This window comes from Macrosteles quadrilineatus, unplaced genomic scaffold, assembly GCF_028750875.1.
Source record: "Macrosteles quadrilineatus isolate MER2022 unplaced genomic scaffold, UCM_ALF_1.0 Scaffold_3__2_contigs__length_128488019, whole genome shotgun sequence".
In the NCBI taxonomy this organism is placed as follows: Eukaryota; Metazoa; Arthropoda; class Insecta; order Hemiptera; family Cicadellidae; genus Macrosteles; species Macrosteles quadrilineatus.
Window position 1 is genome coordinate 119,988,618 of NW_026542596.1, and position 144,179 is coordinate 120,132,796.

Below are 144,179 nucleotides of genomic sequence, written 5' to 3' on the forward strand. Positions count from 1 at the left end.
TTTTGACCTTAGTCAATTTATATATTTATATATTATATATATATTATATATTTAATTCAAGTTTATTTGGTCTGTTGTTTGATAGATAACACCTTGTTAGTATACTAACATAGTTTTAAATAGTTTTAATTTGTATACTCATGGCTAGCTTACGCCATATTTTTATAGGTAGTTTTTATTAATAATACACTCGTAAACAGCAAAATATAGAATGGTCTTTGATTTTTGCTCATTTTGAGGCATTACCAGTATATCTTCCACATATAGTGAACAATTTCTATTTCAGGGTCAGAAATGTTATCTTGTCCTCTGGAGTTGTATTACAATTTTTTTATGATTTTTATAGTTTTCAAAAGGGCCGTAACGAAATTACAGTAGTCCCAGACCTAGGAATTGCCATGCAAAATGGTGCAAACGCTTCTTTCCTTCAGGAAAATACCCTAACTCTCTAATGACATTAAGAGACTTTCTAAATCATAATACAGTAAGAAGCTTTACATAGAATAAATCGCAAAAAAAACCCCTGATAATTACTGCTTCCCCCTTATATTAAAATATTTCCCTCCTGAATTTCAACTGTGTGGCTACAAAGCTACTTATTCAAAGTTCAATTTGTAAATTTATTTGGCTCCAATTGCAACAATTCATACCATGCATATGGAAAGGAAATTGCTTGAAGACTTCAAAAGATAGAGCAGAATTTGCCAGGAGTTTATCAGAGATCAGCGCTTTATCCCAGCTAAGAGGATCGGCTGGCTTTAATATTTTGGCTTTTGAAGCAACAAGAGGATCTCTGTTGCAAGAAACAGATGAAGTGTGGGGTTCCGTGATGGTAAAACTACATTATATCATAGGCACTTTAAAAAAAACAATACTAGGAAAGTAAACCAACTAACCACTACAGACACTTTTCAGGAAAACATTTAACTACAAATATTGAACATTTAGTATGCAATATGTAAAACATTTTTTCGCTAGACTACTGTGAAATCACCCGTTTTCGTTACATGTTTATCACCTGCGAAAATTCATCATTACATTGTTTACTTTGGCAAAAGAATGTTTACTATGCGAAAGTAATTTTACTATCTTTTTGGATTTTGCCGACGTAAACAAACAAAGATTTGTTATTGGTTTGTCAACGGTTTTCTATTTTCATCAACCAAAACTGTACAACCAAAGTATATATTAACTGTTTGCTTAATATTGATGATATGACCTGAAAAATATTGAGTTTTGTAATGTCCTAGTCTTTGTAGTGTAGCGAAAAGTAACGTTCAAAACACGAGTGAAAATGGGTCTGTCCACATGTAATTTATCACTTTCTACTCTTGTTATGAAATATACTATTTAATAACTCTAACACGGTAACATTCTGCAAAGCGCAATTCTCGTAAGGATGTCCTTACAGCTTTTGCTGAAAAATTAGTTGATAATGTAGCCTTACGGAAAGTAAATAAAAGAAACGTCTTATAACACTTAAAACATATATTTACGCTTATACTGTTACTCACAAGTCGGTAAATATACAAAAATATGGTAATAACACGTACAATACTGATCAAAAAGTTATTTAATGTAGCCTTGAAGAACAGTTTAAGAACAATGGAATTTTAAAGATAATGCCAACACTTTATTTCGTAAGAGTGTTGCGGTGTCAGTAAGACCATGTGTTAGGCGAAAACAATACCTCATTGACATATTTTAAGGCACAGTATAAATTCTGTCTATTTATTGTTCATTATGCATTTTGTTATTCGGTAGAAATATAGCAAGTTTAAGAAAACTCTATTTTACAAAGATTCTTAATTATGGAAAAACAAATTTAAAATCTCAGGAAAATCAGAGACTTTCAAAATAATGGTGTTATGGTATAAAATACAATTTGTTATATAAATCTGATGAAAAAAACTAAAATACAACGCTGTTATCATAAATGTAGAAGGGTAAGGAGAGGATGCTTGATGACATTTAGGATATTGGTTTACATTTAGGCATAGGCCTTACCATAATCCCTGTCAGTTCTTGGAAAATGTGGCCTTTGATGTTTTTCCAATACACTGTTTCTTCATTTTTAAACATATTTGGCGTAGAAACAGTCAAAAGCTATACAACTAAACTAAAATATTAGTCATAATTTAACATTTCTTCTCTTCAAATCCAACATTTCAAGACAAAATCCCGAGACATTGCTGAAACTCTTGTCCAAAACCACTAAAAATGGAAATGTAGACTTACAATTCAACCGTTATATCGAAAATTTTATTATTTCATTTATGTTCTACCGACTTTTATCAATTACGGTGAATATTTCAATAGAAATATTATTTTTAAGAAAACTTTCAATACCAACAAAATCTTGTCATGTAAAGATTTAATCTCTGTATGGGTTTAATGAGGGTTTTGGAAATTATCACTTCTATACTTGGGATACTTATAATTACTGTTTTCAAATTGGATATTTTTGTTTTGGAAACAATTTGTATATCTTATTTTGGTAGCCATAATAGTACTTTGACCCGCCACGTGGTGGCTTCACTGTGATAATATATTACTTGGCCCACTCCCATCCTTTGTGTATCCTGCCAAAACAACAAATATAAACACTAAAGAAAACAAAATATATTCTACAACTAGAGAACTAAAAGAAAAAAAATAGTTATAATTATTTGCCTCGGTACTAACTCTTTACTAAAAATAACCAGATATGCATAGTAATTTATAAGTATTTCTGGTTCACGTACTTTTTTAATTTTGGAAGTGTAACAGAATAAATTATTACCATGCTAGAAACAAATTTTGAGGCATTTAACATAAACTGAGACAGGATCCGTAATAGAAACTCGTCAGAAAGATGATCAATTAATTCTTTGAGACAACAACGCACAACTAATTCTGTATTTTAAGCTGAATAAAGTTCTCTAAGTGTAGAATGGAACGAGATAATCTGTGTAGTTTTGTTGTCTAAGATAAGCAGGTGCTTTGGCCAGTATAATGAATTTCATAAATAAATACAAATACCTGTATTTCCGAGCGTCCTTATAGCCTCAGTACAAAATAGCTTTTATCCCTAGTAACTCAGGTATATTAACAAAACATAATATACAACTATTACAATAAAATAACATTCATCTGATAAAGTTAAAGGCCCAATGGTGAAGGAGGGCTGGGCCCTTTTTCGAACCTTCAAAAAGCTACTCACTTTTATTAGGATTGAACCGAAAACCTTTGGGTAACTAGGTGAATACTACCCATATAATTCTAGTAGTTAAGATAAATTCAATCAAACAACAACACAACTACATAGGGTGTCCCGAAAGAAAGTTAAACTTGGGAATGCACAATGGGTAAAAATAAAACAAAAGTCAAGCAGAACATTTTTAACTAAAACATATTTTAAAGATTATTTTGTATGCAAACAGCCTATGACTTTTTAAAATTGTATATAGAGTTTAATAAATATAGGCCAATAACAAGTAGTTTTTAAGTAAACAAAAAACAAAATGATCGATATTTACCTATCGAGACGTGTTTTTGTGTTGTACTTAATTTTCATTTAACTTTTACCAATTTAACATATTTTTTACGCATTCTCATTTGGTGAGTTTGCCAATTTGGCTCCAATTTCGTCACATCCTGTACAGTAGCTTTTTTAATGAGGGTAATCATTTTTAGAACGATTGTATTTACAATAAACTACAATAAATAGTTTATGGCGAAAGTGACCACTGCCAGGACTTCACTACTAAACAACTAATTTATATTCTGACATGTTGAAATACATGAAATACGTGTAATTAAAATGTAAGGGAGGTTCGGCGTGTAATCAGCGTATCTCCTCCCAACCTTTAGGCGTGGTTGAAAACGAAATGAAAACGAGAATCCTGCCCTAATGTACTATTTGTACATGACCCAAATTAAAAATGAGTTTTCCTGCAAGCTTCCAAATGCACAAACCACTGATGAAAACCTCGGTTTCAAATTATGACTGTAGCTTATTGAAACTGCCAGTTTTTATGGCAATATTTTCCTAACTTCGTGATTATATACTGTCATAAATATGTGTGTAGCATTAATTCACTCTTCAAACATAATCATTCATTCATCCTTTTTATCTGATTTTTAATTTTTACTTAGCTAATTAATTTAAACATTACTGTCATTCTTAAGTTTGACACTATTTGAGCCACAAATAACAGGCCCCTGTGAATCATTGAATGCTAACTTTCTAATTGAAAACATAATACATTAAAATACATAATTATACATATAAAATACATTAAAATAATTAAAAATAAATAAAACGCAATTTTATGATAACATCTTTAAGATTTACTAGATAGCATATAATAAGGTTCCAGTGTGAAATTAGTTCTACACATTTAATATTAAATTAGATCGTTTAATGAAGTTACTATCTACTGCTTTGGTCCCATTTTAAGATGTAATCAAAAAGTACAGCAATTAGTTAATAGTGTTAAGATGACAGATAAACTTTTCTTAGAACAAAAGAGAATGACAATCGATCCATTGCTTAATCATATCGATAGAAATTTGGAGGAAAACATAACGTTATTAGGAAGAGTAAAACACGCTTTAACATTTGCTTAAATACATAAACAAATATGGACACTATTCTAATAAAAAAAAAACATGAATCCTTCAGGAAACCCTCATATGGTAAGTCTAACCAACATAGACAGCCAACGCATCACAAACTTATTTTCACAAAGGTTTTCAATAAATTGTTTGGTAGAGTTAGTGAGTTGACCGGCTGCTCTGTAGAGATACGTTAGAGAAACTCTATTATTGCTGATTCGGTTATTACAACTTTGCTGTCCACTGTTCACAACTGCTTGGCTTTGATATTGGTTTCTAGTTTCTGCAGTATTAAAATAACCCAAAGAGACTATTGCTGACGAATAATTGTCACCAGTTTCTGACACTATCACAAATATTATTACATGGCTAATAATATATTTATACAGGGTGTCCCACGAGAGGTGTCTCAAATTAATTACGGAAAAACGGCGTAGCGTACATGGATGAAATAAAATTATTTCCCCCTAAATTGACCCCAAGGAATGATGTAACAATATTTTTAACTTTTTCCCAATACAGGTTGTGCCGCAAACTGAGGGTCACTAGTTCGAATCTCGGAATTTTCAAAAGTAAACATATGTCATGTCATACATCATATTAAAGGTATTTAATAGAGAAACATTTTGGCATAAACAGAAATTAATTATTTTTTTCCGTTTCAAAATGGCGGCCGTTTTTTTGAAAAATCTATATTTTTTTAATACTCTGTGTTTCCTATACCAATGCATTTAGCCCTTCTCCGGTTGAATTTTCTTGCTTGTTATGAAATTAACTTTACTTTGATATATTACAAGTAACAATTTTTTAAAATGATAAAAATTCAAAAAAAATTATTTTTGAAAATTTGCAAATGCTTATTGTTCAAAATTTTCAAATACCAACATATGTCAAGTGGCACAACATTTTATAGGTTTTTTTAATTCCTAACAATTTTGTAATTTACACTTACTTCGTATCTCTATTCGTTTTTTTGTGTAAATAACAAAAAACCTAATATTCATAAATCAAATGCATGTTATTTGGGTTTAACACTAAATGTCCCATTAGGTCCCTAAAGGTTTCATAAAGTTTTAAACCACGTCAAACCCAAATAACATGCATTTGATATAGAAAAATGAGTTTTTTTTTGTTATTTACGTGAAAACTAAAAGAGATATAGTAAGTGTAAATTACAAAGTTGTTATTAATTTCAAAACTTAACAACAAATTTTTACAATTCATGTGTCATTTTTAAGCGAATTATTTAGTAGAGCGATGAATGGTAACAAAAAAAAAATAATTTCCTTCAGGGATTCTCCCCTTGAATTTCATTATTTTCTATAGTTCACATTCAAAGATCCCAATTGTGTTTACTAACTTTTTGTATAAAGGTTTGAATATGATTAAAATTTTACAGCAGATCCTCCAGTTGGTTGACTTTATGACATAAAAAAGGTTGATTCTTCTCTTTTTTACCTACTTTTTCTCCTTTTCTTTAATAATAGTCCTTTCAATTATTGTAATACAAGTTTACAACAAAATCTACTCCTTAACTCTACCAATTTAATTTAACAAAATCGTGACAATAGAGCCCATTTTATGACCCTAAATATTTATTTATTGTTATTGAATAAAATAGGTTTCCGTTTAAGAAAGATTAAAAGATTTTATTAGGCCATTAAGTTTGTACAACAGGCTCCGTCACAGTACAATAAAAATGCAATCTATCTATATAATACGCTAAGCCGATTTTTGTAAACAGAACTCCTCCCTCATTTTTGGACCGATTTTAATGATTAAAATGTCAAAACAACGGCCCTGATCTGTAGTTTTGCAAAGTTTTTTTCGTTTTTTTGATATTTTTATTTGTTTGGGCAGGATCTTCCATCAAAGTTGGGTTCTCTCCCTTAAGATTAACATGGGGGAATCTAAATATTTAATTAGAAACTTTGTCTCCACTAATTTAAGGGAACGACTGGGCGTAGAAACTTGGTAGAGGTGTCCAAAGAAAGTTCTTGGTCTGTAGATGAGTTATCAAAAGAAAAACGAAGTAAATCCCCTTAGGGCTCTGCCCTAGAAGCCTTTAAAAGATACCTCCACAGATTTGTTTACATTTTGGCCATGTGGAAAATACTTTTTAATGAAACAGCAGTTAATTTTTAAATTGTATTTTAAACAACACACATTTATTGAGAGTTACTGAACTGTACAAAGGAAGTATATGCAATGTTATTTTCTTGAACTCTTAGAGAGCCTTTGAATGTTATTAGGCTAACGAAAAAGGGTTGTGCATGTTTACTAGCGCTACTCAGCAAAAAAAAAAAAAAAAAAAAAACAATTTAATTTATCTCTAAAAAATATATTCTTGAAGTGCACTGGAGCAGCAGCCTAAAAAATACTATGTAACTTCCTTTATATAGTTACAAAATCCTCAAACTCGCATTGTGACATTTATGAATCGGCTTATATTTATTTTCTCCAACAGTTATTCACCTGCAGAAGAAGTTCAGTGTGCTCTTATCGTGTCTAATAACATCCAAACACAAAAACCTTGCCTAAAATGGTACCTATTTTGACAAATTATATGCAGTGGCCTATATTACAGACCATGGGTTGGTAAAATTATTGAAAGTAACACGACATTTTGGCTGTAAGAGTAAATACTATTTAAGCAGCTACTGTCATAACAGAAAGGTCATATTCCTAGATTTAACTAGATCACATTATCCTTTATAAGATGTACGTTGATTAACAATGCATGTAAACGTCAACATTTACTTAACAGCCAATTTACAATATGTTTTTCTCTTTGGAAATGCCACGTTGCTTTTTCATTTGCATTATTTGTTGCCAATGATGCCAGGCGACCATATAAACGAGGAGGCCCCTAACCATCGATTTCGACGGGTTTCACCTAGTAAAACTAAATATAAAAAGGAAACAAACCAAACAAAACTACAAGTCCAAACAGCAACCCATGCGAAGGTAAATAAATTAGGCATACCTTTTAAGACCAATTAAGAAAGAGTAATAAAATTAATTGTCAAGGTAGCCGAGTGGTTATAGTGGTCGCCTTCATGTCTGCTGATCACAGATTAGTTTCCAGGGGTAGCGGAATACTACCCTCGGAAATTTACCCACATAAAAAAAATGCCTACGTCAGTTTGACGTCACGAGGGGAGGGCCTATACATGGTCGAGAAACAGCCCGCGACTGGAAATTTACCCCTAATATATTTTTATATGATAAAATTGTAATCGTTTGCTTAGAAAGTGATTTGCCATAAAACGGAATTTCACCCCCGGAAATCAACCCCCAGTGGTAATATTAGAAATTTCCGACCCCGGAATTCTACCCCTGGAAATCTACCCTCAGTGGTAAAATCAGAAATGTCCGACCCCGGAAATCTACCCCCCGTGGTCGGCTACGCTACGTATCGGCCAAGATTCATTGTTTTATATGATTTTATTAAATGGTATATGTATCATCGGCTCTTTGGTCAATCATTACCTTCTAGTATCCAATATTAAATTAGGTTAGGTTACCAAGTAATAAAATCAACTATAACAATGAATTCTGGCCGAAATGTAGCGTAGCCGACCACGGGGGTAGATTTCCAGGGGTAGAATTCCGATGTCAGGTTTATTGGGATTTTGATTAATTACAACTGAACCTCAATGTGCGTTGATTGAAATAAATAATAATTTATCTGTCCCAAAAAGTTCGCGGCCGGAAATGTACCCCCAGACCTGTGAGTAAAAATGACGTAGGTGTTTTTTTTCGTGGGGGTACATTTCCAGTGGTAGAATTCCGGCAACGCTCGTTTGAGATCGATTCTGGATTTATATGTAATTTGTCATTTGGCTATAAACTACTGATGCTATCTAACAAAAGATCAATAGTAACAAGACTAGGGTTTGTACCGAAAAACAAACCGATGACGTGAATTAATACAAATTAAAAACACTATAAAAATACCAATTTACAAGAAACTTATATACACACATATATGGTATTTGTTATATTACATTTATTTATTACAGTAATATGTATAACAATTTTCCTGAACATGCAGTAAGAGAGGTGGAAGACTTAAACGGTTGATTTTGGGTTAGCAACACCGCAATAACTTAATTATTGCTGAACCAACTTGGCTGCTGACTTACTGTCTATAATAGTTAGCAAGTTGAATATAGTACTATAAATAATGTATACGGTGCACGTGCATGGAGAAGTATTATATAAGTAGATCTTGCATGCGGTTTGCCTTAAAGTACATTAGTAAAGTCTTATTAGAGTAGGAATGTATATGTTTTCATAAATTTGAATTCGCCGAGTTATTGAAATATTTGAAAAAGTGTAAACTTTATTTACGAGTATAATAAATGAAGCACAACATCACATCTAGTTAATTATCACCATCATAAACTAGTTAATTAACTGAATTTAAAACATATTTCAATTTGTTTTTATAAATTGCAAATTAAATCAACTAACAACTATCTAAAATGACCGGTTCATTGCAGTAACTGTCGAAATATTTAACCATAATACTGAGATACAAAGGTGTTTTAGAATCGCCTGAAGGAAAATACATCAACAAAAGGGTGGTCTACTCTGTCTTGTGGTGTCTTGTGGCATACTTTTAGTGTGGTTTAGTTTGTTTTAGTTTAAACAAATAATACCTAAACAAATACATATATAGCAACTAAGAATAACCACACACCATCAAACACATGGACACAAAGAAAGGGAAAATAGTCTTTAAAAACAAAACAATGCATAAGCCATTCTCTAAGTCATTTTCGAATAATTGTTATTAAGTTCGTGGTATACCTTAATTATTTTGATAGACAAGACTGTCAAAATGGCGGTTTTTTTACAAAGAATGTGTATAAAACTGTACAGTGTTAGGTACTAAAATACTACAGTAGAGGGAAGAGGCAAATCTTAAATTCTGTTTTATCTGAATATAACTCTCAATGCTTAAACCTTTTTTAAATTAAATATTATAACATCTAAAAACCTAACTAATTTATTTTATTGTAACTTACTTTTATTATATTCTAAACATTAGTTGACCATTATGCACTGTTAACTACATCGGTTCTTTCTTAGAATTGTTTATTTTCTTACTAATTTATTTCCCGTCTTACGATTCAATTTTCATTCGATTACCTAGAAGCAATCATGTACAGCCTTTAATAGAAAATATAAATGCTTACAAAAATACTACTTTTGTTTTTAATATGCTAAAGGCCAAACATTCCCCATAAGAGAATTCAGATATTTAAACCATAGAAACTAAACGTTTTAAGTGTTCAAATAAAATGATCATAACATATTATCTAGTTTCGTCACTTTATTGTGATATATACAAAAACACTCATTTTAAATATTACATTTTCTTTATTCTTAATAAAACAATATTACAAAAATACCAAAAACACAGAACCACTTAGCTGTAAACCCATTTTTAAATACAAGAATAAAAAGTTAGTATGCTCTTAGGACTTATTTAAATTGTTGTCTAACTCTTTGAAGGTTTTGTTAACAAAATTAAGACCCGAGCGACGGAGTCAAGCACTTCGCAAGTTGCGGCGACGTGGGAAGAAATTAAACTCATAACTTTGACCTCTTTAAACATTGTACCTTGGGGTTCCACAAGTTCTCGGTTAGTTGTTTACATGTTAAAGATTTCATATGGGTAACGACTTATATTTGTAGTCTTATACTTTTAAAATGTGTAATCCCACGCCAATTAAATGGAATTCCAACGTGTTGAAAACCAAAGATATTGTAATGGTTTCACAAAAGTCTGGATATCTCCTTTTAACTTTTGAAGGGAAAGATTTAAAATTGCATAAAATTACTCTTTTTTTGTGTGCCAAGATTTTCCCCAGTACCAAAATAAGATATCTTGGGTACAGCCCAAATATTTTATGATATAAACTAAAACAGGTTCTTATAGTTTAATAAATTTTGTACATTCATGATTTACCGGATATTAGAAATTGAATTATTTTTTTTACGGTAGAGATCTACGAGTACTTTAGGTGTTCTCCATCTCACGTAGCTGTACATGAAGATAACACAACTGATGTTCTACAGACGTGACTGTAATACCAACACCAACTGATTCTAACATGGAACCGACGAACGTTGTAATATAGAATTGCATCTTATATTCATTGCATGTGTATGTACTCACTCTCAAATCGGCGACGAAAAAGCGTTTCTTCTGCATAGTTATTTTGTTAAAATTCAAACCATTCTTCTTTTTAACTGCAGAGGAAGAAATGAATACAATATTTTACTTGATCAATTAAATATTTGTCAACACATTGATCTTTAGTTGTTTAAATCTATGAATCTAATTACGTAGTTTGGAAATGCCACAAAAAACATAGAAATCTTTAAAATCATAGACTTAAAATGTTTATTAAATTCCATATCAGAGGCCCCTGCATGCTTGAAAATTTCTCGATTAAATAATATAAAATCTAACAATTGAACTGAATATTGTTAAATTCAACTGACATTTCTTATATTGTAAACATCAGTGAATCAATATGCTCTGTAAACTTTGTATGTACTCTACAATGACTAATATGATGGTAAAGAGTTTATTACATGACAAGATAGATAGATAATTGTTGAATAGTCTGTTAATGTAGCATTGCGGTAAATGAATAGTTTTAATGGTTGGATTGGGCTTTTGGAGTTACACATTGAACTATCGATTTGTTACCCTTTTTTAATGAATAGATCGTGAATAAAAAATATGCTATATCATTATTTATGGATGCTTAACTAAAGCTAGCAGCCAGTACTCTACTATATTACCAATACCAATTGAGATTGGGGTGCCACCTGGGTGTGTATTTTACCCAGATATGAGTAAAGGATGGGTAGGGAATGAAGTGTGATGATCCTTTAGCTTTGTTACTGACTAAGATCAGCTGTTTTAGCCATGACAAATTTTACAATCCCAACGATCAAGTACAGCCGTACCCAGTTTTAAACTCACTTCTTCGGATCGAACCGGCGACCTTTTGATTACTATGTGAACACTATAACATCTCAACCACTCACAAATCAAATACATATTTTACTTTATGTTCATAAGCTAGTACGTTGACATTGTAACACCATTCGCATATGCAAAAATCTATTTAGAAGAAATAGATTGACAGTGTATTTTAGTTTTGAAATATGAATTTATGCTAAACTAAGCTAAAATGATTAACTTTGCGTCAATCTGCAAGATATTTGTTTAATCTTAATATTTCAAACAGTTTCTTCACTATCAATCACTATTCCAGCCAAGCAATTTCCTACAAGCAGCTGCTATTGCCAATATTGCCAACACCTGATTAATTCTTCCAGCGCTGCCAACATTCTAAAGAAATATTACTTGTGGTGACATCCGCTGATTAGTGTTTTCAGTACATGTTTTTTATGTACATTTTATGGCCATTTCATTATTTCCTATAATGAGTAAGCTTAGAAATGTATCAACATGTGAAAATATACCAAATCTCAGTAGAAATTCTCTTCATGTTGCATATTACTATACTCTCCTCAAAATTATATGTAATAACCTAGCAGCCTTTTTTTTAGTTGTTTTTAAGTTTAACTTTACATATTATATCAAAACTTTGTGTTAATTATTGGTTCGTATATTTTCATCGCAGTACATTGTATGTGTAACATTGTAATGTAACAATCTAAATAATGAATGTATAAGTTAGTGCGATGATGCTTATGTTAAATACTGTGGTCGTCGTTGTAGTGTTGAGCAAGAAAACATCTTAGTATGACTACCTACAGCATTATTTACACTGTATTTTGGATATTCCATGATTATTTACACTATTTTGTTAAATATGAATTCATCTTTAAGTGATAAATTTAAATGTGATGTTTAGAATCGTTTATATTATTAAGGAGTTCAAATAAAAGGTACAGAGATTTGAACCCGTAAAATTTAGTTTGGATTAACATTGTTTATGTTATGTAGATTATGTTTTAATAGATTCTCTATACATATCCTATACGAGAACAATGCTGGTCCTTTGCTTTAGCTTGTTTAGTTTACATGCCAGATATAGACACCCAACGTCATCGAGTAAATTAAAAAAAAAAATAAATAACATGCCGTAATAATGTTAAAAACAAGCTAAAGGATTCTAAATATACGGAAAAAACTGTAGGAAATCCCTTGCAGCTAACGGTGTATTGTTTTAAAAGTAACTAAGAAATTGCTCATGTGACTATACGTATATTCGTTATGTATAACAGACAAGTTAATCAATATAGTTTTGTAACATTATATTAATTTCCAGCAATAATGTAAACCTTTTATTTATATAATAAATCAAAATAATTCGTGTTAAAGGACGTATTCAATTTAATAATATTTATTAGCAGTAAGATTTTGTTGAATACTTATTTTCCATTTTTTTGCGGACTAAATAATGGACGAATTATAAATAAATTGATCTTGACGACTATTATATTTTTAAAGGATTTGTTAAATAAAATTGTTATTTGATATTCATTATTATGACAAAAGGACGTTTTAGACAATAATTAGGACTTTTTAAATGAGAATTATTTTAAAGATCATTAAAATAAATTAGGTTTTGAATATCATGTTTATTTTCGTTATTATTAATAACGATTATTTCCTGTAATAAAGTTTTTATATATAAATTATTTCTAGAATAATCTATTATTGATGACGTTTATTTCCGGTAAAGAGATATATAATAAAACCACTAAATATCTCAGGTAAAGAGGTTAATATAATTATTAATTCCGGATAATTATTATTTATGACAATTATTACTTTCGATTATGGGATATCTTAAATGACAATACTTCTTACAGTGAAGAGGTACTAATTGTAATGATTACTTCCGGTTAGGACATACTAATAACATTTCATTCTGTCAACGATGTATTATTGAAAACATTTATTTCCAAAAAAGGGTATTTAATAATTAAATATTCCCAGTCAATAGGTATTTCCGGTAATGAGGTATTATAGATAACAGGCAGATAACGAGCTGCACACCCCCCGCAATAGCCTCTTCTGACGTCATTGATTTTACCCCTCAGTCGTAGTCTGTCCCTCCAGCCTGCAACGTTGCACGCGCACATTTATTGTGGGGCAATAAAGTGTTCAATTCTCTTTATGTGTTAGTTTTTATTATAAATAAACGTAAACTGTATTGGTGTTCTATAAAATATTGGAAACCTACTGCATTTTAATAACGTTTAAATGATAATAAAATGATATGTTATGTATAAAAGAAATTATCAAAATTTACGTTTGAGTATTTTAAAGTTTAATTGGAGAAGAACTGATGGATTTCATTTGTATTTTAGCTTTAATATAATTTGAAAATACAACTAGACTTAGCAATGTAGTATGAAAATACTTCTATCTAATAGCAAATGTACCATCGTTATAAGCTTTGCCAATGGCTTTAGTACATAATTTCTGTTCTACTCATGGTATATCCGTCTGTAGTAAAACATATTTTATCAACATCTATTTAAGTCATTTAATTTTTACCTATTAGATCGTATATATTAATAGGCAAGCAGTTTTCTTAAAACCCTTTTTTCTCAGCTCATTTGCATCGCAGGGACAATCCACGCATTCCGTTAGAAAGATATTTTCCTGTAGATGTGCAGAATCCCATTTTTGTACTAAAATTGGCTCAATAATAAGAACAAAAGATTAATTCAAAATTTAAAAACATTACATGGACCTTATGGGTTCCCATGCTGGTGACGAAATATAAACAGAGAATCAAAACCAATGGAAGGAATTCCAATCACGTGTTTTATTTACATCGTGGGTGAAAGTAGAGAAGTCTGTACACATTACATGTTTTTGGCAAGTTTTCGACCACTGGGTGACCTCTAGTTATCGTAATATACTTCGGTTTTCGATCTAGTATATAACCTATAATTATTATAATGCAATATTTTATAGATTTATTCTTTAATGAACAGTAGTCAAATTTATTCACAAAAGAGCTATATTCATAAGTATTTTTTTTGTTTATTGTAGTGTATATATTGTATGAACAAGAATCATTGGAGAGCTTAAGATTTAATAAAAATGGTGTTATGAACATAATATAAACAATAAACCATAATACACCGTTGTTAGTGGGTTTAAATTTTAAGGGTTTAAGCTATTGATGTACTCGACTCATACTAGATTAAAGTAAGCGAGGGGACCCGTGCAAAATTTGTAATTTTTATAGGGTTCGATTCCGAGGCGATACCAATTTTGCAATTTAATTTTAAAATATTATATTTGTTGAAGTCATTAGGTGAATATAGCTACTAATTTACGATAGGTTTAGTTTTTTTTTCTTTTGGATCTACAACAGTTATTAAAGGCAGCATATTTAAAATCCATTTTCATAAATTGTTTTGTTACTTGAATAGAATCTTATTGTTGAACATTGAACTTGTATATCCAGTTCGAGTAGTGGCGAACTACGGGTTTAACGCCACTTGGGGCACGTTTTCCCATAAGAAATAACATGGGATCATTTTTTGGCCACTAAAACCAAAAATCCTGATCTTTGCCTATACATCCCCTATACTACTGTACAACTCCATTAACATTACAAATCAACATATATTTTCAAATCATGTGAGATTTGCAGTAGAACTCAAGCGCGCTCCCGGCCCACGCTTCTCATCTCCAGCGGTGTGTAGTATAGTAGTATAAAAACGCTATTCACTGGAGCAGGCGGAGCAACCCCCAATTGTACCATAGCACCCCATTATGTGTACACGATATTTTACGTTTCACCTGTTTTGGATTGAATATATATTTCTACGTGTAAAAACACTATTAACTGTATCAGGAGCAACCCCGTGTATTTTTTTAGTAGTATAGTTTGTCGCTGCCGTTTTATTTGAGGTGCGAGGTTTTTGGGCTAACTCCCCCCCCCCCTCCCCCCTCACCACTCCCCTCTGCCCCATGCACAATTGCTAGTACATCTACCATTCCCCTTTCCAGTTGATATATTATATTTCTATTTCAAAATCATGTATGTGCGAACTCGGCTCATGGCGAGGGCGCGCTCCTGGTCGCGGGCATGCTCCCTTTGACATCCTTAGTGGAAATCCATGAGTTCTGGCTACTTGGGAACCCAAGCCATTTGACATACAATAAATCACCTTTTCTCCTAATTACCTTTTCTACTAAATACATGTCTTTATACTTGGTCTTTAACAACTCCTCTGTATAGAATCCTCCTCTGATTATATTACCATTTTCATCTTTCAAGATATAAGTCACAGGCTTTGTATTCTTAACTTCTGCTATTGTAAATAGTTCCCCTGTCCAATTCGGAGTATAACCTTTACTAAAAACATGTTTATACTTGGAAATCCTCACACTATCACCTACCTTATATCTTGGCTTTTTAACTTGCACTACTTTAGAAGTCCTTTCATGCAACCTCTCATGCACATATTTACTATTCTTAATATTCACTTGGTTAGGCTTCATACCTATAGATCTATGTACCTTATTATTATATTTTCGAATTAACTTTGGAAGTAAATCCAACCATTTATAACTCCCCTGAGCACTAAATTCCCTATATAACCAATTCTTTAAAGTTCTCTGAAACCTCTCCACAATTGCAGCCTTAGTTGTAGAAAAAGTGTGATAGTGATTAATATTTAATGTTTTCATAAGTTTGCTAAAATATTGATTAAAAAATTCTTTTCCATTGTCAGATTGAATGTTTTTAACCCCCTTTGGTAGAATGGTTTTAATGGCTTCTGTAACCACCAACCCTGTCTTATTCTTTAGCGGAGCAGCATAAGCTTTTTTAGAAAATGTATCTATTAAAGTTAAAATATATTTATTGCCAGAATTCTCTCTAGCATAGTTTTGCATATCAATTAAATCTATTTGTACAGTTTCATTTATACCCAATACTTTAAAAGACCTTCTAATGAAATTCTTTCTTGCAGGCTTATGAAGTTCGTATGCAATTTCATTCATTTTTTATAACATCATCCTTTCCTGTAACTCTAAATACATCACCATTAGCCCCAATTAATAGATTATCTTCCATTCTTTTAAATACATAGTTTTCTGGTATATATGGTCTATTATCTATATACTTAAATCCACTCAAAGATGTGGGGTCAGCAACTAATAAATCAGGATTATATTCCATCAAATTAAAATTTTTTTCTCCACACACAAATTTCGATCCATCATAATGCATAGCTTGTGACATTAGACAAATGTCATCCGAATGTTCCCCCTCTGGTAGATTTCTTATAAATAGTTTTCTGGCATCAAAACAATATAGTTTTTTATTATAAGTTATAGTCTGTTCTTTTGTAACACAGTCAGTGTCATCAATAGCAGGTTTAACACGTACTAACCTTTTATTATTAAAATTCCAATAGCCTGCTTCCATTTTTGGAACTTGTGAAACATTCACAGCATCTTTACTATCTGTACCTTCCATCAAATTGCTAAGTTTCTGTTTCTTAGCATTCCAAACACCATTCTCTGATTCTAAAAATTCATAATTATTATCGTTTTGTACAAATTTACCATCTTCTTTTCGTATTAAAGTCTGTTGTAAAGTGGGCACATCATCTAAACTTTCACCCTTTTCCACATTAGTAATTTTCCGTTTCTTAGCATTCCAAACACCATTCTCTGATTCTAAAAATTCATAATTTTTATTGTCTTGTACAAATGTACCACCATCTGTTCGTATTAAAGTCTGTTGTAAAGTGGGCACATCATCTAAACTTACACCCTTTTCCACATTAGTAATTTTCTGTTTTTTAGCATTCCAATTTTTATTCTTAGATTCTAAAAACTCATATTTAGTTTTACCTTGTAAAAAGACATCACCTTTTCTAGTTAATGTCTGTCCCAAAGTTGATACATCATCTACAAACTCTCCATCTTTAACATTACCAATTTTACGGTTTAAACCATTCCAACTATCATCTTGTAAATTTAAAGTAGGTTCACTACTAGCCCTGGGTTCTGTAGGCTTATTATATGGATTATATAAACGATAAAATTTATCTATAAACATATTTTTATTTAATAAATAATTCCACTTTCTCTCAATTCCTCAATAATGGAATCTATTTCATTATCCACTCCAGAGTTACCAGCTTGGCGACTTAGCCAAAGAAGTCTTAACCTATCTACAAGCTCATTAGGATCATCCCAATAAATATAGTCTATTTTATTACCAGTCACTTGTCTCATACCTTCACCAACAGATTTAAATAGAGGTTTAATTATATTAAGATATTTAGTATGTCTATTACTTGAAATTGGTGCACCATCTTTGTAACTCTTTAAATGACCGTTTGTAGCTTCCAAAATCTCTTTATAATTTTGCAAATCAACCTGAGTATAGTTCTCAGATTCTTTTAAAGTTAACAATTCCCATAAACCTTTTGTTCCCTTGTAGGTTTTATTTGCAACTGTAACATCATCGTTGGCAATATCAACTTCCTTATTTCCAATAAATAATTTATTTGCTTCTCGTCTAATACCATATGTAGTGTCTGTCATACTACTTTTACTGAGGTAATTTCCTAAATAGTCTGATGCTAAAAGACCGAAATCTAATTTCTGTGGGTTGGGTGGGCGTAATGGTTGTAATCTTGGTATCATTGATATTCTAGATGGTGTCATTGGGAGAATCTCCATTCGAGGCCTCTCTGATGTGATTTTTTTTAATTCTTGTAATGGCTCTAGTAAAGGTTGGAATGTTTGGAACCTCTCTTCAGCCTCTAGAAACTTGCCACGTTTTAAAGCTCTATATTTCTCTCGTATTTGATTTGCAGAGTCAACCAATTCTTGTTGAATGTTTTTCATCTTTTATTTACATTTTATTTATCTCATTTGACAAAGGATTGTACTCAAACACTTTATCATGTATTATCAAACAATATGCAGATGTATTTGCTGGCACATTTTCTGCAGTTTCAATCTCTAATTTAATATCAACAATTCCTTCCTTCACTGTTTCGTTCTGTCTAGAACAGTCTATTACAATTAGTGGATATTTCTTCATAAACTCAGCCCTACTAATCATAGGATCTGGGATAGTATTGTAGTAAGTCTCTCTAAACCTCATAAACATCTCATAAGCTTTAGAGACATCTCCATTTTCAAAGTCGAGATTTAAATCACTATAAGGATAATATTCAGAGTTTAGAAATACTTTGAGATTTTTTAATTTACAGTGATCAAATTCATCAGTTCTTTTTCGTGCACTATTATCCCTAGCTGTTTGGAAACCAAATATAATATACCTAGGCTTCTCCAAACTTGAAGACGTCTTTACTGACCATGTATGTCTTGTAGTATTGGGATATGATGGAAGTTCATGCAGCTCTAAGCTTCTAAATGCAATTTGTAAATTTTTATTTTGCAATAACATCTTTTGTAATTGTAACTTCTCTCCATCTGATGGTATCACATGTGGCATCACCCATTGAATTGAGTTAAGTGTAATTTTGGGAATCGTATCAGCAGTGCCACTGGCTGGAGCACTAGCGGTTGTTAATATACAATTCAAATCATTTTTGGATCTTTTCAACACCAATTCTTGTTTGACATTTACTAATACCTTATTAAAATCCTCAAATACACCCATTAACAGCTCTAATGGCAAACATGTACTAAACTTACCACCTTTATGGAACTCTTTTAAATTTGTATCAGAATCAAATGCCACATTTGACAATTTAGTAGTTTTATTGTAAGAGCTCAATATTTTCATAAGACTAGAAATTCCTGGGTTTCTTACAATGTCTATTTCTTTACCTGCGACTTCATATCTAATTTCATCAAATAAGAACGCAAATGCATTATTTATAAAATGACCTTTATCATGATTTTCAATTTTTCCCTTAATATACAGATAACTCCTACATGGGAGAGTTAGCAAGTCTTGATTATTAATACATATTCGAATTTCATCAGAATTATTTATTGCCAAAGTGTTGTGGGGAACATAGGAGTGATTTGTAATTTTAACCACACTATCGTCGAATTGGGATTTCCCTGTAACGTCTAGAAAATCTTCCATTTTTATTAATAGAAAATTTTAACTTTAGTCCTATTGACTTTAGGAACCTAGCATTTTGTACACTTATAGATAAATTCTTATAAATTCTCATATCTTTTTTATATGACAAGTAATTGTAGTTTCTTCTCCGTTAAAGTCAATTGCCTTGTCGTGCTGATCGGCAAATGTAATACTAACAACATCTAAACTTCTCTTATTTACAGGAAAATATATAATATTTCTTGGAACTTCAATAATTTTGTAGCCAGGAGGAGCTTCTGGATAAAAGCTGTGTATGGTGTGTGATTTGTTGCCATTTAAATAGGATCCGTTTGCAATATTACATTTTACTCTAATCACACTTACATTATTAATGTTTATTTTATTTGTAGATTCAAACTGAACACCAGAAGTAGAAACTCCTTTAAATCCCAATAAAACAGAACCTAAACATGGCTTTGTAAAATCAAACACATGGCTAGAATGTAATGTAGCTTTCATAGTTTTATTATTAGCTGTAAGGAAAAAGTCTGGGATTTGTTTTTGAATTTCCTTTGCAAGCTCAACCACCTCATATGTACCTTCAGAAATTTCTATTGTAATTGGAGCTTTGTGGTCATAATAGAAAACATCATCACCTTCACTAATGGTTAATTTGTTGCCTTTAAGTTGATTTAATTTTGGAATAAGCCCTTTGAATATAAGTTTGACTTTAGTATTAATTAATGCTTCTCCATTTTTATCCATTATAACTTTAAGTTTACCATCTAATAACTGGTTTAAATCATCAACTAAGATCTCTCCTTTTGGTAATGTTTTTTTCTCTACTTTGTAATATGTTAAAGTATTTAGAGGTTTTTTCACATTAAATATAGAATTATAACTTTGAAAATCTACTAATCCAATTACATAATCATCATTTAATTCTATGGGAGGAAAGAACACTGACTTTAGCTCTGGCTCTATACCCGAAAACGTTATAGTAAATGAATCCATTTTTATAAAGAAATATTTTTTATGAATGATAAACATAAAATTCCACAAATGGAACTATTTAAATCTTGTATTTGATCAGTTGTATAGTAGATTTTACATCCCTCAAAATATTTAATTACTTCTTTTGGAGGTTGGATTCCAAATGGGTCAAAATACATTACAATATCTTTATTTTTACGATATGCTGTCCAATGTGTGCCAGATGAGCTATCTAAATTAACTATTCCGCTCTTTTACTCTTGGTGTTAGATTTTTTAACTCGCTTTTTAGGTACACTCCCCGGAAGTGAGGCACGTCTTTTGCAGCCTCTAACAGCTGGTAGTTGTCCATCTTTTTTATTAAATTTTAATCCCATTCCCATTTTTGCTTTTGCCTTCATCAAATTTGTTACGGCATAAGCAGCAGCTTTTTCAGCGAGACTTGCATCATTGGCTGTAACTCTAGTCCAAGCTAAGTCTGCTAATCTCATGTCTGCTTTGTTCCGAGCAGCGGTATCGGGATTATTCATGTAGAATATGTCATGCTCTTTGCAATAAGAGTCTAGTTTATTTTTTGGAGGTACATTTTTGGCTATATTTTCACGTATATTCGTTCCAGGTCCACAGTACCGATATGATGGTATGTGAAGTGGGAATGGAAGGTTATTTATAAGAGTATTCAATAACCCTCGACCCCTGTAAGGCTTTAGGAATAAACCTTTGCCCTTTTTACATGTTTTCTTATTATCATTTTTTACCATTTTTATTATATAAAAAATGTCTTTTATTCAACAAAAACATAAATTTAAAATATCACATACTAAGGAGTATATACCAAAGAAGTTGGGTCTATTTCCTACCAATATTCGATGTGTTATTTGTGGTCCAAGCGGAAGTGGGAAGACTGTTGTAATTTATAACTTAATTGTAAGAAAGGAAGGATTAAAATTTACAAACTTATATTTAATATCTAAATCTTTAGAACAAGAAAAATATAAAAAAATAATTGAAATATTTAGTTTGTGTGATGAAGTGAAATTACACACGTTTACTGACTGTGAAATCACACCAAATGATGTCGAATCACAGTCAGTTGTTGTATTTGATGACATAAATAGTCCAAATATTACACAATTTTTCTCAATGGGTCGACATAAAAATATTAACTGTTTTTACTTGTGTCAATCTTACAGCAAAGTACACAAAAATTTACGTGATAATGTAAATTTCCTAATATTATTCAAACAAGATGATTTAAATTTAAAACATGTATATCACAATCATGTTGGTAATGACTTTTCATTTGACCAATTTAAAAATCTCTGTCATCAATGTTGGGATCAAACTAAATATGGCTTTTTCGTAATAGACAAAGAAAGGTCAAAGAATAATGGCAAATATAGATTTATGTTTGACCAATTCTATCAAGAGGATGGTAAGGGTAAATAAATAAAAGAAGTTTTTTAACATTTACATTTATTTTGCAGCATTGAATAACACATACAAATTTACACATACAATTTATTGGCTATGTTTGATCAATTTTATAATGACCAAGCGCAAGAGTGTTGATGCCATCTTCTAGAATAAACCTCTTGTCGTCGTCAAACGATAGTACTTTCTTGTGCATGGTTAAGGTTTGAAGATGATGGTTTGTAGATTTAATTTTCGTCACATTCTCATAGTAATCTTGCCCAGTTGCAAGACAGTTCAAATAATGTTGATGTCTTAGGAGATGTTTAACTGTGGCACCATCAGCTCCTTTAGCTTTCTTCACCTCTAAAGCTTGCTTGTCTTCTTCATATAACCATTTTAGAGGAATGTAAGAATATAACTTTGGTCTTAAACCACAATATTCATACATAATATGACCATCTAATTCGTCTTTAAACTTGCCTGTGACTTTTTTATTTTTATCAGAGTATAAGAAATGGTCTTTACTATATCCAGACGTATCAAAATAGTGCAAGTCACATTCTATTTCCTTGTAAAAGTCTTCTGTAACTATAGAATACATTAAAGAATCTGTATCTGTCATAAGAAATCTTTTGTTCTTAAATTTTGACATATAATTATAGTGAAAATCGTAAATTATTACTTTACTAATATCCAAAATGGTCATTCCCAAATATATTGGTTTATTAAACTTTACAACTAATTTATTTAAATGTATAGCATGTAAATTGTTATCAAACTTTTTGCTACAATCAAACCTTGGATTAGTGACATATTTTGTTAATAGTGACTCATCCTTGAGATAAATGTCACGAAACTTGCGTTGATTCATAATTGTTCGACCAAAGAGACTATTATTTAGCAATTTATAAAAGTCTTTTTCGAAATCATTTTTAGCACTTTTTCGTTTTTCAATATTAAAATTAATATAGGGTGCAAGCCATTTAGATTGTCTAAATTTTAAAATTCTATGGTATTTTGTAACAGTCAAACCCAATTCCTCATATTTTTGTAATGCTTTATAATGTAAAATATATTTAGTTTTGTCATTTAAATTAGGTATTAATTTGCCATTCATTTTCTCTGGTGCTAATGGATAGTCATTATGTAAATCATGTAAGCTTTTATCATATTTTAAATCAACTTCTAAAATGTATCCAAACTCATCATTTTGATGATATTTGTAGTCTACCTCATTATTTTATTCATTATTTTGCCTCCTGAACTGTTATTCAAAGTATTATCTAGGTTACGTACCTTATACAGTCAAAACAGTTCTGATACAGTCACTAAAGGACGATGCGCATTTCAGAGCTTTTAAGCTCTATCTTCAGGTCCGTGGATACATATTTGTCAATTCATCTTGCAGATTCGTCAAAATATTTAAACATTAAAACACATAACACAAACACATAATTCATTACGTTTATACAGGTACTGTACATGTGCCGGCCGGCTATAGATCCCGACTGAGGAAGGAGTTGACTTGCTACCCTACCCCCACCTGTTGACCTTGAACTGTTGTTATCTTGGGTCTCTTAGACTGGATATCATTGATACGGTTAAATAAAACATTGCAGTTGTATTTTAGTTTTTCATTTAACACTTCATTTGGGTTTGATTTAAAAGCGTTGTAAATATGTAGTTCCTCTATTGTTGACATATGTTGTGATTTTTTGCATTTGTAGAGAACTTCTAAGTTTTCATCAAAACTTTTTATGTCATGATTACTATTTATCAAATGCTCTGCAAATTTAGATTTTTGGTTCTTTAATGTCGGTTTGGGAAGGTGTTCAGAATACCTTTTTTTGAATGAGCGGCCAGTTTGACCTATGTAAAACTTATTACATTGAGAACATTTTAATTTATAAATTCCAGTATTTTCATTTCTTTTAGTGCTGTGGATATTTAGGTGTTTACTTAATTTATTTGTGGTTCTGCATGAGAGTGTGATGTTTTGTTTTTTCATAGATTTAGATAGTGTATTGTGCAATGATTTTCCATATTCTATTGAGATAAACTTTTTCTGTTCAGGGGGATTGGTTTCAATGCGTTTTTCATTCCTGTTCTTTTTCTTGGAAATTATTTTGTTCACCATTTTACTTTCATATCCATTGGCCACTGCTATGTATTTTATTATATTTGTTTCAGTTTCAAAGTCGTCTGGATCTATGGGTATCGATAACAATCGATGAACCATACTATTGTAGGCCGCTAGTTTATGGGAGATGGGATGGTAAGATGTAGAGTGGATCGTGTGATCAGTAGCGGTTGGTTTCCTGTAAATGGAAAATTTTATATTCTGGCTCTCTTTTGTCAATGTTAAATCGAGAAAATTTATTTTACTTTCTTTTTCTGTTTCCAAAGTGAATTTGAGGTTAGGTGAGATTTTATTTAAATAATTGTTCAAGATTTCTAATTGTCTTGTGTTTCCTTTGTAAAAGACAATAGTATCGTCTACATATCTTTTATACAGTAGTATATTTTTGTAATATTTATTCTTATTTGATAGAATGTGGTTGTTCTCAACATTATTAAGGTATAGTTCGGACAGGAAACTAGATAATGGTGAACCCATAGTGAGGCCATCATTCTGAATGAAATATTTATTGTTATGCTGGAAATAATTCTGTGTTAAAATAGTAGTTAACAGGTTAATACATTCATCTATGGTTTCTCTGTTAATTTCTTGGTTTTTTATCAAATGTTCTTGAACTAATTCTATTGTAGGTGATATGGGCACGTTTGTGTACAAATTCACTATGTCAAATGAAGCCATAGTGTATTGGGTTTTCTTATCAGTATTGTTTATTGTTTCCACTAGATCCGTACTATTTTTAATACTGTGGTTGTTGTCTATTGTTATGTTGTCTCTCAAAAACTTATCTAGCTTTTTGGCTACTTTATAAGATGGTGCGGACGTGAAATTCACTAATGGCCTAATGGGCATGTTTTCTTTATGAACCTTGGGAAGTCCTCTCATGGTCGGGGCCCTCGGGTCTATCATTTTTAGTTGTTTGATTTCATTTTTGGAAAAAAGATGTTGTATTTTATTCAAATCATTTAATAAGGTTTTATTAAATTTGTGTTGGATCATGATCTAATTGTTCGATATTGTTATTTTCTAAAAATTCATCTACCTTAATGTTATAGTCATGTATATTCATGATAACAATAGATTGGCCTTTATCAGCTTTTGTGGCAATACAATCGCTTTTAAATCAAACCCAAATGAAGTGTTAAATGAAAAACTAAAATACAACTGCAATGTTTTATTTAACCGTATCAATGATATCCAGTCTAAGAGACCCAAGATAACAACAGTTCAAGGTCAACAGGTGGGGGTAGGGTAGCAAGTCAACTCCTTCCTCAGTCGGGATCTATAGCCGGCCGGCACATGTACAGTACCTGTATAAACGTAATGAATTATGTGTTTGTGTTATGTGTTTTAATGTTTAAATATTTTGACGAATCTGCAAGATGAATTGACAAATATGTATCCACGGACCTGAAGATAGAGCTTAAAAGCTCTGAAATGCGCATCGTCCTTTAGTGACTGTATCAGAACTGTTTTGACTGTATAAGGTACGTAACCTAGATAATACTACCTCATTAGTCCAACGGAATTCATCCACGGGCAGTGGCTCGCACATTGCTGTAGAGTATAGTGAGTTACAGTCTAAATATATTAAATACACACTCTCTTGATTGGGGTCATAGTGTTCGCCCATATATTTATTGTTGGCTTTGGCATAACGTGTGGAAATCATACTGACTCCTCCTCTGATTGCACTTTCTATGAACAAATGCATGTCAATATCTTGAAATAATTGTAATTTTATACCGGTCATTCTAAGACAGGCCTCCCATGTTAGTCCAGGGAGTGAATACATATGTAAAGGATCAAGTTTGTAATCCTTTAAACACAGGTCTCTAAATGTCTCAAACACATCAGCCAGTAGCAATACGTCTGTTTTAAGATATAAATCATGGTATTCTTGTAAGTTATTTATATTAAAATGAGTCCAGACATTTTTAGCATGTTCATATTCGTTGGGAGAGATATGTTCTTTAGTTAGAGTACTATAAAATGCTTCAATTTGTGGGAGACACTCTGCAAACTTATCTGGTCCCGTCATATATTCATAGGGAAATACGCCTTTGCGTTGTAGTAGTGGATTGTCTATGAATCTAAATGTATTTAAATTGGAAGCTAATTTGTATAATGGAAGGAATAGAAAGTTATAGGAATCTAAAAATTTTAAATCATCAACAGAGAATGAAATGTACTTTTCCATATCCTTGGCTATGCAATTTAATTTACGATTATTAAACTTTCCCAAGTGTTGCATTATTAAATGGCCATCATAATTTTTTAAGTTATGGAAGAATACTGGGATTTTCTTTGTTACTTTATAGTTTAAATTACAATCATTATGGGGTAGCTCCACGGTATTGACCCGATGAATGACAATGATCTCTCACCCTATCAAAATATAGGGGCTTTTCACAAATGTGACAATGCGTTGAGTTATGGAAAGATGCCTCTTGCTCTGGAGTCATTACAAGGGGAATATATATTGCCATTTGACTTTTAATATAATCATAAGTCTCAAATAATCTTTTGAAAAACACATCCATAACATTTGTACCACTATATAACTCTTCAGAAATAATTGTAGAATCATTTACTACAACGAATGCAAATCCAGATGGAGTATGGTTGTTAGAGTTTATAAAGCATTCAAAATCTGCATAAATTACAAATGGGGCTTTAAGTTGATATTTATAATTTTTAAATTGTAATGTATCTTGTTTCGACATTTCCACTCGTTGAGCATCAAAGTTTTTACAATATGTTGTGTGACGTTCTAATATATCATTAGTGTAAAAATGTTGCAAACACAACTTGCAAAAATACTTCTTATTGTTATCTTTTGTACAGTGGAACATTAACTTATCAAAATCGCGAATTAAACAATAATGTGATTTACGACCTTCTTGTAATAATAATAAATCTACATGAGTATTACTATTCAGTTTCGTTGTTCTTAATGGATATACACATTTCTGGTCTTCAACTCCAAATACATTAACACTTATATTATTTTGTGTTTCAAATTTATCAATATCAGATATTTTTACGGGATATTTTATATTTGTCATATTTAACTGACTTTCATAGGGTACATAATTAGAGACTCTATTAGCATGTTCATTAGAGTTCCTTGGATATAAAGCTGCTAATATCGACCAAATGAAACATTTATTATCTGTGTTTTTTATATTTAGAACTGCATGTTTTGATTGAATACTTTTTGGTGTGGGGATGTATGACTTTGGAGTTAGGGGCTTATACTTATAAACATGCAGCTGCCAATATTTAGTATGGTCATATATCCATCCACTACCTTGGGCTTGATATTTATGTACCGATGCATCAATCTTTATAAGTGCATTTTTAATTTGAGACTTTAAATCTCTCTTCTCAATAGTTAAGGTAGTAAGGCTTCTAAAATCTGCTATACATTCTTTTTCATCAACTAATTTTCCATTTTGATCCATTGAATATTTTATAAATTTAATTCTCCTTACTAAAGTCCATTTTATTGGCAGAGAACAAGACTTAAGAGTATTTTCAAGGTCAGTTCTAATCAATTCACCAACAAATTTAATCATTGTATATGGACAATTATTGCAAGAATTTATATGCCTTCTAAAATGACCAACAACATTTTTCTTACAAAAATTACATGTCTTGTGACTTTGTAATATATGTGACTTTAGAGTCATGTGGCTATCACAGATTAAATCACAAACCTTGCACAGTTTCACATTCATTTGATGCATTACCTTATAGTGGCGAATCAGGTTGCTTTTTGTGGAGAGCAACACGGAGCAGTGTTGACATGACGGCTTCATGTTTAGGAATGAGGTCTCGGGCTGATGCCACCTCTATATATAGACTTTTGGAAAATTTCAAAATTTTTAAAATTTATAAAATTTTAGAAAAGAAAATTATAATTTTGAAAATTTTAAATTATAAAATTTAACTTTAGAAATTTTAATTTATAAAATTTGACTTTAGAAATTTTAATTTATAAAATTTTACTTTAACAATTTTAATTTTTTTTTCTAAAATTTTATAATTTTTTTTTTAAATTAAGAAATTACTTCAACTAGAGGTTTCCCATCCAGGACTCAATCAAGAGCTACCACTAGAGACAAGGAGCAAGAAGCAGGAGCTTGCCCGTGACCATGGCAGTGCCTATAGGCCGGGAGCGCGCCCGCACCATGAGCCGAGTTCGCATACAAACCTCGCTCGATTTTGAGAATATACATGTGAATGGGTGTTGGAGATGGATTTGAAATTATACAATATAGATATGGAGTTGTACATTTATATAGGCTTGTATAGGCCCAAGAGCAAGTTTAAGAGGTATATCTCAAAAGACAAAGAAATGAAAATATTAAACAACTCATACGACTAATATATATAGATAAGACAGAAATATAGACTACAACATATCAAATCAGTCAATAGAACAACTAGAAAGGGGAATGGTAGATGTACTAGCAATTAGGCGTGAGGCGGGGAGTTGGCCCAAAAACGACGCACCCCAAAAAACAGCGGCGACAAACTATACTACTAAAAAAATACACGGTGTTGCTCCTGATACAGTTAATAGTGTTTTTACCCACAAAAATATATATTCAATCCAAAACAGGTGAAACATCGTGAGTAAAATATCGTGTACACATGATGGGGTGCTATGGTACAATTGGGGTTGCACCGCATCCTGCTCCAGTGAATAGCGTTTTTACACTACTATACTACACACCGCTGGAGATGAGAAGCGTGGGCCGGGAGCGCGCTTGAGTTCTACTGCAAATCTCACATGATTTGAAAATATATGTTGATTTGTAATGTTAATGGAGTTGTACAGTAGTATAGGGGATGTATAGGCAAAGATCAGGATTTTTGGTTTTAGTGGCCAAAAAATGATCCCATGTTATTTCTTATGGGAAAACGTGCCCCAAGTGGCGTTAAACCCGTAGTTCGCCACTACTAGTTCGCATTCACATTAGAACGGTTATAAAGCATCACTGAATCTTTGAGAGCAAACTCTTCCCAAATTAAAGGCTAGTGGGGCGAAGCCTTAAATGATCCTTTATAGTTACGATTCACAGGTGCGCTGAATCATAAGCTTTAAAATGATACCTCAGTCCTAAATGAATTGTAACAATCTGGCGAGTAGGACGGCTGAAAAGGGGATGTTAAAGGGAGCCCCTTACTGTATTAAGTATATAGATAAATACAAAAATAGTAAGATTCATTTCATAAAATTTAAAGTTTGATTTGAAAGCCATTTTTTATCAAACTTACAATTCAACAGGGGGAAAACATGTATAATACCTATATGCGATCTCTCAAGTCATAGGCTTTTATTGACAAGTATAAAATTTGCAAAAATGTTTCTCTTACTTATTTACGTTGATTGCAATCAAATTGGGAATTAGGAACTTCATTGGAAGCAGTTTAAATAATGGAGTTACAAAGAGGTCACTTCAAGTTACGAGTTTAATTTTGCTTCCAGTGTTCACGAGTCCTGTCTAACTGGACGAGCCCCATTGTCGCTTCTGTGAAAAGTTATCACCCCCCCCCCCTCCCCCTGACAACCTCAAACAACCCCCCTTACATTTACTGCGACTAAATACCTCCGGGATTTTGTAAATGTTTACGTTGCGCCCCAAATGTATGAGGTAAAATTTTATGGTTAACTGTTATCCAACATTTAAATAGTTTACGTGTATAAATACTGAGCGAGACAGTGGTTTAATGACGGTAATTAAACTCTAATTACTTTGGGTTTTTAAGTATTGTATCATACACATTGCTATAATTAATAAAATAATACAATTGACTGATAGTCCTTTATAAGTGGGAACAAGCTGTAAACATTCTGCTCCGTGATCTGAATTAACTATTAAACCACACTTAATTAATCTGTTTTGCAGTATTTTCAATACAGTGGAACCTTGATAAGAAGTCACTCTTTTCATCTTCAAATCCCCTAAAATTTATTTGAGCCTTAATTATATGTTATTAAAAACCTCGATATCAAGGTTCTGCTGAATTTGATAACTGAATTGTAAATTTCTGTGAATTGTTATTTCTGTTATTGTTAGATCTGAAAAACTAGTTTCAGACGAAGATGATAGTATATAGTATAGTAGTATAGTCATCTTTTTGCCTAAAGCCTCATTTGTAGAATTTACAATTGTGAAAATTCATAATATGTCATTTGTGTAAAATAGCACATTACACTAAAGAGTTAATAATGTCTATTGAAAATAAAGTTTTAATTTTTGAATTTTTTCATCCAACATTCATTCTTTATTACAATCGATTCTTTGTTTGAAATATCCAGAAACCATCCGTCAAACCTGCGTTGACGTTTTATCAATTTAATCGGGACGGGATCCACCACATCATTCATGTTTCCTTTTGCAGTGCCTTGGAATATGCGTTGATTTAATCACTAGGCCTGTTTAGACTTGTAAACGTTATTCCACTACATATGGTTTTGCATGCAAGCTATCAGCTGATCAGGTGTGCGAGGACAGTAAGATTGAGTGTTCACATTAAACCGTGTAATGTTGTGAGGCATGTCGTCTCATACATACTGTATGAGGCGTATGAGCCATCTCTGTATTTGAATCTGGATAAACTGTTTCTTTTTAGATGGCATAATTTATGATATATAAAGTTTTAAAAGGCAATATTGTGCCAAGACTAAAATGCAATTATTTTCTACGTTATGAAATACGAGTGTTGAAACTAGGTGACATTTATCTGTATAAATAAAATTAGAGTTTTGTCTATACATTGTGAAGAATTATACATTTTTGGTTATTCTTACGTTTTATACATTAAGGAAGACGAAACAAGTCTTATTTAAATTTCAGTCCATCTATCTGTCTGTTTGACTGTCTGTCACGGCCCGGAAGGCATTTTACGCGACCTTCTCCTGAAAAACGACAAAACAGATCCTGATGCCATTGACTATAGAACGGGTGACGTGTAACGTAATATTATGAAATAAGAGTTTCGGCTGTTTGTGATTTTCTATATAAACATTGATGAAACTGCTTTTGTAACTAAAATTCGGGACATGTTAAACTAGTTATAGTTAGTAATATTTTTTATTTATTTTTCTTACTATTGAACGTGCATTATAACAAAACATAAGAAGAGGCCTTATTAACTTTTTAAAGATAAAGGTGAAACATTTGGTTGGTGTTGTAATATAAATTACTAATGTATTTAACCAGTACGTATAACGGGTACACAATTAGTTTCTAATACATGAAGAACCTTTAATTTTGGCAAAAAATATGTAAAAAAAAGGAAAATTGTTTAAATTGATACTGTTGCAATAAGAAAGCTTACTTAACAGCAATAATAATAGTTTATTAAATGCAGGCTTGGTATCTTTTATCATAACATTAGTTTATTTATTATAAATATAGCTAATGGATGCAGCTTCATAAATTATTGTTTAATTTGCTTAACTAATAAACTGTAGGTATGAAATAATTATAAATTAAGTTCAAATATCATACCTTTGTAATAATATATTGTTAAGCAGAACATTGTTTTGATACAAATGATTAAATAAAGCTATCTTTACTCGCTTTTGCAGCTATTTATTTTAGTTAATCAAATTATTGACACTCTTCATGGTCATCAATAAAAGCATGTCTACAATGTTTACGAACTACTTAATAGCATCAGAAAATATATTTGGAGTTTTAAATGTATTCTTATAAATATTTTACGGTCTTCAAATAAGCTATTTAGTTATTTTTTTTCTATTTCTCATCACCTTTAAGTTTACCAACAATCATACATCTAAAAGATTCAACATTTGATTAGTAATAGTTCAAAAAGCACCAGAAAATTACTATTTCATTACTAATAATGTAAATTAAACTTATTCAATAATAATTTATTCCCGCTAAAAAAGCTTACTAAAACTACAATCATATTTTATATATTTTTTACCTATGACAATGTCACAAATGTTCATTGATATCGGATGAAAAAAGCATCATGAAGCATAAGTTCGGAATCGGTGGAGAGGAACAATTGGAGGGAAATAGAGGAACAATTGGAGGGAAATGCGCTCGGAGGAAATGTTGCATGGCGTGTATTAAGGATTAGATCACACCGTGAAATTGTGGCTCCCTTCCCGCAGTCGTTCCGGCGATTATAATGGACTCCATTACTTCATAGAAATGGCGGGTATTGTTTTGTAGATTTAATAGCAAACATGTTTAGTTGTTAAGCTTAAATAATAGATTTTCTTATACAGGGTGTTCATTTGAAAACTCGCCATATCTGTTGTGTACCAAGTAAAGGCTTCTAACACTTGTTCGTTCTCATTTTCCTATAATTTGACTTTGCCAAATCCAATAAAGTTATTTTGATTTTGAAAAATTTAACCCAAAAGGATCCAATTGTATTGTGTAGGGATGCTTTTTGAGACATTTTAAAATGTAAACATGTGTTGTGTGATACATCAATTTAAAGGTCTAATCATCCCGATCATTTTGGTGCAAAAGATATTAATTATCTTTAGCCGGAAATGAGTACCGTATTACCCTAACCACTGAACGGAACAGCACCAAATTCTTTCGAAGCTTATTGTTGAGCTACTCCTTCAAAAAACCTGTAGTAGGGGCATTTTTCATGTTATTTTCCAATTTAAAAAATTCTTAAACTGAAAGAGTAAAAAGCTGAAGAATAAAAAATTCTTAAAAAGCAAGGTAGGCTATAACAAATTTCATATTATGTAATAGGTCCTTTTAAAACAAACATTTTACGTACTTAAGTTTCCATTTAATCTCTAACAGTTTAAAAATCGCAGTGGAAAAACGTAATTTCGTGTGTTAAAATTACGACTAATTTATTTATAACTATAATTTATAATCATAGTTTATTTATTTATTTTATTATAAAATAAATTTCTTTATTTATAATTATAACAAATAATTATATCTGTGTATAAAATTATTATATATTTTAACTGACAAGAATTGTAGAGTTAAGTATTTAGTGCTGATATTGATTATCTTACAAAAAAATCTAAGTATTCAAATATACATTTTGATATTTTTAGATAGTATTTTTTACAAATTGCAAGGATTGTTCCAATTATTGCCTATACAATTCATGTTGGGACTTGGACAAGTTTCCACAGACATGCTTGATAATTATCAATAAAATCACCAATATAGTAAGTTATGTAAGCACAGCTCAAATTAAGTCCAGCGGAGACATACACATTAGTATGTATATTACTTATCACTCTCAGTTCACATTTAAGGGGGTTTCAATATATTTAACATTATTTACAATTTAATTATAAAATCAAAATTGTAAATGACAAACAGTTTTTAAACCGTTCCAACTCAATAATAAATCAAAATCCCTAACGTAGAGGAAACTGTTAATTGCAAAGCAAACTTACAACAAACTCTTCAAATATTTGTATCGACGATCAAATCGATTATAGGGGCAATGTTTGGTACAGCGATATATTTGTTATCTGTCTGAATTGAATTTCCATGTCCACACACCCGAGCGGGATGTCAGAATAGTATTTGGCAACGCTTCCGTACAGTATTGGAAAACCCAACTACCAGTATCAGGCCATTTGTTGGAGTTTGCTTAGCTATTTACATTGAAAACATTATTCAATTTAACCTCTACAATGACTTTTGGAAGAAAACTCCAATGTAATTTAAGTAATATTCATAGCGTGCAGGGTACTTTGTATTTGTTAAATTGTATTATAGAACCTCTATTACACCGTGGTACTTATGGGATATTAATAAAAAAGTTACCTCTCCAAAACTAGCAATATCTGCATATTTTAGATTATTTAATGACTTTAAATTAATGAATAATTTTCGTAAAATAGTTGGAACTTATTTCCTGATATTATTATTGTCTATCTATATTGGTGGTAAGCGTCTTGACGGAATATATATTTAGTTTTGTAGAACTAGATACCAAATATATTTTTTTAGGGAGAGGTGGGGGAGATACCAAATATTGTAGTTTGTTATAGTATAATTAATTATGAATGTTATTCGCTAAACATTATTGTAAAATCTTTCTCCCTGCATTTTACACAACATTAAAATAATATAAAATAAACGGTATCAGCATTCTGACACATACTTTCTCCCATAAGTTTGTCAACAACCTTTATCATGTGTAAGCGGTGAGAGTAAATATATGGAAATGGGATTTGTAAAATTTTCTTCAGAATTTAAAGGACTATAACATACTCGCTAAATTTTTATCAAAATCGTTCGAGCCAATTTTGGGAAAACCGGATTTTCCGTTATTTTATGGGTTTTTTAATGGGAAAATAACATAATTTACAATAACATTTGAACCGTAATTTTGTAATACTACCTAAGTACTGTATAACAGATTTTATGTTCTCATTTGCATACAATTTATCTGCAAAAATTGATTCTCTACCTGTATTTTTTCAATCGTGTTTAATCGTATTATAAAAGCCGGAGTTAAATATGTTAATTTATTTCAACATTTTGAAAAAGGAATAATTTTCTCTAAAAAATGACATGAGGCTGTAAACTATTTGTATTTCTGTATTGGTTTCCTTCCACTAAGGGAGCGATCTGGCCTTGTGGTTAGAGCGCGGGACTTCGGTTCCAGAGGTCCCGGGTTCAAATCCCGCCAAATTGCCACTGGATTTGATCGATGTGATAGTGCCACAACCCCTATATGTTTTTATAAGATAAAATTGCCTTTTCGTCATGCACATCAGTAAAAAAATCAGGTCTAGTCTGAAGTAATGTGAAAAACAATTCCGGGCTCGTGACTAGCGTCATAGAGCAACAAAAAATTGTTTCCGGTATATAGGTTATGAAATTATAAGATTAGTCTTAGCACGAAAAACACAGCTTTTTGATAACCATCCCCAAATCATTGTATAACATTTTTTTTCTTATACATTTTCTACTCAACTCAAGGTATAATTAAATTCAAATATAACTTTTATTGGAACATGTTTTCATCGAGATTTCCCAAAATGTTTTCATTTCCCTGCCTTACACTCTAAAACAGCAATGCGGACTTAATAAATCTAAGGAGTTATATTACGAACTGACAACTTTATTTGGTCGTTATGTTTGGTATTCGGACCAGTAATCCTAGCACAGTCGTGAGAGGTCTCAAACAGAGTCACTGGGTCAAGTATTCCTTGATTGGAACACGCTCCTACACTCGCATAACTATTTCAATCGACCATATGTGTTCTTATACGGGTCGTTTGTATTTTACTTTAACTGGACAAAAATACATCACATACACCCATGGATCTGCATCTGCATATTTAAGATTAACTTACTATATTATTATCAATTGAGATGTGGACCTCACTTAGCTGTATATTTTAACCTAAATATGAGTGGAGGATAGTGTAAAATGAAGTAGGATGCCTAAATTTTTTATTCTAAGTTCATTTGTTTCCTTAGCCAGTACCATCCATTTCTATACATACAAAAAGGGGTTCTATGTTATATAAACTTTCCCCCGACCTACTTATCCAACTTTTACACAATTCAGGTGTAATTTTAAAGCTAAAGGTCTAGTGGAGGGATGAATGGTGACTAAACAGTAAAGTTATACAGGGCTTCGCCCCTTTGTTTGATTTTAAAGTTCACATTCAAAGGTCTAGTGATGCTGACTATATTTCTTTGTAACGTGTTTAAATCTGAATTTGTATTAACGCCGGTTGATTATCAGGGTCTGGTTTTGGGCCATTTATTTCAAAATAGAAAGCTATTATAACATTTCGGAAGCTGTAACCATAAAAAAATAGTTGATCCAAATAAATATGAACTGAATTCATAAGCGGCTCTTCATGCATAACTGACCTTTATTACGTAAAAATTATATAACTATGTAATCAACATAATTGACATAATTGTGTCAACATACTTGAACATACCATAAAGGTTCATTCGACGTAACATTGTAGACGTAGCAAATCAAACCCACGACAAATTATGATACATAACAATGAAAGAACATAACAAATACAAGTACATCGATTCTTTTGAAAATCCAAATTATTGTTCCCGTATCTATGTATCTACATAATTAGTTTTTCGACACCAAGATTAGAAGAACTGACACTTTATACTAGTTACAGCTCAAAGCTATCTCCACATTTTAGATACCACAATGGAGATTTGTATCAAAACATCCTCACTAACTCATCTACTTTGACCTACATAAAGCCAGGGCCTCTGTTAACTGGACAATTTATTGTTTTACTACACTTCCTGCCTACCCACATATTACCAAAAACACCCGACAACACCACTTTAACAACTGTTAGTTTACTGTGCTGAAGTGATACGAATATGATTGGTTTTCATTTAGATGAGTATTAGCTTAACTAATACTATAAAACGTTACCAAATACTGTATCCATGTTTGGTTGGAGTATATACATCTACTGTAAATTTGTTCAAGAGTTGTCGAAGAATTATCCACACAATTCTATTTACTATAATAAGAGCAGAGGGGAAGAAAATACGAAAAAGTCACTCTTATGGGAATTAGGAAAGTATATTATTTCTTGTAAGCACTAAACTCGCAATTTAGCTCTAGAGTATTCCGAGTTAAATGAAACTTATCTCAAGTGTTGGTCACAGCTGAAGCTGAACACTAAGTTTCTGTCGGGATCTCGCATTCGTACAGATGCGGTTTTACAAATAGTTTTGTAATTCCAGAAAACTATGATTTAAATGAGTTAATTTATTTTCGTGATAGTTTTACACAACGTTTTTGTTTGCAACAACTATACAGTGTTACTACACTGTCTTAACTAAAGTGGTAAAGTATTTCTTTTTCATTAAAGTAAATTAGAACATTTGTGTTTGCGATTTATTTTAAATTCTCATATGCATCGTCTGGGGCATACAAAGTCAAGTATGAAATATTTGTTCGCTTTATTGCAACGAATATATTGTTTTGTTTACATGTTTTGAGGGGCTAAAGAAGTTTTTTTACACTCAATGTAAAAAAACAGTAAGCTGGAGTCAATAATAGCTATCTGCCTTAAAATTGTCCGATGATTATGCGGAATGAAAAAGGTTCAATTGATAAACATAGCGATACACCGTTTGCACATACTGTAGTGTGTTCCACTACAATACCATCCACATTTATCCTAGAATAAATTTACAGTATGATATTCTGTCCAGTCTGGTGGATTTGAATAATAATGTTTTGGTGGAGTAATAGTGTTCCTTCCAAATGACGTATTTTTACGTCGTTTTGTTGAAAAGTTGTTCGCCGTTATTCGTCAAGAGGACTTGATTTTTTGGGATGATTACGTAAGGTAATTTATGTAAGAAATTGTAGTTTTGTGATAAATAATGGTGCAGTATAATAAGAAATAATGTTCATCTGGAATGCCTCGGCTTCGCATCGAGGTTCACCTTAGTAGGTTTCATGGTAAGACCCGAGACCGATTTACTTTTTTGTTTTGAGGACAAAATATATATACAGGGTGGCTGAAAAGTAACTTACAACCCCCCCCCTCCTTAACTTTTCAACCATCTGAGATATTTGAAATCTGTTTGTGGCAACCTTCTTAGATATAAGGGGATACAATAATTGTGGTCATTTTTAAAATTTTAACCTTAGGAGTGGTGGTAGGGGGAAGCTCAACATTTTCAAACGACAAGTATAGTCAAGTTTGGTACCATTTTACAGGTCGTGACGAAACATAAATATTTACATAAATAAAACCAAAATCGGCCCACCAATAACAAAATGGCGACCCAAAACGTTTCAAATCCAAATAACCATGGCTGAAAATTATCTTGCACCTATACCTTTAACTTTTTAACTATTTGAGATATTTGAAATCGGTTTGTGGCAGCTAGTTTGGATATGAAGGGCTACAATAATTATGGTCAGTTTTGAAAATTTTGCCCTTAGGGGTATCGGGAGTTGCGGGTAGCTCAAAATTTTCAAACAGCAAGTATAGTCAAGTTTGGTATCATTTTACAGGTCTTGACGAAACATAACAATTAACATAAATAAAATATAAATCAGACCATTACTAACGAAATGGCAGCTAAAAGTTATCAAGACAATGGTTATTAAAAGTAGTTTTGAACTGCCATTTTGTTAATGGTACGATTTCTAATTTCTTTATGTTAATTGTTATGTTTCGTCAAGACCAGCAAAATGATACCAAACTCGACTATACTTGCTATTCGAAAATGTTGAGCTACCCCCATTTATGTATGTGTCCGTTTATCGCGCTAACTCGAGCAAAAATTATCCGGTTTTGATGAAATTTGGTACAAACGTGTAAACCTACTTTTTTTCGAGAGAGTTCGTCAACCATGGTCGGACTATGGGAACGGGGGCTTATGGGGGGTTTTATGGGGTAAAAATTGAGGTTTCCCATTTTTGACACTAAAAACACAAAATTTCCCAATTTCTTCCCAAATAATTTTGTAGAGCTTAAAAAATAAATAATGTTGTATATTGAAGGGTTCTTGTATGCCTAACGGATACGGATATAGTAAAAATATTGTAAATTGAAAATTCGCATGTTAATAAACATTCCCATGGAGAATTAAAAAAATCAAATTTGTCAATTTTGTTTATTTCTTTCTAATCTATCAACATTTCAAGAAAAAACACCTAAATACCTTTCCTGTAGCATCAAACCTAAGTACTCATTAACATTAATGTTATTTGAATAGGAAATAAATCTGATAATTCCATGGGGATATTTTAGTAGAAACCTAGCGTGGTAACTGTAAATTCGCTTAGTCTGCAGGTGTGCTGCGGTGGGGGTATTTTAAAGTGTCCATTAAAACAAATGGAAACTGATTCGGGTTTTCCATTAACATATTAGCAGAAGCAAATGACATTTTACTGATTGAAACCAAATTTACGATAATGATATCGATTTGTGCGGCGATTCATCGAGGGCCCAACCACCCATGAAGTCGCATCTCATTAGTGTAGTGGTAATGATCAATATGGTCCACTTGTTGATAAACCTTGGATGACGGGCAACGCATGACGCATAGCTCTAAAAATTGACGAAGACTTGTCAAATCAAATCAAAACTTCTTCATCGCCATAAACACTAAATTGTCTGGGTAGCCGAGTATTTATTGCTCACCTTTATACTTGTAGGTACAAATCCAAACAAACGAGAACGTTGGCAAGCTCAGATGCCATTTATCAATAGACTACCAAATCAATTACGCTTTCTAACAACATTTCGACTTAAGTAACAAGACAAGGGTTTGGACTGTTAACTAAAAAGAATCGTTAGTAAAATGACACTGGCATGGATAAAAAATACATGCATGCACCACCTTGCGTCAAAATTTCAAAATTAATTACATACATAGTTTGCTCGTAAAGATAATAAGACTTATGTATTACTTATGTACGTAACAGTGTGAAACGAGTTGTCGATAAACATGTTTCTTACTTTTGTTCAAATAAAACAACTTCAAACTTTAAATCACGAGGTGAAACATTGGAAAAAGACGTTGTGTTAGAAAAAAATATTGTATTTGAAAAAGGAGTATTGAGATGGTTTTTATTCTTGCTTTTGTAGTACGATTGTAGACAAGAGTTTGAAAAATACTACATCTATAAGAAAGGAAATGAATGCATGAAAAAATAGATTAATGGTTAAGGGGGGACATTCACTTCTTTGAAAGAAAGTTTATAGGATCTCGAATCAGCCTATGACGCTAGTATTTATGTTTGTCATTGAATAATTCTTAGAGGCAAATAAATGCCCAGTTTTTATTGTTGATTTTTATTGATGCTTATTTAATATTTTTGGGGATTGGTGCTTATTATATCCTGGGTTCAAATCCCGCTAATAACCAATGGGTTTTATCTAAGTAAGAACGCAGCTTTAGGTCTGTAATATGATAACGGTTCCGGGCTAGAGCGTAGCGTACTAGAATTTGAAAATGGAAATATTTACTATTACTATCGAAGTAAAACTGACCTAGATGGTAATAAAATAGCAAGGTATTGGTGTTCAGAAATAGTTACGGGAAAGTGTATTTGGCAACTGGAAGCACAGATGTCTGATCCCATGTCAAATGAGCAAGCTTCCGTGACTTATGAAATGCCTTACAAATAACGTTTGTAGCAACATTGTTCGGCTCACGATATCGGAAAGTCTATTTAGAACTATTGATCCGATATCGTCATATCGTTTTAGTAATTCGGAATAATAATATGATTGTACTTATGATCCGTTTTCATACACTTAATTTATTTTGTTTTCAATTGTAGGAGCATTTTAATGATTTATGTCCTTACAACTTTGTTTTAACATAACTACCCTAAGCCCAATATTTTATATTTTACTTTTTAGTTTATTCTACAATGTTTCACTACTAAATATTTTTGTTTCACTAATTGCTTGTTATTGTTAGTAATCACTATTCATGTTAATAATTACTATTCCTAATTAAAGAAGTCACTTTGAAAAAGACTTTTTCTCGGTTTCAATTAATTGTTCTTTTATTATTTATTTTCTAAATATTATTTTATTTTTATTTTTACCACATTACACAGTAAATAGCTTCTTTCTGTACTCTATTTAGACCAGAAAGTAATGTTTTCATCGATTTTATAAATAAATATATTTTTTTTTATTATTAAATTGTAAGATATATAATATTGCCATATTATATTGTGAGGATAGAGCTAGTATCTTAGACCTCTAAGATAATTATGACAGCACATTGCTTCACCCAAGCTCATTAGGTTGTATGAGTCTAAAAAATATACCATTTGACGAAGAGAATCGAGAAAGAAAATAGAGAATCGAGTTACGTGGGAAAGCAGGTAAATTCAATCATTAAGTATTTGGTTTGCTTGTTTACGGATATATTTTGATAAAACTTGGAATTTTTTTTATTTTATTCTAAGCAATTAATAGTTTACCAAAACACACTTTATTAGCCTCCCTGTAGCAGCAAACCTAGGTACTCGTTAAACCTAATGTTATTCAATTATATTTAATTTAAAATCAATTCAGGCAAATGGAAATTCGCTTAGTCTGCAGGTTTGCTGCGGCGGGGTATTTTATATTTTCGATAGGCTCGTAGTTTATACGAGGCTGTAGTACAGGTGAATATTATAGGCTTAAATATTATTTACGATTACGAAGCTCGTATACGCTATGATCTGTGGAGAAAGTGATCTGTCCTTATTTAATAGTGTGCTATTAGTACTGGTCTAAACTACAATAACGTTTAGGGATGTGGCTGAGCTCTTCCAAGCTCATACAAAACTATTGACGCCATTCTTTAGAATGACAACCATAAATGGTCGAGTGGTTAGTTTAACTTCTTAATTTTCAAGATTATCTCGTTCGCATGGCTCAATCACGTCCTGGTTGAAGTTTGTTCGCTATCCTCACTCATCTTTAGGTTAGAGCTCGTTCGCTACGCTCACTCACCTTTAGGTTGGAGCTCGTTCGCTGCGCTCACTTGCCTTCAGGTTAGCTCGTTCGCTACGCTAACTCACCTCCAGGTTGAAGTTCGTTCGCTACGCTCACTCACCTTTTGGTTGTAAATTAGCTGTTGTCATAAATGTAAAAGAAATAATAGTGCTGCACCCTGTTGGTATTCCTTGTAACTTTAATGGTATTGAACATCATAGAACAGAACCAACTTGTTTAATTGAAACAGCTGTTAAGATTCAATAATTCCATTTCTCATAAGGTTAACATGGGAAACTCCAGAGCCACTGGGGCGGAGCCCGAAAGGATTTTTGAAATAAGAATATGCCTATATGTTAATCGGGAATGTGAGCTATCATCATGCCAAATTTCAGCCCAATCCGACCAGTATTTTTCGCGTTCACTTGTCACAAACATACATCCATACATCCATACATCCAAACTTTCTCATTTATAATATTAGTAGGATATATCATATAAAAGCTACTTGGTAGATTACATTCAAATGTACTATTTTCATCATACTGTCCGTAAAACAGTAGTTTTTACTTACGAAATATTCAATTAATTTTTGTTCGAGATAACAAATCAAACAATCAACCAAAATTCTTTCGTTCTTGAGCGTACATCGAAAGGGGGGAAAATATTTTATTTCCAAATTTGTATTGATATATTACATTCAATGTTGTTTTAGACAACTAACCAAGCAATCAAAATGGCTCTATTTTCAAACGCACTTCTCAGTACAAATTGGTTTACAGAATTAATCGCAAACCCCCTTTAGTCAAATACATTTTACCTTAATAAACGTTGTGTAAAACTTTGAATCATGAAAACCACCGTACTAGGTATCACACATGCTATACCTAATATTCTTTTTTACTCCTTAAACCTAATATCCTTCTTACAAATAACAGCAAGAATTCGATTAAACAAACTAAATATTCCTCTTTGGGCGTGATATTGACGTGTCGAGGTGGACATTGTTGTGGCAACCCTCTAGGACAACATTGATCCTGCATTAGCTTTCAATAACAACTTGAATACAGCGAGTTGTCTAGGTCAAGTCATCCGTCTGACCTCTGTATCCGTCTGATTGCTCTGTATACAACACAGTAATCACTATACTGTACTACTATTAATTATCGACATGTGTTGAATTTTTGTAAGTTTTGTAATGTGTTTGTTTATAGCATATACAAATCTAAGAGATAGTTTGTAATTTCATAAAAGAGTTTATGAACTCGATAGACAAGCGTTAACCAACTTTATCCGAAGGATGGACATAATGAATACAATAGTTAAGTAAAAGTATACATACTAAAGTTTCTTATTGATTGAAAACATCGTAGCACGATATATTCACACTATTGAAATATTATTTCAAGTAAGCCCAAAAATCTTTCGTGTTGGAAATTCAGTTAGTTTCCATAAAGAGATCCGTATAGAAAACAAATGTTCTTGTTAAACCATGTGTGATAAGTGTGGTAATTATTATCTAACTCTGGTGTATGGTCTCCTATAATGTACACTATATATTTAAACCGTCGGAAATATGTAGATTATTGAGTAATATTATTTGGTGTGTATTTTTGACATATAGCGCTCAAGTTACTTGATTGTGGGAAACATGCTTGATGCTTGAGTAAGTACGAATTAAAATGTAATGGGATACAAATATTTTATGTTCATTATTTTCTCTTAGACGGTACATTTTTTCAGTAATGTACTACAATTACATTTTCTGTGGTGAATTTTCACTGAAATGAGCTTGTCTGGTAGACTTGTAGCCGTAGTGTCTGACCTACCCCGTGCGAGGAGTGATTGATCATTGTGCACGCCACGCCACAGGTACGAGGTCCCCTGTAGAGGCGGGTCTAGGTTACTCGCGCCTGCGTGCTGGTCTCCACTGCACGCGCCGGGCCGAGCCAGTGCGCGCTCACCTCTTCTGCTGGCAGGACACACTCCATAGTGCTCCCATAGTGTTATCCAGGCTGTAAATATATCGGTGTGAGACAATTCGCATAAACTTTGAGCTGTATGAAACAGTGATTTTGCGATGAATCCATGGTAGAGATGGCCGCCTTGAGACTTCCCGAGGCGGACGAGTACGTAGAGACGAGAAGACGACTGGAGCAGCCTCCCACAGCTGCGGACCCCGTCACTCCGGAGCCCAGACCCACCAACACGACGCGGAAAGTGTTGATAGACATGCTGGGGAACTCCCTGATAGACCTGGTGCCCCAGAACGACACCGGGCCTCCGGACGGATACGGGGACTCCAGCTCCAACGTCAGCCAGAACGCCACCGCCATCGTCCTGCCTGACCTGATGTACCGCCACTCCACCCCTGTTATCCTCATCTATTGCATCGCCTACCTGATCGTTTTCGTGGTCGGGTTAATCGGGAACTGTTTCGTGATAGCCGTTGTCTACCGCTCCCCTCGCATGAGGACCGTCACCAACTTCTTCATCGTCAACCTCGCTGTCGCTGACATCCTCGTCATCGTCTTCTGTCTCCCCGCCACCCTCATGTCCAACATATTTGTCCGTAAGTAGTTCCGAACATGTTAATTATTGTAGATAGATCGATGTAATTGCTTAACCAAGAGGAGAAAATGGAATAATTTATATTGCGACAATACTAGATACATAGAAGGTTTATTTGTTTTAAGGAAAAGCTTTAGTAATAAGAATTAAATTAAGTCGGAGTTAATTAGTCGGTAAGTTGAGTAGAGAAATAAATGAACTAATTTTATAAATTAATAAAACTTTAAATAATACTTCATTTAAGAAAATATAATGTAATCTTTTTTCACAGGAAACCTGATGGCTCACCGCAAATTTACACAAAGTGTACGTTTACCAAGCATAAGTTGAATGATTAATTAACTTACGTTGGCTTCCTTCCATTTTATAACCTTGAATTAGTCGTCACTTCACACAGTGTTTGTACTATTCCAACGTTTACTTACAGTAACGATGAGATATTGAAAAGTTAGTGAACGAACGATCCATTTAATATGTAATTTTTTGCTCTATTCCAATTATAAATAGTGATTGTTTTATTGTATGGATTTTCACATTACTTAAGACTATGGTTGAGACATTATCACTTCAAGTCCATTGGTGATTTGGTGGGACATGAACCCAGGACCTTAGGGACCGAAGTCGCGCTTTAGCACTAGACCAGCTCGCTCCCTAGGATAAATAGTTTAATTCACACAGTGTAATCTAACTTAATTCTCTGTTTTTGCTAAATAAAATGAATGTAACACTTAATCCACTCAGAAAGTTTCTTACATAATTGCCTTGGAAAAAAATATAAATCTAAAAGTTTAATAGGCAGCATAATCGGATGAGAATGAAATACTAAACTATTTAAAATTTCTAAGTCTAGAAACAATATCTGTAAAACATTTTTATTTCTTAATATTCTCCGATTCAAAAGTTTTTAGAACATAAATATTTGATTGGTAAGAGCCCATTTTCGTGACTATTACTATAATAGATATTTACTTGTTAATAAAAAAAATGCAATTTGAGGATATTATTCCATCTATATCGCATCCATTTTATGACAGTTCATAGGTTTACTGAGCGTTAACTTAAAACACAATCATGAAAAGGTTATTTTACTTAATCATAATCGTTTTATTTGCAATTTAATCAAAATGTCTTAGAATAACAAAAGTTTACAGTCTTTCAATTGTTTAAATAATTATGTTAGTATTAAGATTTTTAGTTATACAATTGTATAGTGTATTGAAAAAACTTATTAATTTGTTTACGCAATTAAAGAAACATTTTTACGTTTTAATTTGGATTGAAAGATGTATAATTACATTGCGAAGTACAATCCTTCAATGCCTAATTATGGACTTATTTGCCAAACAAGGGCGAATAGTTTTATCAAGCTTTTAGCCATCGTAGAGGATTAAACACTATTTGTAATTGTTTTAAGCTAGCAGGTTATAACTTAGGTTTTGTAGATGGTTTCATAACATCAATTATCGATCAATTCCTTGTAATATACAGTACATTACTATCACAAGAAGTTTTTGGTATTTTCCAAGAAGCTTTAGTAAGATACCGGGTACCGGGTTCAATTCCAGCCAAATCACCAATGGATTTGATCTAAGTGATAATGCCGCAACCCCTAGGTCTAGCCTGAAGTAATGTGAAAACCAATCCCTGGATCGTGCCTAGCGTCCTTGGACAAAACATATTCTTAGTGACTGGTAATACACATGCCTGTCCATTGTCCAACAATGCACGTCTTAAGTGGTACAATATTTCAATATCCTCGCACAAATTGAATAAGTGGTTAGTGCAATGCGACAATTTACACTTTAACACACACAATAGCGTCCTGTTTGACCTATCCACCGAATACAACAATAGGAAATGCGCCTATATTACAAATCTTCAACACTATGAAAGCACATTTTTTTACAGTTAGGGTCTCCATAGTTTTCGAACACCCATTTCTTACAAGCCAAGTTTGTATGGAGTCACTGCATCATTTTTCAACAAGTTTTGTTAGCGTATGCCGGGAAGAAATGGTGTGAAGATGGATGATCGGCCACACATTACCCTGGCAAAACTTTATGTCGAGTCTTTATGGAAATCTGAGCTTACACTATCCAGTGTTTCGACTTTAATGTTTTTTGATTGTATATTAAGAGTTTTTTGTAAAATACATAATTAAATACTGCCACTGCAAAAACTATTGCAGTTTCTCAATTTATGGATACGCTTTTATAAAATTGGGTAAATTTATTTGTTTCTTATCATATTATTATTATTTTATACAAAAATATACTTTATTACTCTCCCTATAGCAGCAAACCTAGGTACTAGTTAAACCTAATGTAATTTAAATAAGTTTGTGAAAATCAAATCAAGCAAATAGAAATTCACGTAGTCTGCAGGTTTGCTGTGGCGGGTGTATATTTATTCTTACTTTCATTTATTTGTATTAATAGCAAATAAACTGGCATACTCTCTAAATCCATACGGCGTTTGCTTCAAACAACTATATTGTGAAAATATTGAAAAAACACCATTTTTATACATATTTGGAAAATTTGTTTATTTTGAAGGTCTGTATTTTGACCGTTATTTACGCTACTTACTTGGTTTTGGTTTTAAACTGTCACAAATTTATCCTCTTTTAATTTAATAAATTAATACTATCAGTAAAACCAACTGTTCGCGAGATTGATGGAAAATCCACAGGAATGGTAAGATTTTTGCTATTTCGTTAACAATTGACGCGCCGTGGTACCTCGAGGAGGATAACTTGGATTTTTTGTTATGGGCCCAACACTAACAACATATCCAAAAATCAAAACCACCCGACCTTTTGCACAGCAACCCCAATTTTTTTTGACATATTTACTGGACTTACTTATTCCCCTTAAGAGCAACATGGGAATTTTATATTTACAGTTTTTTGGGGGAATTTTCTCTGTAACAGTGTACGTATATAGTTAAATTATTGTTTTTAGCTGAACAAAATAGTTAGGAAAGAAAATAAAAATGTTATGTCCAAAAGGCCAAAACGAAAAAAACTGCTTTTTACCTAGTGAAATCCTTTAGAAAACGCTTTTCCGATAGTTCGATCATGCTAGTTTGCAAAATCGATCGAAGGTAGGTATACACGCTTGTGCCAAATTTAATCGAGTTTTTTACTCGAGTTGTCGTGCTAACAGACAAACACACATATATACAACGGACGGTTTTTTTGGTTTCTGAGGATATCAACACGAAAACCTGTCCCGGGTCTAGATCTTGCCATTAGACCTACGGTAGCTAATAATAGCTTATTCTCTATATGAGAAATTTGATAAAAATGTTTCCTCTTCAATCGATTGGTTTTATTGTACACTATTACTATGAGATAGATTATTTGTTTGAATGCTATACCACGAGATCCGATGGTATTTTTATATCTTTGATATTCACTACACCTTTATTGCTCCCTAATTTCTAAAACTTGGCATAACTCATTTGGAATTGAAACCAAGAAAACTAAGGAATGAGAAATCAAAGATCTATGAAATGCTTGGCAGAGGTTACGAACTTAAGGGCCTTAAGGGTAGAATTATATTCCAAAATCACGCTACCCTCTCATGGTTTGAATCACAATCTTTGTTTTAACGCGTATAATATGAAATTTATTATGAATCTATATTTTGAGGTCTGATGTTAATAATTATAGATATTATTAGTGCCATCATTATTTAAATTACCAATTTTTTATTGAGATGGGGACGCTACATAGGTACATATTTCAACCCAAAGATGAGTGAAGGATGAGTGTAGAAAGGAGTGAGATGATCTGTGTAGCTTTTTACTGACTAAGATCGGTTGTTTCATGAGCCAGGATAATTTGTTAAAGCCCAATGATCAGAAACAGCTGGGTCCAGTTTCGAACCATCAAAAAGCTACTGACTTTTCTCAGGATTGATCTGGCAGCAATACTATAACTACATGCATCGATGAACCAATATTTTCGAAGCTAATAATAATTCCACAGTTTCGGCAAGTAGTTATAGTCGAAGAACATTTACAAACTGATAACCGTAAAACTACCGGATATAGAGCTAGTATTAGGAACTTTTATATCTTATAGAACGGTTGAAAGTTAAATTATACGCAATAGAAGTTTAAGGTTAAACGGTTCCCTCTAGCAATTATACGACGAGATAGGTTAAATGGCGAAGGTCTTGGCTGCTATTATACAAATTAATGACACTTTCTTGTAACCCCAAAGTTTGATATTGCTCCAATAACTTACACATGCGAGTTTCGAATAACTAACCGTTCCACCTTCCTTTCGCCATCTTAATATAATCTGAAATAACTATATTGCTAACATTACTAAAGTATTGTGGATATATTAACGTAACACACTGTCTACATGCTCATACAATACATATAATTTGTATAATTATTGTATACCTGTGATTTTTTATGTATACCCATAATTTCTTATAGGCCTATATAATGATCTATATACCAAGAAAACATTTGTAATGCAATTAAGTACGTCTACATGATGGATCATCATTATTTAGTTACTAGCTGTGTACCCGTTCTACGCACGGGGATCTTATAATATTCAGTTGAAACCTTCTTATATAACGAACAGCAGTTGGTTTGCATATTTTAAGATATGCTGGCCAAACTATTATACATAGCTTCATTTTATGTTGTTTTTTGTTGTTCCGGATCGGTATGACAATCAATAAAAGGTTAAATTACCTCTGTGTCTGCCGGTCGATCCTATAACGGTAGGCTTACTTTTATTTTTACTATCTGATCTCGTTTGCATGGCTCAATCACGTCCTGGTTGAAGTTCGTTCGCTACGCTCACTCACCTGTATGTTGGAGCTCGTTCGCTGCGCTCACTTTCCTTCAGGTTAGCTCGTTCGCTACGCTCACTTGCCTTCAGGTTAGCTCGTTCGCTACGCTCACTCGCCTCCAGGTTGCAAATTAGCTGTTGTCATAAATGTAAAAGAAATAATAGTGCTAGTGCTGCACCCTGTTGGTAATCCTTGTAACTTTAATGCTATTGAACATCACAGAACAGAACCAACTTGTTTAATTGAAACAGCTGTTAAGATTCAATAATTTCATTTCTCATAAGGTTAACATGGGCTTCCAGAAATTCCACGTCAAAAATCGACAAAAACTTGATTTTCAAGGGTTTACTGTTAAATATCTAACTGTCTCATATTCGATGAAATACGTCTAAAACCATCTCATATATGTATAGTATTTGGAAAATAAGTTTCAGGCGGGACAGTGCTATAGTTATTGAGGAGTAGTTGTAATAAAGTGCGTATTTTAGCGTTACCAAGAGAATGACAGATAGACAGACAGACAGACAGACAGACAGACAGACAGAAATTGAGATAAGGTTTGATTCGGTTTCTCTGACCTATGAAATGTAAAAATAACCAAAAAGTTCATTATTCTAAGCAATGTACAGACAAAACTCTAATTTTATTTATATAGATTTATAAATGGTTAAGAATTACTTTTATTTAAATCATAAAAAGGGATAATTGTATGCACACTTGTTTTTGTTTGTTTGCATAATTGAGTAGTAAAGCGAATTGAGAAACCAATTATAAGATTTGTTGTCAAAAAACATTTTTAAGGTAGGGCCTATATTTAAACATTTGAAAACCAACTGTCACTCGTGTTTTCCGAATACATGCATCATTTAAACCACTTGTGTTGAATTGTTTGGAAAAAATGTTAATACAAAAATGTATAAAATATAATGTACTGTCATTTTGTAGTATCGCCCATTTAATTATTAAGCCACATCTACTGTATGGTTGAGTGAAAATTTAGAATTTTTGTTTTGTTTACATTACCTGCATTCTAAAAGCAAGGTTTTTACAGTAAAAGAAAATTATTCAAAATTATTTTGTAGAAAAAATCCTACGTTCAACCTGGTAGTTAGGTTTAGAGCGTAAATGCAGGATTTCTCGTCGATATTACACAATGCAAACAGATTAGATTCACTGTAAGAATCGCAGAAACGTGAAACTATCTGTAATATTCTTCGAATCCTCACCTCATATGGGTTCCAGTCTACTGAGATGGAAATGTATTTACTCAAGTGTGTAAAGTACAAGACACATTGTAAAGTTCAAATGAATGTTTCAAAAGTAATGGTGCAGAACTAAAGGGGTGTATTATATTATTGACTTTATAAAAACAGCTGTTTATACCAACAATGGAAATAACATTTAAATAATTTTTTTGACATGTTTACATTTTGTCTTCACTATTTGGTTGACCGTGATAGGTTTTATTATTGAACTGTTACCAGACAGATTAAAGGAGTTCAATAAGTAACCCCATTGGGTGCCGTTCTTGCTTTTCAGCCAAACTTAAAAAAACAACGCATAGAGGAACCTTCTCGTCCTTACTGGATATATTGGGTGAAGGTTCGTCGAACAGTCTCAATGTATTCGGTTCAAGCGAACTCCAACTTAAAATCTTGTTTGACTTGTACTGCTTTGCACTATCCATTTAAGTCTATCACGGTTAATACCCAAGTAAATACCCAAGACAAAACATAACCATAAAAACCAACTTTCTCTTGTCGACCTTATTGCTGTAAACCAAGTCAAACAAAAAATACATCTGTTTAGTTATGCACTTTTAAAAACTCATAAAAATAGTAAAAATATACATCTTGTAACTTTAAGTGACTGCCAAGAATTAAAACAAAGAACTTAGGTATGCTAAACAAACTATCGTTGATATATTTATTTTTTATAATACGTAAATTTGCAATTCAATATAATTGATTATTTATCTTGAAAACTGTAACTTATAAACAGTTGTAATATAATATCTTAATCTTAAATTGTGATTAACCCTAAACAACTATGTCTTTATAGTGTGTGATCTAGTAAAATCAAACTGAAAACTACCACCATTTAATTATCTTTATTACATTTAAATAATTAGTTTCAAATAAACCATACACTAAAACATAATTCAAATAATTTCCCCATAAAAACTCCTTTAACAAAGTGCTCTTAACACAAATAAAACACAATAAATGGTATTGAAGTCGGCATGCGGGCTGCATGACAAATGAAAAACACAATTCATTGTAAGCATTGATCAAAAAGGCCAATCCAGCTGTTATGCGATCCAATGCTACCAACCCATTTGTTGCGCAGAGTGTAAAGAATGTGAGGGTTGTGATTTATACAGGGTGTGTCAATAATAACGGCATAACTCTCCTCCCCTTTACCACCCTCCTTCCACAAATCCGCGGCCAGATGTGTTAGGAAATCTCCGGTTTTACGGCTGTTTTTACTTTTCATCCAATCCTTACTTCCTCAAATATTTTACACTCTCGCTGAGCCAGTTAGTTTGGTTACAAAGGAAATACAATTATTGATGTTAAAAAGATAAGTGGTTATCAAGTTTTTATTTTTATGAAAACACATATAAATATGTTCGTTTGACTAATGTTTTATGAAAATACCCAATTGTGATGAAATTATCCAGCAGATATGGCTAGTTAAAACCTCCAAGCAATTTAAAAATAATATGATCATTGAATATTGAAACTTGGAAAAATGAGATCGAGTATCAACCTCCATTGTCTTCCCGCTTTAGTGTAAAGAAAAAAATATGTAATATTCAATAGCATTTCCACGTTGTGTTCTTGGATAGGTTATGTTGGATGTTGAACCATGGTGTTTATTAATGTTAATTACTTCGTACGTTTACAGAAATATACTTACACTTTAAACTCTCAAAGCGTACTAAACGGACCATCACTAAACAAAAAAATACTTAAATAATAAAAATAAATAAAAAAATTTAAAATTTTTTATTTTAATAATTAAATAAAATTACTTAAATAATTGGTCATAATTTATTTGACTAAGTATGGTGATATAACTTGTAAGCTATTTTACCGTTTCTATTACTACTTTCTTATTTTTCAAAGTAAAAATATTTCAGTTAGGTTATGTGTGTAGGTTAACCTTTCCATTATTAAATATCTAGCAATAAATACGTTTGCTGGCTTCTACTTTAATATTTTTGAAAATACCTGTTTTCATAACCAAGCAAATTCAAGCAAGAAAACTCCTTAAAGCTTACAAAGAGTTAATGAAAGATATGTTTAATTATAACGGAAGCCCCCAAGACGGCTTGCAGTACGGAAGTTTTATTATTTCGGTCCGCTGCCGCTGCCGAGGCAAGATTTAAGCAGCTCAGGAGCTCGGCCAAGCTTCAATAATGCTAACCATTCCCGTTATATTGTTTTGTACGATATTATACATTCGTTACATATTTTCATAATATTGTTTACTTTTTCAATGTTCCATTGGTTGTGTAGTGACGATATGTATCTTGTTTTGTAAGCTTCATCGTCGCAGGCCGCTAGGTTCTGATCCAGAACTTTTTTGCAAACTTCTTCAGGCTAGAAATAAAGGATGATGAAACTATTACATTTAAAAAATTACATTTGGTGAGTCGGTGGCTCAGTTGGTAACGTCGCGGACTTCGGGCCTGGCAGCGATGTCGTGGGTTCGGATCCTCGCCACTGCCACTAAAATTTAACAGTACAGTTCACCTTCGTACTGTGCCGGCTCACCCCTTGCTTTGCTGGATACGCTCCACGCACAGATCTGTAGTCTATGTGGACGGGCAAATGCAAGATTAAAAGAAGTAGCCAACCTCTTAAAAAAAACCGTCGGTGATTTGCAGGATTCTAACCCGGAAACTTCTAGAGAAAAACAGCCCATTAGTACAATAGCAGTCGCTCCAAATTATACATTCAATACGCAAATGTATCATATTATTGTGTATTAATTGGCAACAAGTTGTTTGTACTCTTTATTAAAGCTTTTATAAAGGGGTGAAAGATAATCTGTATAAATGTTCAAATACAGTTCGCACCTAACAGACAACAGCAGAGACCTTACCAGAAAATTAAATATTAACGTTTCATTCAATTTTTCTAACGCAATTTCTTAACACGAAGTCCCTCATCAATTGTGCTTAGGATATTAAATTTAAACAGTTGATATTGTTTCTTAAGAAGGATTAACTAGTTTATTTACAACTTAAATCTATTTCGTATCGACATCCATTTATTTTTACTCTTAATTAATTTAGTGTGAGTAGTCACACACAACAGCTTTTAGTTTGCGAATAAAATCACTATTGTTACTATAATAGTTTAAAAACATTTTACTGCCGTAGTGATTTTTGTAGTCTGTAGTTGTGTGTGATTTTTGTAGTTGTTCACTTCTCATTAGAGTCTTAATCAGGTTACAATTTGTCAATTTTTGTTCATTCAGAACACGTCAATTTTGTTGTAAACAATAAAACACGAAAACAGTTGTTACTTATGGTCAGTTGATTTGGTCTAACTGTAAATACATACCTTTCGCCATATTTTACCCTAATTAATACCCATTCTGCGTTAATTGTGTAATTAACATAAATATGTTTATGTTCGGAGTGTCATAACTCTTTGTTTCTTAAATAGTATAAGCTTTCAGGTATTAGATGTTTACTAACAGTTATAATGTGGGCCAACATTAAGTTACCCACGCAATGAGCAGATGCAAAATGTTATTCAGCTAAGACACAAAAAGAAGAAATAACATTTCTTACAATGAGTATTAAATGATTTAGACCATTCGCGAAGTAGAGTTTTATAACGTATTCAAGAACTGTTTTATCACTTTCCTTACCAGCGCTTTTCAGATCTGACCTACATCATGTTTATGTTGTATAAAGTTTTATTTGGAAAGAAAAGCTGTCATTTTATGGGAAACTCCTACAGAATCTAAACGATGACTTCCAAATAAAATAAAAACTCTAATTTACCAACTCTTTTACAAGCGAACCTCTTATTTGTCTATTTCTTCTTCCAAAAATGACTTGTTTTCGTTATTTTATTCTGGTAGTAACAATTTGGTTGATTTTTGTTTTATTGGATCTAAATAGGTGCAGCATTTTTGGAGCAAACTTTACTGGATAATAAGAGTTTTATAAGTTTGTGTACGATTCTAACTAGTTATAGAGTTCCAGTTCGGTAAATACATAACACCTAACACTGTACTGATGTTTAATGTCATGGGTTAAGAAATGAAAAATATGAATTTGAATTTTTTGTGGAATTTGTAATAGAGTACAGTAACTCGACTTTAACATATACTAACTGATAACAATTCTGGTTTGTTAAAACTTAGTCAATGGATACTTTGAAGCAAGGCCTGCAATAGTGGCTAGGAACCCCCTTCTAGATACTATCGTTTAATGTAGTCGAAATAAACCTTATGAATACTTAAGACAAAAAGGGGTTTCTCTGTAAATCTACTTTTTTAACTGTCCTACTAAACCGATTTTTACGATTGAGGTGAAAATTTAAAAATAATTACCAAGCGGAGAGATAAATTGTAATTAAAAGGTTACTTCTTAAAGGGTTTAGTTCCCCAAGCCTTCTATGTATTTCTAGATGGTGGTTTCAAGGGTCCGGTGCTGCTAACCAACTTGCTTTATAACTATTTTAGGCATGAACTATAAAGAAACAGTTGATAACCAACCGCTGATAATTCTATACCTTTACGAACTACGCAATTTGCGTGTTACATTAAAGGCTCTACAATTAAAACTCTTTCTAATCCAACCCACTTTTAGTGCAACTTTATCATACAACTAATTTTAAAATATTTGTTCCCAACCCGCCCAATACAAACATTCCGCTGTTCGTATCTCAAGATATTTCTTCGGCATTTTACCTTGCGATTGAGATTAGATTTGCGTGGCTCTACAGTTTTGCCGCTTCGGAAACTCAATTCAAGGTGTTCTGTTGCGATTGGCTTTCATCTCGACATGAAATCCCGGATCTGGAATACATTTCTAAAAGTTGCAAACAATAACTCAAAAATATGTATCTGACTTTTTTTACTTTATGTAATGTAATATCTCTTTAAAAGTTTAACAATAAGCAAATAAAATAAAATACAACAATACAACATTAAAAGTTAACTTGAAGAACATGAGGTAGTATTGACCACTGCCAACACTAGCTAACAAAGAGAATATTGATAAAAATTAGCCAAATCTGAATGGGAGGTGAAATATCGTATGTCTTTGACTTTAAAATTTTCTTGTATGAACCATGTATTCCTGATAGCATTGAGTATAAACCTAACTGATAGTAAGTTAGTTAATTGAAGTTGGTGATTAATACATATAGTTGAAAGAAAAAAATATATTATTCTATATTTACCTAAACTTATGATTGTATGCTGAAAAGCGTAAATAACATTGTTTAGACAACCTTCTGATTTTAATCAATATCAATTTGTTCATACAGGGTTAGGCAAAAATCTGGAACGTTAACACTTACGCACATGTATATAAAGTTATATAAAGTTTTTTTATGTACAGTACACACAAGAAACAAGAACCACCTATGCGGTGGATTTAATACAATTGCTTAAGTTCTTATCTATCGAAGTGGTAGTTTGTCCGGTCCAGATGTTTAATTAAGTTTAGTATAAAATTAACAAAGGCATTTAAGTTGGTTCTACGAGTAGATAAAGAATAGAAGAAACAACCCTCAAGGCTGATAGACAGATTAATGCACTCTCCAGTGAGGGAAAGTACGATGTTTACAAAAAAAGGTATAACCCTTGAACTGGTAAAGTGTAGCTAACGCGTTTCTTGTGAAATAGCTTTGTCCGAACCACTGATGCATCAGATGAAATTGAACTTCCAAACAATAAAGTGTTTACATCAACAGAAGCTTTGACGCTCTCGGCCGTATAAAGGCTCCAACCACATTTCAAATTAATGAGATAAACACATTCCCATTCCAGGGCAAAAGACAACGACCCTGCAGGCTGACTTTGATCTTTCATTCGTTTTGAATTTAGCACTGCTTTGGATTAATTTGACTAAATTAAATTTTGCTATGAATTTTCAAGAACAATACACTTTATAAAAGTCTAAGTGTATTTCACTTTAAAAAAATACCATTATAAATAAATCTGTTTTTGTATAAATTAATAAGTATGATCCCCAACATCGCAGCTTTTAGATTTAAACGTAATGATTTTATTCTGCTTACAAAATAATGAAGTCTCATATTCGGTTGCATTATCGTGTTCGTAATTAATTTTAAGTAGTAGATCCTTTAAACTAGTTAAAATGAGTAATCTAACATTAACATTGAGTGATCGATATTAAGTAAAAAAAACTTCAATGTGTACTACAATAAATGACATCAATGATCCTTCTCATGAAATAATACATGTATTTTAGTTCAAGGAAGTGTTGGTTTGTAGCTGATGAGATAATCTTAGTTCAAATCCCAAATTAATTTTGCTCTTGGGAGGGATTAACTTCGTCGTTTTAATCGGCCTTGAATTAACACACTTAGTTAAGGATTTTCTCTCGTTTTATTTACTATGAAGATTTACATAAACTGTTGTAAAAAATGTATAAATTGTGTAAAGTTTTGATTCATTTCCTAATTGTTGGATGACTACACCTATAGGCATCCTGATATTAGGAAATTAATTCTTATATATTACAGGGGATGTCACATAACAAATAAACTGAATTTGTAATTGTGGTCTCTTGGTAAATATCAATTAGTCAAGAAGTCCGAATGTTTGATTTAAATGTATTTACATATTGTAACTATTTAAAGCCAAATATTAAAGACCATAAATATAAGATAAGCAAATAACATACATGTCTATGAAATTTACCTGCATTACTGATTTAAACGTTAGATAACTATAAGGATTCTCTATTTAGTACTAAACGAGTGTTTCATTGTTTATTTTTTAAACATGCACTGAATGCAATTGCTCAAAATATAAAAATTTTGATCGTCTATACTGTATATATATATATATATATATATATATCTTCGTATTTGCTTAATTTGAACATGTATACAATTGCATTTCAGAGCTTATAGTATAGTATTTTAAAATAAAATATAGTCTCGAGTACCATAAGATAAAAAATGCCATGAGACAAATCGTTCAAAAAGATTATGCAGGTAAAGTAAACAAAGTTAACTATGTTGTTTTACAAATCTTATTGTTTTTGCTGTTATTTACAAAATAAACATGAAGTATTGAGTTTTAAAAATTTAATCACGAAATATTCCGTAAGAGCTAGGTGTTGGTGTTAGCTGAAAATCACCTCTGAAACTTGCATTCCCGAACTCAGTTGACTATTCTGTTTGTATTGAATTGCGACTGAATTTGATCTCGTCTGAGCGCAACCATTTCATGTACAAGTTATGATTTTGCTTCCACTGCCAAAATTAGGGATCACGAGTTTCAGCGTTAACTTTGGTAAAAAATACCCAATTATTTAGAATGGAGTGATTTTTGCTAAATACAAATTGAAAATGTTGTAAAAAGTTTGTAAACCTAAAAATGTAAAAATGTTTTTTGTATAACTATTGATATAACTAATTGATATTTAGGCCGTAAATACGTAATGTTAGACACGTGGGTACCTACTATCTAGTTCAGGATAGTTAACTCTTACATAAAGTGTTTTTTATCTCTTAATCTCTATCGAACAATAAGTGCGAGGTGTGGTTTATTTATTTCATATAGGCTGTATAACTTCAATCCTCCACTAATTGAAATAAACACAGCAACATTAGGTCAACTGAGAATTATTTACAGACTGCTAAAAGCGTTTTAATCCAGCTTATAAAATCATAAATGCAGCTAGTAATGGAACATACTGCATAAATTTATCGTATGCATTTTTATATCATGATTATTGTATATTTTACGTTAGTCTAAATTGACCTGAGTTATGATTTTGTACCGAAAAAAATCGAAAATAAAGTAATTTACGTTTATGTATTTATTTATTTAAACCTTTTAAATAAATGTATTTTGATACGTATATGAAACATTATATCTCCATTTTAAAATGTGTAATCTTAAATGAATCTTTGTTAGTAAGGCAAATTCAAAACCTATACCGAAGGTTACGAACAATCTACAACCAATTGTAACAAAAATTTATGTTTCATGAGCCAAAGCGTAATAACTACACAAATATGAATGTATTTAAATTTTAAATCACAAGCCACTATACCTGGAGGGTAGCGGGTAGAAACAGATGTTTGCAGAAAGATCCGCCAGGTGCGCTGCTTTACATTTAACATCTACACTCGAGCTAGCAACGGCTCTTTGTTTATTACTCTTTCGCCTTAATTACTGCAACCCCGGATTTAGAAGAAAAATGTTTATACTGAAAACTTTTTACTTTAAAATACTGGTTTTAATAGTGGCTAAATAGTAGTGGAACAGTATAAAAGTAGTGGGGAGACCGTAATTAAAATATACCTAGCTTCGTGTAAAGAAAACGCAACAACCAGCCTTCTATTGCTAAATAATCTCACTGTTACTGACATTTGGATAATTAACATTATTTGGAAAAGTCTTTTATGGAGTCCGCGATTTTTATTAATCACATATTACTTAATTACCAAGATCAATATACACAAGTCAATACAGCAACGTATGAATGAAAAGTTCAAAAATATACAGTAGTCGTTTTATTGAAAATTACAACACCTTGCGTAAATAGGTTTATTTTAATTTCGGTTTATGGACTTTTTCTACGCTAAGTGTGTACTAATATACGTTTTTAAAAGTAGTGAAAGTCCTCACGTTTTCAAGTAACTATTAATTAACATTTACGCAACTACCCTATCCAACCTAACCTATCTAATGGTTTTTAGTAGTGTAGTCAAACTACTTAGCATAGTATAATTCCATAAACTAAAATGATGAAAATAGTTATCCTTCGCAAATAATAACTTTTAAAAAGAATAGCTTATATTACAAATGTTTTTATGTGTCTACTAAAACGAACCAAAAGTAACCCGATGTGTTAAAAAATTTCTCAATATTATGCTTTTAATGGAGAGTGTAAGGTACGTGCCTTAGAGAGAGTAGTGGATTAAATAAATTTTCTTCGTATAATTTACAAATATTTTATAGATGTCGATACACGTTTTAGTAAACTATAACACCTTAGTTTAAACCAAACAAGCAAAATGTCTAGCATTTTTATCCTTACCTTTTATGTAATCGGAAAATTAAATGAAGCCTCTTAATAAAATAACACCTGAGGTTTCTAAAACTCAAAAACAATTATTTAAGATCTACGTACAACTAGACATTTTTCAAAACCATTTCCTCTCCTTACGTTTCTAAAGAGTCTCCTTGAAACTCAATAATTAGAACCATCCATTGCTTTGGTGCTTCCAAATTGGCTTCTTGGAAAAGAAGAAAACAATCATCTTCTCAATAGGAAATTCACTCCATTGTCATCCAACCAGATTGCTTACTTCGATGGAGATGTGTAATGGAAATTCTAGTCGATCTGTGGTTTGTAAAATCTGTAGTTGGCCTTTGAATTAGGTCTTTTTAATTTATTTAAAACACCCAAACTTGCATTATAAATTATACACAATCTTCAATAAGAGAGACGGTACGAAAAATGAGTTTTTATAGCTTTAGCATTAAAAAGTGTAACGTTTTGGTTCAATCAAATTGAAACGGATTTGTTAAAACCCGTAATCTATTTTAAGAGATGATACCAAAATCGTAGGTAAGCTTGGTTTTAAATTGCAATATATGTGCAATTGAAATTTAGTACACACAAATTAATCAAATGAAAGGCATGGCAATTTTTGATTGGGTAAATCATTTAACTAGGCACTGAAACACTACTTAAAATTTATATACGTACTTGATAGAGGCCCTAAAAAACCATGCAGTAGCTAGAATAAAACCACCAATTATTTGAATAATCCTTTTTCAATAACAATAACAATGCAGACTATATTTTTGTTAGTCACCATGTACAGTATAATTACCTCACCAGTCACCAGCAATATCAAGGCCGTCTAGTGTAGAGTATGCTACCAGTTTTCTGGTTGAATTTTCAAAATACCCTCTAGCATTTTTAACTAAGATCGGGCCTTATATGCCTACCCTCATAAAACATGTAGACCCAGGCCCAGGGCTGGTTTGGTGTAAATGTACTTTAGGGTTGTGCTGTTTCGTTTACGGTCAAAGGGGTGGCGATTCGTCACCAGGTTGAGCTCTTGGATTTCTGAATCAACGAAGAATAGTTATCTTGGTATTTCAAAGGGTTTTTGGGGTTAATACTGAGTCATTACTTTTCGTTCCTAAAGTGAATTCAATTTACAAATCATTCAATGATGTTAGATGATTTACAATTTTTTATACAAATCAAATAGGTTTATTGTCCATCTACAATAGAGAATGCAAAGGTGGTTTAGTAATAGCAAAATATGTTATTTTAGTCTTGTAAGAGATCGGGCAATGTTGATACGAATAATATTCTGTATGTGGTTTCAATGCATTTAAAATTCAAATTTCTTTATGATTGATGTGGACAAACTAGTTTCAGTTTACATTAAACTATCAGGTTATTTTTAAAACAGTTTCTTAATTTATTTTAAAAATTAATTCCATATATTATTTTCCAAAAGCTATTACCCATTTAATACTAATTGTATACATTAGTATTACATTTTTTATATTTTTTACTGCTAAATCATCTTTTTTAATTGATACACGAGGCCTTTTAGAGAAGTTTAAAAAATATATTTAATAGTGACCGTAAAAAATCCAGAAAGAAACTACGATTTGAAGTTAAAATTGTGTAAACTACTTTCGTATTACGGTTAGTAATTAAAGAACATTTTCTTTAAAGATATTTTTTTGTAAATATTAAAAAAATGTACATTTGAGCCCTTTAAAAAAAATCAGGACAAAACTAGGAACACGGCTACGATTGCTATAAAACACGTAAATAACTTATACCAGTTCCCAATGATAGTTCTTGCCACTAAATTGGTAAATAAATAAAATTTTGCATTCGAGTCTCTAAAAATTAGGACATACATAATGGTTATCGCAGCTAACACATATTAAGTAGCTTATGGGTTAACTCTACCGCACGTCTTTTCAATAAATTTCACATTTTACAATTGTATGGCATTTTGAAACGAGCACATATGGAAATCATGACAGAAACTGAGAATATGGCTTTGAAATATGTAAATAACATGGGTTAGCGATGATCATTTAAGACAGAAGTTGAGATTGATTAGTGGTATATGCCGGAAAGTGCGGCGCAGGTGGCAAGCCCGGCTGTCGCCCAGGCAACCCAGCTCATTGCAACAGCTATGTTGCTATCGCTATTGGATATACTGTTATGTACTGCCGTCTGGGTCCAAATATATCTGCACAGAATCTCTATTTTATCAGACGGCTCCTTTGTTCGATGTAATCCTGTACCGTACAATTGTGAATGGAAAAGATTGTGTGCGGTTGGACGTGTTACTTTCACAAGTACAGTTCTTTTAAAGGGGTGTATTAAATTAAATAATTAAAACTTTATTTTTGTAGGTTAAAAATAGTTTAACTTTAAAAATATTTCATCTGTTATACTAACTAAATTAATTGCATATAAGCCCACATAATCATTAATATTCAGAGGAACAACTATTTTCTTGCAAGCATATTTTATTAAGAGGTTAGCCTTTAAAACTTATAACATATTGTAATTCTTTTAGCTTTAAATCTGTTGAGTTTCATCCAACCTCATTTAAACTTATTTATTTGTACTTTAAGAACGTTATTTACACATTTGACAAAATGCATTTAAAACTTATGCTGTAATAAATGTATGAGGATTAATGTTAGTAGATTTGTAAAAGTTATAGTAAACCTTGCTTTCATGATTTTTTTTAATTTTACATGTACTTTTTTCTCGAGTTTACGCTAGTGGCATTAAATCGGGGTTCGAGAGTTTGTTTAAACGCTTTTAAGGGGAAGCGGTCTAAAACATTAAAGAATTGTGGATGTGCCAGGAATTTAACCCATCACTGATTACTCAGGAATTCCAACAGGTGCTGGTACAGGTCCGAAACTATTCAAAAGTACAAATTAAATACAAAAAGTGTACAAAATTGCCAAAATTAATTTTAAAAATATCATTTTGTATATTAGAACGGTAATTCTTTAGAGTTAAAACCCGTAAAGTGTCCACTAACGAAACATTCTAACATTACAAAAAGTAATACGTTGTGGTAGATTTGTTACATTTATGGTTTGAGCAGACTACTAATGTGGGTTTGGGGGTGTTTCTGTTTATAGAGGGTGGTAGGGGAAGATATGTTGTCTACGCGCTGACATCTGTCCTGACGTTATTGTTGTAGCGTCATCAACACGTCCAACTGTATTTCTTCTTCGTTTTCCACTATTGTCTCTTCTTTAAGACATTCTTTTACGATCGATATGCAATCGCAGTAGTTAACCTTGTACATTCCTTATCGTTTGTGTAGGTTTTACTCATTGTTGTAATGCTTTCTAATATTGTAGTAAATTGGTTTTGGACATAATATTTTGAATTGATAGTATAGGTTAGAGTTTAATATAGATATGCTTTACTTATAGATATATCTAAAAGCTGTCTGACTTCATAGGCTGATGTTTTTTCTACAATATATTGAGCATCAAACGTTATAATATAACTTAAGTATTCATATTTTTCTTTCAATCCTGATAATATAATATAGGATTTACTGTATATATGATATTTTCTTCCTTTTTTATATTAGCTTGTAAACAATTCTTTAAAGTGCATAACAAAAGTTAGGTAAGATGTTTATGGACAAAAGGAGTTTTATTTGCCTTGCTGTAATAACAATATCTCTTCCATAACTTCATAGCAACTAAATGTATATTCAAAAGCCACGATAAGAAAGATTTCGGAGAATAATTTTGAAATTCGTTCTTAAATTGAATTTGGATATGATTTCCTTTTTATGTACAGTAACAACAGTTTGACAGGAATTTTTGATAATAATAATTCAAAACCACACTTTCCTTTGTAGTTTTAAATAATAAAAACTATTTACAACCACTAAAAAAATGGATGCAACCCCTTTCAAATCACACCCTCACTTGTGGACCAGTCAAATTCTATCGCAATATTTTCCAACGCTCCAGTAATATTCTATTGAACGATATCAATATGAAGCTGAAAGAAAATTTCACGTTCGGGAGGGTTCGATCAGCCTCGCCATATCGCTGGCATGCCTCGGCGCACTTGGTGAAAGTAAAAGCTCTTCATGAAAAGTCCAATATCGTACAAGGGGTTGGAACAATAGCCCGAGTCAGCAACGGCTCAAGTGATTGCTGGCATTCGCGTATAGTCAGCTAACAAGCCAGATTAAAGTTGTATTCCGTGTTGGTTCAAAACCAACGTTTCTTCGGTGTTTTGTTTTGCATTATTTACTCATGCAACCATAACCACACAACTGATGTGTTGGTATATTAGTCCAGACATGTATATAGGTACAAATACCTCTCTAACTGGAAATAATTCGCTAAATGGGGAGACTTTGCATATGTGTAGTGCTAACACCCAGTAACAACATGATAAAAATCAACATTCGTACATGTGGAGAATGGCGGCCGATTTTCACTTAAACCTCGAGGAGGCGCTTCACCAGTAAAACAGGAGTGGGCGCATGCGGTGTTTTATTCCGCAACACTAAATAGCATCAATTTGACCCATTTTACTTGTTGTTATAACAAAATATTGTATGAATAACCCAATCAGAAACCTAACTTTTTTGTTAATAACATTATTCTTTTAACTTAATATGAGTAATATTTCAAATAAACATATTGAGCAATTTCCTAGTATAATGGTTTTACTGTGGGTGGGTGTTACGAGAGAGGGCGCGTGTGGTTTTGTTCCGCAATAATGCAATTATACATATACATGCAAACAAAATATATTTGATAATAATTATAAATGAAACAACATTAAACAACATACATTTTAAACATTTTATATTTTCGTATGTATAAAATATACACACAGTTTGACGCATGAGAAAATAAACTCTACGCTACGCGATAGGGCGCACGCGGAGAAAACCTCCGCAAACTGATACCGCGTCACTTAATTGCAACTGACAACAAAATAAGGAGGAATTTGGGGGTAAAAATAGCTTAAGGGCATTCCCGGGATGAGGTGCGTGAAGTATGGAGCCGGACACGACTGCCGACACCCATTGTGCATAATTTATATTAACAAGTGCGGAGGAAAACTCCCCGAGCGCCCCCTCGAGGGTTAATATACCATATTTCCAATATACCATATGGATAATATAGACTACCATAGTAAGAGCAATAGAGAACTGGTACAGCTGTGGAAAGGCGCGAAGTCCGCCCTTACTGTCTAGAGTTTCCTTTACGTGACACCTTCCTTTACACCTAACTCCAAACTTTGAACATGCTACAACCAGCTTATCTCATCCTAACAGGTGTTATTTTCAAATGTCGTAGCAATATTACAACGATTTGTGTATGATCAATATTCACGATCATTTTAGTTGATCGATTTATCTACAAAATAGGGAATGCTAAAAATATCAAGATAACTTTGTAAAACTGTTTAATACTACAATAGTTTTAATATTGATATTTTATAGGTAATACAGTTGTATGTGTTTTATTTATGTTCAGTGTTACATATAGATAGCATATGTAGCTTAAACTTTTAGCTGAAGAACACTGTGTAACTGTACTTTTGTGGAGTCATGGGGAGCAAGTTGGTCTAGTGGTTAGTGCGCGGGACTTCGGTCCTTGATGTCCCGGGCTCAAATCCTGTCAAATCACCAATGGATTGTATCTAAGTGATATTTCCGCAATCCCTAGGTCTAGCCTGAAGTAATGTGAAAAACAATCCCGGGCTTGTGCCTAACGTCCTAGGGGGAAAAAACTTTGGAGAGTCATGGGCCATGGCACAATCGCAATGGTGTTACTATATTGTATTAGTTAAGTTCAGCCTTGCGATACTACTTCCTATACAATACCAGCGCCTTGTATTGCTGGGTACGTTCAAAACCCGAGTCTATGTGGTTGGCAAATGCAAAATTTATAAGAAGTTGCGACTCTTAAAAAAATTAACGTATTATACTGTGTAGCGGGTAGTGCATTCCCAAAAAAAACCTAGTCATACTGTGGATTAAGGAGACGTGGCATTCAACCTATTATATCTACACTAATATAACATACACATCTACACTAATACATGCTACATGTTTGTCGTTTATTGGGTATTAATACTAACGGGTAGGGAATATAAGCATACGTAAACGCTAACTGATAGGCATGTACAATGGCCACAACAATTGACTATAAATGCTACAACTAAAACTTTGACTTTGAGACCAAGGTAACGATCTTTGGAACCTGCGGCTACTTATTAATCAGTACCACTTTACTCTTGTACTGTACCGGTTCAACCCGACGAGCACATAATGTTCAACCCATGCTTTGCTGGATACGTTCCAAGCACAGGCTCAAAGCCTATTGTCAAATGCAAGGTGAAATAAACGGTATCAGCAATCTGAGACATACTTTCTTCCACAAGCTTATCAAAAAACAGTTATCAAGGGTAAGCGGTGGGAGTAACTAGGATATTTTATAGGGAAAACCACAAATGCTGCAATAACCTTTGAACCGTAATTGTAACAGCAATGGTGGGCTGCACTATTTTGTTTAGAACACCATTTTGTATAAGGACCAAAACCCATTAATTTTAATCATAACCGGATTTTTGCTATTTTATGGGGTTTTTAATGGGAAAATGACGTAAGTTACTTTTGAGCCGTATTTTTTACAGAAATTGGATCTTTAATTTTTTTTTGAAATTCAAAGCACCAATAACATAAACATTTTAAATCAAAACAGGATTTTTACAAAATCCGATATTATTCGTTTTTTATGGTGTTTTTATGAGGAAATAACACAAGTTACAATAAATTTTGAACCATAATTTTTACGATAGAATGCTATACTTTTATCCAAATCGTTCAGGCCATTTTTTTGAAAATCCGATTTTTCCGTTATTTTATAGGCTTTTATGAGAAAATCACAATTAAAAATAAAAATTTCTAAAAAATGAAAAAAATCACCTAGATATACCATGGATTACCTATATACCAAATTTCATGAACATTTTGACGAAAACAATACGTTCTCCATATACCATACGAGGAGAAAGTAAAACTACCACCAACCTCTTGTTTAAGTGTACGTGGGAAAAAAATATTTTAGCAGTTTTTCACGTACGGGACCGATGCATTTATTAAAACCACTTTAATTGACGTGAGTGCTTCACTCAGTCAGTATTAGTAGAGTTACAAAGCTGGGACAAGCGAAGATTTCCCCATAGACTCTGTGATTGACAGTCATGACTTAGCACTTCAGCTCCTCGGCGGGTTGAAGTTGCACGCTCAACTCTAACGAATAAACAGTCGACTGTATGTACTAGCTGGAACTGTACAATGTAAAATATTAGAGTATTTGATTGAAAATTGATTTTCAGATGCATAAGGTGGTAGGGTTAAATTTACGAATGGTTTATTAACGGAGGAAGGTCCAATTATTGTTGTTTAAAAGATCTATGTGTTTGACTTATTTTAAATCTACAAAATTGAACAAATTGTTTATATGGTTATTGTTTAGTAGTTTAAGTGTTAAATTGTAAAAGCGGGACTTAAAATAAACAAAAGAAATACAAAATATATTAAGGTATTGAGGTACTATTATGATGAGGCTCAAGGTACGAGTTCAATTCTTGAAAACGAGGAAGTTGAGGAAGTAGGAGACTTTTTGTATTTAGGTAGTGTTATGGACAAGAATGGAGGAACAGAAAATTACGTAAAAAGAAGAATAAATAGAGCATTTGGAACATTCAGTGTTCTGAACAAAGTCTGGCGAACAAACAGTTTTTCACTTAAAAACAAACTAAGATTATTCAATTCAAATATAAAATGTGTGCTGCTGTGGTGCACAAGAGTGGTGCACAAGTGTGCAAAAGTGTGCTGCGAAACTTGGAAGCCTAGCAGAGCAATAACTGATAAGCTACAAACATGTGTAAACATGTGTAAACAAGTGGTAAACAAGTGCCTGAGAAGGCTTTTTTTAGAATAAGGTGGTCCTAAACAATAACTAATGAAGAGCTGTGGCGTAGCTCAAACCAATAGCCAATTTAAGTACTGATAAAAAATAAGAAAATGGAGATGGGTAGGGCACACCTTGCGGAAGGGAAATGGAGACGTGGCTAAGGAGGCATTGGAGTGGAACCCCCCTGGAAGCAGGAGAGTGGGAAGACCCAGAAACACTTGGAAAAGGACGTTGGTTGAGGAGTTGAAGGAGAAAGGAAAAACCTGGGAAGGGATCAAGAGGGAAGCAACCAACATGGTCCGGTGGAGAGGAACAGTCGAGGCCATATGCTCCAGGAGGAGTCAACGATATTAAGTCATTTTGTTACAAATTTGTGTTGGACTCTTAGTTTGTGTTATAGAAATTTGTAATTGGTTTGTATATTTTGAATACTGGTTTCTGGAATATGTTTTTCGCCCTTAAATGACTGTGAAACATAAGGTCACTAGGTACGAGAACTTTTGGTCGTTATGAAAACCAAGTTACGCATTAAAGCAATATTGTAGTAACTTTTATTTGAAGCAAAACCCCTCTATTGTGAATATTACTTTAAATAAATTATCTATACAGAATTTATTTTGACATTTAAATAATTGTTATTCATACAATTGAAAGAAAATTATATTACACAAAGCTTTAAAATCCACCTAAACATTTCAATACCTTTTACTAGCCGAGAGGTTATATTACTCGTCCTTCAAATCTCAAAGTCGCTGAATCGATTCCAAGCAAGATTGTTTCTGGACCCAGGTGCGATTCTAGTGCAAAGTTGGTAGTATTAAGATCAGTGGTCGGACGGTCTCCATATAAAAATCTAAAATCCCCAATGGCGTTGAAACATTAAATGAATATCAGCTAGCTATTTACATAATGTATCATAATCTCCATACAAGTGAATATTTTGCAAAAAATTACTAGAGAAACAGCCTAGTAAAAGCTGAAACAAAGTTATTTATCCCAAAACATGTAAAGTGCCCCTAAAAGGAATTACTTTATGCTGTGCACCCCCCTTGGGCCGCATACTATAAATAGTCAATGACCGCTTCCCTAACTGCCCCAAACTACGCTCTTCATTTACTTTTCACTTAACTACGATCAAATGCTTCATTTAACTTTAGATTGATTTTGTGCAAGTTTAATCAGGATTTATTTTATTTTATTTTTTCACGTGCCAATAAAACACTCGTGTTAATAAGCTTAATATTAAGGCAAAGTTGACAATCTTTAGGGATTTTTAAATTGAATGTTACTTAATATTACAGAATATGCATGTGCATTGCAGATATATTGTGTTCAACCAACAAACAGATACAACTCTGTTTTTTTTTTATTACGGGTTGTAACTGTTGGTAGACCTGCCACTGCCATACAACAAAAACTCATGGTCCAGGAATTATGAAAATCAAATAAAAAAAAGCCATTGGTTATGAGGCAATATAAAAAATCTATTCTATTAAATTTATTTAAATGCTTTTAGAGCCAAGTCTTCATGCCAAATACTCTGTTAAAAAAAGTGCCGGCCTCAAACCTTAGAATTAGTAATTATTATATATAAAAAATAATAATAAAAAGGAGAAAAATCTGGTCAAATTGTTCAATACTTTTGAATTAATTGGAATTTGCCGACAATTATTCAAAACTTGGTGAGGGAAAGCCAATGTAAAATTATTAGTAAATATACTTGACCTTGAACTCATATTTTAAATGCTTCCATAGTCTAGTTATAATACAGAATTTTTATCAAATACGTACCCCTTCGCAATGAGTTTGTTCATACATTGTTCCACAGTTAATTAACTATATTTACCACGTGAATTATATAGTTGAAAAATGTAATTAATTTCCAAACTTTAAACCTATAAAAGAGGACAACAAATTTCAAAAATATAAGGACAATTGTTTCCATCAATAGCGGCTCTACGAGCAAGTGTGTTGCGAATGCTGAAGATAATTTTACAGAGGTGGAAAGAAGATCAAACTATCGTGAAATCGTAAACCAAGACCCAAACCCGCAGTAGAGAACCAAACTTTGTAACTGTAAACATTCCTCCCTGCAGTACCTAAGCTTTATACATGTAATTTGAAAATAAAGTTCATACCCAATATAAATACTTCAATGTGCTAACACTAAATCAAACACTTTGATGATATTTACTTACTTTGCCTTCATTGTTTCGTCAAAATAGTACAAAGGATGGAATATCTTTCGTTAAAAGTTGTTCAGACGGATTAATTTTACCTGAAAAACCCAAATACGACTTCAAATAAACATTGAAACTTAAAAAATTCCAAACTACCTTAAAATGTTAACTCCTTGATCATAAACGTCCAATAAAGTTTTTAAGTACAAGTATATCATAAACATAGAAAATTATATATGCATTTAAAACATATTAAATATGTAGTTTTTTATATAGGAGTTTTAAATCCTCTTGAGACCACTAGAGTATTGTTGGTTTTTTGTAGGTTTTCTAAATATACATATTTAAAATTTGTTTTGTAGTTAAAATTATAATAGTGAATCCTATTAAAACCTTAAAAAGAAAGGTTGAAAAAGGAATATTATCATGGTTTTCATTATAGTACTGATCGGAAAGTGTACTCGAATTAAATACAGTTACAAAAAAATAGCAAATTCACCTCTCAGCTATTGCCAGTAGAACCACTATCATTTTAAAGCATGTTAAATATACGCCATAATGTTTCTTTTGTCTAGAGCTCAACTGAAAGTCAAAATTATTCAAGAAAAAGGAAAACGAAACCAAACAATTTATACATAATCTAACAATAATCTATAAATTTAAATAAAAACACAACTACCAAAACAAAAAAACACTAATTATTTACATTCCACTTAAATTCATTCCCCAAAATCCGCAGTGACACAAACTATCAAAATTATAGCAGTAATGTTAATTTTTACCAAGTTTTACATTTATATATCCGCAATGTTCAGGTCGAAATAGCCCTAACAATACAGAGGAAATATAAACGTCCCGTTCTCGGTTGGGGTTGGGGGCAGGAGGATAATGAGATTGGGTGAGTGGGGGGGGGGTGTCAGGGGGGAGGGATGGTTTAACTCAGAGACGAGACGAATCCTTGTTTTATTATTGTTTCATTATGTGAACTGTTTACTCCCTAAACTAACACTTTCTTTTTGGAGGGAAAAACTGTAAAATGTACACTCTTGTTCCATCTGGACAAAGCTTACGAAACACTCTTGTGTATTAGATTATTGTATAGGAATTTTGTAAAGAGGGAATTTGGGAGAGGGGAAGGAAAATTAGTAAAGGGAATACCTACTCTGGTTTTTCGGATATAAAAACAACAAATTAAAATTCAGCCTCATTTGAGTTCTTGTCAAACGTTACAATGCGATAATTTAAATGTGGTTCCTTAAAACGTAAGGTTTTTACGTTTTTCCAAATAATTAAAGCCCGTTGAAGCAGAAATTTAAGAAAAAAATCAATGTTTCTTATAGAAATTAGTCTTTAGAAGTGTTTCATTAATTAACTTTATTTTAGTAGTTGTTTCTATTGTATAAAATGTAGTTATGAAAGTAGTTTGAATGTACAATAATGATTGAGGTATTGAAATTAAATTAAATGAATGATACTTGGCTGATTATTATTTTTAAATACTATTTTGGCTAATAGTAAATATATATGTATATATTTTTTGGTCACATGGAAAATGGTCCATCAGTTTAAAACCAGCTGTTTAAAATTCCACTATATTTTTAGAACCCTACATCTATTAGCTGATTTATAAGGTCAGTCACAAGGGGGTTTTATGTTTATAATTTTATAAAGATGTTAGACAGATATATTAAAAAGTTTGGAATCATTTAACAATTGATCATACAAAGTTGGAACAAACCTACTCCTCGAAATAAAAACTTTAAATGTTCCAAAACATTTCTCGTTGTGCTACACACGTCTTAAGAAATATTTCTTAAGATGTAATGTAACCTATTAAGCATTTAGAACACTACTTGCCAAAATACTTTATTATAGTTATATATCTAAAAGATTGGTATTAACTATGCACCAATTGGTTCGGTTGAGTTGTAGCGTTTATCTAAGATCAATAAAGCACCAGAACGGTTCCACACAGCTGACGGAGGCTCTATTGGTCCAGAATCCCAGCCTTCGGTTAATCTTATTGGCTCTTTGTATCGTCCGTTCTAAATTCCCAATTGAAAATAATACCTGTATGTTTGTTTAATGTGCTATAGGAAATGTTTAAAGAAAAGTTGAACATATTATAAATTTTGATCAATTACCTACATAGGACATATGAAATAGTAAGTTGACCTTAGGATTTTTTTTTTATTTTGTTAAGAGAATTTGAGGGGGGGAAATAACAAGAGCGACTAATGTATATGAAACGGTTTGTAGTTTGAATAAAAGAGTATGGGAATTGATTAGTTGACGTTCTAGACTTGTGAGATGATCTTGATCTGATCTGAGATGACCAGATGAACTTGATGAGGGATAAAACCTATGATTAATAGCTTTTTTGAACACAGTTCTCAGAAAAATTAGTAATTTCCATCCTCTAATCTTTATCCAAGTTTACCCAACTAGTTGTCTATATCTTTTTTTTCTTTTTCGTGTTATTCCTATCCTTGTACTTTGTGCCCATTATTTAGCTTCAAACCGATATGAATAAATAATTGATAAACAAAAGATGCAAAACATAAGTAATATTCATTTTGATCTGGACTACCTCCGTTGGTCAATTTGGACTACTGACCAGCAAGTCTAAAAAGTCACAACAATAGTCACTTGTTTAGTGGCTAGTGGGTAAACCAACACTTCAAAAAATCAACCATTGGTTTAATATATTTATTCACGAACAATTATCTGAAATCAAGCGTTAATCTACTTTTTATTGTGTAGGCAATGAAAGTACTTCCTTACATTTTGCAAACCTGCTAAATAGACCATTTTGATAAAAATATTAGATAAGGATGAACATTATACATTTTAATAAAAAGTCAATTCATTACCTCAAAAACATCAAAAAATATATAATTTACCTTTTATACAGTATGATAACTCTAATATTACTGTTTTCAACTATCCAACTGCGGGGAATTTCTCCCTCTCATTGGCATGCAGCAGTGGTTTCCACTCCCTTGTTCTGTCTGAATATTATTTTCTTAGGCCGTGTTTATTAACCTTGCTTTATCGCCAGGGAAAATATCCATGGAGTTTTGAAACCGAAAAAAAACCAAACAGTCTGTACCATCACAGGCTGAAAAGTATAACAATGAGTTAAATTTACGTTACACACGAGAATATATGTACAGGAATATGGAGCAATTGTGCAATTATTATTCCTTTGTTCAAAAATGTGTATTATTGGAGTGCATTATAGTGTGTATTTTAGATCTAGGTATAGGTATCATAGATCGTAGGCTCTAGTCCAGGATTGTTTTTCACGTTACTTTAGGATAGTCTTTGGGGTTGCGGCATTATCACATTACATCCATTGTTGATGGGTAGGATTTGAATCCGGAACCTCAGGGACCAAAATCCCCCGGAAATTATGTAAGAGTGACAGGCATAGAGTGAGGCATATTATAAATATGTAACCATGAGGTACAAAGGTTAAGAATTAGATTTAACACACAACGAATAGAGTGTACATGTTTTCTAAGCAACTAACTATTTAAACTTGTTTTATAAATGATGTTGTTTAATGAGTTAAACCCTAAGTCAATACCCTAGTCTGGAAATACATTTTATGGTTCTAAACCTACGGCACTAACTTGAACACTTAACTTTTCAATAAAACTCTCAAAACAACATCAAATAAAATACTGTGATAACAATTGGTTGTAAACATCTCTTTTGGGGTGTTCCATTGTACTGTATGTATTGCCTTTTGATGAACTTGTTAAAGCTAATTTTACACCTCCTGTTAAAAGGTTGATCTAAAAATTATCGTTGGAAACAAAACACATATTTATATTTTCAGTTTACACTAATCTTTACGGTAAAACTACTTTAAAAGCCATATCACAATGTGACATGACTAAACCTGATCCGAGAATATACTAAACATCTAATGGACCTAAAATCACTGTGGTTTTAAAACTAAATAGTATCTACTTTATTACACCCTGAAATTTGTATTTTTTCATAATCACTACTAAAATTTAAAAAAAAAACTATATTTTTCTCATTTCATTATGAACAGGACATTGAAATACGTAACCCAAAGATTATGGGTTACAATCCTGTTAACACAAATTTTAACTTTGTTGCATGACCAAAGTGTTTATTTTATGGTTCATATTAAAGTCACTTATATTTTGCCAAGGAAAACATCGAAATTTCAAGTCCGAAAAGTCAAAACGCTGAATGAACTTCGTAAAAACTTGTTACTCATCCACAATCTGTAAGAAAGATTGTTGCAAACTTAAATCCGTTACGTAGTATCCTTGAAAGGGTATAAAACAATGATATTACCTATTGTAATGATCGATTTCTTCGACCCAACGAAAAATCTTCTTTGAATAAGCTTATCCATCTAACCTCAAAACTCTACCCCAAGTTCACATTAAGACCTCCAAAAGGAAATCCTTAGGGTGATCGGCCTAAGCGAAATACTCAACCACGCTTTCCTAACGTTTAAATCATGTTTTAATAGACCAAGAACATAATCATACCTCCTACCTTTTTCAAATACTTGAATCTCTTACAATCCGGAACAACAATCTCTTACACCTTAACCCTCTTGATCCACCTAAAACATAATTCACTTGCGGGGACCCTGGTCCAAACAACAACCTCTCACTTTGAAGACCAATATTTAATCAGCGCTCGGACTGTCCACAAATTCAATTACTTCATCCCAACTAATGAGAAGAGGCCGTCAACAAAGCAAGGTGTGGGCTGACCTTCCTTGACTACATAATTCAGAGTCGGGGCCGGCTTCAGGACCTGACCTCATCAAACTTTCATCTACTTCTGCGCTGCCTTTCTCTGCCGTCACTCGATACCGATACTTCAATACCTTGATTTTAAAATGTTTAAAACCCAAAATGTCACTTTGCAGAAGCCTCTTATTGGGAAAAAAGAATTACGTGGATTAAAGAGGTCGAAATATAAATGTTAGATTAAAGTAAGATAAGTTTAGTTTTGAAACCAAATTTATTTAAAATCTATTTGTTTCGTCAATACCTGTAAAATTATACCAAACTCGACTATACATGCTATATGAAAATCTTGAGCTACCCAATACCCCCACTAACCCTAAGGGCAAAATTTTCAAAACTGACTATAATTATTGTAGCCCTTCAAATTCAAACAAGTTGCCGCAAACCGATTTCAAATATCTCAAATAGTCAAAAAGTTAAAGGGGTTGCAAGTTAATTTTCAGCCACCCTCATGGATATTTGGACTTGAAAACTCTTTATATTAGGGAGTTTGTTATTAGAGTGCCGATTTTGGGTTTCTTTATGTAAATTTTTATGTTTTGTCAAGACCTGTAAAATTCAACTATACTTGTCATTTGAAAATTTTGAGCTACCCCCTACCCCCACACCCCTAAGAGCAAAATTTTCAAAACTGACCATAATTATTGTAGCCTCTCATAGCTAAGAAGATTTCAAATATCTCTAATGGTTGAAACGTTAAGGTGGGGGTGGGGGGGGGGTAAGTTACTTTTCACCCACCCTGTATAAAACACATTAATGTTTTATACTGTAAACATTAAAATGGCAGATGCACGTCATATACTGTGACAAGTAAGCATGATTTGATGTCCTGTTAAATCTGCTTGCAAATTATATTTGAAACTCTTAGACATTTTAGTTTTCTCAACGTAATGTAGGGAAAGTATGTAAGGACGCTCTGTCGAAGCAAACAGCTACATTCCTCGCACACGTGAAGCCGTTCACAACAGACCCGGCATGTCAGCTATGCCCCTGAAGGCTTCTCATTCCCAAAATATTTCCATGTCCTGACAAAGTTTAAAGGCTCGTAAATTTGTACAATAATTCTAACAGAAACAGCAATGAGGGTTCCCTTGTTAATTAAGTCACACATTCTTTTGCTCGCAGATTTGTTTATGCTTTCAAAACGTGTAATGGTTTTATAGAAAAAGTCTTAACTTTTTAAAAAAGTTACTCTAAACTCCGGTTTGGAAATTTTCAAGCATGACATTTTTACTGTCATTTTTACGAATTATGAAGTCCATGCAGGAAATATTTTTCGGGGGTTTTCAAGAAGAGGGCCACCCCAATTCAACTTTGCCCTTTGAAGATGAAGGTAATTTAAATGATAAATAGTCAATGTGTATACGCATAGAAAACTGGAAGGCTTCATGTACATTTCGTAAGGGGACGAGCCTAACCTGTGACCCTTTCATTTAATCATGCTCAATAAGCTGTGGTGGACGTGGCTGCGACTAAAATTCACTCTTACCAATAATAATACCAATAATGAATAAGGTGGTCTAATCTAACCTTATTTACACGATTTTCATTAGCGAGGAAACAATTTTTAGTCGCGGTTCCCTTCTTAAAAAGCCCCAAATATTTCATTACTTAATCTGAAAATCATGAGTCTAGAACAAATCTTGATAGAAATAGTCCAGTCAATAAAGTGATTATAGAGGACATGGAGAGGGGGAAATTTTTTTTCTGCGGGAATGTGTTCGGGGTAGTTAGAAGGTAAAAATACCATAAGTCCCCGCCCCTGGCCCTGCTGCTTCAGCGGGGGGAGGAGGGAAAGACCCCATTTTTTAGTTTTTTACTTCCAATCTGAAAACCGTGCATCGTACGGAAAAAATGTAAATTATAAAAAGAAAGATGATAAAATTCTCTACAAGAATGGTTATATTCATTTCTTATGTATATGCATTAGTTTTAAAGATATTCTCAAAATAAGATAAAAATTATTTTTTAAATTGATTTTTCAGAAGTTTTTTTTTTTCAAATAAATTCAAATAATCGATTAGCCTGCTGTTGTTTTACATTAATAAGGATAGGAAACTGATTTTGGAGCACAAACCTATATAATATAATATATCCATCGTATATATTGTGTTAAAAGTAGTTTATATAAATTTAAATAAGTTTTGTATATTTGTCATGGAAACAAGTAATTTTGGCATAATTTTATTACACTAAAAATGAAAAAGATTATATTTGCAGCTACATTTGTCCAGGTTTATTTATAACAACTACCGAAACCAAGACTGTTAATACTATTGTTCGTGATCTGACTCACTTGGGACGAGAGGGTCCGACTTCTGTCCCAAAAACAGGTGCCGTCTGGACCTGGAACTGAGAACCACCATCTAGGACATCTCCATCATTCAATTCTTGTTGATAGAATCAATATTGGCTATCGAAGTGATAATGCGGTGTAGGCCTATATATTCTTCATCTTCCTCATTCAACAGAATGGGCATTCCAAGTAAAAAGTTCCGGCATAACGGCCAACGAGGAACAATTAATGGAAGTAGTTACTAGCCGACGCGAGTAACTAACAACACAGCAAGCTGTCTGGATCACATTTTCATTAAACACAACAACATTTCTCAGGTCAAATCAGCTGTGATCCAGACGGCTGTGACAGATCACTACAGCACTGGTCTGACTATTTCCTCAAACACACCACGCACTAACACTTTGTAGCGGATCGCTACAATAGCGCAAGTCACATGACTACGATGCGCGCGCAGTCACCCGGGTAGGCACGCGCAGCGAACCAAGAGCAGTACAGTGTAGTGTCGAGCGCCTGGAGCTGTACATCTAACTGGATAAGTAACTGTAGCCTAAGATGTCTAGCTAATAGAAGTAGGGGTTGGGGGAAGGGTGTAGGTTAGGGCAGGAGTAATTAAATTATGTAACTTATTGGATTCTGGAATGGTCGTGGTCTGGCAATTAATATCGTAAATTAGAATTCACATTTGCTAAGTCTAGTAACCTTTTTCACGAATTAGAATAAGTCCTTATATATATATTTCTCTGTTCATTATATTATAATTAGATACATTAAGAACATAAAAGCTGGCTGTGATAGGCAGCTAAGGTAATATTGTGCACTTTGACGAGCTAAATTAATTCCTTGCAATAGAGTTGGGTTTCGACAGGAAATGTGCGTGATTTGGCAGTGGTTAGAGGAAGATATATAGGGCCCAGGTATCTTCATTTACACTCATACTACACCACATCACCACATAGTGGTAGCAGAGCGTCAAGATCCGGCCAAAAATGCAATTTTAACAGAAATAGAATAGATTAAAACGTGTCTCAGACCAGCCAGGTGCTTTGTTCAGACAGGAAATCGACAGGTTACAGGTCGGCACCACGTGGCGGCCTGGAACGCACGAGCATGCATAGCTAGGCACGTCATGAAATGTGAATCAATATCATTCAATTTATTTTATTTCCAAGGAAAATTTAAAAATCAATTTTGATGAGAATGTTTTAATTTCAAAGTAGAATTAGGAGAACTTTGGTGTTTTTTATTAATATTTTACTAAACCAAGTTGATGAATATATTTAAATGCATTTATGTAATCACTCACGAGTTCGACATCAAGTCTGAAAGGCAGTAATTAAACTAAATATACCTCGACGACAGGCCGAATGAGTGTTTGATGAATATTTTTATTACGGAAAGCAAAAAATTAGGAGTCAAAGTGCACATCAGTGTAGTTTACAGGCCACGACCAAAAAATCAAAATTCAAAATTGGGGGGAATTTTAAATTCATTTGTATGTCACCTCCCCAACCCCAAAAAGTCATAAATATCCCCAAAAATTTTTATTTCATAATTTTTACAGCCGAAAGGGTACTGCAGTGAATTAATTAATGATTAAAATAGTATTTTAAAGCGTAGTCTGACATATTTTAGTTGTAACTCATCACCTTAATTTAAGTTGTGTTTAGAATTTAAGTTGTTCAGCAAAGTTTTGATATTTGAGGTGGGCTAGTGAAAGTTGAGAGTCCATGTCATTAATAGGCCAGACAGACTTAGAACAGAACTGGAATGTTAGATAACAGAAGTTCAAAGATAAAGCGACGATTTAAGGCCAGATTTGTTATTTCCAAGCAAACATACACGATTTAAATATACATTACATACAGTTATTACAGGCTCATCTTAAACAAAAATGTAAATAAATATATAAAATAAATATAAAAACAGAAAAACATTTAAAACGTAAAAAAAATAATAATAATAATAAATGTAAAAAAAATGTACTACATAATTAAAAGAAAGCCAAGAGCCTGTTTACAACATTTGCTTGAATAAATCGTCACTTCACAACATTTCAGTCAATTTAGGCCGTTAATTGACAGTGTTGATTCCTTCTGAATCGAGCCAAAACCACAGAGTCAATTCATTGTTCACATTAACAAATTATTAACTTACATAAAATTTCATGTAATTTAGTACAACAATAACACAACAATCAGTACAGCAATAGATGTCGGATGTTACAGTTTTACATTTTGCAGTCCACAAAATTTCATTCACTCGCAGCGACCTTGAACATGCAGGCCCGACACTACAACCAAACAAAAGAATTCCGACATACCAACATGCCATTACCCTGCTACACTCTTTCGACCACCTTGATACCGTAATATGATACAAATTCAAATACTCGGCGATTCACTGACTAAACGTCTGGAATATTTTATTAACCGAGAAGGTAGTAAATTAAAATTAGAATACAGTATGGGAATTTCAGGCGCAACAATTGGACAATTAAAGAAACAAATTAAAATCACAAATCCATATTTCAACAGTGAAATACCATTATTGTTGTGGATAGGAACCAATGACATATTCAGCAATACATCAATAACAATGGTGACACAGCAATATGTATCATTGCTCAGGGTAATCAGGAAACGTTATCTAGGCAGCAGGTTGATACTGTTAGGATTACCATATTTCCCTAGGTCAGAATATACACCACACACAATAGATAAAATTACTCAATTCAACACATTTTTACACACATTGTCAAATCAAAATACCCAACCAATTTTTCTAACACATGTATTAAATTCAAATAAGTATTATTTACACACATATAGGCACTCAAATCGTAGGGATGACATACATTTGAACAATATAGGGAATCAGATCTTAGTCAAACATTTGACACACCAATTGCAGTAAAATACAATCATTAGGCAAAATTCACACCTTTTTTTTAAATAATTCCTCTCTTTTTCTTATTAAATTACAATTTGCCCGGCCCAAACTCTTCCCACCTGTTTGGTAAAATAGTTGATATCAAAAAGGTTTTTAGGTCTTGAATTTTTTTACTATTCAAATAATAGTAGATCAAGGCAAGATGTCCAAGATTTACGAGTGGGAAACAAAACCCACAGGGGTATCATGGATACGAGATTTTGATGCGCAAAGCGCAATTCTACAGTGCGAGAAGTGGGGCTTAACCCCAGCCAAGACACTGGAAGAAAATAGGGTCATTTTAAAGAACGCGGTGACAGCGCAAGTGCCAACGGTACCAGACACACCAAAACCCACGGAACAAAACACACCCATCTTAGCGGATCAGACGGCGGAAATGATTAGAATCACAGCCCAAGCCATAGGCGATTCAATCGCTCAAGCTTTATCTCAAAACAAACCAGTAACACAATCAACACACACCCACACAAACCCGAGATTAGTCGACGATCTAGCGTCGAAAGCTCCCAACTGCGACGGCACTGACACAAGCAAATTGTTAGCCTTCTTGAAAACGGCCATTCAAATTGAGAAATTAAAGTTAGCCGACGACAAATCAATCACAATAGCATTCTTACACAAAACAGCAGGGCAATTAAGGGATATTTGGACCATGGCATTACAGGAGAACTGGGAGGTCAAGGGTAAAACAATTCCTACTATAATTAGTACCTTTCTGCCAGAAAGGGCAAAACAACAGCTCCTGACTCAAACAGTCTATAGGGTACAGGGTCAATTCGAGTCACTTTCAGATTTCATTATCCAGGTGAAAGAATCAGCAGAAATCCTAATACCAACAGAATACGACTTACTGGAGGTAATATTGACAGGTATAAACGCGACAAATAGGGCACGTCTTGCGGGATTCCCGCCGCCGACCAAACTTGATGATTTAATAGCGCTTATCCCAAAATTAGAAGTTGTGAGACAGTTAGAGGAGGGTAACAACTCGCAATCACGCCGATGGGAAACCAGAACAGAAAATAATAGGCAATTCACACCTCAAAACAGGCAATTTACACCTCAAAATAGGCAATTCACACCTCAAAATAGACAATTCACACCTCAAAATAGGCAATTCACACCTCAACATAGGCAATACACACCACAATACATGCAACAGCCACATGGGCAACCAAGATTCCCACATCGACCACACATGCAGCCAAGTACATACTATAGGACACCAGTGCACAACAGCGCATATCACGGCGCACCGAGGCAGGTCAATGACCTCAGACACTACCGCCCGCCCACCGACACTACAAACCAACACACACCTACACACAATACACAGTTAAACTCCAGAGGAGGCCGATAATGGGCGCTCTCGCACCTCCGACACGTCATAGCGCCTATTCACACACAACAATCAACCTAGACACACACACACATAGCCATAAAAACAAAAATGCTCCAAACTTTCCTAAATTAAAAACATGTACAATACCAATTTTTTTCGGCGACATTGAAACAAATGCACTCATAGATACAGGTTCTACGACGTCAATTTGCTCACGATCCTTTTTTGATACAATCAAAAATAATCACTTAATTACAAAATCAATCACTCCGATCAATCAATTCGCTATTTCAGCCTCAGGCGACAAGGTAATTTTCTCACACATGGCAAAGCTACACTTTAAAATTAGACACTTCTCTTGGACATTCAGTTTCCTAATAGCACCTAAATTACCAATAAACATTGTATTAGGGTTAGATTTCCTCACAAAAACAAAAGCAATCATCGACGTGGCGAATCACAATGTAACATTTCCATACGGTACAAGACCGGTCATGGCCATATTACACACAGACCAACACGATAGTAATCTACAGGAAGACAAAACTTACACCTTGGGCGATAATTTGACACCAAACCAGATACAACAAATACACAAATTATTACAGTCATTTCCAAACACAGTATCGAAACGATTAGGGCAAACAAAATTGATACACTACGACATAAAATTAAAATCTCAGCAGGTTGTAAGGAGTAGGCCGTACCAATTCGCACCGCCAAAGCTCGAAGCATTACGAAAACAAATCGACGACCTATTACAAAAGGGCGTGATAAGACCATCATCCTCCGAATACAGTAGTCCAGGATTTGTAGTCCCCAAAAAAGGAAACAAAACGCGATTTGTAGTCAATTACAAAAAGCTCAACGACTTGATTAATTTAGAGTCTACGCCAATGCCAACCGTCGAATCAGCATTTCAATATTTAGGTCAAGCGAAGTGGTATACACTGTTGGATTTGAACAGCGCATACATGCAAATACCGTTGACAGAACAAAGCAAAAAATACACAGCATTCGTCGTCCCATTTGGGGAATTTGAGTTCAACGTTGTACCATTTGGATTAGCCACAGGATCACAGGTTTTGACAAGGTTAATAGATAAAATATTTGGAGACATAAAATACAAATACATTTTCAATTTTTTCGACGACTTGGTAATTTATTCAAATGGATCATTTTCAGACCATCTCAATCAAATAAAGGAAGTAATAACTAGATTACAAAACGCAGGTCTTACGATCAACCCAGAAAAAATGACTGTAGCATCTAATCACATCGAATTCCTAGGCCACATTTTTCGCAACGGCACAGTTACATTTGACACACAAAAAATTCAACCAATTCTTAACTTCCCAACCCCCAAAAATGTCAAACAGATTTCTAGGCTAATCGGGATGACAGCGTATTACGCGAGGTTCATACCGAATTTTTCACACATTTCGGCACCATTAAACAAACTCAAACGCAAAGATACACCATTTGAATGGGGCTCTGAACAGGAAGCCGCCTTGCAAAGTATTAAAAAAGCTCTAACGTCGCAACCAGTTTTAAGACTCCCAGATTTCAATAAAAAATTCATCCTACAAACAGATGGTTCAGGCACAGGGCTCAAGAGCTAATTACGAAATTACGTCACATCACATCACAACAGTATACCTTCAAGAACTTCAGAACACTACTCCAGCTTCATTCATCAGTTTACACAACTTCATTCTTCATTCTTCATTCTTCCAACTACTCAACTTCAAGAAACTCATCAAACTTCAGCAACCTTCCATATTTACCAGCAATTACCAGCAATAACCAGACTTCAATACATCCATCTAATTTCATCAACCTTCAGTATTTCAACAACATTCCCAAATTCATCATCAATCATATATCCAACTTCATCAGCCAACAGATCTTCTCAACCCAACTTAATTAAATCTATCACTGATATACGCCCGCCCACATTTCTTAGAGCAGGTTTAGATTAAGCAATCCCACCAAACATAGTTATAAGAAATTCATTCAAAACCATAGTTACCTTTAGTTTATAAAAAAAAAAAAAAAAAAAATAGTTAATAGTTTATAAGCAAGACCGACACACATTATAACCTCAAATGAGTCAAACCAAAAGGAGTGCAGAAAACTGTTGGAACATTTCCACACCGACATCGATGTCACAACGACACAATCTCACGGCGAGCACAATAAAAAAAAAAAAAATTTCTTCGTCCTTCATCTTTCCCAAACCCCAAAACCACCCCAAAACTAGGAAAAGAAAAAAAACAACCCCACCGGGGGGAGGATGTAGCGGATCGCTACAATAGCGCAAGTCACATGACTACGATGCGCGCGCAGTCACCCGGGTAGGCACGCGCAGCGAACCAAGAGCAGTACAGTGTAGTGTCGAGCGCCTGGAGCTGTACATCTAACTGGATAAGTAACTGTAGCCTAAGATGTCTAGCTAATAGAAGTAGGGGTTGGGGAAGGGTGTAGGTTAGGGCAGGAGTAATTAAATTATGTAACTTATTGGATTCTGGAATGGTCGTGGTCTGGCAATTAATATCGTAAATTAGAATTCACATTTGCTAAGTCTAGTAACCTTTTTCACGAATTAGAATAAGTCCTTATATATATATTTCTCTGTTCATTATATTATAATTAGATACATTAAGAACATAAAAGCTGGCTGTGATAGGCAGCTAAGGTAATATTGTGCACTTTGACGAGCTAAATTAATTCCTTGCAATAGAGTTGGGTTTCGACAGGAAATGTGCGTGATTTGGCAGTGGTTAGAGGAAGATATATAGGGCCCAGGTATCTTCATTTACACTCATACTACACCACATCACCACAACTTCTCACACTGACACAGTGCCTCACACGTACCTGGACCATACACTACTGTCACATTACCTCACTAACTCCAACTGGGACCCCATTGTTCAATGTGATGATGACATAAATTTTTGTTCTAATTATTTTAATAGAATTGTTATTAATTCAGTGAAATCCGCTACTAAAACCATTATTAATAAATCAACTAGAGCTAAAAAACTCAAACCATGGATTTCCATAGAACTGATTAAACAAATAAGAGTGAGAGATAAATTAAGTAAAAGAGTTAAAAAACAACCCTTTAATGTTGAGCTTATCAATTTTTATAAAGAATTTAAACAAAACCTTAGTGAACAACTGAAGCAAACTAAACAAAATTATTACCGGCAAAAATTAAACGAAGCCTCTAATAACCCTAAGCTATTTTGGAGATTAGTCAATGAACTGGCCGGCAGAATAAATAAAAAAGATTCGTTTCCAATAGATAAATTTACATCAAACACTCAGTTATCTACAACATTGTATAAACAAGTCGCAGATGATTTTAATATTTTTTTCTCTAACGTCGGTAGCTCACTGGCCAGTAAACTAGACCCAAGTGGGGCCCTATTGGTTGACGACTGTGACTATCAACTCGACACGACGTTTACGCTTCAACCGATCACTGCACATGACTTACAACGCTACGTCTGCGGCCTGCGGGGTGGTTCCGCGCCTGGTTACGATGGTATATCGGCCGATGTCCTTAAAGCAAACTTTCATATCCTCTGTTTTCCACTTTTACACATTGTTAATTTAAGCATAACTTCAGGAACTTTTCCTGATTGTTACAAATTGGCTAAAGTCTTTCCATTATATAAATCCAACGAAATCACTAATAAAAACAATTTTCGCCCAATCTCATTGTTGAGTATTTTTACTAAGATAATTGAAAAGGCTGTCAAAGATCAGTTGGTTGCTTACCTTCATTCTAATAACATTCTCAGTGAGCATCAGTACGGTTTCCGTCACGACAAAAATATTTCAGATATTCTTTTTGATGTAAACAAAGAGTTGTACGATACCATTTCCAACAAAAAACGTTCTATATTAATATTTCTTGACCTTAAAAAAGCATTTGATTCTGTAGATCGTTTAAAACTTCTCAACAAGTTAAAAACAATTGGAGTTTGCGGCAGTGCTTTGGAATGGTTCAAGAGTTATCTTTCAAACAGAGCTCAAATTGTTACAATTTGTGGTACAGACAGTGATCCTATGCCTGTCGATTATGGGGTGGTCCAGGGTAGTAATTTAGGGCCTATTCTTTTCTTAATATATATTAATAATATATCGAGAATCAATATGTTTGGAAAGTTATTTTTGTTTGCTGACGATACACTAATTTTCCTGGAGGGGAAGTCGTGGCCCGAGGTGCGAGAAAAAGCACAACATGATCTAATGGTTATAAAAAAATGGTTAGACCAAAATATTCTTTCCCTAAACATATCAAAAACAAAATTTATGCCTATTTCTATTAGTAAAACCACAGATTATAATTTACAAAACCTAACAATTCATTCTTGTAGTGATTTCCTTAACTTGTCTTGTAATTGCGAAGCTATTGAAGAGGTAGCTTCATATAAATACTTGGGAGTAATTTTCGACCGTCGGCTGAAGTGGGCTGAACATATTCAAAGTGTAAGGAGTAAGGTCAGGAAATACATGTTTGCCTTTAGACAAATGAATGGAATTCTAACCTTAAAAGAAATTAAAATTGCCTACTTTGCTTACGTCCAATCTTTGCTCTCATTTGGGATTATAGCCTGGGGAGGATGTTTTAAAAGTTTGCTGGAACCTCTAAATATTGCTCATAGGTCACTTTTAAAGATTGGTTTTGGTAAATCTAAACGATTTCCGTCTGACGCCCTATTTAAGGAAACATCAATTCTTACAGTTCGCAAACTATATATCAAATGTTTACTAATTAACATTTTCAAGAATTGCACTAGAATATTTAATGAAACCTCACATTCTCATAACACAAGATACTCATCTCAAGTCCACATTACTACACTTCAGGTATACAACACTTTTTCAACAACAAATTCTTTTTATATATCTCACATAGTGTTTCGAAATCTTTGTAAATACTATTCTGAATTAAATTTATTTGACGCCACATCTATTGTCTCTTTTAAACGTCTTGTTAAAGAATGGCTACTTAATTTAAATACGGACGAAGCTGATCTTATTATTACTTCATCTTACCGGCGCGACGGGATCGGCCCGCGACCTTTGACTTGACCATTGACTTGACTCACTTGATCATTGACTTGACTTTGACCTCGACATTGACGGCACACCCTAGCCGCTCTCTCTCCGACGCTTATATTGATATTTATTGCATGTTCTTTACTATTGCATGTTCTTTTCGTGTAGAGTACTGTCACTTATTACATAACTCAGTCAGTATTACTTAACTGCTGAAATTCATTTAATTTTTCATTTAATTATACTTTTCATTTAATTTTATTTTTCACTCATACAAAATAATAAAACTAAATTGCGCCACTTTAACTTCATAATCTTTATAGCAACTTAGCAGACGCACAGGCACAGCCTATGTCTGCTAATTCCAGAACTAATTAGATAGGAACAACCTTTTACGCATGTATATAGTTAATTAGTTATAGTTAGTTAGTTTAGTTTTGCATAAAGAACTTTTTTCTTTTGTACATTTGGTTGTGTAATTTTTATATATGTGGTGGAATAAATTCATAATTCATTCATTCATTCATTCATTCATTCACATTTCATTGCATGCACATCTTTTATTGCTACTATCTTTAGTATATTTGCAAAAAAAACATTCTCAACATTTCTCGTGGGTTAGGTGGTTCATTGCTAAAAATGGGAACAGATTACCTTTTTGCGCTCCCAACCCCACATTTTTGAGGGTAGTTGGTAGTTGGTTTTCAAAACAGAGTTGTCCTTGATGAAATGATACAAATGATGAAATGTCATATACAGTATTTCTAAATTGACAGCAATGTTTTAAAATCACCCACTCTTCCCTGAAACTCAAGACATTATGTCAATAGCATCTGGGGTTGTAGGAGATGAATCCGTTAACTGTTACGATGCTCTATTACGTGGTCATCAAGTAATTAAATGGTAATCATTTTCGGACAACAAGCTGTCATGGGAAAATATGGCTCTCCCTTTGTCTTCTGTGAGTTCAACCATTGATATTGCAATGATTAAAACGTTGTAGCAAAACCTTTTATTCTGTTTCAAAGGATTTGTAAGTAAAAAAAGTTATCAAGATTTAAAGGATTGTTACAATTTGAACTTGCTCCATTTCCCTTTATTTATTGAGAGTAGTATGATAAAGACCAAAAAGGCTGCTCTGTTCAATACCATAGCAATCAAAAAACTGCACGAATATGGCAGACCAAGAAAGACGCTACAGATTGAAAAAGTCAGTAGCAGTGGCGGTCCCAGCATTTAATTTGGAAGTTAAAGCATAATAACGTATAGTTTGATAGTATTTCAGCTCTAAAATATCTTCAAGCTACTAGTATTTATGTTAGGTAATAAAATATTTTGGAGAGGATACACCCCCCCCCCTTCACACCAGGGACCGCCACTGGTCAGTAAGTATTCATTCGAACAGCGACACCGAAATTATAGTAACCAGGAACAGTTAATCTCTTAACCAAGTTTTTTGCAAATGTACTAAAGATTATAACAGTGTCACATGCGAAATTTGTGCATGCAAGAAAATGTCCAATTGTTCCCCGTTATGCCAGAAGGGAACTTTTTACATGGAATGTCCATTCTGATGAATGAGGAAGATGAAGAATATATAGGCCTACACCGCATTATCACTTCGATAGCCAATATTGAGCCTAATCAACAAGAATTGAATGATGGAGATGTCCTAGATGGTGGTTCTCAGTTCCAGTTCCAGATGGCACCTGTTTTTGGGACAGAAGTCGGACCCTCTCGTCCCAAGTGAGTCAGATCACGAACAATAGTATTAAAAGTCTTGGTTTCGGTAGTTGTTATATATAAACCTGGACAAATGTAGCTGCAAACATAATCTTTTTCACTTTTAGTGTAATAAAATTATGCCAAAATTACTTGTTTCCATGACAAATATACAAAACTTAATTAAATTTATATAAACTACTTTTAACACAATATATACGATGGATATATTATATTATATAGGTTTGTGCTCCAAAATCTGTTTTCTATCCTTACTAATGTAAAACAACAGCAGGCTGATCGATTATTTGAACTTATTAAAAAAAAAACGTCTGAAAAATCAATTTAGAAAATAAGTTTTATCTTATTTTGAGAATATCTTTAAAACTAATGCATATACATAAGAAATGAATATAACCATTCTTGTAGAGAATTTTATCATCTTTCTTTTTATAATTTACATTTTTTCCGTACGATGCACGGTTTTCAGATTGGAAGTAAAAAACTAAAAAATGGGGTCTTTCCCCCCCCTCCCCCCGCTGAAGCAGCAGGGCCAGGGGCGGGGACTTTTGGTATTTTTACCTTCTAACTACCCTGAACACATTCCCGCAGAAAAAAAATTTCCCCCTCTCCATGTCCTCTACACCCCTCTTTTGGGCCTTCATTGACTGGACTAAAATGTCTGAACTAAGTATTGTGTTTTTATTGTGGTTTGGGGATAGAGGTTTTCTAGTGATAAAGCGTAGCACATTGGTCCCCGAAGTCTTGGGATTAAATCCAGCCAATTACCAATCGATAGTATCTACGTTAATATTTAATACCTCTTTAATACCTTGACTCACTTAACCTAGTCTGAAGGAGATGAAAACTGCCCTGGGCTAGAGCGTAGCGTCCTAGGATGTGAAAATGCTGCATAAAAGCTAATGTTAACGAAAATAAGTTAAAACGCATTTGTTTTGTTCTCAGCTTGGGTCCTTGGATGGTGGATGTGCAAGACAGTGCCATACGTACAGGGTGTGTCAGTTGCTGCTTCAGTCTACAGTCTCATCGCAGTCTCCGTTGACAGGTATTATTATTATTCATGTTATCACTTATTCTAGTACTAGCAACAGTGCCCGTTGTGGTTAAATACAACGGTCTCTAGTAAAATAATGGTTATGAAATCCATACACTACTTTACTCACTAATATTAATTGTACAGTTTAAGCACATAACTTTAGAATCACACACTTAATATAAGGAACACACTAAAAACACAAATGCAGATTGTTAACAACAATATTTAATCAAAGAAAAATTTATTAGATAACAATATAACAATTAGCTGTTGTATTATTAACACATGTTTCGTATGATTGGATTATGCATACCGGTAAACCAATTATTGCCATATATAAATATAATTGGTTTTTCTTTTCCGAGTCGGGCTAGATCTTCTACCCGTCAAATTTTCATATTTTTGGTCTTAAAATAAAGCTATGCAAGCACATATTTGTCATCAAGCATCATTATTAATTTATCTAATGACGAAAGAATTTTTTTTTACTTCAATTAAAGATGTATTCCAGCAGTTCTAATTGCATTATACATTTTGGTCTAAAAACCTTAAGTGAAATACCAGCTTTCATTTGAGCTATCGATTATAAAGATTGGACTACCTAAAGCACACTGCTGAATCACAAATTAACAATAATAACAATCGTTTTAGTACCTATCTGCAATCAATGATACGTAACTCTATTTTTATTTAAGTTATTTTATATGTCTTGGTATTAAAATACTACAAATGCTTTCACTTGAGATATTGATAGTTTTAATCAGTTAAATCCAAGATACTGTATCGCTCAATCAGAAAATACAAATTTGATTATATCTTGGATATGGAATTTATTTTTAGATATATTTACTTAATTCTAATTACGGTATTCTATTGTTTTGACTTAAGAACCTTCATTAAAATACCAGCTTCCATTTCATTAAAGCACACAGCTAAATCACGACCAACACAAATTGTTCAAAAAATGGAGTGATTTATAATGGATTTATAGCCAAACGATCTTGCTTGCAACCTCAACAGTACTTTCATAATTATTTGAAAATTTTCACAAATTAGGCTATCCAATGACCTAAATTAATAAAATCGGTTCAGTAGAACTGTACAAAGATTTAATTTGATTAATTGTACAAAGTTTAACAACAACATCTTTAATTCAGTATTTTCTCACTACTATAAATTTGGAGGTTGCTTAACGTTTTTGCAAATAACTTTGAAATGGCGAGGAAATCAACCAAAGTGGAAGGTGATATTCTGAAAGAGAATAAAATTTCCTACAAATTACTTATGTATTTCTTGAAAATACTCAATAAAAGAAGCCTAAAGTTGGCTATAAATATAAAATTGGAAATATATACTTGGAAAAAAGGAGTTTTAAATGTATTATTTTTTATTTTTTTTTTCACCTCGAATATCTAATAAAATCAAACTTTCATAATTTTTGCAAATCTACACAAATTAGGCTTTCCAACGACCCATTAAGTAACAAAATCGGTCCGGTAGAAGTCTAGATTTAGTTGTACAAAGTTTAACTAAAATATATCTAATTCAGTATTTTCTCGCCACCATAAATTTGGAGATCACTTAGTTTATTGCCAATATCTTTTAAATGGAGGGGAAATTGACCAATGTGAATGTGATATTCTGAAAGAGAATACAATTTACTACAAATAACTACTATGCATTCCTTGAATCCATCAGAAATGCAAAAATTAATATATTTTTAAGGTTTAATATATTATATAAGATAATATATTTATCTTAATAAAGGCAGCCAAAAGCTGGCTACAAATAGAATCTTGAAAACAGAAATTTGAAATAAGCAGTTTTAAATGTATTTTTGTTATTTTTACTTTTTCCCCACAAATATTTAATAAAATCACAATTTTATAATTATTTGCAAATCTACATGAGTTAGGCTTTCTAATAACCCATTAGTTAACAAAATCGGTCCAGTAGAAGTCTAGATTTAGTTGTACAAAGTTTAACAAAAACATCCCAAGCTCAATATTTTCTCATTACTATAAATTCGGAGGTTGCTTAGCTTTTTTGCAAATAACTTTTAAATGGTGAGGAAATCGACCAAAGTGAAAGGTGATATTCTGAAAAAGGATAAGATTTCCTACAAATTGATACCATGCAATTCTTGGAAATATTCAAAAATGGCAGCTAAAAGTCGCACCCAAATAAAAAGTGTGAAAAACACCGTTTTCAATTTATTTCTTATAGAAAACACTTTTTTTTAATTTTTCACCATAAATCATAACAAAAACAATCTTTCATAATTATTTGCAAATCTACACGACTTAAGCTTTCCTACGACCCATTAATTAATAAAATCGGTCCAGTAGAACTCTAGATTTAGTTGTACAAAGATTATTAAAACTGAATTATATATAGAATAGATACTTATTAATTAATTCAGTTAGTTCTAGATTTTTCGATGACTCATAACTTAAAGTTACCGTTATTTCGTTAGGTAAATTTGTGATAGTGTGATAATTTTACATAATTATGCATTTTCAAGCATTTTAGGTAAAATGTGTGGTATAGTTTTGTTTCAAAAATCGTACATTATCCAATTAGATTTTAGTTATGTGTATAGTTTATTGTGTTTACGAGAAGAGTTAAATTTCAGAGGTCCATAAGCTTAGATTTAAAAACATACTCCTTGCAGTTTAAGCTATTTAAAATCGGGCAAACACTGATCATCTATAAATGAAATCCAACTTTCGGTTCAAATTGGCAGGTATTTACGCAAATTTTTACTTGGCGTGATCGGCCGGTTATAAGAGATTCCGAATGGTTATTTTTATTATCAATTTATTTGCCTTACACAGTATGTAATCCCTTAATAAGTTCTTACAGAATAAACACCGTAAAATCAATTTTTCGCTTAGGAAACACCAAGTTGAGAAATGTGCCTTGTAATGCTCATAGCCTGCATTGTCCCATCAGCTGGAAAAGTTCCAGATCGCAGACAACTAACCCGGCTGCCAATGTTAACGCCTCGGTTGAAATATGACTATTGCCGTTCAATTCTGTGTATTGGTGCAATGGAATACGTCGCAATGGCATAGACCTTGAATTGTGTGTTATGTTAATGGCATTGAACCAACTCATTTGCTTCAGCCCAAAAATATAATTTTGTTATTGCTACATTCCTGGTCTTCCAGTTACAATAGTGTCAACTTGGTCCTTACACTATTTTCAATAACAGACGTTTCGGCAATGCTAAGATATGAGACAGTTTCAAAGCTGAGACATGCCACTTCATCTTAGCATGAGCAAAACGTCTGGTATTGAAAATAGTGTAAGTACCAAGTTGACGGGGCTCTTACCATAAGGTCCAGAATGTCTTTGTGACAATGTCCACTTAAAGCCTCCGAAAAACAATTAATTGAGTCGTTATTAACTATTGATGCTTCTGAGAGTTTATTAATTGTGTGATGTTACAGGTTTCTCGCGATCTGGTGGCCAATGAAGTGTCAAATCACCACCCGACGTGCCAGAATCATGATCCTCGTCATCTGGTTGATTGCGGTCACCACCACCATTCCTTGGGCATTATTCTTCGACCTCGTCGTCATCTTCGGCGATCGCCCCGACATCCAACTGTGTATAGAAGTTTGGCCCGACTACTTGGACGGATCTCTGTACTTCCTCGTCTGCAATCTACTCTTCTGCTACATCCTGCCACTGATCCTCATCTCCATGTGTTACATCTTGATCTGGGTGCGTGTGTGCAAGCGGCACATCCCGAGCGACACCAAGGACGCCCAGATGGAGCGGATGCAGCAGAAGTCCAAGGTGAAGGTGGTTAAGATGCTGGTCGCAGTCGTCATCTTGTTCGTACTCTCCTGGCTCCCGTTGTACGTAATCTTCGCAAGGATCAAGCTCGGAGGTGAGATCACCGCCTGGGAGGAGGACGCACTGATTGTCATCACCCCCGTCGCCCAGTGGCTGGGGGCTTCTAACTCGTGCATCAACCCAATCTTGTACGCCTTCTTCAACAACAAGTATCGCAGGGGATTCACAGCGATACTCAAGAGTCGACGATGCTGCAGCACACTGCGTTACTACGACGCTGTAGCCATGGCCAACTCGTCCTCAGCCAGTATGAGGAAGTCTTCTTACTACGTCACCAACAACAACTCGTCGACTCGTCGAGCGCCACCGGTCCACCAGGACAGCAACGTGTCCTACATATCAAACAACACGGGCGTCTAAACACCCCGGGGGACACCACGCCGTGGCTGGATTTACTTAGTTCTGCTGAGGCAGTCTACACCGGAGTCGTCTCCGGAGTCTTGGAGGTTGGTCGGAAGGTAGTCAGATGTAGACGGCTCGACATTTAGACACGTGCCTCGGCACGTTCGTCGAGCCCGATGTCGAAACGACGCTTGTTAAGAACTTGTTAATATAGTGAGCATATTTTTACTAAACCTTATTTACATTTTGATGTTAGGCGTACTCGCTGTTGAACTTGTGGTCGCTATGTTTCTGTGGCTTCTATCATTTCCGATTGTTTCGTGCGTTTTGAATGTTCGGTCAAGTATTTACCGCACATACGTATGTGTAAGTGATATCCGTATTTCCTCACTTACTCCTCACGAAACATAGATTATATATTTATATGATTAGTATATTCACTACGGAGAACATCGGGATATATCGAATACGCGTCATCGCGAGGTTTCGTAAGGTTTCGATAGTTTCACTATACCCTTCATATCGCGTATTTTTCTATCTTTCGGTTGATCCTTCCGAAGCTGACTCAGCACTAATACGATATATAAATAAATAATGTTATTTTTTAAAAATTTTGTGGACATTGCGACTTGGTAATACACAGCTTTAAACTGTTAGAGGCCCGGAGTAGTGGCGGGTCCACGACGAAGCAGGGCTTTTGTCACGTTTTGATACATTTTTAGACGCATTGACACTAAACTTAACCTAGTAGATAAGTGTAAGTATGTTTTCAGCCCTCGTTCAGTTACACCCGACACGTTTGGCTGTGACAGATCAGTTGCGGTTTGATGTCTTCGAATCTGTCCGTTGTAATCGTCACAAGGTTTTGCAATTGTTTTTACAGAATACGTTTATGTGGAACATGTCCCTTAGAGTTTGTACGTCCAAGCGTAAACCCCTGTGTAAAACTCTGATTTGCTTCACACCGTTGAAACGCTGTATTACCGTGCTTGTGCATAAACGTGTATTTGGTAAATTTGGTTTTAGTAATGTAATCAATAAATATTTAGACGTAAACACCGTGTACCGTGATATGTGCTCAGCCCAGGATAGCTTGAATCCTGAATTTGAATGCTTCATAACTTGTACTACTGAATGAAAGGCATGTGATTTCTCGAAGAGGCCTGTAGATTGAATATATTTTTTGTAAGGACAGCTTCTCATGAGAGGTATAATGATAATGTAAATTACCTGTACAGTGTTAGACTATATATTAAACAAATGTTTCTTGCCTAAGGTCATTAAAATTTAAATTTTTCCATTTCTAGCCGTTGGTAGTGGCTAAACCTTAAATGAGAACGGCTGGGTTATATGGCGTAGGTGAATACAGAAGTCCGATACTACTAAATTCTCATTTGGTGAGGATTTGATCCCGATTACATACATGTATAAACTCCAAATATATGAAGAATAAATTAAATTACCCATTTTATCCAGGTGATAGAAAAAAACGTGTTCAATTAAATATATAATTAAATCAAGTGGTTACCATAAGGGTTTTACCAAATAAATCGCAGCACGCATAAATAAAATACGGTAACCTACAATATTTTACAATGACAAAACTACCTAACAACTTTAAGGTTAATGAACCTCATGGAATAAATTTCAACAAATCCATCGGATAACTCTCAATGTAAGTAATTTACAATAAACTTATTGCAGAATTTATGATTTTTAACTAGAACTAAACCTTGGTTTTAAAACTAAAGTTTCGTATAACTTCTCCCTTATCCTCAGGAGTCAATTTATTGAGTGAAGATTAAAAATATAAACAGTTTACCAACACTATTATTTACACATGAATCTTAACCAAAATATTCAATCAAAATTCAACAAACTATGTCATCGATAAACTTGGAATTCTTTTAAAATGTTTTCCACCATCGACTATCGTCTCGTGGCAGATAATTTATTCCTTTTGAACGCAACAGTTGGCTAGCCCCCAATTTCAATAAGTTAGATTAAATTCAACCAACCAAATTGAGAATCCAATTCGTTGTAACGATGCAGATTAGTAATAAAGTTGACTTTTGTAACATAACCAGCCTTTCTCCAGATTTTTACTATCTAAGGTATTTTGTATCGAGTGCTAACCTTTAAATGGTTGGTCAGAAGTAAGTTAGAATTTCTTTATCTATGGAGCGAAAAAATGGAAATACGAGTTCTGAACATCGTTTTACATTAACTATCTCAATATTTGAACCAATATAAGGAGGAGGCTGGGGCGAGACAGAAGTGGCAACACCGCAGCTCCGGCTGTTGTACTAATTTGTAATGGAGCGCCATAAGCGTAATGTTTGCGTTTGCATGTTTGTCATTACTGTTATGACCATGGTATAGGCCAGTGACGCGAAGTCCCCACAAACCAACGCCGCAGCCTTGTATTAGAGTAGTCTATGGTACCAGTCAAAAATCGTCACTTAACTAATTTGACAGAGTATTGAATTTGAAATATATAAACAAATAAATACAGGCAATACCTGTGGGTTGAACTTTGAGAAAAGCTTGGGGCAAGATTTAAAAAATATAAAGGTGATGCTTGTTATAAGTTATGTCAATAGAAACGTTTTACTATGAAACTCGTGTAGCAAACGTTTTGTACATTTGTAAATAGTAGATAAAATGAATGTATTAAGTGTATCATTTAGTGTAAGCCCTACCAACGGAACACAGGGTAAACATGTCATGTGTAATTATGAGCACAGCTTAGTGGTTTAGAGGTCAAATTCGAAAGCTTCATTACCTGTAGTTTGTAGACTTAGCGAAATATTAACTCGCCACATTTACCGTCTCCATCCCAGCTGTTTCCTGTCTACTTCCTATCTTCTTGTGTTTCCTGTGTATTACTTTGTCTCCTCCTCCGCTGGCTCCTCGTTCTATAACAGTTCCAATACCATTGTGTAGAAAAGTAACGTTACAAGTTATTGTTACACAATATTGCGCTTGATTAGCTATGCAAGATTCTGTAACAACGAAAAGTCGCTGTTATGAGATGTCATGACGATGCGAGTCTTATTTTAACGCAGATCTTTATCACTGATTAATAGAAACGCAAAATAGCACGTCATAAGATATTTGAAATAATGAATTTATGGAGTCAAGATAATCTGTTATATTACATATTAAATTTACAATAACAAGTTTCAAAATGTAAGAAAAAAACATATTTTTACATTTTATTATATAAGATATAATTTTTAATATCCAACTGACACTGTCTGAGAGTTTTTCACATAAAAAACGTCTATGGAAAACTATCAAGCAAGTAAACTCATAGGTTTTACATTGAAGTTGACCAAAAAAGTGATAAAGATCTTAAAAACGTAGTATGACATAGAACTACAAGTAAAACCAGAATAGCAGCAGTTAACACCACAGTTTAGAAATGATTGCTTATGTCCCCAAATACTTAACCTAGCTTCTTGTAGAATGGAAAATGTTTTAGTACCTGTTGGATGTTATCGTTGTATATAACCCCAGTTATGGACTATTCATTTCAAAGTAGCAAGAACATTGTTGTCATATGACGTAATCTGCTAAAATCATCATTACTGTGATATGATATTGTTTTAATATAGGCTGAATGTAACCTGTGTATTAAGTTAATGATTATTGAAATCTATATTAAATATCTCATACATGCTGTTACTCGTTCAATGGCAAGTGTTGGGTATGTTTTATATGTAATACACAATAATTTTCGAATAAATATTTACAGCGAAGAGTGTTGGTTTAGTTTCAAGATTTTTGGAAAGCAGGATTTTTGAGATGGTGGATTGCAGTAATAAAGCCAGAGGTTTAATACTGTTTAGCATGCACTCCTAAGGAATCAATATGGATTGCTGCATTGTTAAAATATGTCTCCGATGAATAGTTTAATGATTAAATTGTCTTTACTAAATGTCCATTTATTCTAAAGAAAGCTGTAATACTCTTATAAAAAGGGAGGTTTAAGTAGCAGAGAAGCTCCAGTTTGTAAGGTAAAACTAATAAAAACAAATATTTACGCACAATGATTTAAATAACATTTGTTTGTGAATAATGATGTTCCCGTTAATTCTAACACCAATATACAACAGTTTTGGTCTGATTAAACGGTAAAATAACATTCCAATGCGGTGGGTTACCGAGCAGTTGTTCTACTTTATTAGTAGCATAAAAGCAATCAGAAAATTAAAAAGTAAACTACTATACCAATCCAGGAATAAAGTAGTTACTTATATTTCGAAGTTGATGTAAAACACGTTTACTTTTCCTCTTCAGGTAATGGTATATTATTATAGACTGATACGACCAAAATAATGATTGATGATCAGTTATTGATTAGAAAATTTTCATATAATTTTAGTAAACCTCAAATTCTTATGTATAAGATTATAGGGTAAGAATTACATAATATATAGTTATATGTATATTTAAACACCTGAACTACGTTTGGTATAGTCAAATTTTTCTTGCAAAATTCTTTCGGTATTTATGTGTGATACGTTGTTTTGATGTATGGTATTAAGCCATAGTACCAGAAAATTATTTATAAACATTAACGAAGCAAGAGTACTAAAAAAAGATTGAATTACAAATAAATCAGTGGTGGAGTTACTAAATTTTAAACATTATTTTTAATTTAGTTAAACTTGGTATATCTCTTTTAATTGCCACGCTGTATAATTTAGTTTAATATTCCAACTATCAACTAACTACTATTTATCTTACTTTATTACTTTAGGTGCATGATTCCAAATTTTAATAGATAAAATTTGCCAAAACACTCGATGTTAACAACATTCATTCAATTCTAATGCAAAATAAAATATGAATGCAGAAAACAAAAATTTAAATAACATTTGCAGAATGTATATTTTCACTATGATAAGGAATGCATGCTTAAAGATTAGTGTACTATATACAAAATTAATAAATAATGTTTGTATGATGGAAAAACATTTCAAACTTTGTGTTTTGTCAAAACTTCCAAGATTCATGAATTATGAAAGTTTAGTAATTTCACATAGTTTCATTAGCTTATACAAAATTTTGTATTCTCTTTATTAGGTGGATACTATATTTGGTTAAATTACTGTTTTAATTTCTTAGTATTTTCTATTACATGATAATTATCATATAAACAACATAAATTATTGTTCTGGTTCTGGTGGTTTTTTGTAATATTGTTCTGGTTTGTCTGGTTTCATGTTAAGAATCGATACGTTTGTTGTAGCACTTGTTAAGAAATGTTGAAAAGGCAAATCCCCCCACGCCAGCAAACCAGCGGACTAAGCAAATTTTAATTTGCCAGATGGGTTTATCAATTAAATCTGTTAGGTTGAACAAAATCCTAGGTTTTCTGCTACAGGGAGAGTAGTAATGTATGTTTGTATTAAAAATATTACAGTATTAGCTCAGTATAAAATAAATAAATTTGCAAAATATGATACAAATATACCCATAAACAAGCAAACTACAATAGTTTGTTACTATCCAAAGAAATATATAACTTAAGAATTTAAAATAATATACAGATTTGTAATTTTCTTCGTAGTCAGTTGCCGTAAGAACACTTAAATATACTACATTATTTGTTTTTAAGCCCTAAAAGATTATTTCAAGAGAAATCAGGATTGTTTTGGGTCAAAAAATGAGAAACCCCAATTTTTACCCTTATAAATCCCCGTTCCCTTGGTCTGGTTCGCGAACTCATTCAAGTTTACCACTTCCTCCACATTCAAGCCAAATTTCGTAAAAAGTGGGCAAAATTTGCCAAACCTTCATGTATAGGAATTTGAACTAATAGTGTTTTTGGCCAATAAGGACTTAAAAGTAAAAAGTATATCGGTCTCGTGTCTCGGTCTTACTGTGCAACCTACGGTGATAGCTACTTATTATTATTTTGGGAACTAAAACTTTATTTATAAAACTTTAAGTAAAAAAATAAACTTTTAACACAATGAATAATTGTCTGTTAGTAACATACAATAATTTAATCAAATATGATGCTAATTTTGTAATTGCATTTCTAATTTTGCGCAATAATATGACTAATTAAACTGTGCATTAATGATATGATTTTAAAATCATATAGGTATAAATGTAAATAAAAATTTATATAAATATTTTATAGTAAGAAAGCTAAAAAATAAATAAACATTATAAAACTTCATCATTAGTTTATTACACTACGGTAAGGAACTCAAAGTGTACTAAATTCACACTTATACATGTATAAACACATCCCACTATGCAATTAAACTAAATATGTCGAGTATAGTAGAAAAATAGGAAATAATCTTACAACAGTTTTTAAATTCCTTGAAAATGACTCATTAAAATAGTTATAGTACTTATTGTAAAACAAAACTTCTGTGAAATAATAATCGTGTAAATAATAAAACGAAACCTAATATTACTGCTCTATTTTAAAAAAGCAGCCTATATTGTATCAACATTCTTGTTTATTAGATGCTATTAATTGTTGTAAAATGTAAAAATGTTAATATTAATGATAAGTTAACTACAAGACTGTAAGTAGCGCACGAGGTGTTGATTCGACCAGAAGGATTTCCTGCTCAATGTTTGGGATTGTTAAACTCTTAGTTACTTTCGAAATTGGTCTGATGGTAATTTTTGGGCAATAAAGTTGTATTAATATTAGAGCGTTGTTTTATTTTCCTTTGGTAAAATGCATGTCATTAAGGCTTTACAACCCTAAAAGTTGTATTGAGGGAGGGGCCCACTAATAAAGTTAATAATATGTTTCATTTAAATCTAAGGCTTACCTTACGATCCAATTTATATAAATTGGATCGTAAGGTAAGCCTTGGATTTAATTATGTTCAATAACGATCCAGAGGCTATCTTCAAATGTTTTATTTCCATAATGAGGAATATGAAGCTATAATCTATTGTTCCATATTTTAGTATTAGCCCTAACTAGCACACAACGTAATACTGAAAGCTATATTCCCGAATCTGGTAAACTAACTTTGCACCGATTCTGATATAGGCCTACTATAAACTATCCCCACTCAATAAAGTACTGTTTTAGTAAGGAACAACAATTTAAGAAAAACTGTAGATGAGATACTTAAAAGCCTTTGCTAACAGGTAGCAAAGGAGTAATAATTAACTATTTTCTTTGGATCTATCCAACGGATTTTAACTTTTTCACCACCCAGAAATTAAAGGTAAATTATTAATTGATTATTAATTGGTGCAAGTCAATTATGTCAATAGTATTATTTTGCAGGATTGTTGACAAACACTAAAATCCATGTGTTGCGGTAAATGTACGAGAAAACACTTTGATGTGTTTTTTACCATTTCTTATATTCATAAGATCACATTTTTGAAATTCTATAAATCAGTACGCAACAAAACGATTAAGATAATCAAAGAATAAAACAACAAAAGTAGAACACTGTTAAATGCTCTTAAAATTTCCCCGTTGGTCTGTACACAAATTTCCCCCTCTAGTACCTTGTGTACTGTATGTAACTAAAAACATGTTATTGTGTATTATTAATTTTTGTAAAAAGTTATTTTTAAATTTAATACATTGTTTGTTTACCTAACAGTGAGTTGTTTCATTTATCGTCATTTTAATTTCAAATATTTCAAAGAGCATCATTCAATCGCATATCAAACAAGGACTATTAAAATAAACTATAAATACTTCATTTGCAGTATTCACATAAATCAGAATATTTATCATAAACTTTCCACATGATAACATGAGATAAGTTGAGTGCGGTATAGGGTTTTAAACAAAATTATGGTCAAACACATAAAAAAAAGGTAGAAAAGTTTGAGGTGACATAATTTTTTAGTCGATCTATGCATCTGTCTAAATAGACTTACTATTTTAAATTATACATGGTGGCTGAAAAGTAACTTGCACCCCCCTCAACCTTTTAACCTTTTGAGATATTTGAAATCGGTTTGCGGCAACCATCTCAGAAATGAGAGGCTATAATAATTATGGTTTATTTTGAAAATTTCGCCCTTAGACACCTAAGGGCAAAATTAATTTTGAGCGACTCCCTACCACTACTACCCAGTATCAAACGGCAAAATTTCAAATCAGTGCTCCAAATTTTCAAACGGCAAGTATAGTTTAGTTTGGTATCATTTGACAGGTATTGCCTAAACTAAACAATTATCATCAAGAAAATAGAAGTCGGACCACTTATAACAAAATTGGAATTAAAAACTACTTTTAATAACCATTGTCTTAATAATTGTTAGCTATCATTTTGTTATTAGTTGTCCGATTTATATTTTTTATGTTAATTGTTTAGTTTTGTCAAGACCTGTAAAATGATACCAAACTCGACTATACTTAACTTTTAAAAATTTTGAGCTACCCACTACCCCCGCTACCCCTAAGGGCAACATTTTCAAAATTAGCCATCATTATTTCAAAGTTCATCCCTCATAACTATTAAGGTTGCCGCAAACCGATTTGAAATATCACAAATAGTTGAAACGTTAAGAGGGGGTGTAAGTTACTTTTCAGCCACCATGTATATTCCCTTTTAAATATGTGGTGACAATCTAAACTGTTTTTACTTAAACAGTACTACTTTTGTAAATAATATATTTGATGAAAAATCTTTTGTACCTCGACTGCTTTCACTATCTAACTAGGTGAAAATAATAATATAAATATGTCTCGTTCCGTACTTGTCTCTAAAACTATTGGTAATTAAACATTTAAACTTGGTGTGAATCCCAAACATTATCACAGCTTACTTAATTATCGATTCGTCTTCAATTTAGACAAAAATACAACATTTATCTTAAAAAGTATACATATGTAATATTTTTGGAAGCATTTTATACTTCCGTATTTGGAAACCATTAAAAAATAATACGCGTTAATTATAAGATTTCCAAACTTCTACGCCATAAATAATACAAATTATACATTTACATCAAATAATAAAAACTCAAAAAGTTGAATTTGCTTTAAGATATAAGAGGTGACATTTCTCCCTAAATATTGATCTACATATTCCCAATACATTGTAGTGGAAATAATCACAATAATCTTTTGCAGTTAAAAAAATATATATCAATTACTTTCAATTATTTAAATACTTGACTCACATGCCAGTCTGAATGGGAAGTTAAAAACCAATCAAAATAAACAAGAATAGAGCCGGGGCGAGTTAGTGCGTTTATCCACGATCAATAAAGCAACAGAACGGTTCCGCACAGCTGACGTTCCTGGGGGGGGGGGGGGGGGGGGAGAAGGGGGGCATCGTCAGTCAATCGTTTTCAATTTGTTTCCAATATGACTTATGCGGTGGTATAACGGCCATTATTAAAATATTTACATACGATTATGTATGATAATTCCACAATGTGGAAGCAATACTAGTATTACTTTATTACCTGATAAAACATATACTAATAAATGAATATTGTAGATTAAAAGCAAGATTGGTTATTGATTAATTCATTCCGAGGTTGGACCCAAAACAAATTTCAAATAAACTGCAGGTTTTAAACAATAAGTTAAACTTCTCTGCTGTACATAAAGGTTAATTATGTCAGTTGGGCATTTCTCATATCCACATTTTTACATCGGAATGTTTGATAAATGTAGAAAAAATATGTTTTGTACGAACTTTTCAAGTTCTGCAAAGGGAAATTTTAGTATAGAGAATATTGTTCTCAACGAGCGCTCATTTACTGCTCCTGGAACTTCAAATGACATTGAATATTAATTTTCACCTTTCGGCGTTCCTATTCGCTGCTAAATTACAGGACTGAGATTGAGATTGATGTTGTTTCTGATAAATTTTTCAAGTTTTTTGGCAATTTTATATACTGGAGCTGAAATAGTTAACTGGGTCGTATGGGTATCTATGTATTATGTATATTATCTATGTATACTTTAGGCAGGCTCCATAAGCTGGGTACGTAGGGTTTTATCGTTTATATATTTTTTTTTCAAAATTTAAAATGTTTCCATTGTTTTATCCAGACAGCCATTGATTTCTTTGAGTAACTGTGAGGTTAGATCTTTAATTTACTTGTTATTAGACCCAAATAAATGTATGACCTTGTCGTCATAATCTTTACTGTACGTGACCACCTTTTTTACCATTATCAGACCAGCCTTATTTTAAATTATTTTTTCTGATTGATTATAAATGACTTTATATCGTAACTCGTACCTGAGTTGAGCATAAAGATTAGTTTGCCCACAGTTCTGAGTGCAAGGGAGATTTATTAAGATCTTATCATTAATTAGCGTTCTAATAATATTCTGATCTTCACTTTGGATGCCTTGAATGGCTGTTTCAGTAACCTAGCAGCAAATATGAAAGCCAGAAGGTAAAAACTAGTATTCATAAATATTTTTTCACCCCAGATTCCTATCCATTTTTTGGGGGGGGGGATTTTATTAAATAAGTGAATTTACAGCTTAAGGCGTTGGACCAACGTTCACGGCAATATCACATACGTTTGTTTATTGGGGATTAAGCCTGAATATCTATGGCTGACTTCTCAAACAAAATAAGCCAAACTATAATGTGATTCTGATAATAAATTTTAAGATTGAAGTGATATTCAATTCACAAATAAGAAACATAAATACTCATAAGCAGGTCTCAGTTTTAGAAGTACATTTTGCTATAACTTAATAATGCTCATAACTCTTTCAACAAGTTAAATGCTGGCTTTTCAATGTGATGAGATAATTGGGGTCTTAGTAAATAAACAAAACTAATATAGACATTTACATGGCAGAGTATGTGACGTGTATTGCATTTCTCTGGTAGGTATCTTGTACCATTTAACCTAGCCTTGTAAATTAGAAATATATATTGTTACCAATGACTTTTCTTAATAGAAAGTGCCTTTCCACCCTCAAAGAAAATTAAAAACCTGAAAGCTTAGTCTGATACTGGAGTTTCGTTGTCTTTATTTTAACGACAGGGTGGCATATCTTGAGAAATTTGTGTTTGATTCATTCATTGTGCATCGTTCCCAGATTGAAAATCTCTATGAAATAAACATGATTGATAAGTGTTAACGTCGTCAGTCTTAGTTGTTAACAGATTACTTTAGTTTCAAGTCCGTCCAATTGTAAAATCCCATTTTATTCTTATTTTTTCTAAACACAAAAACCATTAAGAATACATTAATTTTTATCACTCTTGTTCAGCAGTAATAAAAAGACGGGAAAATTTACTATCGGGCAACATACCTTGACACTATGTCCTGTTGACCCTCTATATGATTGACGGTGGTTATAGGAAAAAGCAATTTAAGTATTATATACATTTGATTCATATCACATCACATATGACGTTTAAAAAAATTAGCTGTACAAACTAGCAGCTGATGTATCTAAGTATTCCAAATACGTTCATATTCCTGTATAACTATAATTTAATATGTATATATATCTAATGTGACCTTTTTACCAAGTTTTTGAAGCGTTTGCCCGTGATAATCCCCCTAGTTGAGAACTTGCTTCCATTCACGCTAGCAACACCTGAGCCCTAAAGCCCTTTACTCATAAACCCGCCCCGGCTAAGGGTGTGAATGTTTTATGAGAAGCGGCTTAACGGGGGCCGCCTTCGCTCTTGCTCTACAAACACGCTTAAGCAATTATAACTCGTCAATCTATAAACTATTAAGGAAATTTATTAAAAATGAATACCCCTAATTGGACTTTAAGACTTGCCTTTTTACAAAGCAATATTCCTTATTGTGTTGAACCTGAAGGGTTGGTTCTTACTGTTAATAAGTTAAAAACTAATTTTATACTATCAAAATGTAAGGTTGTTTATTTTTTGTGATTCTGCTGTAGTTATACAGCATTATGCTAAAATTATATTAAAACATTTACGTTAGGTTTCTTTTTATATTTTTTAAAATGTCCACATAAATCCAGATCGAAAAATAAAAAAATAATCAAAACTTTTAAGAAAACATCAACTAGGCCTACAAACATTGAAAATACACACAGGAAATAATAATTGAGATGTGTGAAATCAGACTATTACAAAACTTTTTACTAGACATAAACTTCATACACACTGTATATGCAGTATTACAATTTTTGCTATCCTTGAATTAATATAAAATATTTTATGAGGCAATATTATTTTATGACAACAATATTTTATGAGGCATATGTAATATTTTGAGTGAAAGGTGGGGAAAGATATTTCAGATAAAGCTATGCTTTAAGATTATGAGTTGATACTGATACATTATAATACAGATTTGTCAGACTTTTGACCAACTGGCTACCAATGTGAAGCCTAATATTTATTTTATTTTTAAATAGTCTAGTCATCTACAAGAAACTCCTTAAAAGTATATAATAAGCAATATACTTAAGCATTGACATGTTTTCCTAACTTGTACATAGAGAAATTAAAACTTAATTTTATTTGGTTAAAATAATATTACTAGGGTTTCTACTAACATCATTTTCTTCCAATATATCTTAGGTATCTGTATATTAACAACAGAATATTAAAACATGTTTTAAATTCCACGAAAGCGTTGAGAGACATTTTGCTAGGCATTGTTAATTTTTTTATAAAAGAGGTTGGCAGCCTCTCTTTTACCCTTGCATTTGCCCGTCCCATAGATATATAATAACAACACAGTGTTGTTATTATATATCTATGGCCCATCCACATTAACTAACTCTATTACGAAGGTGAACTGTACTTATAAAATGTTTGCCTATGACCGTTTCTTAAGGTAGCCGTTTCAGTTCAGTTTTTATAATTGAAAAGTTTCATAAAACAGCATTGTTTACTTTAATAACGGTATAGTTTTACATGGTTTTACTCATAACAACACGGGTAACGAACCAATGCGGTTCAAGGATTGAGAGAGAAGAAGTAAAATTGTAATCATTCGAACTTTTTTCTTTTTTTTTAAGAAGTTGGCGGCCTCTTTTAACCTTGCATTTACCCGTCCACATTGACTAACCACCCGTGCGTGGAACGTTTACAGCAAAGCAAAGAGTGAGCCGGTACAGTACAAAGGTGAACTGTACTGATAAATTTTAGTGGCAGTGGCCAGGATCCGAACCCACGAAATCGCTGCCTTGGGCCCGAAGTCCGTGACGCTACCGACTGAGCCACCGATTCTCTGATCAACTTCAACTAATCAGCTGTTTAGGCCAATTTAATTGTTGAGTGGTGCAATTAGTGTTTGGTACAGCATTTCATTACATCACTGCCAGTGGCAATGAGAGGTTATAAACGAAACATAACCTCTCTTAGAAGTTATGAGTAGTGATTATTAATAATTAAAACACTGTCGTAGGTAAAGTAGTGTACGCAACTCACGTAAATAGTGTTAGCGACACTCGTAGAAGTTTTTCAGGCACTCGCCAAGGTATTTTAAATGTTATACTCGTGTCGTTATCACTATCTTTCAAAATCGTTGGGTAAACTACTATTACGGCAGTGGCCAGGATCCGAAACCACAACATCGCTGCCTTGGGCCCGAAGTGAGTGACGCTACCAACTGAGCCACCGACTCACCTAAATAAATAATGTATTTTATAAATCAAAAACGATATTTAAGCAACAGAAGTATAATGATTATATTATAATATTTAGACTATGGGCTTGTTTATCTACCCTAACTACTAATGGAAATACAGGGTGTCCGGTCATAAGTGTTAAATAAAATTTTGCCTCAAACTACATGGTAATGGCGACATAATTACGCACATTTAAGGTTCCCAACCTCAACCGTTAGGGAATAACAAATAAATTAAAGTTTTCCAAAAATTATTGTAGTTGTCATGAAAAAGGTTGTATTAATCTGTTAAAAATGCACTAATTGTTCATTTGAATGTCATTTTCAGAATCCTCACAAAATTTTAAATAGATACAACACATAATCGTTAGGGTACGGAAAAATATTCTGTTTAAATTTCTTCGTTAAACAATTATTTTTTATACCGATGAAAATTTAATTAACATTCAGAAATTTATTTCTCGGTTACCGAGTTCCGCTGACTTGAACAAATATTACTAAAAACTTCCTTATTTAAAGAGCTTCAAAATGATGTTTAACTACATTTATCTACTGTCAAATCTATGGTGAATTTTACGCACTATTGTGAAAAATCACGGTTTATCCAAAACAGATTGTAAAAAATAATAAATTTTACTTACTATTTTATGAGCTGACCACTGATGATGAGGGTTTGTGTAATTTATGATTGACCAGACTACACTTTCATCATACTAAAGTGTTTTTGTTTAGACTTTGGAAATTTTTTTATAAAAAAACACAATACATTAGTAAAAACACACAATACAAATCAAATCATTGACATACTTTGTCCGAAGCACAACTTTTATTAAGGTGGAATCACAGTTTGGGTGTAAAGTGCCCTCCGTTTTCCCGCAAGCAGGCCCTAGCTCGCTTGTGAATCGCGCCAACTGTGACATCATACGTCAATTTTTCCCTTACTTTCTCAGCAGCCTCAAAGATTCTCTCCCGTAACTCAACCTCAGAGTTTACAACAGTCGAGTAAACTAGGCTTTTCATGTAACCCCAAACAAAAAAATCTAACGGGCTCAAGTCTGGAGATCGAGGAGGCTATGTCACTCTTCCTCCACGCCCAATCCATGTCAGGAAGTTTTGGGATAGCCACAACCGAACTTCAACTTCCGCGAGTTAATTGAAATCTTATCTGAAATATTAAAAACATAAGATAACCGTAACTTTACCACAAACACATTTTACTACTATATGTTTCTTTTCTTAGCTTAATAGTTATAAAAAAGCGTTGCATGCGAGAAAAAAATACAAATTATTCGTTGCCTGCACTTAAATGTATTATTCTTCACAATAGCTTTTCTTTTCCCTACCATGTTTTTTCACAACAATGATTGAATTACATTAGGAAATTTGAAACTTGGTAAAAACTATTATACACCATTGTAAAGCCCTTTAAATGAGGAAGTTTTTAGTAATATTTGTTAAACTCAGCGGAACTCGGTAACCGAGGAATAAATTGCTGAATGTTAATTAAATTTTCGTCGGTATTAAAAATAATTGTTTAACGAAGAAATTTAAGCAGACATTTTTTTCTTACCCTAACGATTATGTGTTATATCTATTTAAAATTTTGTGAGGATTCTGAAAATGACGTTTAAATGAACAATTAGTGCATTTTTAACAGAGTAATAAAACCTTGTTCATGACAACTACAATATTTTTTGGAAAACCTTAATTTATTTGTTATTCCCTAACGGTTGAGGTTGGGAACCTCAAATGTGCGTCATTATGTTGCCATTACCATGTAGTTTGAGGCAAAATTTTATTTAACACTTATGACCGGACACCCTGTATATAGTGTAACGTATTGAATATAAAGGGAGAGATAATGTTATGCGAGAGAAGTTAGGGGTAAAGGGGGGTTGAGAGGGGGAGTCTTTGCGCCCCAACTCTGAGGACCACTTGACCTTATACCCTACCTTATTACAATGATATATTACAACCAGATCTTTCAACCAACAGCAGGCTATTCATTACTTCCATAGCAATTACACTTTTAAAGAAAAATGTTTGCCTTGCTTCTCAAAATATATTTTAATAAAGGACTGTGTTCTAGGAGGATTTTACATTATAATTTGTGAAATACATATTTTTATTGATTCGATAAACTGTGTTTTCTTGTTATTTGAATTGCTCGACATATCTGTCTGAAATATAATGTTAGCTGAAGCTTTAAAACTCGTAATTATCTTCATAAAAGACGTACAGTTTTAGGCAGATAAAGGTTGGGTGACAGCTTAACTGTGCCATCATTGATATCTCAGGAACTGTGTGATTTTAAAATACAATATCTTATAATTGAGAACTTAAACTATTTACTTATGAAATACAAAAATATTTTTAAGACCAACTTCAAAAAATGGCCACCATTTTCCAATATGGTGGGTAATTTAAAATTTCTTAAGAACACTTAATATATGATGATGGATTTAGAATATAAATGTAATTTAAAACCGTGAATTATTTCATATTTTGCTCTAAAACTTTAGGATCTATAGGGAGTTACATATTGGAAAAAGTGGTTTCATTCTCAACATTCTTCATTCTGTAGCTGCTAAAACGTAAGTTTGGAGATAAAATGCTAAGAGTAAAATACATCCCTAAGTCTTTAAATTACACCCTAATTAAAAAATATCCTAAAATACAGAGTGATTCAAAAGAAATTTCAAAGTTAGCCGCCATTTTTCAAAAAGTTGAATTCATATTTTGGTCAAAATCCGTTACGTGCCCACAACTCCAAAACTTGTTAATATGATCATTCAAGTGTACAAAGCGTAGCTTTCCAATGACAGAGTACTTTGTTTAGTAGAATGGAATCATTTCCAGGTATTTACGAGGGCACTGTAGTCGGTCTTAACTTATTTGTCTGGTAGATATTGTCATTGGTTCTATAACTTACTCAAAAAACGAACTTTAACCTGTTCGAGAAGTTTGGTTGGGTTAGGTTAGAACAGTGTCAAATTTATGTATAGCGTGTGATCAAAACATTTTCTATATTGTATTTTTCATAATTTATTACCTATAAAAGGTTTTAATAAGTTATAGAAGTGTAATTGAAAAAATAGAGTTGTGGGCACGTACCTTATTTTGACCCATATTTTTCAATGTCATAAGGAAATAGAGGAAGTATTCCTTTCAATATATTTCTGAAATACCAATAGTGGCACAGGGTTCTACCTGTATAGAAAACAGTTTAAAGGGTACGTAGATTTGAGGCTATTTTACGAATAAATAAAAAAGGAAAATCCATTTATTTTTAAAAATGGGAGCACATTACACCTGTTTACATTTGGTATTGCTCACATTTAAGCCTATAAAGAGGTGCATTTATAAGCCGTAAGGAATAAACGTATCAGAAATAAATAAAAGTAAACACTAACCAATACAAATGTATTACTAAACTTTACAATTTGTTTCTCCATTAATGCAAAAAAAAAAAAACAACTCAGAAGCATCTAAGAAGCAATGTATTAAAAACTTAAGACGTTTGATTACATGAAAAATAACTACCAGGGTCTACCATATACCAATCATCAACCCCTAAGTAGAACATATACCAATCATCAACCCCTAAGTAGAACATATACCAAGCAACAACCCCTAAGTAGAACATATACCAAGCAACAACCCCTAAGTAGATAAACATGGCGTGCCAAGATGTTGTTTTTACTGAGAAAAAAAAGTAACAGGGAGAAATGAAGACAAACTCGTAAAAGGTCATTGTGTGGAACTTAACTGTAGTGAATCTGAGTGGGTTTGTGTAAAATGAGGGTCTTGTTCAGCATGGTCTAAGCACGAGAGGGACAAAGTAGAGGGGACTTAAGTGGTTTAGCCCCATCTTACCTCGCATGGCCCTTCCGGCACGTTTTAACTGAATTCTCCATACGTAAATTTATGTTTTTGAACAGGAAAACAACTTGTTGTCAATTGGTGTTTGTTTCCATACATGAAGATTTGCTTAATCAATTTTCGATATCAACCAATAACTAGTAGTATACGTGCTTCACAAAAGGAGATTACTTTAAATGTATTATATTAAATAGTTAAGATATGTTATAAATCCAAATTTTATTTTATAACTACGAGCTGGTGGCCCGTCCTACGTACCGGAATCGAGTTGTCAACTAAAACGGAATAATTCAGAACATCTAGTTTACACGCATAGACAAAAATTCTGGCAGTTTTAATGGGGAAGATCACCTTATAAACAAATGTAACGTGACCACCTATTTATTCCATTCGAATATAGACCTAAAATATGGCGATATGTATTTTAAATCCGATAATTTTACCATAAAACAGCAGTGTGATAAGTGCAATAAGTGAGATTGGCGACCGACTCACACTGGTTTTGAGTAGAGTAGTTGCATGCCACCTCCAATTGCATACTGTACTACTTATGTACTTAACGTACCATATCGTACCTCCGTGACCACTGAAACTTTTATGAGGATTCTCTTCTATCACCTGCCTCTTCAAAATTTAGATCCCAGTCTGAGGATGCATTTCATAACTTGATGTTTCCCGCCTATCGTGTGGTACTCCTTGGAATATATTTTTTAAATGTTTATGCACAGCCTGTCCACCCAAGCTTTACCTACTTCTGGAAAGCATCCCTATATTTGGGTGTTAACACATTTCTCTTAGCTCTCTGTTCTTTTTTATTTCGACCTCCGGGTCGTTATCTTGAACTGGTCTGTATATTTTCTCTGCACTTTATTATCTAACCCATCATTAAGGTTTTTCGGTTCTTTGGTCAGTGCCCAAGTTTCTGAATCATCAGTACTACGGGGATAGTTGGTATGGTATGAGTCGACTTTGGTTTCTGCTGCACCCTGCACACTGCAGTTTATTTACCGGTAACAGTTTTATAGAGACCTACTACACAGATTGACGCTTTCATTACTAACCAAAATTTTACTGTGCCAACATACTCATAACATTCAAACATACAGAAAAAGAAGTATCAACATGTAAACCATTTATATCTTAAACAATTAAGTGATAAACTGCTGAAAAAATATTTCCCAAATATGAGTTGAAATTTGCAATGCACAAACTAAATACTTACACAGATTGCATTTACGACAAAACTTGATTAAACGCAAGTGTTTGAGATGTTTAGTTCAAAATAACACATTTCCTGATAACGCAGATCCTTCACGGTAAGGGAAAACTACCTACATTTTAAAGTGAAATAGTATCTAAGCAAACACCAACGAACAATATTTTTTAAACAAACAACTCGTAACATAAACATTTCAATGACAGTTATAAACCAGCTGTTAGTTAAACCAGCATTGAAAATACTTTAAATTGCTAGCGTCGGCTGCTTGACTTTTTAAAAATTAAAACTTAATTTCTAAAAAACTGAAACCCTAAACTAAAATTATGGCTTTGACATTCCCTAGTTCTCAAAATTATCTTTCTTTCAACACAAAAATCATGAAAATCCGTCAAGTGGTTGATTCAGAATCGTGAAATAAAAAAACCCTGTTTTGTTTTAATATTATAGATAACTAAACTTTTCTCTATAATTTGATGAAATCCTCTTAATTTATATTTAGGTAAGTAGTGAGCAATTGTTAGGTTTAATACATTATAGACTTGGACGTTGTACTAACACACGTTTGATAAAACTTTAACTCTTTCTCAAATATGCTGAATGTTTGCAGCTGTATAACAAAGGTATATCAAAAACTAATTTAAAACAAATTTCAGTGTCAGTTGCTAGGCTTAAAGAAGTTAAAGTTATATTTCTAAGAAACTGACACCACCAATTCAAATTATGGTGGTGACACTCTCTCCCTCTCAAAATTACTTTCGTCTAAAAAAAAAAGAATCATAAAATCCGTCAAAAGCTCAGGCTGCTTAGGTAAAACCCCTGTTTTAAGATATAGGACTATGTTTAGATTGTTAATGTTCCTTTTAAACCAGTCAAAGGTGTATTAAAATGTAATTATTTATTTTAATGAATGGATCCAGCAACCTATGTTCAATAGGTTATATTTTTTATGGGGATAATAGAGCAATTCGATAATATATATCGACAAATAGCTCACCTACATATGAAATATCGTAAATCTACACATTTATAAATTAATGTCACTGATTAAAGAGGTGTATACTTTAGCTTGATGTGTTGTAGAAGTCCTATAGGAAGGATCAGTTAGTGTTATTTAGTGAGCCATCTGACAAGATTCCACGGGGTTTTTACGATAATTCTCTTCCTCGTCCTCCACAAACGAGTGCAGAGTTTCTCCGATTTGTTGACTTTTGAGTAGCTTTTCATATCTCGTAGCACATTTGTATAGACATTCATTGATAACTTAAACTATTCGAATTGTTAAAAATGTTTGGAAAGAGGAATGGATAATCTAATTGATTATACTCAATTAATACAATTGTGTCGAGAAAATATTTTAATTGAAGATTTCAATAAGTACATTGCATGATTAGCTGTTAACTGTTAATTGATAAACTCTATACATTCAATCAATCCTTCACCTAACCGCTATGATCATTGTCGTCATCATCCCGTGAAGAGTTGGTTGTGTTGCTAGCCTAGTGGTTAGCGTCTCAGACTTCGGTGCGGGAGGGGCGGATTCAATCCCCGGCACATCCACTAAACATTTATCTCTCGTAACTCTCTCGTGAAAAGCCACTGGCGTTGAAAGAAAAAAAGAAAAGACCATGGTTCGCTATAAATATTCGGTGTATCCATCGGAACGGAGCTGTATTGGTTTGACAACGAATGGAACATAGTGTTTATGAAGCTTAAGGAGATATTTAAAAATTATATCTGAGATAATCAGTTTCTTAAGGATAATCGGAATATATAAATAACAAATTTTATTTACAAATTGAAAGGCTTGTGCAAATAATTACATAAGAAAATCTTAAACAAAGGATGACTTCGAATTTCAACACTTTTCCCTTACTTTAACAAGACCGGATGTTAGGCCCCATATCAATTTTATGAGTTACTGAGTTTTCGGACCTTAATACAAAGTCAAGCTTAAGTTAGAGATCAACAGAAAGTTTCTTTTTTATTGACAAAATAAGATATGTTAATGCACGTGAAAGGGGATTTTGAAAATACATTTGTGGCAAAAAGTTCAAGTATGAGCCCTGAACGAACACATTATATTTTTCTTTCGTTGTTATAATGTTATAATGAATCCAAGCTATAAGCTATATCCAAGCTATATATTTCTTAAGACACAATTTTATTATTTGTATTGATTTCCAAACACGGTGAACAAAATCGCGACTCAATGAACATATCCAAACAACTTTACTACAAACGCATTTCTCGTTCATAGTTCGCAGACTCAGTTCAATGAAGTACCATTAGAGTACACACCCGTGGTTTGCATTACATGTATTTTGTAGATTTATTTGTATGTTTTTTTAATACGATTGAAAAGTATAGAGTTGGAACTTTATAATCAAACGTGTGTTTTTGTGATTAGAAGTTTGCAGTAAAAAGGTATTGCACCCTTTTGGGCCGTTACGGTTGCGTATAACTGTATTGGAAGTTTTCATTAAACAAACGCATTGCGGTAGAAATTATATTATGTTTTTGTTAGATATATATTATCTGAAAGTAGATTTTGTGATAAATATGCATTTATAACAAATCTGTTTATTGGTAGTATTTTTTGTAAACGCTCTTAGAAGATTTTTTTTTTGTTTTGTATTATTTCTAAATATATTTATGTAAATATCAACATTTTAAATCATGGATGCGAACGTTTCGTTCGTTTGGACTTTTTAGTATCTGACTATTCAGCGATTATGTATAGTGAATGTATAGTGAATCAAATAACACGTATTGTAAAGACTGCTATAACTAAAATAAAAATAATCTATTTAAATCCTAGGTAGTGAAGTTTAAAAAACCTAATTTAAACCTCAAAACCACTAAAAACTTTTAAACAAGTTCAACCTTACAAGTAAATAATTTTAATTTAGAATTTCACATTTATGAAACAAGTTATTTTTTAGTTTTACAGTGTGTAACACATATCAATGATATTATGTCACGATCAGAAGTTCAGGTACATTCAGTTTTGATTGTATGATTAATATATGATAAAAAATATGTAATGTACAGACTTCTCTATTTTCAGCCCACGCTGTAACTACAATATACATTGGGATTTCTTCAATTTGTTTTGACTTTCTGTTTATAGTTTGCTGTTATTTCGCCACCAGCATGGAAACCCATACGGCCCATGTTATTTTTTTAATTTTTAAACTGATTTTGTGTGCATATTTTGAGCCTATTTTTAGATAGGGATTACGCACAACTGCAGGAAAATATCTTCCTAACAGTATGCGTAGATTTTCCCTGTGAAGCACACGAGCTAAGAAAACATGTTTTAAAGAAACATGCTTTGCTATTAATATGTAGAAGTAATAGATTTCACAAATACGTTATCATTAACATTTAGTTAGTTAAAAAATGCTAGCTCAAATATAAGAGGTATACTTGGATACGTATTAAAAACTACCATCCTTTCAACAAGGGCAACTGTTATTTTTTAGAATTCCAATGATTAAAGCCATAAGGTAATAAAACTATCAAAGTTCCGACTAAAAACAGCATTCTTACATGTACTTAAGTAAAAGTGGCATCGCCTTATGTCCTTATCAAATCAGTTATAGATTTAAATGACAATTTATGTAGTCTTAAAACCTTCAGAGAAACATTATAAACATAAAATGTCAATCGGCTTGTGAACATGTTTGAATGGTATAACTACATTTTCACGAGGGTGGTTTAGTTCACCGTGTGTTTTTAAGCACCAAAATTCAAATAACATTCAAAATAAATTAAGAAGGATAATTTGTACGCATATAACAGGAGGATTTCATTGACATTATAATAATTACAAGTGTATGACAGACTAACGTTGTGTGGTTGGAAGATCAAGGATTCCATCACGAAATGAAACCACAGGGATTAACATTGGTCGGGCGTCAATGTATCCCACGTACTACAGGAATCCACTGTCAATATTAACTTCAAAAACGCATTCTTGGCTATTAAAAAGCAAAAAGTTGTTTTTTGAGAGTAAAGACTAATATAGGTATATTATTTAAGATTAATTATATGTACACTTCACGGTACTAGAGTGTTTCAAAACTCGTTATAGCAGCCTATATTAATAGTTATAACGATGAAAAATCAAATAAATTGGTTAAATACTGTATAAAATACGCTATTCCTAACAACGATTACGGAAATTACTTTTGTTCACCTAGTAAAGGGTGATTTTTTTGTTTATCTTTAAATCTTATCAAAAATATTACTTTAAATGCTTTTGAAAAATTAGCTTTGGACAAATACTAAGTGTTGAAAAAATCGGAAATTTTGTGGGATATAAATTACAAACTATTTACATACAGACTTAAGGGCAGTTATATTTTTAAAATAAACAATATAACTTAGAATTGAAGTAGAGAGTACTTACCATCCATGTGCATGGTGTAAAAATATGGAATGTAAAATTAAGAACAAAAATATAAAAACACTAGCTGAGTACCCGTCCTTCGTACGGGGTTGGTATACAATGCTTATTGTAGTTAAATACTCGTGCTTTGCATTTGCAATGAGAGAGGACACGTTTTGAGAAAATTTGGTTTACTATAATCTACGGTATATACTATAGTATATAGAACATCTACCATAGCCATAATGTTCTACCACTTCATCTAAACAAATTGTTTAAAACAATAGAAAGAAGTAAAGTTCTCACAATCAGGTTTTTGTTGCTGCTTGGTTCAAATTAGCTTTTGTCATAAAATGTATAAAGAACTAATGGTACTGCACCCTGATGGTAAACTGAATAACCTTTTAATGCTATTGAATATCATAGAAAACAATTGTCTAGTTGAAACAGCTGGCAAAACTATTCAATTTCTTTTAAATATGAATACTCATAAGGTTAACATGGGAAACTCTAGAGCCGCTGGGGCGGAGCTCGAAAGGATTTTTGAGGTAAGAATATGTCTATATGTTAATCGGGAATGTGAGCTATCATCATAACAAATTTCAACACAATCCGACCAGTAGTTAATGCGTGATTGAACTTCAAACAAACAAACAAACAAACAAACACACAAACTTTCACATTTATAATATTAGTATGATTAAATATAGAAACTTACAGAATGGTTGGTTTATTAAGAACTCAAAGTTTACAGCTATTGTTAAGCAATTGAAGCAATATTGTTCCCAACCTCAACCTTGAATCATCACCTTTTATGCTTTTTTATTTATAGTTTTTCATGTAAGCAAAAACATATATGCAAAGCAGCTTCATTGTTAAAGTAACAAAATGTTGAAGTGTGGCAATTTCCGATTATGAGCAGGTAGTATGGAAATAAATCTCCAAACTCTCCGTTTAGAGGTTCAACGCCGTTTCAACAGTCTGATCATGGTCGATCGAATAAACCTAGGTTTGCACGTTTGTGCCAAATATTTATAAAGATCTGATGACTTTTGCCCGAGTTATTGTGCTAACGCAAATGGTAACTGCACTATTAAATACTTTTATGTTTTGGAAGGCTTAACATTTATGACCTTTTCAAGACATCTAAATGACTGCTGCGGTAAACATGCACATTCTAATTCACATTTGCGCATGCTCTACAGACAGTTCACTGACCTAGGTCACTAGCGGACGTCAATATAGGCCTAACTTCAATATAGGTTACTTCAACCGTCGACGTTTTATAGGCTATAAAAGTAGGACTATCAATGACATTTACAACCTTCTATATATTCAAAACCTTCATACGAAGGTAATGTGAATTTTAGTTTATTATGTAAGTCTTACATTGACGTTTGGGTTTGTATAAACAGTTAGTAGTTGTAATGGTGGTCAAACAACCATCTAGCCATTTCTTAGTATTATGTATTTCTTAGTACTCACTAGTGCAGACGTTAATCCACACCAGGGAGTATCATATCCACAGTGCATGACTATAAATATCCACAATTCGTGACCTCCTAGTAGCTGGATTACAGGACGTCGTCATTGTCCCATAAATAAGACGTATGGACATACACCAACGAAGGGAAGAAGTTTTGAGACAAACCCTGTTTTTCACACATTTAGATGTGTGGCGTTGAAAAGGGTGTGCTTCTTATGTGAAAACTATGTCTGTATAAAAACAAAGCCCTCAACAGAAACATCATATAGATCATAACATCACTTTGAGCATAGTTCTAAGAGGTCCCATAAAAATGTAAAGGTGTAAGTAACTTAATATTATTTTAAAAATACTCTTGCCGCAGCAAACTTGCAGACTAAGCGAATTTCCATTTACCTGGCTGGATTTCTACTAAAATATTCCCTAAAACAATTGTAAGATTTATTTCCTATTTAAATACCAATAATTTTAGTGATTACCTAGGTTTGCTGCCACAGGGAAGATACTGTTTTTTTTACTGCAATGTTGATAGCTTTGTATGTATTAAACAAAATTTACAAATTATTCTCCACATGGGGATTTTAAATGAACAATTGTTTTAATTATATCCGTAACCGTTGGGCATACAACAACGCATCAATATACAATATTATATCTTTTTTAAGCTTAAAAAAATTGTTTGGAGATAAATTATGGAATTTTGTTTTTTTGGTAAAATGGGAAAAACCTTTTTTTACCCCATATCACCCTCCATAAAACTCCGTTCCCATAGTCCGATTATGCTGGTTCGCGAACTCGTTCTAATAAACGTAGGTTTACACGTTTGTACAAAATTTTATCAAAATCGGATCATTTTTGTTTGAGTTATCGCACTAACGGACACGCGCATACACACACACATATATATATATATATATATATATCACATATAGACATTCACACATATATATATTTGAATGGATTGTGTTTTTGGCCTTTGGGGACCTCGAAACGAAAAAGTAAATCTGTCCCGGGTCTAGGTCTTCCCATGAGACCTACGGTAATAGCTTTCCTATATGGGAAATTCGCTAAAAAGGTAATGATGTAAAATTTAAACCTACGTATCTATTCCTGAAGTAAGGGCCTATACCTAAACGACGCGCTAACTACGCAGTATTAACTGTATGTTGTGTACTTCATTAAGGTGGATTTGGGGAGGATACAGTGCGAATGCTTCGTACGGGTCGGCTAGATTAAGGAACTGGACGATTTTTAGAAACCCATTTAGAACGCAAAACTTTAATCGCAGTCTTATATTTGAGATTTTAAAAAACTGGCTAGATATACTTTGACCAATAACTAATAATTAAGTAAGAATAAGAGTTTTAAAAATTAAATATTATTAGTTAACAACTTATTCTCTTCTTATATAATGAATAAACCAATGTAACCAAGAATTATTGTGGTAGTAATTGGTTGAGTTTAATATTTTTTTTATATTGAGTTTAGATAAATTTGCACTGTTTTTGTTGATGTACCATTATGAAAACTATACAGATTATTTGTCAAAAATGATGTTGTATTGGGTTATTATTAATCTTCTTAAAACACAATCATGTTATTTTAATATTTAAATTTATTTCTAGCAAGTTCACAACATAAAACCCATAAATGTACAGGGTTATTCAAAATAAATGACCCAGTTTTAATGCTTTATAACTTTTAAACTATTAAACTTACCGCTATAAAATACACATCAAACGAAAAAGCAACTCAAAGAGTTTACGCCTTCCAAAGACACATCATTTAACAAAATCGATCAAACAGAACTGTAGATTTAATTGTACAAAGTTAAAAAGTAATCTCAAACTTTTTTTACTACTAGAAATTTGGAGGTTATTTGACGTTTATGCAAATAACTTTTAAATGGTGAGGAAATCGACCAAAGTGGAAGGTATTATTCCGAAAGAGAATAAAATTTCCTACAATTTATAAGGCATTTTTTGAAAATACTCTAGAAAGGTACAAAAAATTGCCTAAAAATGAAAACAAAAATTGAAAATCCCCGTCTTCAATGTAGACAATAAACATAGCAAACATTAAATTTCACACTTTTTTATTCTAAGCCAAATTTAGGCTACATTTATTGAGTATTTTCAAGATATGCATAATAGTAAATTGTAGGAAATTTTATTCTCTTTCGGAATATTACCTTCCACTTTGGTTGATTTCCTCACCATTTAAAAGTTATTTGCAAAAACGTCAAGTAACCTCCAAATTTCTAGTGATAAAAAAAGTTGGAGATTACTTTTTAACTTTGTACAATTAAATCTACAGTTCTGTTGGATCGATATTGTTAAATGATGTGTCTTTGGAAGGCGTAAACTTTTTGAGTTGCTTTTTCATTTGATGTGTATTTTATAGCGGTAAGTTTAATAGCATAAAAATTATAAAGCATTAAAAATGGGTCCATCATTTAGAATAACCCTATATATGTAAATCCATTTTAGCGAGGTGGAGTCAGTAATTCCAGCTATCCTTGATCGTGCAGTCGACTTATTTCATTGTTATTGGAATGGATGCAGAATATGTCGACCTTGACTCTTTTATTTTATTTCAGTTCCATTTCCTTAACTTTATTTCTTCCTAAATATTTGCATTCACCATTAGACAAATATGGTAGTTTTTGGACTGCAAAAATACTATAAGAAATTTTTTATGATATTTGCAGCCTTAAATTGCATGTACCTATGTTTAAAAAATAACAATTACAGTAAATATATTACTTGACAGATAAATATTTTTGTTTGCTTTATACGAGTATTATAACGCCGTAAATTATGAAATAACATACACAACCTAATTTCACATCAAATACTAACACACAGACGTTAAAGATGATCGAATATATAACGTCAAAAAAGAATCCTAATATATTGGGAACACTACCCAATCGATACCATGACCATCTGTCAATATAAAATACCATACTAAAAAGTATCTAAATAATTTATACTTTCATTTCGCAAGGGATAAAAAGACCAGAAATCAATGTATTCCAACCAATAGTCAATGATTCCAAATAATAACATTAACTATAGGATACTAAAGTAGACATCCCATCTATATGGACCAGCTGTAGCAAATTTTTATTAAAAAATAACGTAGTTGTGTGAGCTAGTCACAGAATGCACTAGTGTCTACAATTTTATTGTATACCTTATTTTTTGTTGCTTACCAGGTTGAGGGGTCATTACAGTTACTATAACCTTTGATTATCAAATTTGTAGCCAAATTTTTAATCAAAATTGGCGTAGTTGATGTGAGCCACCTACAGATTGCACTGTTCTAAATTAATACATTTATTGTAAAATTACTAAATGCTATAACTCATCATAAGTCCCCCCTTATAAGTTTCCCTATGTTTGACTTAGTTGTGTATTTGATAGAATTTAGTAATTTGGATCAGCGCAATCTGTAGGTGGCTCTCATCAACTACGACGATTTTGATAAAAAATCTGGCTACAAATTTAACATGGGGATGGAATGTATAAAAAGCTAATAGGCTACTCATTTCATTTCATTTGTACGAGTTATTTCTTGGTTAATAAAATAAATAATAACGTAGTTTGCTTATCGGTTTTAACTTGCATAAAATTGTTAACTTGACTGAAAAATTGCCAGTCTATGGGTAGAAAACAAGTGCTTTACCCAGCTGGAGTACAGCCAAGTAAACGTGTTAACGGCGTCAAGCCCATCTACACTAAACACTTTGTCTTCCCCTTACCTCTACATTTTAAAACTACATCGTGTATTTCCTCATCAGTATTACTTAATAAATCATTACCTGGACGTATTAACAGTTCAATAACGCACAATACTTACTACACAATATTTACTTTTTGGATTCAAAATAATTTGAGAACGTGCAGGCCGCACGTGTGTGTGTTGTGATTTGTTCCTCGATAACAGTAACAGTAACAGTAACAACTGGCTAAGATTCAGAATAATAATCTACATGGCCTATCTTTAGGTCGCTTAGCTTCTTAGTGCCTAAAGTCTAATAAACATTTAAACTTGGTAAACAGTTGTAGCTTTCCAGTTTGTAACGTGCTGACAAAAACCACTTCTGGTCTCTGCAGCGTGAGATTGTACGTCTGTTGGGAGTGTTTTGTCCAAGGAACCGCTAAGTGCGTCCCACAGTTACGGTAGGATAGCGGAAGAGTAGAATATGCAGATGATTGCAAAAAGTCATAGCAATTGTGTTGGAATCTGGTGCCTTGCAGCTTCGAGCACACCATTTTGTATTTATCTACCAGTTAAAGTGTTTTGCATATTCCCGAAAGGAGTTGTAAAGCGTCCCATGTGCCTACGAAGGTCCTTTCAGAATATAGACCTCTAGCTTGGAGAGTACTAATCTAGTACTCGGAGATATCGTTTTTATATCGATGAGATTGACGGTGAATTTTCGTCCAATGCATTTGGTGTTAACCTTTCGTGCGTCCATACTCCTGTCTTTGTGTTGACCGTTGGACCACACAAAGTGTTCAAACACGAAGTAAACTGGTCGTTATAGATCAAGTAAAGTCAAGTACAACAAAATATTTGGGAAAGTTCTTATAAATTAAAGTTTTGGTTATAAATTACCTTTTAAATAAATCAGCTGATCGAATAACTTAAATCAATACAAATGACGATTTCCTTTTGTACTGTATTTTGTAATGTCAATGTGCTAGTATACTGTGGGTAGATGGCTTATTATGAACACATGCTACAACTTCAAGTCTTTTGTTTACTTTTTTCCTTGTTATTTAATTCAACCAACATTTTACTTAGTATCCCATAAGACTAATGTTAATAAAATGTGAATTTCAGTTTCATTTTTCTACGTAATTAGTTTTTTGTTGGCAGTTCTTTCTGCAGTAAACTCGATTTTAGTCCAGAAACAAACTATTTACAACATTTGAAGAAAATCGTCGGAGCCGTTTTCGAGATATTTCTGCAAGCAAGCATACATACAAGCAAACATTACTCGTATTAGAGTATAGGATTTTAAGTTAAAATTAAATGATGAATAAACTAAGATTGTTTATAAACCTAATAAATGTGAGTAAATTTTATATTTTCCTGTGTAGCGGGAGATGATAGCTTTAAAATGATCATTTATGAAAATTTACGAAGAATTGAGGAAGTTATGTTGTTCAAAGGTTGTACCAACAAAAATAAAATCTAAATATAATTAATAAATATAAATTTTTTTATAGATCGTCCCTCTTTTTTATTTATAATATTCACTTAGGTCTTTAATCATAATTTGGTTTGAAATAAGAATCTGTGTAGGCATTCTTTTAACGAAACCTCTATGGAATGGTAGCATTTGATTAAAGTAAATTAAAACACAATACCTATGTATTATTTTAAAATATGTGTAAAATAATAACACTTAACTATAGAAAATAAAAAAGTTAATAAAAAAAATTGCATTTGATTTAACGAAATTTCGGCCATGATACAGAATTTTATATGCCAATAAATTATTTAGTAATTACTTTTAAAACTACATTATACAACTTTTGTGATACCAATTTAGAAACTTAATTCTCAATTGTGTGAAATAAATTTGAGATATTCAATTTAAACCCCTTTGAACCGAGTGTCTAGGAAGATTTATCTCAAGGCGGGTTTATTCAAATGATCACAAAACAAACGCGGGCTGAAGTGTGTTGCTGACGGCGAAATAATTGCCTTTCATTCTTCCTTTTTCAAAGAAATATGCTCGTCCATTTTCTTTTTATTATCTTTTTATTTGAGCATGTTAGTATTTACTTAAAAAAGTTTTGAGAGAAAAATAAATCTGTTATGATATCACTATGGTCGGAGAGTGATATTACTTTATATATACATTTTGTTGTATTTAAATAAATCATATCTTACTTTATCTAGGTAAGACTAGTATCAAGCATAGATGTTTTGTTTAATCTTTTGCATTAATCGTCAGAGGTTATCATGATTTTAAGTCTTGTACTCACCATAATAGTAAGGGTAGGAACAATTAAAACTAATGAGGTGTTAAAAATGTATTTCTTACTACGTTTGAACATTTAATTTAACCTCAATACTTGTAAATCCAAATGTTCAATTACAATAAACATATATCCTTTATTTTAAACTATGATAGGTTAAAATCACGTTAATAATAAACAAACCTTGTGTTATGGTTAATTTTATAAGGGTCAGTATGTGAAATATATTAGCTAGCTTATTTGTTATGTTACAAACATTTTATCACAAAGTAACCGTTTCGATCAAAATTTCAATATTGAACAGCTTTTGGGTTTTTCGAAACTCGTTTCAGCTGTCCTTAACAATAACCATCTTAAATCACGGTCTTTGCAAAAATAAACGGATGGTCTTAGTCAGTTTAAAATCCACACAAGGCATCCCACTTATTTTAAAACTAAAAAGTGACAAATTATATTGTGAGATTCATGAAACAGCTTCCTGCTTTTTAAACGTATAACCTTTTTTTAAATATGCGTTTTGTTTCAATATTACTGTAAAGACTACTTATACTAAGATAACTGCAATATTAAAGGATATGAAGTATTTTGTTATATTATTTTCGTGGATATTTTTACTCAATGAGACAAACTTAAACTATTCATGAAAAGATAACTGTGAACAAGTGTTTTATTTCGTAGAATGAAAGGAATGTAGAATAAAATGGTTTAGCTCAAGCTTAATGTGTGAACAGCTCTTAACATAATTTTGCAACATTGACTAAAAATCCTGTTCCGCATGAAGCTATAACAAACCCTTTGACCAAGACATTTGTAAAACGAAAAATTTCGTGTCCAGATGTAATAAAACTTGCAAATTAGACGTTGAGATGACGTGATAGAGACTCAGACATATCAGTCTGACTCAGACGTCAGTCTGGCAACGCGAGTGGCAGCTGCTGGGATATTTACCAGGTAATCTATTGCTGCGATGGAATGGGAATAAGGAATGCGGGAATAAGTAACATTACCTAAGAACAATTAATTACTGTTCTGTATGTACTTATAAGTTTAATTAACGTGCAGAATCTTACTATGCTAGCATAGGAATTATTAAAATGGATAACATATCTCAACACCCAATGGACGAAATTAAATGTCTTCACCAAATGAATCCTTGTTATTATCCCATGTAATAATACAATGTTGAATTATGATCGAAGACAATAAACCCATAAAGGCCGGAGTAACCCAAAAGAAATATGTGTACAAAAATATTTCAAATTCAATGCATAATATGAAATGTTATAAAACAAAAGGTTAGGAATTTATCTATTTAGTACATTAATTTTGTGTTCGCATTTTCCTACAGTGTATACTAGTTTTATCAGCGCCTACTCTAGCTAGTACACAAGTTGACATAGCAGAGAACCAGCCTTCTCTACCCCAAGATGGCAAACACACTACGTAAATGTGGCTTAACACTAGTGAAACAATTCACGTCCTAACGTGTTTCTACCGCTCGTTGAAATGACTAAGGATATTCTGCTATTATGTCACGGCTCTGTTAACTAAGTAGACGTTTATATGTATTTGTGTCTTTTTACGCAATTGGATAAACTTTTTTTTAATGGAACGGTAAAAAAATCTGTCGTTTTTTTCATATCCATCGTTGAAGTTTGTTAGATAGCATTATTGTAGCCCACTTACGAATGACATCCTGGTCCAGAATTGATTGCTAATGAGATCTAAGATGCCCCAAACAAAAGTCCCTAACAGGCCGGATTAATGAGCGTGTACTTTATTGTTAAACACGAGTTCCTGCAAACCAAAAATGACTCATATCAAATTTAAATAGCAGTGAATAATCAACTACAAAGCACTTTCTATATTTCAGAATAAAAAAAATTGGTTCACCTTTTGTTGGTGGTTATACCGGACTCTATTTCATTTGAGTTATGTCCTTTATGAAAACAATAGATTATGAATGCCAGTTTCGACTAGCTAAGGCCTTATTGGCACGAGATGCCCCAGATACAGCAGGCGAATAAAATATTTGTCACCTGATGCTTGGTGCAAAATTTAATTATTTATTATATGTTTAACTTTGTAACCGGTCACACCACTTGAAAAAGTGACCAGTTTAAATTTCTCAACAATTATTATGATTGTATACTGTTTTGTGATATGGGAAATAAATTCATTTATTCATTATTACTGAACTTAATATTAAGACTGATAATAAAATGCCCTACGTAATTTTTATACATTTACCTTTACCGATAGGTAGGTATGCAAGGTTTATTTTAGGGCTTAAAATTGAGACCATAAATAAGAAAACTATAATTTCAACGACATAAGCGCTATAGTTTTAGTAGAGTTGAATAATTTTCATTATGTTTTTCGTTTATATATGTAAGTCCAATATCGAAAACTAGACTATTAAGTTAGTAAATGATGATTACAGTTTGCAGTCCTAGTCTGCCAAGTTGGTAGTTTACAGGACTATGGTGGCGTGCGGACCTTCTTCCTTCCGACTCTCACTTCCTGCATGTTCCGACACCGGTGAACTTGGAAATTGCAGCAATATACGTGACTGCCAGTGCCTTCCACCTGGCGATCTTTCTGTATAACTTGGCTTCTTTGAGAAATCCAATTCATCAAGACAACGACGCACACATTTGTTCCGTACAGCTGGTTATCTACGAAGAGTGGAATGAAATTAGATTGTGTGGATTTGTTACTAAGACGATTAAACGCTCAAGAACAGGTGCTTCCAGTTTCGAACCATGAAACTTGACTTTTCTCAGGATCGATCCGGTGATATTTTGGTTATTAAGTGAGGGCTACAACCCCTTAGCTACGTACTGAAAACATAGGTTGAAACCTAACTACCATCTTAGTGGGTTAAGCTAAGTCAATTTTAGAATAAATAATCGGTTAAAAAAGTGTGTGAAAATGACTGCGAAGTCTCTTGTACTGTGGTTGAATTTATAAAATTAATTCTACCAAGAAAATATGTTTAAATACTCAAAATCTAATTACAGTTTAGTTTGTATGTATTTATGTTTCGCTTGATCAGCAAAACCACTGACAGTTCATAAAACCAGCAAAATGTACCGATTGTGTACATAAATACCATAGATTTAAGGACACTTGTCTACCCTTTCAATCTATGATCTCATAGATTACGTAAGCGCTCGCTTGATGTGTAAATATACTAGGAAATATGGAATTAATTTGGGTCCAAATAATATCTCTCCAGTGTTAAGCTGATAAGACATCACTAAAAATCTCTAACAGATAGGCAATACGAGCTACATTCAAGAACAGGGGCAACCATAAAAGATAATATCGATTACCTTTTTTTATTTTCTGGCGAAATCTTTAGAAAAGTTATATCACTCCTATTTTTGGAACTAAAATATTTATTAACTTAGTGTTTTGGTTGAAAATTATTTAAATATATTTTGTTAGCTCATTGTAATACCGTTATTAATCATAATCTTAATTATAGTGAAAAACCTTACAGTGCCGAATAATTATATGCACTAGTATGTCTGTAGGTTGAGTATCAATTATGTGTGGAAATATCCTCTTATAAAATTCCTTAAACAAATCCACGTGGTTGACCCGGTTGCAATGATGGTGTTTTTGACTCTCATGAAATCGTCGAACTTTGGAAATGCTAGCCTAAGATCAAAATAGATCCGATAGCAGGATTTCAGAACTAATTCAAACTTTTAGAGAGACTCTTTTATGCTGCATTCCCTTCGAAGATTCCGATACAACGTTAAACACGTTGAACCTTTATCTGCAATCAATAGTGTGCAAGTATAAGAATTGCAGAGCTATTAACTATTTCCAGGAAATATGTGTGAATGCATTTAAGTGTAATAGAAGGTAATTTTCGCTTCTTTTTTGCTTAATAATTTTTTTTAGATTGGTTTCTTTCTTAATAACTCTCTTTAAGGTTGTGATTTTTAGAACATTACAGCTACATATTGTATTAATCCAAAATAAACTGTATGAACAGTTAAAATTACATTATATATTTTGCATCACAAGGTTCACAAAACACGAGATGTACAGGATGTCACAGGGTCGACAACATTGCAGAGTAAAATGTTTCCAACAGCTGAAATTACTCTTCGTCGGTGAACAATAATTTTCCCGTCTTAGACAAGCAGCTCTTCGACCTAACCTCCCTACTTTGTCATGCAATATTATTGTTGCTGAAATAGATATTTCATGCCGTTACTAGATATCGGCTGGTTTTATACACCAAAATAGTTTTGTTTAAACCAACCGACTAATTGTAACGAACAGGCGTCAACAATTGAATTTCTAATTAACATTGTTTCATGACATTTGAACATTTTAATGACATCTATCTATTTTTAACCAGGTGTTCCAGCAATGCACGTTAAAGTATCGTACATTGAGTCAAACGAGAATATCTAGCATTTGGTAAACTCATATTAAGCACTTTGGGCCTAAAATTAACCTGAAAGATTTTGCTCTAGCAACCTGATGTTTTGTGATTTTTATTTTTAGATTTGGCTTAATTTAACAGTGCTAAAACCTTTATTTTTTTAGAAAGTTAAAAATTATAAAAGGAAAAGTAAATAACCAAACCCAATCTAAAAGTGCATTAAATTGTCCAAGAATTTTTACTTGTGTTAAAACCGTTGCTCTTCTTTTGTTCTGATAATTATTGAACTGTCGAATCGTAATATATCCCACTTTAATAATGCTTTATTTACTCTATATGCCGCTGTATTGTATACGAGTTATTGAAAATGACATTATTTTAGCTATTACATTTTCATTTCCAACCCTTGGTTAAAAACTAAACATTTATTCTCTCGTGGCTCTCTCGTGAAATTCCACTGGCGTAGAAAAAAAGCCACTCGGAACTATCAACATATTCTTCTATTGCTATTGATTGGGTTGTGTATTTTATACGATCTTAACGAATAAAAACTAATTAACTGAAAAATACTTAATGTGCCATGCTTTTTCTTGCAGTAAAATATTAAAATATTTAATTAGTTTATACCAAAGCATCCCCATGATATCCAAGGGGCGATGATCAAACCATTAGCCAAATTGACACTAATCGACAAAGTGATTAGTGTTGGTTGTCGGATGCTTCAGTTTCTGATTGGTTCATTATCAGTTGGCAACCTGTGAGTGGATATACGTTGATATGAGTCAATTAAACAGTCCAAAAGTAATCTAGCAGGCATATGAATGTCTTCATCGCAATATAGTATTTTACAACAAAAATAAAGCACATATTTTTCAAACTATCAAAAAGTTCAGCGTATTTTACTTTATTACGGAATATAAAAGGAGAGGAGTCATATTCTACTTTTAAACCCAATATGCAGACCATACAATTATTTACTAAATAAACTCGATTTATCATAAACTAAAAAACTAATAAATAAACACTCATAGCAATTACCCAAAACACGAGATGGAAAAACAATTATTCAACTAAAGTGGTTTTCCTTATTTACGTAGTTTATGCTAAAGTTCTTTAATATTTAGTATATCTCTTATTCATTCTTATAACCACCAAATGAATATTCAAAAGATTTCTTCTCGTCAACGATAAACGAATTCAGACTTTGTAACCCAATGTAACAAGCTACACAGATATGAATTTATTTACATGCTAAAAAGTAAGACTGAAATACGAGATGGAGCTTGGGTGTGACAGGTGCATTTGTCACATTTTCTGTTAATATTGGTCTTGCCAAGTGTTTTATACATTTTTGGAATTTTTAACTGCTGAGTCTCATTATTAGGCTGCCATTGAAGTTAGTTTGACTTTATTCTATTGAGTATTTGAGAAGGTAAATGATAACTTCATCTCTTCGATTTTTTTGGGTAGGTTAAATGGTACTTTGTATACCGACCACACCCATAAATCGACTTACAGATAAGATTTTATTAGTTTAAATAATCTTAAACTAATATAACCACCCTTAGGTAGTGTTAGGTTACGTTATTATTAGGTGTGGTCGATATAATACCAAAGTACCAATACTTAAATACCAATAAATTAAAATACCAAAACATGTTTTCGTCAAAATGACATGTTTTCACATGTCAGACCCTTTTGGATGCAGAATTTCTCGTTAAATTTTTTTAATAAAATCTCCTTCAAAATAGACAAATCAAGGGAACTGTACACTCGTTTGAGAGGGAATCATTGAAAATTTCGTGGAATCTTGTCAGATGTCGCCTCAGCAAAACGCTAACTGATCTTTTATATAACACTCCTATAGATACCATCAAGCCAATATTTCAATATTAGGGGTTAGCTGTTTGTTAATCTCAAGTCATTGATTCATATATTAGGCATTATTGTACATGCTGGCACACACAAATTACTTATTACACATTTCAACGATGGAAAATCTCTCCACTACAAAACGTAAGGTAAAAATATTGACAGTCCGAAGCAACGATTGATAAGAACAGTAAGTTTATACAAAATGTATTTTTTATGGTCCCGTTGAATTCCTGATAAACGTCCTAAAATTAATCTGTAAGCCACTAAAAAACTAAATGTGAGTAAAGAAAAAAAATTTCCGTTTAATAGTTTATTTTTACAGTAGTTGGTTTTTTATCTCTGTAGGTTTGTATAATAGAAAAATTTTAATTGTTATATTTTAAATTTAGTCTATGCTTGAACTTTTAAAGATAAACGGCAACAGAGATATTCTTTTTGGAATTTTTGTGACATAAAGTTGAAGAAGTATGCGTAATCTATATGTAAAGAAAGACATTTAAAAGATGAGTATCTTATTTTTTGTCTTGTCGTCATTTAAAACCAGCTGAATTATTCTGTAATATTACTAAACGATTCTTCAATGAGAAAATGTCATTAGGTCCCTTACACTACACTATAACTTGAATCGTAGAATAAAAGGGATTCCTTAACCGTGCACATTTAATTTATTTATTTTCTTACAGTGGTATTTTATAAGTTTATCTACGTAAATCCATAATGAATTAATTAAAACGTGTGTTAGTATTTGTGTGCATCGTCAGACAACTTGTATTGACGAAGACTCGAGGTATTCTCTGCAACAGTAATTTAGCCAGGTTCCCTCTACCTCAAGACATCACCCAGAGTCGTGCGTTATCTGTCTCAGACCAACCGACATTGGAGTTGCTTGTATACCCGAGACATGTTCATTACTTTGTGCCAAATATTAAGCACGATCATTCACATATTGTCATCATAACTAAGGTATATTTAATTTTTGACAAGCCTATACGGGAAGAGTTTGAAATATGATTGGAAATATTTATCTTGCTTAACTTTATAATATAAATTATAAATTACATGAACGATCCTACCTTGTTTTGTCTACCTCAAAAATAGCCTCAGCTTGTCTTAAATAATAAAAAAGTTTTTTTTTTCTTTTCCGAGTTTTTTTGGCTTGTCTACCCTACCGATTTTTATGATTGAGGTCTTAAATTGAAGGTATACACGCACGGATTTGCCATCAAGCGTCGGAATATATTTTTCTATAACCCCACTCGGCTCAAACGTAAACGAAATTTTCTCCCCATGTATTTCTTATGGGAGTTAAATTTGGTTTCTCTTTTCCGAGTTCGTTTGGCTCTTCTACTCAACCGATTTTCATGACTGAGGTCTCAAATTGAAGGTATGATTTGCCATCAGGCATTGGCATAAGTATTTACCTCATGTATTACTCGATCCTAAAACATAATTTGATTCATTTTCGAATGTTTACTTCGATTTAAGATGCATTTCACCAGTTATAATTATATAATCCTATATATTTTGGTCTAAGAACCTTCAGTGTAATACCGGCTTTCATTTAAGCTATTATTTATTTAAATCGGACGGGTTTCAAGTAAACACAAGGTAAAAATCAATAGCTCCATTATTGTTCATGTTTCTTATGTGTTTTAGACTCAAAATAATCAGTAAATGGTAGGCTTTAATTTGAGATTTTTATCGTTTGAATCAGTTAAGCTTAAGATACTGTATTACTCAAAATAAAAAAAATAATTTGATTATTTCTCTGATATTATATTTATTTCAATCCTGACTAAGGGAGAACACAGTAAAACTGGTTTATGCTACCCGGAGTTTTTGATAGTTCAGATCCACAGCCTCATATGTTATCAAACGTCAATACATTGCTGCATTAACTTTCCTGCAAAACCTACCTAAAACGTTGTATGGTAGTTAATATCGTTTAATTTGCAAATTGAAGAAGTCGATTTCTATAGTGTTAAGTGTTATCGCATTTGAGACTATCCATGCAATAAGCCTAGCTTAAAGAGCTTCTTTTAATTGGAAAGCTTTTAACTACATTTTATAATTGGAGAATCGGTAATTACAGCTAACATTTCTAAAATTACATTAAATGATCTTGCGTATTAAAAAATACCATATCATTGAAACCGTATTTATTTTATGATCCTAGACCTTACAAATATTTTTGTTTCCCTAAGCCTAATCCGAACCAATAATTTGAACTTAAACAAATATGTATCTTGAGGTATTTGATGTACCGTATTTTGTTTTATTTTACATGTTTTAAAAATGAAATTAATTAAAAACTTCCTTTTAATAAAATATCGTCATTTACGGAACACTTTTGTTTGCTCAATTTCATTACTACTTTAGTTATTATTATGGTTTAACAAACACGAGAAATGATTTTAAGAATGTTCCTAAGTTATAGGTGACAATAAATTTGGTTTGCAGGAGTACACCTACGAATAACCAAATTATTTCAATAAAACTGATTTTACCAACTATTTCATTCCAGTTAAAAATGTATTTGAAGTGATAACACTAATATATTATTATAATTAGTATATAGTATATTATAATTATAATTAGTTATATTATATTATTATTATATTAGTATATTATTTGTATTTTTAAAATGTAACCAGTTTCCCTAAAAGTAATACTGTAGCACTATACACACTTATAAGCTATGGCAAGAAATGCTGTTTGCGTTTTACTATCAGCTGCTTTATAGCTTCCTGGCTGAACACTTTTGAGGAAGTTGTGAAAACATGTTGAAAGATTTACTTTGTCACGAAACTTACCCGTGTATACTTCGTGGCACTAAAATACATTTTGTATTAGCACAATAATACAAAGTGTACATTTTAATTTTCCAATAAAATAGTCTTAGTTTTAGCTTTATTAATACGATAAATTTGAGATAGTACGTGTTTTTCTTAACAATAAATATCATATCATATTAATTGCAAGTTTTTTTTCTACCCAACACAATTACTGTTTTAACACTGTAACACCCTTTTGTCAGCTGCTTAACCAAATTTTACAATAATTGAGGGGGCATTTCAAGGCTTTGACCTATCAGAGGGACGAATAGTAATAAAAAAGATCATTTCCGTAAGGGCTTCGCCCCTAGTGTTTAATTTATTATAGTTGGTGATGCTAGTTATAGTTGGGCTGTCCAACTGTCGCTGAACACGGATTTACATTCGAATGCTAACTAACCAGGGCTGATCCTTCAGTTGAATGTTTAACTACAGTCAATTTGTAATCAAGAAACGAAAAAGGTTTATGACTCTGGATTTAAATAGACTAACTTTTAAAAATCTGTTACCTGATGATGGTACGTCTCTCTTATAGTGTAGATCAAAAACTTAATAAAAATTTTAAATTAATATTCTTACTCGCCTAGTAATTTTCTTAAACAAACATAATCTTTAAAGGGGTCTATTGCATTGGATATTTAGCCATTGAAACAAGTGTTAACCTTTTAATTGGTACAGTTTACGCCCGGGCCCCTCGTAAATATAATACATAATTGTGTAAGTAATAAACAACTTGGGTATTAAGTTTTAAAACTTGTCAGTACATATTTTAAAACGCATTTTTCTACAGACTTTAATGAAAATATAACTGAATTTTTTCAGTGTTAACAAGAGTGAAGACATGACACAACATAAACAACTTAAGCTGTGTAAAGTCAAAAGGCAATTTGCGGATGTCCCCCTCTCCCTCACATAACATACTCTTGTCACTTTACATTGTCTTGTAATGACGTCATTCAACTCATCTCATTTCGATGTTTTCCAAACTATCAGCTGACAGGAATAGTCGAGCGAAACATAACATATTTATTTGTAACTAGTGTACATGTTGCTCGAATTCGAGCAATTGCAAATATTACAGAAGATATTTCAAAACGAATAACAGTCATATTTACAACGAATTTAAAAGAGTCAACTCAAAGATTACCGGTGTGTAACTCAGACTATGTTTATCTTCGTTATTGATAAACCTAAAGCATTCGGGCCGGTTTTCTCCTTCTCAAAATGCCTCGCTGTACAGGCAACACAGGTCGGGTCATTTATAGAGGGCCAATTGAGAACGAAAAGTCGTTTTGGGGTAGTGTTAGGGGGCATTAGTAACCTAATAGTTGAGATTGTCCAGGGTCAGGTGCTGACTGTGATGAGTTAAGCCTAATACCATAGACAAACTAATACTCGCCACTGTTCTGTGAGCTGCGGTCGTTATCACGATTACGCCTCCTGTCTATATGTGTTGTTGTCGTCACGTCGGAGGCATATAAAAGAAAAAAAAACAACAAATAAACAAATGATAGCTACACAAAACAACGATAAATGTTACAATCGTACTAACACGATCCGTCATAGCTACACAAAACAACGATAAATAAATACACAAATTTAAGATACTGTACAACCATACTAACAAAATCCGTCTTGGAGGTTATGTTTACACAAACTCAAATAGTAAATAAATGTACTCGATGGGTTGGTTTCATTGAATTGAAAAATAAATAACAGCAATTAAATTAAACAGCTGACCAAAATGTAAACAATTATGTTCTTCATAAGGATAAAACATGGGAACTTTCAAAGCCACTGGGGCAGAGCCCAAGGGACTTTTTCAAAAATGTAAGGCCAGTTTGCAAATCTACGCGACACGTTCTTTCCAATGAGATGTCAATGGATAAAATCGGTTAAGAAATGGCGGAGGAGTTCAATAAACAAATGATAGCTACACAAAACAACGATAAATGTTACAATCGTACTAACACGATCCGTCATAGCTACACAAAACAACGATAAATAAATACACAAATTTAAGATACTGTACAACCATACTAACAAAATCCGTCTTGGAGGTTATGTTTACACAAACTCAAATAGTAAATAAATGTACTCGATGGGTTTCATTGAATTGAAAAATAAATAACAGCAATTAAATTAAACAGCTGACCAAAATGTAAACAATTATGTTCTTCATAAGGATAACATGGGAACTTTCAAAGCCACTGGGGCAGAGCCCAAGGGACTTTTTCAAAAATGTAAGGCCAGTTTGCAAATCTACGCGACACGTTCTTTCCAATGAGATGTCAATGGATAAAATCGGTTAAGAAATGGCGGAGGAGTTCAACCGACAAAGTTTCATGTAGCGTATTAATTATATAGATTTACTGCATTTGGTTTGGTGGGATGGTAGGTTTTGAGTCATTATGATGGATATTTTCAATTATATCAAACAATATTTCAAACCCAAATTCTGTTTAAGCAATATACTGTTTTACAATAACTCCTCAGGATGATCGTCTTAGCATTAATTTTCATAACCTCACTGTATTATTATAGACGTAAAAATAAAAAGTGGCTGATTTAATAGTTCCATAGATTAAGAAGATCCCTTTCAAATCTGAACATGAAAAATTATTATTATGTTTTTACTGTTGATTTTATTTGCACGAAATCGCAATCTTGGTAAATAAATGGGTTTCCCTTAGACAGAGTTCGTCAGCATAAAAGTAAGTCTACTTTCATATTTAGAGTGATTAGTTTGCAAGTTAAGGTCATTTTAACTTAGGTTTGGTGAACAACTTACTTAAAGCAATTGCGTAAAATAAAAATAAAACTTATACTAGGGAATTCAGCTCATCAGGCATATTGTTAGTGTTATTTTTAAAACAAAATTAGCACATAAATATTTTAATTAATTCTATACGAAACTAAATCACTTCAAAATTACTGAACCACTAGCTGTTACTAATTCAATACAAGGAAGTAACCTGGTCTAGTAGTAGAGCGCGTAACTTCAGTCCCTGAGGTCCTTAGTTCAAATCCCGCCAATCTCCAATTTATTTTATCTAAGTGATAATGCCGCAACTCCAGACCTAGCCTGAAGTATGTGGAAAAAATTCCACGCCAAAGCTTAGAAAAATGAGAAAAATGCAATACAGAACTGATGAAACCTAATGTGAAATGTATGTAAATTTGTTTGAAACGAGCAGCTTGCAGGTAAATAATACTTGTGAGGTATAAAAGCACATTTACATGGCGTGTTTACCAGGCTAGAGTTCCGGGGAAGCAGGTTCACTGTTTGTTCTACATGCAAACAACCAAGTGAGGTAGTGATACTTAGCATTACAATTGCAAATACCTGCTCTCATGACATGACTGTTTTTATTACTGATATGACCAAGATATCAGATCTGCTTGGATCTGCTTGATCTAGCAGGTGAAGATTAATTTGTAAAGTTTAAGTGGATAATTTTATTTTTGCCCTCAAAAAACATAGTAGCTTAAAAGAAATATTACGTTTGCCTGAATTGAATTATTTTTTTCTATAACATTTTCGAGTTTGAGTTTTGGGTGGAAATATCTGTTTTGGGACCCTCTGAACTCAGTGAGTGATCAAAGTGATGTATGTGTGTGTGTGCAGGTGTACAGTTTTTTTTAATTTGATGTTATTATGTTTATTATTGAGGTTTTTTTTTTATAAAAGCCCATAAAATAATGGGGAAATCGGCTTTTCACAAACACGAAATGAGCCATTTTTATTCACATTTGGCACGTTATAGTCCATTAAGCTCTAAGCAAAATGGTGCAACCCCAAACGCTGTAAAAGTTACTGTTCAAAGTTTCATTTTAGAATTTAGCCTCCGGATTACGTTGAATATATTAAAATGGTGTAAATACCTGCTTCGTGGTAATCCTTCGTAGGATTACCACGAAGCAGGTATTTACACCATTTTAATATGTTCAAAGTTATTGCAGATTTTGTGATTTTTCCTCATAAAAATTCTCTGATTGATGTAAATTTTTTGTGATTTTGGGTTTACAGTGTTTTTTGGGATTATTGTGAACATTTTCTATCACTATTATTAAACAGGTTTTCACGAAGTTTCGGTATTTGGAGTCTGATCCCGTCCTTTTCGTGAGAAAGTGACTAAAACATAACGAGTTTAGTAAAAAACCCCAGCTAAATGTGGAGAATCACACAGAAAACTGTATTTAACTAAAACATTACATTTGTGTTCCTTTTTAACAACAAAAGTATAAATTCTCTGAACGAAATGCCAAATTACTCAAGTTTAATTTAAATATTTGTATATGTCTATATTTAGTTTTATAGTAAGTTTTTAATCGTGAGATGAAATAGTTATCGTTAGTTAACTTCCACAACTCATAAGAGATATTAGTTACTGTTTAGTTTATAGTAAGTCTCTAATCAAATAATCGTTAGTAAACTTCATCAAGCTCAGAAGACAAATTGGTTAAGCTATTTTCCGATCCAATATATTTTTGAAACCATCCATCGTCAAGGATTTTAAATGCTAGTACGTGTCTATGTCTTCTTGGGTAATTTTGGAGTCACGTGATTGGGAATTTCGTCAGCCAATAATGTATCTTGGAGCAGCGGTGCCAACTTGCGATGCTATCGTCTGTATTTATCGTTTCTGGCTCTACTTCACGCCTTAATGCATTATATTTGGGACTACTCGTATATGAACTATTTGCTTTAACCGATATTATATACACATGTATAAGTGTGCAATAATATGCTTTATGGTTAAACATAAATATAAATAAGTTTTTGTACATGTTTACTCTACGCCTGACGCCCATTTCCTATATGGAAAGCTTTACTAAATTTCAAGACGTTATGGTCTAAACGACTGGATTTATTTTTAATTTGATTGCTCTTGTAAGAAAATTAATATTTTATTTTTTATTTGTTGCGGCTTAAAAGCGGACGCTTTATACAGAAATGAGCTATTAGAAATTAACTTGCTCTGACGTCTGAAGCTCAACGTAAATTAGCTAATTTTTGTCTTCAAACTGTCTACAACTTTGACATGTGAAGTAAATGTCGGATTCTGTCAATGGTAAACCGTAGAATGCTTTACATTAATGAGGAGATATAACAATAAACTCAATAAAGGTTCCCAGGGTGTTGTGTGGTTGGCAAGGGAGACCTCATTAAAGCCCTCCTCGGTCTTGCAGCAAAGTTTGGAACGTTTATGACTTAACATCATTAATAATGAACGATTGTGGCGTAAGTGCTTGAAAGCGCTGTTGTAGTTTGCTAAATTAATCCTTATTCCTACTTCTTGAATTTTAGAAATTTATTCCATAGAATTACTACTAAAATATAATTTGTATTAAAAGTATAAAAATACGTTTATGAAAAATATTTATGAAAACATAAATATGACTAACGATGTTAATACATTTTATTGTACTATTCCTTTTTATAAAACTTTTAAATTGATGAGACAAGGGCCTTGTAGTTTTATTACATTTTAGACTACATTTTGCTAATATTTATTGGATCCACTAAAAACTTAATTGAAAAATTCTTAAATCATGCATAAACACATATATTACATATTACCATGGATCTTAATCATTAGAAGGCTTTATTCACCAATTGATTGGTTAACACCTCACTAAACACTACAAAACATATTTATATTTTTACTGAAGTTATATAAGTTTATTTATTTATTATCCCTGATCTGAACCTCATTTTCATGCCCTACACAAATTGCTTACAAAATATATTTTTACTTATATCCTTAAAAATATACTTTGTTTTCGATTCATTTAAAAATTAACTTATCCACTATCCGCCAAACTTCAATTACTTCATTGTTGGTATATTTTATTTACATCATTATTCCGACAACACAAATAAATATTATATTACTCTTGTTCTATTTTGTGTAAAAACGATTTTTCTAGTCTGACCTTTAACCTTAATTATCAAAGAGGCCCGCCTCAACACTTTTGTTAAGACAAGAAAGAAATGTTGGCTTTTACAATGATTGATATCTCGACTATCAGAATAAAATAAATGTAGTTGTTGATTTCAATTATACATTAATTTTAATTAAATAAATATATATATTAGATAATAAAATACTCAAAGGATTTCGATGAACTCACATGACCGAGCTTGAAAAAATGTTGATGCATAATTAAGATGGCCTTAATTATGGTGTAAAAATAAAAAGAATACACAGGGATACCTCACAAGAGTACAATATTAATTGTCAAAATATTTGCTTTCTAAAACTTCTGTATGAATATTTACAATGTGTATCGTCCGTTTTTTCCAATTTAACTGTACTAAGAGGTGAGTCATCTTAGTATTAGTAATGCTCTTTTTCTTGCAGTTAGAAAAATAAAAAAGAACAAACGTATCTTTAATCGATAGAGATACTTATATAGATTTCAACAGCGACAGATGACCCGCCATTTACGAGTTCAGCTTTCTAAAACAAGCTCGTATATCAACTGATAACATAGGTTTTAACTACATTTGTTTTCTTTTAAAATCTGAACTACCTTTCAGCTAACGTTAACGGATTTTGTTATTATCTGTCTTTCCATTTTCAAAAACTGTGTCGTCTCTTGTTTACTATCTGACTGTGGTTAAACATTTGACTGATTGATCAGCTGTTGAAATCACGGCTTTAAAGAAAGTTGTGCAGTATCACTAGATATTTAAAAGTGAATTCTAGAAATAAATTAAACAGTAGCAAATCTCCAAATTAAATTACGTTTTCCATCATCATTCGTCCCTTCATAAACCTATATAAGTACGACGGGCGGGAAAGGGACGTTGCAGAGAACACCGTTGTCGTATTAAGTAGATAGATTATTATAGATAGATAGATAGGTATCCTATAATTTTCATCTATACCATCCCGGCAGTATGATGTAACGAAATAACTTAAGAGTTAACAAAAACAGGTAAATTTCCTCGAAAACAATTATTCACGCGTAGCATTAGTCTTGTTCAATGCCATCTTAATCTCAATTGCCAATCTGTAAACAATCTTCAAAATTAATCTGTCAGAAGCATCTTCGACGGAAGTACGTTTGATTCTAAGCACATACAACGATGGACTTCTATACTTTCTTACTAGGGTTTTTATTGTTCACCAAAAATTTTAATGCTTCATTAAATATTAGAAAAATGTTTCTCTAGAAAAAAAACTGTTTTTGGTTCTAGTACGTTCAAAAGGTAACACAATTACATTAATATATGTTTATATAAATGCTTTAATAGTAGATAAAGTTTGGTTTTGGTTATAGTACCAGCTATAAAATAAAATGTTTGAGTTTGGTATAAATAGGTAACTTCTTGGTCAGCATTGTACGTGTTATTAATTTTTTGTACGTGTTTTTAATTTTGTTTGCCTATTGGGTCTGATGATGATTGGAGTGCCCAATCAAAATCGATCACCAACCATCTTTTATGTATATTTACCTCCTTGTGAGTAACAGTATAAGCGTAAATATATGTTTTAATTGTTACAAGACGTTTCTTTTATTTAATTTCCGGATAAATAATTAATGATTCAAAGACAAATGGAGATTGATCGATGGAGTAATTAGTGACAGTCGTCGGTTGTTGGAGCTGTTTAGATAATTAACAGATTTGATGCTTGACTTATATAGCAGATGTGTCTAGGATATTAAAGTATAATTGTGGTTCCCTTAGAAGGTAGAAGTAATGAAAAATAGCTAACCCGACACGGACTCTTTTGTGAGTACAACGAGTTAATTAAAAAATCAAACTAAAAAGGAAATTGCGATTAAGTTGCAAATCAATCATTTAACTGTATGTATTTCTCTTAGTAATTGCATTTAATTTCTTCCCATAAAGAATTAAAAGCAGAATAATCTAAACAATGTATAATAATCTGAATAATATAATTAACTAACAAAGTTCTTAAATTAATTGGGTATTTCTTGCATCAGAAACTTTACAAAACAAGATGATTCTGAATACATACCCATAAACAAATAGTTTTTCCCTTACTATAATATTTGAGAAACGTCACTAAATAATCGATTATGCTACAGAAGCTCCATAAACAGGTTTTCAATATGATTAAAGTGTTAAATAATGCTCTTCAATAAAAGTGACAGATTCGGAAATGGAGGCAGTCAATCCTAGTTAGCAGGGACTCGGACTGAATCACGCTATCGTTTATTGATTAGAATTTGAGTGGAAATTATTTATATTGGGTATATCAAGGGGGTTTTAAACTTACATGGGTATGTCAATTAAAGTTAATTTTAATCTATATAATTAAGGAATAAATATAACGTTAGACACACCTCTACAGCCAATCATGAGTGTTAATGTTGCCTAATTTATTACTCACACTTTGTTAGGTCAAATTAATCACACAAAGACTAGCTAATTAAATCGCCATTGGCAAATTAAAAACGTTAAAAAAGTAAAATGTACTAATGTGTGAGACATATCATATGGATAAATATAAAATATTGTGTTAAGTAATTATGACCCATTAGTTGAAATTCTATAGGTTACTAGTCAATAATAGATTTGTAGATTATTTGTAGATTGTATGTATATTTGTAGGTTTTTTTGACAATGAAAACCTATTATCGTCTGAAATTGGTTTACTCTACGATGATCACTTCTATTTAATCTGTTCAATACTTCTTTATGCTGAAAATTACTTTTACAACAATGCCATAATTTACTTATTTTTACTATGAAAAGTCTATGTTCTACATTATGTAAATTAAGTATGGAAACAAATTTGTATTTATTAAAACGAAATATATAGAAAAACGGCAATTTTTTTAATAGCAACCCCTATTGAGAGATCTTTCATTTTAAAGGATTCGTCACAAGAAATACAATGAAACAAACCAATGGTAGATATTTATTTATTTATTTATTTATTTTTTCTACCGGAACACATTTTTACATTCAAATATACATTAAATAGGATTAAATCACTTTATAAACATAGCATAATTAGGTAATAAAATGTGAACAATGATAAGAATAAATTAGAAAGCAGGCATGACATGCAAAATACATAACCAGTATAAAAGAAAAAAAAACATTACATAGGCTGAATCACTTCAAGTATATTTAAGTGATATCTCACCCCTAGCCAAAATGGCATGTATTCCAAAATGTGAACAATGCCACAAACAGAATATTTATATCTTTTGCGATTTAATAAATACAGATTTGTTTCCTTACTTAATTTACACACTTTATAACGATTTGTAGATAGTGCGCACAAAAAAACTTATCTTTAAGACTACCTAAACCATTTTCACGAACACACTACATTGATGTGAGCAATAATAAGAATAAATTAGAAAGCAGGCATGACATGCAAAATACATAACCAGTATAAAAAAAACATTACATAGGTTGAATCATATTGAGCCTTGTAATTTTATATGATTGAATTTTTAAAGTTAATTTTTTATATGATTATAAAAAAAAACTGTAACGCACATTGACACTACATATAAAGAGTTCATTGACAACAGAATCTAGAACGAGCCCACAGAGGACAATCGTTTTTTTACCGCACGACAAAAGTTTGGTTTTTAACGACAACTGCCGGGATAGCAATATTTGTGGAAACTTTTCCAACTATGTCCAAGCAAAAAGTCGTGTTTTTGTTTTCATTCACAAAATTCCACAAGGTTTATTTTATACTAGGGGGCTTCTCACTTTTTGGATGATTATTTCAGTGTGATCTACTTTTGGCAATGGCTATATTTTAATAATTAGACTAGTGTAAGGGTTTCCCAATCGTGTTTTTTTTCTACTGTACATAAGAAATCATTCTACATACCTTCAATACAAATTATCTTCCTTAAAAACAATTATACATTATTCTGTAAGTTTCCGAGTAAGAGACCAAATAATTTAAGCCTCATAATTCCTACAATAATACCATTTCATATTAAAATAGGCTTTACCTTCGTCACTGTAGCTCAAATTCTTGTGGTGTAACTACGTTACGGCCGTTTCGGCATTACAATGCCATCGTCAGACTACAAAAACACAAACTCGGCTGAAGTAGCGTCGTTGAAGTTTAAACACGTAACATATACGAACATTAAGATACATTTAAAATATTTACAAAAACCGAACCTGTCGTACTAACGGGTGACATGTTCCCGTTCCGAGCAAAAAACGACTGGAAGATTTCTATGTCGAGCCCGGTGTGGTAAATATTTTAAATGTATCTTAATGTTCGTATGTGTTACGTGTTTAAACTTCAACGACGCTACTTCAGCCGAGTTTGTGTTTTTGTAGTCTGACGATTGCATTGTAATGCCGAAACGGCCGTAACGTAGTTACACCACAAGAATTTGAGGTACAGTGACGAAGGTAAAGCCTATGTTAGTTATTATACAGCTCAGGGGCTAAAACATGGATTTTTATTTCATATTACATTGTGCAAAATGCAAATCTGATTTTTTAGGAATTAAACCGTTCCATTGATGTAACAAACAACTTTTTCTTGTTAATTTGGTTGGTTCTTCCACTAATCTTACACCTTGGCCATTAGTCAATACATATGTTTTCTGACGCTTAGTTATAGTTATTCACTATTCGGTCATATGATAAATAAAACATTACAAATTATGTTTTACTATTAAATAAATCGGGTTGTTTTAAATCCAAGCAAATGAAAATAAAGATCTCAAGATGAGTTTGGGCGAGAAAATACCAGAGGTAAGAACTCGTAATCACCTTGGCCAAACTTTTATCGGTTATTGGAGGGATGCAGTGATTGGAGGGGGGGAAGTTTGTGGAAGAGGGTTGAGGGGAATTTAAGTGAAAAGGGATGCAAAACTATATATAAATGAAGTTGTTTGTTGTGTTCAAATTATTGCTATATATTTGAGCTTGTATAAAATAAGAAAACAAGTTTTTTCGACAACCATTTTGTAATTTTTGTAAATATTTAATAAAAATATAATAAATTTTGGATTGTTTTGTTGGTAAAATGAAACCTTATAATCTCTTAACAATTTTTTTACTGTCTATCTGCCTGACACTCCTTGGAAATATAAAGAACTGGTGGTGTGCTATCAGGTGAATGATGAGTGTCGAGTAAAGTGAGATGCCTTTACTGACTAAGATCAGCTGTTTCATTAGCAAAGACCCCTTATTAAAAGCTCAATGATCAAGAACAGCTGGGTCCAGCTTCGAACAATCAAAAAGCTTTACGCTTTTCTCAAGATCGAACCGGCGACCTTTTGTTTACTAGGTAAGCACACTCAATTAACCCAGCTATTTTTAGTAGAAAAGCACGCCGGGCCTGGATCTAGTGCAAAGTGTAGGAGTCTGTCTGTAAAACTAGATAAAGCCACAACAAAGTTGCTTAGACATGTTGTTTGGCATGTTTACTGTAACGAGGTATCAATGTCGAACCACAGGTTTACAATTTACACCTTAAATAACTAAAAAGAATAGAGTGGTTATGGTAAGTATAATATAAGACGATTGAGTATACTATTTATGATAAACAATGT

The 144,179-nt window shown here is 32.6% G+C and overlaps 1 protein-coding gene across 1 annotated transcript; it reads left to right on the forward strand.

Annotated features, from left to right (window-relative positions):
* Positions 1-43,672: 43,672 nt before the first annotated feature.
* LOC128988851 (neuropeptide SIFamide receptor-like) lies at positions 43,673-97,602 on the forward strand. Its single transcript, XM_054410565.1, has 3 exons — positions 43,673-44,272; positions 88,671-88,770; positions 92,217-97,602. The coding sequence occupies exons 1-3, from the start codon at positions 43,789-43,791 to the stop codon at positions 92,986-92,988; spliced, it is 1,356 nt and encodes a 451-aa protein (XP_054266540.1). The 5' UTR covers positions 43,673-43,788; the 3' UTR covers positions 92,989-97,602.
* Positions 97,603-144,179: the final 46,577 nt, after the last annotated feature.

Excerpts from the sequence above, each read along its gene's own strand:
- LOC128988851 (XM_054410565.1), top strand. The coding sequence starts at position 43,789 with ATGGTAGAGATGGCCGCCTTGAGACTTCCCGAGGCGGACGAGTACGTA. Across the intron at positions 44,273-88,670 it reads CATGTCCAACATATTTGTCC|CTTGGGTCCTTGGATGGTGG; the intron begins GTAAGTAGTTCC and ends TTTTGTTCTCAG. Across the intron at positions 88,771-92,216 it reads ATCGCAGTCTCCGTTGACAG|GTTTCTCGCGATCTGGTGGC; the intron begins GTATTATTATTA and ends GTGATGTTACAG.